The 144,179-nt window shown below is 39.2% G+C and overlaps 1 protein-coding gene across 3 annotated transcripts; it reads left to right on the forward strand.

Annotated features, from left to right (window-relative positions):
• The first annotated feature begins 3,406 nt into the window (after positions 1-3,406).
• SYT10 (synaptotagmin 10) lies at positions 3,407-50,746 on the forward strand. Of its 3 annotated transcripts, XM_030041147.1 has the most exons (7): positions 3,407-3,666; positions 17,129-17,486; positions 23,454-24,018; positions 36,139-36,259; positions 36,621-36,792; positions 38,275-38,404; positions 39,514-39,720. In XM_030041147.1, exons 1-7 carry the CDS (start codon positions 3,516-3,518, stop codon positions 39,583-39,585), a joined length of 1,569 nt encoding a protein of 522 aa, XP_029897007.1. In that variant the 5' UTR covers positions 3,407-3,515; the 3' UTR covers positions 39,586-39,720. The 3 variants fall into 3 exon arrangements, with proteins under 3 accessions (XP_029897007.1, XP_029897008.1, XP_029897006.1); XM_030041148.1 differs by lacking the exons at positions 38,275-38,404; positions 39,514-39,720 and adding an exon at positions 49,278-50,746; XM_030041146.1 differs by lacking the exon at positions 38,275-38,404 and having other exon boundaries at positions 39,514-41,439.
• The last annotated feature ends 93,433 nt before the right edge of the window (positions 50,747-144,179 follow it).

The raw sequence follows: 144,179 nt of genomic DNA on the forward strand, positions 1-144,179 counted from the left end.
AAAACCAAGCAGTGGGAGCTGAAGCTAGCAAACAAGCTTTTATATCCTTTCATATGCAGAAAAGGTAGTTTTCCACTGAAAGAACACATTGGCGAAAAATGCCATGAATCCTAATCTGAATTCACATTGTGGACTAAAATCCTCAATACAAAAATGAAGAACTTCTGTCATCAGTAACTTGACCCCAACAACAAAAGATGTCTGGATCTGGTTTAGGACAAGATTATCAGCATATCTCACCAGCAGAATCATCCACCTACTAGTGAAACTAGTTTATGTTCATGTTACTTACTGAAGAAGTGGATTTAGATGGTGATGCTTTTGATAAAGATACAGTGATACTACTTACTGTGGCTGGTATTTTCTGTATACCTAAAAGCATTTTTTTAAAGTACTTAGGACAGCTAAGAGAGATGTCTCTAGACATCTACCTGAAAATCTCAGTCCTTAGATGTTTTTCTGAAACTACTAATGTAGAATATACCCGTTTGTGCTTTTCTGTATCTATGTACTTATGAATACTATCAACAGTAATAGTAATAAGGCAGTATGATGTTCACTGAAATGGAGTTCTTGTGTGCAAAGGCGAACAATATAAGAATGTACCAAAGTCTCACTACACAAGTGTCGAGGTTTAACCCCACCAGCAACTAAGCACCATGCAGCCACTTGCTCACCCCCCAACACCCAGTGGGAGGGGGGAGACAATCGTGAAAAAAAAAAAAAGTAAAACTCATGGGTTGAGATAAAGACAGTTTAATAGGACACAAAGGAAGAAAATAATAATGATAATAATAACAATAATAAAATTACAATAGTAATAATAAAAGGATTGGAATATACAAAAAAAGTGATGCACGATGCCATAGCTCACCACTCACCGACCAATGCCCAGTTAGCTCCCAAGCAGCGATCCACCCCTGTGGCCAATTGCCCCCAGTTTGTATACTGGGCCTGATGTCACATGGTATGGAATAGCCTGTTGGCTAGTCTGGGTCAGCTGTCCTGGCTGTGTCCCCTCCCAACTTCTTATGCCCCTCCAGCCTTCTTGCTGGCAGGGCATGAGAAGCTCAAAAATCCTTGATTTAGTCTAAACACTACTTAGCAACAACTGAAAACATCAGTGTGTTATCAACATTCTTCTCATACTAAATCCAAAACATAACACTATACCAGCTACTAGAAAGAAAATTAACTCTATCCCAGCTGAAACCAGGACAATAAGTAAACAAGCAGGGTGGCAAACTGATCTATGTGTGAAAGTTTGACTCTATTATAATCAATGGCAAAACTGCCAGTAACTTCAGAGACAAAAAATTTCACTCATGGACTGTGTGATACATCCATGGGCACAACGACAGTCTGTAGAAAGGTTCAGAAATAGAAGAGCTTAGGTTTCAGCCTTTAAATGCAGTCCTTTGCCTCATTAAAACCAACTTCTGCTTAAGACTCTTCCTTCACCAGTCTGTATATGTATCTCCTGTTAGCTTCTGCTAGAGTTCTGAATGTCTCAAAGATAAACAGACTGCTTAATTATTAGTTGGTGGTGCATGACGGAATTTTGGGAACAGGACTGTAAATGTCACATGAACAGTAAATACGTTCATAATTTGAAGTCTGGAAGTAGGCATCAGTTGCCTTCACTGTAATGAAAATATGTACATACCTTTTCATTGCTAGCAGGCCTATTTTCATGAGATAATTATACAGATTTAGGTCCCTATGAGGGTTAAATGAGTCTTCAAATAGTACTACACAGTTCTGTGCCCTGACTAGTTACAGTCTAAACATTCTAGGATTTGTCAGAACACTTTGCAGAAATAACACAGAGTTTTGACAATGCTAATCTCAGGAAACCCACTGAATGGGGAATGATTTCTTTAGTAGCAGCCGGTATTTCTGAAATACCTGCTATATCTGTGAAAAAGCATTATGGATCAGAATTTCTCTTGATGTTACAGTTTGTATACAACAGAGGCTATTACTTCCCTATGATTTTGAAAAATACATGTGTATGAATTCATATGCATAAATGCATGAACCTTCAAAATGCCAAGTGGCTGATTTTTAGAAGTATCATCTTGTGTTTTTTACAAGTATCCATACTATGTAAAGTACAGGATTTCAGAATTAAAACTGGAATACACATTTCTGTAATATTTCATAATTTACAGTTATTGATTGGTGGTTATAAAGTTTTCCAATGTTAAACTTTGCATTTTGCTAGAGAGAGTTATTAATTTTCAGGTACAGATAAAACAATTGAAACCTGGAGGAAAAAAAGCACAGCAGCATACAAGTTAGCTCCTCATGCTTATGAAACAGAGACACCCTAGCAGCAGACTACAGGCAGTGTTGTTAAGCAAACTGCTAGCAGACTTCCTTTCAGCTGTGCCTAAGCAGAATTAGGTATTGAAAGACATACATATGCCATCGAAGAAGAAGCATTTTTCTTCACAAATATAAAAATGTATCAGAATTGCAGTAAGTATATTAACAAATTAACAGCTTAAGTCTTGTCCGGCTATGCAGCCACTAACTGAAATAACCACCAGCAGTATAAGCTGTACCGATTTTTAGAAGTATGTTCAAGCACATGCAGTACCTGGAACTTTGTTACCTATAAAAAAACCCAACTTTACAGAACTTGTTGAGGAAACAGAGCGGACAATCGTAAGGTTACTCTAACTCCTTTACAAGTTAAACAAATAGCCGAAGTCAACTATTCTGTAACTCTGCCGCTGAAAAGTGTAGTGGAGATGGTGACTCGGTTAATGAAGTTATCTGACGTTGCTCGGTAGACCGTACTGAACATGACACTGACCCGGTCACCTAAGAAATAGCGTTCCGCGGAAAACGACCGGAGCGGCGGGGAACAAACTCCGCTTCGTCCTTCCGGCGCGATGAGCGACCGAGGAGCTCCGCACGAAGCGCACCGCTGCCGGCGCGGCTCCGCGGGGCTCGGGGCTCCTGCCCTGGGGAGAGGGGCAGGACTCCGCCCGCCGGCACCGCCGCAACCCCCGCACCGCTCCGCTCCGCTCCTCGGCCCCGCGCAGCCCCGGACCGAGGCCGCCGCCCGCCGCGCCGCGCCGCGCTCCCACCGGGGCCGTCACCCCGGGAGTCGTCCCGGGCGCCGCCGCCCCTCTCCCGGCCGTGGGGCGGGGGGAGCAAAAGTTTCCCCGGGGGACGCGAGCAGCCCCCCCGCCACCTGCGCCCCCCCGCGCTGGGCTGCCATTGGCCGAGCCGCCTACCGAAGCCCGCTAGGCACAAAAGGCGTTGCTAAGTGGATGCTTATTTCCCCCCCCCTTTTTTATTTTTTTCCCCCCCCCCCCCTTTTTTTTTGTCTCTCCCTCTCCCCCCCCCCCCCCCTTCACTACTTCTTCGGTTCACTCGCGCCGCGCCCGCCGCTCCGCTCCCGCCGCCGCCGCCGCTCCGCTCCCCGCGGGAGGCTGCGCGGGTCGGGCGCGGAGCCGTCCCGCGCCGGCCATGGCCTAGCGGGCGGCCGGGGGCAGAAGATGAGTTTCCCCGCGGAGGACGGCGTGGGCAGCCTCTGCCACAAGGCGCTGCAGATCATCTCGGAGCTCTGCCTGGGCGGGCAGGTGGAGAGGGAGAAGTGCGCCGGCATCTTCCCCCTGGAGACCGCCCGCCAGGGCATCGGCGGCACAGGTACCGATACCGGCCCCGCCGCCCCCCGGCCGCGGCCGCCGTCCCGCCGGGCCCGTCCTGCCGCCGCCGCCGCCGCGGGGCGGGCAGCGCCGGCGTGGGCGGCCGGAGAGCGCAACTTTTTCCTTTGGCTTCCCTGCGTGCGGAGGGGGCGGGGGGGGGGGGGGCAGCCACACAGCCCGCTTTAAAATCGTCTCCCTCTCGCAGCCCGCGGAGTGCTCCCGGGGAAGCAGCGAGGCAAGCGCCGGGACCGCCGAGCCGCCGCCTGGGGTGGGGGCCAGCGCGACGGGGGAAGCCTGGGGCAGCGGGCGGGGATGCAGGCGCGGGGACGGGGAAGCACCGAAAGGCGCCGAAGGGAGACAAATCGCCGCCGACGTGCGAGCCCCGCCGCGTCGGATGTCCTTGTCACGGGTGGGCAGCATTCCCCCGCGACGGGCCGGCCAGGCGCGGTTTGCGCCCGCCCGCCCTCTCTCCTCTCCCCAGCCGTCCTGCCGTCTCTGGCGCCGAGCAGACGGCTGGCGGCGGCAACAGGTTGCGCGGAGGTGCGGCGGAGGGGGGGGGCGAGCCGGCCGGGCGGCTCCGCGGGGGGCGGCGGGGCCGGCGGAGGGGAGGGCGGGCAGCCGCCCCGGCTCCGGGCGCAAGCCGGGCTGGGGGCACAGCCCGGGCTGGGGACAGAGCTCAGAGCCAAGGCGCCGCTCGGAGTAAACCTGCGGTGAAATTTGACAGAGCGCCCGGCGCTTTCTGAGCGGGGTTTGAGGTGTTTTACATCCCCGCCGTTAATCGCTGGGGGCGGCAGGAGAGCTTTCTGACGGCCGGTGCGAACCTGTAGAGTCAGGGCAGCCCTCCGGTCCGGTCCGGGACCCGTGCAGGAAAATTAGGGCGGGGGGGCGGGGGGAATTCGGATTAATTCAGATATTCCGAAACCAGAAAAATTGTCGGGGTCGAAACCAAGATTTTGACTCCTAACGGTGGTATCTTTAGTAACTGATTTCTGGATTGTCAGGATCTTTCGGAACCGGCTCTGCACTTCTGCGTTATTCTGTACAGTACCCTCCGGACCCCTTGCTTTCCATGATACTTGTTTTTAGGACGGGGCTTGAAAATTAGTCCAAGTTCCGTGCTTCATTTCTGCCAGAAGGGATTGATAACCTATTCTGTCTGTCCATAAATGCAAATGGACAGCTTGCATTATGGCCAACAAATACCAAGCGTACAGTGCAAATTAAATAAATTAACACCAAGTCATGAAAAGCAGCAGGTCCTCAGCATGTGCCCCAGCTGCGCTGGTGCCACCGCCGCAGCTGTTACTTTTTTTTTTTTTCTTTTCTTCTAATGCCCACAGATTTTACTGCGAATTCCGGGTTATTTGTAGCATCTCAGAACAAAAGACTGTTGTCTGAAAGAGGAGCGGTTCTTCTTTCAGACCGCGGTAACCTGCACGGTTCTCTCAGGGCTTTGCGAGTTTCCAGCCGGTGAAAGCGGGCGGGGGGGGCCACCCGACCCGGCCCGGCCGGTGGGGCAGCAGGGCGTGGGGGGCGCGGGGCTTGTAACGTGCTTCCACCGGCACGGATCGTGGGATTGTTGTGCTTTGTAAATGCCAGCTACCGAGCATGTTTGGATCGCACACAGTGTTAATTGTCGTGGTCCAAATGGTAGAAGGTTGCATGAAAATAAAATGACCCTAAGGAGCCTGGAAAATTGGGCTCTGAAAAGCTTAGTTTCTCTATATGATTTTCAGAAAGTACTGCAAGGGGAGTCAGTATGAGGTGTCATATAAAAACAAAGTTGAGGTATAAACAGGTGAGATGGGAAGGAAACAAAAATGTCCCGCAAGGCTGTTTAGAAAATGTGCATCTTCAACACTGCCTTGATACTGCATTGTGTACAGTAACAGAAGCTTCGTTTTAGGCACTTCTTCAAAGTCAACGATCTTCTTGGTTTTTCATTTGTAAACCCTAACTACCTTGCAATTGTTGGATTAGAAAAAAACTGACAACAGACCAGGGGCTTGAACCACTGGGTCCCACATCTCAGCTGAGTTCCTAAATCTCACTTTTTCCTCCTTAAAAGGAAACCATTATTAGATGATGGGTGCCAACTTTATTGGCACACACATTTTATTAAACATTGTCTCATTAATAACACTGCTAAAGAGCATATACTAATACTTTCTGTCTCCAGTGGAGAAACAGACAGACACACAGTCGTTGTTGATAATTGACAATATTTTAATATGTAAACACTTGGATAGACAAGATAAATATCACTCACATCAATTTTATGAACTGAAAGTCTGTAAATACAGTTTAGGCTGAGGGAGATGCAGTCGTTGAAAGGTGAACCATGCCATATCTCTTCTGCTCTTCAAATGCACATAGAGTTCCTTATCTCTATGGATAAAGTTAATGTTGTCCACAGTGTTGAACATCCATAGTTCCCGTTCATTAAAGGTAGAAACGATAAGTGTTCTCCATCATCACTCTGAGAAAGAAGCCATAAATGTTTGTGTTTTCCTGAAATATCTGTGTCTCATACATAGGGTGGTAGCCTTTGGTGTGAATCCATATCATGTAGCCATATCCTTCTGTGGCTGAGTAAGTTCTGCCCAGTTCTGGTGTCATGCAGCTGCCGCTGTATGGTAGAGAGGAGGAATGGCTATTTAGCCCTATCAGTTTTGCTGTATGTCCCGACTGATGATGCTGGAAGCACTTTCCCAGCGTATGCCCACGCTGGGTGACATGCATCATGGAACCAGTTCAGTTATGTGCTCCCTGGGGCTCCAGCTGTAGCAGTGTGTTGGGAATTAGCTCCTGCAACAAGCACTAAAGTGTGTGGAGTAGAAACTACTGTAGTAAGAGTAAGAAGATACTTGGGGTGTGAGGAGGAGTTCTGGAAGATGTGGAGAAGATAAAAGACTGTGAGAGGGTTATTACAGAATAATGGTTTATTATTGTATGTTGTTACGTTACAGAAACACAGCTAAACTTTCAATCAAAACCCAAATAGCAAATAGTCCAGGAGATGGTATAAAGAGGAGAGAAAAGAAAAAATAATAATAGCTGGCTATACAGGGATAGTATAGTTGCTCTTTAAATGGTGGGTTCATTCAGTTTTCCTCATCTCAAAAAGAAGATACCTAAAAGTGTCACAAAGGTAGCATAGGCAATAATCACTAATGAGATTTCATTTGAGGAAATAAGTCTAAAAAGATGAGGAGACCCATGTTTGGAAAGGAAAGAATAGGGCAAGAAACATTTCAGAAAGTAAAACAGTAGATGGTAAAAAGGAAAGCAGAGCATTTCTGTTTAATACAAGAATAAAAATATGCTCTAGAAGTCAAAAACATTAAAAAAGGCAACTAGAACTGCTGTGATATGATTATGTTGGTGGGTGTGATGATTGCATTCTGTTCAGCTAGACCATGAAAAGCAGCCAAGCTTCTCGGAGCAATCAGCTAGTTAAGACAAAAGGTGCACCACCCAATCACAGGCTCAAAGCAAAATATGAGACAATATTGACCTCATGACCCAAGAAGTTTCACTGACAACCAGAAAGGCTGGGTACTGATTTTTTTGTTAGTGTAAGTGTCTAGGTATGAGAAAGAAGCATAACAAGGATAACAGAATCAAACACAAAGAAGAGGGAGCCAGAGACACAGGCAGAACAAAAAATGGAGAGTATGGCTTTGGGAAGGCAGAGTACAACAAGCAGAAAGGAGAGCTATTCAGGTTTGCTGCTAACCGAAAAATCAACCTCCATGTGTTTGATTCTTCTTATTCTCAGAGAAATAAGAGTTTGGACATTCTTTGTGGACAAACAGGATTATATCAAAGAAGTGACTGATTATTCAATAGTTTTTTCCTCTCAGCAATACCATCTCAGTGACACCATCACCTTAGGACCCTCAATTACTGCTCACTGCTTGGGTCAAGAAGGGGTAATCATATTTAGTGTAATGGATAATTAATCTATGGAACTCACAGCAGAGAATCGTAGTGAGATAAATAATTCTGTAAATTTCTAAGAGCTTTAGACAATTAGTGAAGATAGACATCTGCTGTTACATTTTCTGCCCTGGTAATTACAAGGACTATTAATTCTCTCATCTCGGGGGAATGTTCAAGTGAAAAGATTAGGAAGCTGTTTATATTTATGGTACCTTTATATAGTTATATGACTATGTGAGCTTTCTTCTGAAGGGTATAACATTTTTGGCAAAATGCTGAATTAGTTGTGCAACTGTTTTCTTTTTATTTTACACCTCCTTTATTTCCAGTAGATTTAGGCAAGATGATTAAGATGTTTGTAAACTAATAGGAAGAGTTCAGGTGGAAAATAAATGGGAGCTGGAGGTGCAGGATTGCACCTAACAAAATTTATCTCTAATCCAAGTACGTTATTTTCTAAAGTGTCCAAAATTCATATATGCAGCTTGGTTATACCTGTATTTTGACTCAGGTTATCTGATTAATAAAGGACTCTAATTCATTTTTACCAGTTAAGCATCCCTCCTCATTTTCAAAGGAACCAAGCACATCAAAGTCCCAGTTGGGAGCATTTCTGAAGGTTAAGCCAATTGCATAGAGTGTAATGAGAGGAGCTTTGGCATCCTGCTCTAGGGACACATGTTTAAAATTCATTGCATGTCTTCTGCAAATGGTGGGCACTTTCTGCTGTCTTTGCCTTTTTTTAGGCCTGCTGGTCCTGCAGAACTTCACTATCTTATTATCAGTTCTCATGGGGAATTGATGTTTATAGCAGAGCTGGGAACCCAGTTGCTTCCCTGCCAGGAGGGCGTATTTTAGCCATCTAGAGTGGGTAAAGAGTTCTAGAGAGCCATGTTCGCTCTTGCTCTTTTGCTTGTCCGACAATGAATTTATGTTGACCATGCAAAGAGCATCAGCTTCTACAGGATCATCTGTTATTCATCTAAATATTCTACTCACAAGTATTTTATTAACATAAAAGTTTAACCTACCAAGTTTCTAACCCTACCCCTGATTGACAGTTTACTGTAGAAGTATAGAGGGAGGAAGAAAACACTGGAGCATCCTGCGCATAGCCATTCTGTAATACAGCCTCGCTCTTCCCTGAAGACTAATGTCTTGGGTCCTCCTGCTGTACCTGGCACGAGTCTCCCGTTGGCTGTCAGCTGCTTCCCTGACAGCTCTCAACCTGCTGATGGCAGCTGATGGTTTACATTTAGTCCTGGTTCCTTTAAACATGCATGTGTGCATGAACCATTGCGCACACACACGGAGTATAAGCTGTAGGTATACTTACACTGCCTGGATACATTTAGGGGGTAGAAAGAACAGATTTATCCAATAGCGTCCTTGCAAGCTCTTCTCAAGTCTGCCAAAGCGAGCATGAAGGGAACCAGACATGGCTTGAATGAATGTGAAGACTACTGTGATCAGTGTAGGACTGTCATACAAGAAAGGAACATTTTTCTTCATGAGAAAGTAACTGTTGTGTGAAACAATTGAGCATTCTGTTACAGAGAAATGTGATAAAATTAAATAATAAACATTTGGACAGTTAACAGGCCAATCGAATTATTTACGATACAGCTCATCACCTGGGCAGAACAAAGTTATTACCAGAGAGAAATATGGTTTGGGGGGAAAAAAGTGCAGGTTTACTGAAAAATATGCTTAACAAAATCAGTGTTAACAAGCTGTGAAAACCAGAAATGCATCTCATTCAGCAGCGTAAAGGCAGAACAGAGGGGTAAACATACCACAGAGACCAGATTTATTTACAGGAAATGTGAAGGCAGTCACAACAATGCAGAAGTGCTCAACATGCAGACAGCAGCGATACACAGTAAAAACAAGAGTTTTATGAAAGAATCCTCCTCCATACGCATTTTGCAAAGAAATACAGATGAGAAGTACGGAAACATTTCGAACAGCTGAGGACAAATCTGTAATGATGAAGATAAAGAGACACAGTGTTTTGCTGGGTCTCGTCATATGTGTGAGATGTTCATTATGTAATGCTGGGTAAGAATAAACATAACCATGACAATTCAAAAATGACACTTGAGCTGCATGAACCTTGTTACAGCTATGGTATGCTTATGATTAATGGCAGTCTAGTGGGCTTATGATGTGTTTTCATTTCATTTTCTTGTCTGAAAGAGGATAATGAGAGTTTCTTGCAGATGCTCACAGAGACATCCTCACAAGTGTGAGAGCAGCATGGGACCAAGCCCAAAGCTGGCTTTTTGTTTAATGGAAGGCAAGCGGGCAGACATGGGTTGAGCAGAGATGGGAATTACTTCCTATTGAGATTAAGTGAGAGTTAGCAAGTAGAAAAGTATATAGGCCAGAAAAAGCCTTGGAAGTGGGGACGAATAATTTGCATTTGGTGTGTTACAGAGGAGAGGCCAATGTTCAGTGCAACATCTTTTGCTTCCTACACTGCAGGCAAAACACGATGACCTAGTCAGGCAGAAGTGAAAGCCATCTTCTCTAGTTACATACAGCACACAAATCATGTACTGAGGCTCATGAATATACAGCTGTTATGGCAAATTCCTTCTGATTTTTGGAAAACAGAAGGTAATGTGGTCAAGAAGGCTAATGAGCTTTTGGGAAATACCTTGTATCTGCTGTATGTCACATAATCTGAAGTCCTGTACATGGAGTTTGAAATGGCAAAAGAGGGTATTCCATTTGTGGTTGGACAGATATAGATTATCAGACGCATTAATATATAACTTAGATAAAATGATTTTGACAAGACATTAATAATTTTATGTGCTGTAATCATGTAGTAAATCACAGTGATACCTGACTTCATTGGATTCCCTCACTGTCAAGAAATATGCTACCACAGAGCCCAGTTAGCATTAAGAAGTGATACACCAGCCAGTAGATGGTGATGGCTGTTTTGAACAAATTCAGACATCAGACTGAATTAACAGCCTAGGAGGGAACACATTCACAATAGAGCTAGACTCAAAAGATTTGAGGAAGACCTTCAAAGTATGTTTCTCCATGAGAACAGGAGAGGAGATCATATTAAGTGATACACATACTTTAAGTGAAAGGCTATTTTTGCTGTTTGAAATGTAAGTAAGTTGGGTGTTCTGACAGGTTCAGGTTATGAGAGAAAATACAAGACTCTACATCTGCCACTTTCTGAGGCACGCTAAAGCATTATATCCCCATCTGCAGGGATTTGGATGAAACAGAGGTAATTGTGGAAGATCTGCTCATGCCAAGTGAAAATGAACACGAGCAACTTCTTATGTTCTTCAAATTTCCCCAGAGAAAACTGAACAGCAGAAATGATGGGATGGACCAACTGGTTCATATACATGGAGATAAGGGAGATTTATTGGACCCAGACCTTTTATAATTGCTTATTATAAAAAAAGCCATTATAAAAGCTATTAGGCTGCTTCCTTCCAAATCCTAGAAAATCAGAGACAATAATTTATCTGATTGAGCTGACTCCTGATTTTCCAGACACAAGAGTTCCCCTTAGAGTGGTCACTATGGAAAGGGTGAAGTTCCTTACAGTTGATGAACAAGAGAACAAATTAAAAGTTAAGGAAAAATATGTTTGAAAAAAGTTACAGAAACATTGTACTTTAAATATTTAAGAGAACCAAGAGATAGACCAAGAGGTGGGTTAAAAGAGAATATAACCCCCTTTTTTCCCAGGTGTTCCTTTCCCCCTATTCCTTTGCTGGCAAGAATACGTTCTCTTTAGTATGGTTCACATCAGACACGTGCCTGCTCCTTATAAACATGGGCAGCTATGTCACAGCATTATCTGGTCTCTCTCTCCATTCAAGATCATGGGTTTGTGGAGTATGTTTTTCCAAAGTCAAGCATCAAGGGGCACATACTGTCAGGGCACTAGCTAAAATGTAAATGAACTTAATTTGGTTTGGGAATGGAAATCTGCCAATGTGCATGCTTGCAAACGGATTCATGGGCAGAACTTTTCTGAGGTAAGTTTCAAACAACAAATTGTTGAAAGCCATAGTACAGAAACTACTGCTCAAAACATTCCCTAGCATCCAGAAAAAAAGATGGGAATGTTTCTGAAGTACTTGCCTAATATGAAAGACTGGCTATCAAGGAACCTCTTATGCTGGAAATGTTTCTGAGGATATTTATAAAAAATGTAGAGAGATTTTGAGGTAAATAGAATTCACGCACTTCCCAAACAGACATGCCTATCTCAAATGAGAAATATAAAATTGTCCAAAATTCCATATCTTGAAAGAGTAGTTTTAAATAGAAAGCCATCAGGAAACACGATACTTTCTTTCAGTTATGAAATTCTATCAAGACTATGAAGATGGCATTAAGGACAGAGGTCAGTAAAGGAAGATCACCATGAGTGAAATGGTAACTCCATTGAAGTCGCTGGAAGATTTCCCACTAATCAGAAGGGAGTGTGTGAGAAAGAGGTTCTTCTTCATATTGCTGATTTTACCCAGCATGAGAACAGAAATGGCAAAAACATAATGCTACATGTCCAGATTAATATTTGGAAAGACGTCCAGTTCTGTGCAAATGTGTAGCATTGAAGACAAGCTGCAATTACCATTTCAGAAAAAGAGTAGTCAAACAACTGCTTGTAGTTCAAGATGGTTTTTCTCTTCCTTCATGCCAGAGACTAGTGAGAACGTTTACAGTGTTGGCAATTAATGTTGTCCCAGCAGAGTGAGTATATCTCCTTCTGCCTCTAAAAACTGAGGCAGTCTTTGAATTTGTCACCAGTTCTACGTCTTTAAATAATACTTATATATGTGAAGTGCAACCCTGGTCTGATGACACATCCATCCTTCAGAACCCATTTTCCTTCCCAACCAGGTTTCTTTGGCAGGGATGTGAAGAAACTCCTAGTCTGCAGAACTGCCTCTTAATGTTTTGTATTCTTAAACCAAACTTCCTATGAAAAGGTAATATAAGAGACATATCCATTCTAACAGGCAAAGGGTCTGAGAAGCTCCCGTTGACTGCTTTTCTACAGATGATTTCAGTCTTCACGTAACAGCACATCTCTCGTAATTGCTCAACTGAGTGACTGTCAGAAGTGAGGAAATGAAGCAATATGCTTTTTATGTCAATTTATATGGCATACGGATTGCTTTTTAGCAATTATGGCAGTAAATGTAATTAAATACTTTTCTTTGTAATGAACTATTTTTTGGTCAAATTCCTGGCAATTAAAATATTTCATGTTTCTGTTTAAGTATTCGTTCTATTATGAAGTACAATATATGAGGTTGTTTATTAGTAAAATAGCAAAAATGGAGACTATAATTTGTACAACTGTTTGTAGAATTAGCTCTTTTTCTCCATTCTTGAGACTTCAGATGTTCCATGTGATTATTTTAGAGCTATAAAACATACACTTTCTGTAAAGATTTTAGGAGTGACTTAGAATTTGAAATAGTTTAATGGAACAGAAAAAAGCTTAGAGAAAGTTGAAGTACAGGAGTAGGTGTTGAAAGGAGAAACCAAGTTATCTGAAGGCTTGAAAAATGTCTTGCAGTGAAAAACTTAAAACAGAATTGGCTAGAAATGCTTTGATGGAATGTTTTTCAACTGGTAGTATCTATTTATCAAATTGAAACTCTGCTGGAAGGAATCAATTTTCATATTTCTGGTTTTGAAATGTTTCCAGCGGTTTCAAAGTTGTTAAAACATCCTGTTTCAAGTTTTTTAAATGAAAAAAAAAAAAAAACCAAACCAAAACAATCTTCAGTTCTAAAAGCCTTCCTCTCAAAATGTAACTTAATTATGCCAGCCATCTCTAAAGTGAGCTGGAAATATTGCAAATGACCCAAAATTGAATTGCTTTTTGTTTTCTTTTTTTTTTTATTTCTGATAGATCGTCAACATTTTCAAGAGTTCTACTTTTTGTCAGGCTTCGATAATGGAAAAATATTTTGTCCATCTTGATTAAAATTCAGCTGGTTCAATTTATCATAAAAGTTCCTTCAGTGGGGCATACTTCTGTATTAATATATTAAATTCAGTTATGACTATGTATTGGGTTTGCATGGCAAGGTTTTGGTAGCGGGGCTCTACAGGGGTGGCTTCTGTATGAAGCTGCTGGAAGCTTCCCCCGTGTGTGACAGAGCCAGTGCCAGCCGGCTCTATGACGGACCCGCTGCTGGCCAAGGCTGAGCCCATCAGCGAAAGTGGTAGCACCTCTGGGATAACAGATTTAAGAAAGAGGGGAAAAAAAACTATGCAACTGCAGCTGAAGAGATGAGTGAGAACATGTAAGAGAGACAACCCTGCAGACCCCAGGTCAGTGCAGAAGGAGGGGGAGGAGATGCTCCAGGCGCCGGAGCAGAGATTCCCCTGCAGCCCGTGGGGAAGACCACGGTGAGGCAGGCTGTCCCCCTGCAGCCCAGGGAGGTCCACGGTGGAGCAGATCTCCACCTGCAGCCCGGGGAGGACCCCACGCCGGAGCAGGTGGGTGCCCGAAGGAGGCTGTGACCCTGTGGGAAGCCCACACTGGAGCAGGCTCCTGGCAGGACCCACAGAGAGAGGAGCCCATGCTGGAGCAGGTTTTCTGGCAGGACTTGTGACCCCGTGGGGGACCCACGCTGGAGCTCATGAAGAGCTGTAGCCCTGGGGAAGGACTCACATCGAAGAAGTTCATGGAGGACTGTCTCCTGTGTGGGAGGGACCCCACGCTGGAGCAGGGGAAGAGTGTGAGGAGTCCTGCCCCTGAAGAGGATGAAGCGGCAGAGACAACGTGTGATGAACTGACTGTAAACCCCATTCCGTCCCCGTGCACCACTGGCGGGGAGGAGGTAGACAAAATCGGGAGTAAAGCCCAGGAAGAAGGGAGGGGTGGGGGGAAGGTGTTTTAAGATTTGGGTTTTATTTCTCATTATCCTACTCTGATTTGATTGGTAATAAATTAAATTATTTTTTTCCCCACGTCAAGTCTGTTTTGCCTGTGTCAGTAATTGCTGAGTGATCTTTCCCTGTCCGTATCTTGACCCATGAGCCTTTTGTTATATTTTCTCTCCCCCTGTCCAGCTCAGGAGGGGGAGTGATAGAGCAGCTTTGGTGGCTCCTGGTGTCCAGCCAGGGTCAACCCACCACAGCCCATTCTCTGTTACTGAGGCCAACTTGCATGTAAGAGCCTCTTTCCATGCTATTCAACTGTGTCATGTGCTGAAACAGAAGGACCACATCCAAACCACCTATTACGAGTGATCATTCGCCTACTCTAATTCCTTTTCCATGCCCAGGAATTGGCTGGGAGGGCATGAACTGGCCCAGTTTAAAACCATTCCAGGGACTGGTATAGGCAATTGAGTTTCAAGTCCTGTGTTTGTTTCCTGGCACGGTTTATTTTATTTGTATTTTGTATAGGCATGTCTTATGAAGCATATCATATCTTTTAATCTTTCATACAAAGACATGAAAGAAGCAATGACTGTAAATTAGAACTACAAAAGTACAAATCAGAAATACAAATTTGCAACAAAGTGATTAACCATTGAAACAAGCTGTAAACTCAGCATCTCTTGATGTCTTCTCTTGTTGTCAAGATAGGACAGTCTGCTGCAGAACGTGCACAAGCCGAATAAAAATTACTGGGCTCCGGAAGGATATCAGGGTAAACAGTAGATTAAAACAAATAGCCTAATAATCCCTACTGGGAATAAATTATCTAGAAAGATCGTATGCAAAAGTATCATTTGCATCTTGTGTTACATTATTATTAGATAGAATTATGCATCCATTCGTTTTATGGAAGCATCTTAAGTCAGAATTTGCCATATTAATTTCTCATTAAGCTGACATGCATATTCCAAAGGCTACATTTTGACATTTAACTACAGGCAGAAAAGGAGGATGCCTTTCTCAGGACTGGCAGGAAATGGTCAAGGAGGCACACTTCTGTTCAAGGCAGGGCAGCCGCTTGTGCCAAACTCTTTAAATCAAGGAACACATCCTCTGCCAATTCCCCCATGACACTGGCCAGGACGTATATGAAGTAAGGTTGAGCAGAACTGTATCTTTCAAACCTCCAGACTACAAACATTTTCCATTTCCTTTTGCTATTCTCACGCATTTGCATGCTGAATGGGCCTTAAGTTCAGTGTTTGTTACTGGAAAATGTATCTGGATATTATATATTATTAAAGAAAACATTCCCAAGTTTTCTGCTGGAATCTTCATCTCTCAAAGGGACCTGTGAGGTACATACTGTTCCATGGAGCTAATACATACCTAGAGGACTATTTTTCTTCCTGTGATCCTGTAGAAAAAATATGCTCAAACTCTCATTGCACTTTTCCACTGATTCAGTTTAGTAGCCTATAGCTTGGAGCTATGGATACAAAATATTAGCTATTAAACTGTCAAAACTTATTGTAACAAGCAGCAGCAGCTATTACTTGAGGGACATTTAAGTAGGGTTCATTGAATACTTTTAAAGCATACAAAAGGCTCTTTTCAAAAGGAAAGGGATTTTTTTTAGTTGTATTTTATAATATTACATGATACTGGAAAAATCAAACTGAAACATGTCACACAGAATAAAACTCCTAATTAGGGCTCAACTGGCATTTCTGGTGATCCACCATCTCCTAAAATATAAGTCTGTTCACAGAATTTCATTGGTATGAAATCTGTTCTCCTATCTTTGGCCGTGCTATTGGATATGCTAACTAATTGTGGCAGAAAAAGTCAAATATGGGGCAGCAGGGGTAGCTAAGTGTACAGTATGGTCTCTGTATAACTCAGGGTGCTGTACGGTGTATTCTGAAGCCAGCTGCATTTTCAGAGCAGAATTTCAGATACAGATGTATATGTGCTGTCTCGGTCTAACACAGCCTTGGTCCAGAGCTTAAGATTTAACCTTGGAAGTTTCTTATTTATGACAGGTTATATCCTGTCTCTATGCCACTTATACGTTAGGTTTTAACATGTTTCTGAAGCGGTTAGCACACAGAGTCAAAAGTTGGGCAAGCCTTGAAGAAATTTGTGTATCAGCCTGGTGGTTTAGAACTGGTCCATCTCCATGTGCACTTACAGAAAATGTTGACTGTGGTTTAACTTTTTCAGCAAGATGTGTTCCTGAGCAGACACCTTTTGAAAGCAACAGCGATGAGTATTTGGGACCATTTGGGTAGTCCCTTACTTCCTGAGAAGTCTGACTGAGTGCGTGGCTAGTGGTACAGATACTGGCCCCTGGCCTGAACAACAATTAATGGAGTATTTGTGAAATAGATATCAGAGAATGATAGCATTTTAAAGGTACAGGCTTAGGTATAAAAAAAAACCAAAAACCAAAAAAAAAAACAAACCCAAACCCCAAACCATTAAATAGAACTTTAAAGCTCTACACAAGATAATGATCAAAATGTTTCTATCTCCTTACCTGTGCCATTTTTAATTTGTTTTTCTCTCAATGTTTGTCTGTCATGGTGATCTTTGTTTCTAATTCCTTGCAGACATCTCAGTCAGTCTGTTAGCAGTAGTCGTCAGCTTCTGCGGGCTCGCCTTGCTGGTAGTCTCACTTTTTGTCTTTTGGAAGTTGTGTTGGCCCTGCTGGAGAAGCAAACCTCTCACTTCCAATGCCAGTAATGTCCCTCAGAGCAACTCCAGTGCTCCTACGGAGGTATTTGAGACCAGTGAGAAAAAGGAAGTTAAAGAAAATGGGAAACCTACAACAAAGGTACTTGAAGCTGCATTGAAAATTAGCCACACTTCACCTGATATACCAGCAGAGGTCCAGAACGCACTGAAAGAACATCTGATCAGACATGCACGCATGCAGAGGCAGATCACCGAGCCCACATCGTCATCAAGGTAAGTCAGGGGCACTCGCGTTCGTGGCACATTTTCTGGAAACAGGTAGAGCCAGAACCCTCTGCTGAAAATTTCCATGATCCTGGATTATTCACTGGCTTCTTAGCAGTTATGGGTGAAACAGCAGTCACGGGAAGGCAAAGCCTCAGTGTCCTTTGAACAGAATACTCTGAAACATACGGTGTACCTTCAGTTACATCATTATTTTAACATATGAAGATCAAATCAACATCTTCTACTACTTTGTAAATACATACATTGGTACTTTAAGCATTTTCATTTTAGGTTTTGTGGATAGGAAAATCTATTTCAGTACTGCAAGTCTAGCTTTTCGCAGAGATATGTTTTATAGATACAGCAGTTGCTTTTGCAGATGAAAGTTTCCCTTTCCACTAAATAAATGACAGGTTCGTTGTTGATAGCACATTTCTTTAAGACTTGGTTTGCCACTTATAAAGGAATTAAAATCCCAGTCTAAGAATGTAGATTCTTACGGACTGATCTTAAAGCAGTACAGATTCTATAGATCTTTAGTATAGAGTAGTAAAAATATCTAAATTATAGATCTTTAACTAAATAACAAGCATGTAGTGTTCCTGAAGTGATTTCTTTTGTATTAAAATGCACGACACAAACTTTTCTTTTGTCTTATGTACTGCTTTATATTGAAAATTAGTGAAGACGTGTGCGGTGACCTATACTTTCAAACAGGATTTTCTTCAAATACTGTCAGCAAATTTAATACGTGGAAAACAAACAGTGAACTGCAAAGATCACTTTCTACATAAAGAAAAGGGAATGTTTTATAAACAACGAATGGGAAAATGAAGGCTAAAGATGGCACCTGAAGTATTGCATAATGCCATAAGTTAGAATGCAAAAACTGTATAGGAAGTAGCTTTCCCTCAATAAACCATTTGCTAAATGAACACATGCTACCAAAGGAAAAAAAAAAAAAAAAAAAAGGCTCACATTCACAATAATCATTGGAGGCACAAGATTGGAGAAGACACGCACTTTACATTTAGTGCGCACATACTTTGCTGGCCTTCTGTGAGTCCCTAAGACGGCATTTTGCCAGCTCAGTGCGCTCATTGCGGTGGCGAGTGCTGAAGTGCTTTTTTCCCAGCTATCCCAACAGCATGGAAGAGCCAGCAGGCAACCACAGGAGGCTCCCAAAAATGAGAGCACTCCAGCCAGGGAAGGTCTAACTGACTTTAGCAGCTGAACCATCTCCTGAATTATGAGACTGTACAGCTGGCTTTAAGCCACATTGCCCTGGCCATGCCTGGCTCTAGCTATTGTATCCATCTGCTAAGAGAGCGAGCACAGTATCCAAGCCACTCTGAGGAATGTTTCCAAATTACTGGGATGACTACTTTAAAATTGTAACTGTTATACTAAATACAGAGAGACCAAAATTGATACAGCTTAGCATGACAATGATATTACACAATTGCTATTACCTAATAGGATATTAATTGGAAGAGTTTTATCCATCGTGTACCAAGAGGTACATCTGTAGGCAATCAGACTGTCTGACTTCCTAACAGACAAGAAATAGCTGGCTGGCAAATGGACTTGAGTAGTCCCTGTGGTATTGTAGGGGAAGAAAGAAGTTCCAGGGACATGATCCAGAGCTACTTCAGGCTGTGAAAATATTCCCACAGACCTCTAGAGTGATTTGGACTGGGATCTAAATGCATATAAAATATCTGTGAAGCCAAGGACAGATTTACAAAATTAAAACCTGCCATCAATCCTACTCTTTCTGCATATGTTGGTAACTTTGTAAGGGAGCTTTTTCTTTTTATCGTCTCTAGATTATCAGGGTTAAATCTTTCCTAAGAGGGACAGTTCCTTTGCTTTGAGTAACCCTGATTGTCCCACCATAGCCAATTAATAGCAGGGTGTTTGGAGATATCACCTTCCTTTACAGTTGGCTGAAAAACTCTGCACCCTTGCTACAAAGTTACCCGGAAATAGTCCTTTCTGTGTTTGTAAATGCATTTTTTTCTGTACCTCTGCCTGCCTTAAGGGAGTCTTAACCTTCTGACAGCACATATTAATTATTGCTGCCAAGAATATCATGTATGAGATGAAGGCTGGACATTTAAACCAGCTTTCCAGGTTACTCCTCCATTGTGTTGCAGAATGCTGGATCACAAAACGACTAAAACCTGACTCTGGTGTCCTTCATTGGGGACCTCTAAATAAAGGGGAGCCATTAGCAGACACAGAGGTAGCATAACTTTCTCTTGCACCATCTTCGGCACACCACTGCTTCGTTGTACTCAGGAGTCCTGAGTGATCCAAATGCACCATCTCCTAAATGTATTCTACTGACAAAGGATCTAAGAGAAATGTTTGCTGTCTGGATTGTCTCCTCTACACTGATCTCACCTGAGCTGGGGCTAATAAAAGGGTTGTAACCAGTTCTGTGATAGGTTCGTGCAGCCATCAGCTCTTAGTAAAAGAAATGGAATCATATTAAGTCATTGTAATTGAAGCATAAGGGTTTTAAGAAGCTATTCAGAGCAATAATAACATGTGCCTGATCACTTTTTATAAACCGTACATTTAACACGGAGACATGTTAGTGTAGGGAAATGATGCATTTCTGCTTAATTGGAACTATATCATTTTCATAGTTCCTGATACTATGAAAAGACCTGCTTGTTAAAAGAAAAGAAAAATCTCTTTAGTCCTTGATCCCAATTAACCAGTAAACTATGATAGAAGTCCTGCATCAGTGGTGTTCATTTACAAACATTTTTGTTCTGTGTTATGAGAAGCACTCTTCCCAGTACTTTGTGAAAGTATTCTGTAATATGGTTTATTGCTTCTAGAATATTCCTTTCTTCAAATGTTCACCTCTATTTTCAAAGGACATGCTTTTTGCTCTTTAGCATTAGGTGGGAGAGGAGCTTGTCATTCAGCTCTGCAAAGAGTAAGTCGGTTCCCAGAAGCTACAAACGCGAAAGTGAGGTGCTTGGGAATGTTAAGGTTAAAGAAAAACAGGCAGCTCTGTTGACTTCAGTGACTGCAAGGAGGAGACAGCAGCCCCTGTTCTGTCTAAATACCACAAGTGCTGGTGTCCTTTCCTGGATTTGGTCCAAAAGATTAGTCTAATGTCATCTGGGAAAGCTAGACCAGAGCCACCCGTTATACATCTCTAGTCATATAAATCAGCATCCTATCCTTCTCTTTTGTCATACCTATGGCAGTCTTACTGAGTTAGAAATCAGCTTCATGCTATCATTATTCCTATGCCAGCACAATTTTATATTAGAGATTTACATACAGATTTGCTGTCACTCAAAATTTATTTGTTCTAAATTATGGAAGGCATGTCTATTATAGCAGTGCTATGTGTAAGAGCCAGTAGAGGTCCAAATACCTGGATTTGCACATGTTAGTAGCTTCACCGCATTTTCACAACCTGGTTGCCTGACATCCTTGTACTTCGTTATCACAGTCATTAATCCCTTTGTTATTGCAGAACAAAGGAAGATAAATATGTTGCCATGACAACAACGAAGCATCTTAATAATTAACAGACCAATTAGCTATCTTGGTGAAATGCTGTGACTCAGAACAGATACTAGGCGCTATGTAATTAGGACTTCGCTTACTAGAGCAAAAGCGCTGCTGGTTCCCACAGGGAACAGTCATACAGCTGCACTGCTTTACTTAGTGACATCTCGCAACAATGGTTTCACTAGAGGATCTTACATGCATAAAGCTTGAAAATTTGAAAGAAAGTTGGTACCTTAGAAATAATAGATTTTTTTTATATGTCACTTTTACAAGTATTAATCCAGAGCTTCATAAATGCAAGAGCAGTGGAGGAAAAGAGAATTTGTCCTGTATCCATTTTCACTCAAACTGGAAATGCCATAGTCAGCGTCACTGTTTCCCCTGCATAGGCAGTTATCTCCACTGCTTGCCTATGGCAGGGTTCGAACATGATTGTCTGGGCATCTCAGTGCTACAGCTGCAGGTGTGAGGAGCACTCAGGAAGGCCTACCTGCACAGGTTTCATTAGCACAGATAGAAGTAGCAGGAACACAGGTCTTCCCGGACTTATCATTATGAGACAAAAATCCTAGAGAGCTAGTGCCTGAACTGCTGCATGCCCAAGCATTTGTTGCCACTACATTTCGGGTGGAGTTCAGTTCCTTCCCTGTGTTTAGCACACCTACGAGGCTGGACTTCTCAGAGGACAAAGGCACAAGGACAGCCCTGAAACTCCCTGAGAACAATATTGTACTTCTCTGACTCGTTAGGGCCTTTCCACTCCTCACTCCATTCCAATGTGGACATTGTATACTATGAATTCAGGGAGTTTTAACATTGAAGAGAAAAGAAAATCTTGCAGCTTGTCTGTAAAAAAAAGAAAGGGTAGAACGTGTTACAAGAGGGTGTATTATTCATCTAAATTTGAGATCAAAACACCTGGATTTTTTGGAGCTACTTCAAATGTAGACTATGAAGTTCTCCCCCACCTATTCCTGTGTTACGCTGGGGCTGCTCCCTGCACCTAGCAGTACTGAAACAGTCTAAAGGGGAAACGTTCTTGTCTATTATTTAATGGCTGCAGATTACCCTCTTGTATCTCTGCTCAGCTGAACTGCGGTAGTTTTGTGCTTCATGCCTTCTGCAACCACTTCACTTACAGCAAAAATACAAATATCTATGAAATGAGTCCTGGTTGCTTTCAAATGGACAATTTGCATTTCTGATTTAAAGAAAGAAACACACAGCTGTGACACCTCTTGTTTTCAGAACACAACACCACAGGGAAACCAAGCAATAAGGCAAGGCTGCAGTTGGCATTAATAAGCAATTGATTGCAAAAAGCAGAGGAAATTCTGACAATTAAATTGTTTTTTAATGGCAACTAAGTATGCTCACAGGAGGAGGTAGTGAGCTTTTCCAGTACAGATTGTTGGGGTAGTGAAGTACCAGGGAAATGTGAAAATGTCCAAAAATTAAACTGGACGGGGTGGTCATAAAGGCATCTGCTGATGATTAATTCTATGAAGCTTTTTGACCAGTGTTTTTATACTACTGTAAGGCTGTATGGCATGCCAGGGCTTTGATTTCACTCTTAGTAGGAAAGGCACAAATTTCCATTGATGTCCATGAGTCAAGATAAGCCCATAAATACATAGGCTTATGCAACAGTGTATTCAGAATTACAAGGATTTAAACGTACTGTTTCTTGCTAGGAGTACAGGAATCAGCTTTCTAATACACTCCACAGCAGAGTGTGAGAACAGAAGGAAAAAAACCTATCACAGAAAAATGTTGACCAAAACTTTGAAATGTATTGCAGCCAGAACAAAATGTTCCCAGTATGATTGGAGGAGGCAGCCTGTACCTCAGTGTTGCAAATACCGAGCAGTTGTATATAAAATGTTGTAGGATGGCAAAGCACTATGCTGAAAACCTCCAGACATAGGTCTGCACGGCCTTTTCAGGCACCTTTCACAGTGATCGTTGTGAAGCTTGGTAAATATTTAATTGGAAAAACCACCAAGGAATGCCTCCAAAACCCAGGAAGTACCGATGACAATTCTGCAAGTTATTTTTTTTCAGCCTGACTATACTGTACTCAGGCCCTAGCACAGTGGGATCAAGCAATGTTGGAACTGTCATCTTGTTCTGTGAAAGAACCTGAATTCAGTTTCAGGTCCATAGCCTGAAAACAAAGTTATAAATATATGTATTGCCAGGACACTGGGTGTCCCTCAGGCCAAGAAGTTCATTCTGAATGATCGTTTCCTCTCAAGGATGTTTTAACACTTGCAAAACATTTGTGGGGGCTTATTTTAAAATTATTTTAAAGAGAGGAACCCTTACTAATTTGGTCTTGTATTTTCTACTTAGTAATAGCCAGGTCTTTTCCCGGAGATAACCATGGCTCGTTTTGTGTGTGTGTGTGTGTGTGTATGTGTGCAGGCACAATTCTTTCAGGAGGCACTTGCCAAGGCAGATGCAGGTGTCCAGTGTTGATTTTAACATGGGAACAGATCCGATTTTGCAAAGGGGAGAGACAACAACCAGCATTGGGAGAATAAAACCGGAACTCTACAAACAGAAGTCTGTGGATTCTGATGGGCAACAAGAAGATGTGAAAACATGTGGAAAACTTAACTTCACTCTCCGGTATGATTATGAGAATGAACTTCTGGCTGTCACAATTGTCAAAGCCTTAGATCTGCCTGCTAAAGACTTCACAGGAACATCCGACCCCTACGTTAAGATTTATCTGCTTCCAGACAGGAAAAAGAAGTTTCAGACACGAGTTCACAGAAAGACATTAAATCCTGTCTTTGATGAAACCTTTCAGTTTCCTGTAGCCTATGATCAACTCAGCAACAGGAAATTGCATTTCAGTGTTTATGATTTTGACAGATTTTCTAGACATGACATGATTGGGGAAGTTATTCTTGATAACCTTTTTGAAGTCTCAGATCTCTCCAGGGAAGCCAATGTATGGAAAGACATCCACTGTGCCACCACAGTAAGTAATGTGTTCCAAAACCATTAACATGATATTTTCGTTTCTCTTTTGTAGTTCGTGGCAGAGCATCCTGTTTATCAGCAGAGTCTGGAAGAAAAAAAAAGAAAAAGTTGACAATATTTTCCTTTGAGCATAGAGAATAAGATGCTTAGGAAGTTATAAAATTTAATTACTAAAAAATCTTTTTGGAACATACCGTCACCCTTATGGCTCACTGTGCAAAAGTAAATTAGGTTTATTAATTAAATAGTACATCACAAAAGTCACTGCTTAACAAGAACAATTAACATTTTCCTGTAAGCAAAATACCCTGTCCTTCAAAATGACTATCTATTGAGGAACAGGGCCCATCCTCCTCTTGTTAGCAGATTTTCATAAGTTGGGAATCTTGTGAAGGAAGAGAGAGAGGCTAAAAATGCTTGAAGTCTGAAATGTTCATTGCTGGCTGCCCTGTGCTTAGGGTCCCCAGTAGATGTATCTGTGTTGCTGCTGGTTACTAGCAAAATTCAAGAGGCACAAGCAAGTACAGTTGGGAAATAGAAATTACTTGTTTATTGTTACAAGCAAGAAAAGGAGGCCTGTGCATGGATGACAGGATGGATGACAGGCTACCAGTGGGAAAACCACAAGTCTCCAAACATTGTCTTTATTAACCTTGAAATCCAAACTCATCTTCCCTGGCTGGAATTTGGAGGCGGGGGGGAATATGAAATGTTTTGGTCTGGGGTTTTGGTTTTGGTGGTTTTTTAACTATTATGCTATTTATATAGAAGTTTTTCCGTCTCTTGTTCTGTGGAGATATCCAAAACAGTCTGAGTCATCCCTGGGTTTGAGTATGGTCTGGTCTTCCACATCAGGGATGAGCAGAGGACAGAGCAGCAGTAGACTTCAGTGACAGAAGCTTCATACCATCCCTTCAGTAGAGCCAGAGACTTCCCATGCCTCTTTTCCCAAATGTTTTCATGCTGTTCATACCTGCTAGATAAGGAAGTCTAGGACTGCATGACTAGGAGGACAAAGGACTGGTATTTCCTCATCAGTTTGAGCATAAGCAATGTGTTTCCTAAGGAAGGAGAAATATTAGGGAGCAGAGCATAGTGGAGACAGTTTTCAAATTTGAATTCACAAAAACAGCTATTTGTTTTGACTGCTGGGTCTACCAAACTAGTCTGAACAGCCTCTGGCACACCTCCAGAAAACCGCATCTGTGTACGCTTAGTGTGATCAAGCTCAGATTTCAGGTAAATTTAAGAATTGTGTTCTCAAGCTTAAAATTAGATCTGTGTTTAAGGTGTTGGAATAATAGCCCAGTAACAATTTTTTTTTAATTTATTCTAGCTTTGATATTATCTGTAATACTTCAGTAATGATTTAAATGCTCACTGGTCCTTTGCAACAGGTATGTGTGTGAGATTTTTAGCTGATAACTAGAATGGTTTCAGCAAATTAGAATCCCTGGACTGTTCATCACTGTTCTTGAGCAGATTGAAATGCCATACTAAATTATGCAGTTGGGAGAGATACTGATATACATCTGGATGAAAATGGTTGCTAATCTTGGCGCTGAATTCTAATACAAGTCTCTTCCTCATGAGGGTTAGTACATGCAGTTATAGTGCTTAATTCACTCTGCTGGTGTTTCACTATGTATGAAGTTTAAGAGAAAGCATGAAGGTTTTGGATTTCAGCCTTTCAGCCAGTATAGTTTACAGTATTCTGTGTGTGTGAATAAGTTGTCTTCACTTTAACCATTAACAATAAACACATAAAATTGAGGTATCTTCTAGTATTGGGTGGCCGCATCAGCTTTCACAAGCCTTACACTATTCTCAGAAAATTGTGTAAGAAACTGATAGAATAGATTTTTTCCTGGCAAAATGAAACCCTCCTATACGATGTCCTGTTAGTATATGTGCAGTGTGCTGCCTTGTGTTTTACTTCAGCTGTTTCATGTAGATTAAAATTGGTTAGTAATAAAGGTTTCTAGTTCTGCCATTTCAGAAACTGTAAGATGAGGGAGACAATCCTGCACAGGAATAAACAGTGCATAAGATGTTAATCTATGGGGAATCATAGTCTTAAGCACCAGTTCTAAAGTTTACCAAAGTCACTAACTAGCAATTAAATAACTAACTAATGCTTGCCAGAGTCAACTGGACTTGGATTAAGCGTTGAAAATAAAGATCCAGCTGGTTCTACAGTTAGTGAAAAGTAACTGTACTCCAGGCAAGCATGCTCTGGTGTTCATAAAGAATCTTTAAAAAACAAACTGGCTGTCTCAGTGGAAAGGTCCTTACACAGTAGAGCATAGGAACCAAGATGCCATTCTGCAAATATATTTCTCTCATGCTTTTTCCTTCTTCACCTCTGCTCTGTTTTGTTGCATGTTCTGTGAAGTTTTTCAGTCTTTTGTTCAGACATGCTTCCTACACCCAGTGATTTGCTCACGGTGTTGCTAAATGATAGATGGTAGAAAATGGTAGAAGTGATAGATCAAAGGATTGGTCCAAAACTTAAAAAACACAGCAGAAGTAGCCTCTCTTCAGCTTTGAGTCGTTTACATCTCTTCCATAGTCAAAAATTTTCTATTCAGAAGGTAGAGTGAGGCTAAAAATCATTCCTATTACTTGCTTGGAAAGAATCTATTTTTATGACACAAGGCTCTGCAGTCTCAGAGTTGAACACCTACCAGACAGATTTACCAAAGAAATGCGCTGCAACATTTTACCAGTGAAGGAAGTTACCACAGGACATCAGGAAATTCTCTGCTATGCAAAGACTCTGTCAGTAGTTAACATCATTTTTAAAAAGATTTGCTGGCACATCCATAAATAGTTTTTATTTGGTACAGGAAATACAGTCTGGGGAAAAGCAGACTGGATGGTTGCACTGAGTCCTTTTGGCCGTAAAACCAATGACTCTGTGGGAATTTACAGTTTAAATACTTTTTTTTGCTCATAATAGTAATTTGAAACTATTTTATAGAAGTGTGGGATTGGCACACACACACGCTCATTTTTATTCTTACAGTTTTCAACCGTTGATATTTATTATCTTTTGTAGTTTGTATTTTGTTTCTTTAATTTTTCATTCATATCATTGTTTCTCTATTATATGTTGTGTTGAAAACCTACAGCTATCATGTAATATGTAGCATGTACCTGTTGTAAGTGCTAAAGCATTTTCATTTCTTAATGTTAAATTATCATGGTAAATTTGTTGTAAAATCGGTTGTGGAAAAAAAGTATCCTCGATATCTGATAGTATTAATGTCCCTAAATTTTGCTTATACATGGGTGATTGAATTTTCAATAAATAATCCATCCTTCTGTTCGGTTGATTAATTAAAAAAAAGAAAAACTCAAGAGGCAGCTTTGGACCACCTGTGAAGGTTGTTCAGTATATTGGAATACTGTAATTCTTAATACACTTCAGGAAATTAATTCATAACATAAGAGGAACAAGTAATATCAAATGGATTGTTTAGTCAACATATCTAGCTTCTGGTTTTGTGAAGTGCTTGTGAGTTTTGCATACATTTCTGAGGTTTTGTTGCTATCAAAATATACTGCATACTTTAAAAAAAGGAAACTCATTTATTGGAAATGCTAACAAGCACTTGAGTGCAAATATTCAGTGTTGTAAAATTGATTTGGCAAAAAGACCACCTCTTGTGATCTAACACTTTCTGGATGTAAAAGTTTAGTAACTTCCTATTACACTTTTTAAATTGATTGATTGCTTTGGAAATCTCCATAGTTTGCTGTTTCATAAGTGCATAAAAACTGGCACACTAGACCTTACTCTGAGTAAGGCAACAGTAGTGTAGAGCTGACAAAGATAAGTCTTAATGATAGTCAAACTTTGAGGCCACATTATAAGGATTGTCCTATTTTCTAGTGTTCAAAGAGCAGCACTATCAGGAAATGTTTTATCACCAGCAATGTAGTGGACTATGCCCTACAGTTAGCCATCCTCATCAGAATGGACTTAGACTGTTAGTGTTTCTGGAAGTGTACATAAAAGCTTTAACACAATGTTAAATAGGTGTGAAAGAGTAAAGGCTTGTCAGTATAGAAACATTTATCATCTCTATAATGGGAACAGCCCCTTTAAAGCCAAGAATAGCTGGCACTTGTCATTTCTACTCAGGGCCAGTGATGTAAAGGATTCATGTGAACACCTGCTTCTGAGTAGATGAGAGAATACTCTGTGTCAGTCTTTACAGGAAACATGTTGAGGTTTTTCATTTAGGTTTGGGACTGCTGTAGGTCTGGGTGATAACTAGAAAAGATGATGAACAAAGGGTGGGTTTCTGTCCAGTTACTGAAAGTGAGGAAGGTTTCTATTATTACTGAATATTTCTTTTTGTTTGAAATGAAAAATTATTGAAATATTCTGCTTTGCTAGAGGCAAACTACTACTTTCAGTACACCTTAAAAGTAAGAAATATTACATGAACAAAGAATATGGTTTCCTCAAGGGAAGTTAATATCTCTGTGTCCAGGTGGTACCCTGGTAGCTACGCGAAGGTGCACAGCTTGACTGACCTGCTGTGCCCTAAGTGCCCTCTGAGTTTCTCACTGCAAATAGTCTCTTTGCAGTCAAGGCATTGCTGCTTTGGAAGAGCATCTTTATACGGGAAGCCCCATACATTTTGGTTCGTTCACGTGACGGTAGATGCCACGGTTAGTTCACAGAAGTACCTCTGTTCTCAGCTGTTCTGAAGCAGCAGTGGGCTTCCTCGCTGCCTGGCAAGATGAAACTACCCCCCTGGTGCACAAGACAGATGGTTATGTACAGAGGGAGTGACAAAAGAAGCACCCAGGAGGCTTCCCGGGGTGCTATTGAGAGCATTCAACCTGCTGGACCCAGCGTGCTATCTCAGGGAGTCCTCTCTATGCAATCAGGGCTGCAATCAGCAGCTGCGCTTACCCAGAGCAATCAGGATGCCGGGTGAAAACAAGTATGAGGCCTCCACAAGCGAAAGACACAGGCATTACAAAGCACCAGGCCCCACGGCTTCCATACTGTCTTCCACAGAGGCAAGAACAAACACAAACCCCATTGATTCATTTCCCAGGACAACAGCTCGATCAATAAGTGGTGCTGGGAGGAAGAAAAAGAGCTGGATTTGACATGCAAAGAATGACAGGAGAGGAAAATAAATATTAGCTGTGGGGACAAGGTTTGCAAAGGAAAATCCCCTTGAGAGCTGGTAGAATTAGCTCTCCAGTTTGAGCTTCATGTAGCTTTTGACAATTTCTGTGATAGCATAAATATCATCAAATTCTAAATGCATAGATGAGAAAACAGACAGACTAGTAGATTTCTGCACTGCTCTCTCCTATCATTCTTTTAACTCTTGATCTATACTTCAAAAACAGAAATATCTTAATACAGTCTTAGCTAACTGTCTGAGGGGACAGGTTTCCCTCTTCTTTTCTTTCCATCCAACTCCCAACATTTATCATTATGTTTCATTTTATCCCTGATTCTTGAACCTTGAGGTCAATAGTTTTTATTGGAAAGCAGGAATACACATAATGTGCTTCTAAACAGAACAAGAAAAAGAGAGAGAGAGAAATCTGCCCTTTGGGGGAATTACCTTCCTGCAGTATTCAAGTAATCCGAAGGTCAGCCAATGCATTTTTCTTTAAACTTGCATACTATACAGAAAAGCAATTTTCAGGGTGACTAAAGGAAACAGCTAAAAGTCTAGGAATGTAAATGCCTGAATAAATTCTTTGATATCTAGGAAATTATTATTAGTTGATACAGATGCTTACTCAAAATACAGCAGGCAAATGAAGAGAAAAAAATTTGCAAATGTCTTGTTTAGGAAACAAGTACAAAATAAATATCTGCCAACCTTAGTATTTTTGCTATGCTAATCTCACATGTAATCTTTAAAACATCATTTAAATTACAATTAATAGGAAAGTAGTTCTGGATATTAAAATTGATATTAAGAATAAAAATTATTACTTACTGTGGATTATGATAATCTGAATGATAATGAAAGTAACAACAAGGAAGTTTTGAGGGGATTTCATTTCTAATGCAGTATTAATTATGCAAATACTTGCATTTTTAACCATGAAAATTAATGACACACTAGTAACAATAAAAGCGTATAAAGTTTTTAGTTCCAGTAACATTTATGTAGCTCATTGTAAGAATCCATAGCGAGTTGCTCTTTTAAGACTTTGTTTGAATTGCAAAACTTGAAAAACAAGTGGAAAAGAAGAAGAAGAAACAAGCATCAGTAAAAAAATGGCCTAGAGTTCATTTGTGATCAAAAAAAGATGCAAAGATGATACTTTATTTCATATATCAGCTCCCTATAAGCTTTTCACTCCGGCTGGCATAGGAAACCAGTTAAGATCTTGGATTATAGGAGGGAAACTATGGAAGTTCTTACGCTGTCAGTATAGTGAGTAAATAATTTCTCCTATTCATTTCAGGATTAGGGGTGGTAATATGTGAGAAGAAACTACCCTGAACATGGAAGGTTCTCTAACTTCCTCACTGAATTTGTGGAGGTTCTTAGCTAAAAGTTGTCTCTTCTATTGAATTTAATGGAAACAACTGGGAAAATTAATTGGAGTAAGGGACAGCAAAGCTTTCTCCAGCAACAACAGTTCTAAAACCTCAATCAGGGTAATTGATGCTCCCCTGCAAGGGCTTCAGACTTCTCCTCACATCCCTCCCCTGTTTATCCATATTGTGAGTAGGGAGCACAGCCTCTGTAGAATGCTGCTACTTCTACTGCCCCTTCTTCTAGAGGGGAAGGCGACTCTCCTCCTCTGCTCCCCTCTGGTGAGACCCCACCTGCAGTACTGCGTCCAGCTCTGGGGCCCCCAACATAAGAAGGACATGGAGCTGTTGGAGCGAGTCCAGAGGAGGGCCACCGAGATGATCAGAGGGCTGGAGCACCTCTCCTATGAGGAAAGGCTGAGAGAGTTGGGGTTGTTCAGCCCGGAGAAGAGAAGGCTCCGGGGACACCTTAGAGCAGCCTTCCAGCACCTAAAGGGGACCTACAAGGAAGACGGAGAGGGACTTTTTACAAGGGCATGTAGTGACAGGACAAGGGGTAATGGCTTTAATCAAAAGAGGGTAGATTTAGATTAGGTGTAAGGAAGAAGTTCTTCACTGTGAGGGTGGTGAGGCAGTGGATCAGGTTGCCCAGAGAAATTGTGGATGCCCCATCCCTGGAAGTGTTCCAGGTCAGGTTGGATGGGACCTTGAGCAACCTGGTCTAGTGGAAGGTGTCCCTGCCCATGGCAGAGGGGGTTGGAACTAGGTGATCTTTAAAGGCCCTTCCAACCCAAACCATTCCATGATTCTATGGATTTCTATGATTCTACAGAATCTAGAATTCTATGATTCTACAGGCATAAGTGTGAAAATGAGAGCACTGGTGTCCATTGGGTCTGATAACAAAAAAAAAATAGAATACGGACCTTTTTTCATCTGACTTTGCCAACTCCTGGACTGATTTCCGAAGAGCCCATAAAGCAGGGAATGTGGACAGATCCTTGGTAACCTAATGGAAAAAATTACTAGCACATCCACTCAGGTGTGGCAGCTTGTGTGGGGTGAGAATTTCGCTATTAGAAGAATCTGTATTCTGTAGCTAAAAAAAATCCATGTTCATCTGAATAGCTGACATATGCATTTGAGATTGGTGTTTTCTTTGTTCTATTTTGTTCTAGCATTGCCGTATCAGCAAATGGATTGGATAGTGAGGTAAACTGGAAGCCATAAAAATAACTGAAGCTGGTATAGCACTTACCACTAGTCCAGATCCTTCATTCTGTATGATGGCTTGTGTACGCAAAAGAGAAATAAATGAAGAAGAGATGTTCAGTACCAACAAGTTCTTCCTTTTGCATTAGTGCAGCTGTGCTTGATGGTTTTTTTTCTGTATCCGTTATTGGTAGTCAGTGGGGGGGAATCATTATGAGCAACTGTAAAGCTAGCTGTTAATTGAAATCTAAGTTTAATTTAAGAAGAAAAAAAAAACCCTCAAAATAGGCATAGGAAAGAGATAAAATTTCATGGGAGTTACTTAATATGATACATGTAAGAGAATCTGAAGCATAGTTAAAAATATGCATGAATGGCAACCACTAAGTCCAGGCTTGTGTCTGCTGAGCTGTGTTTTTTTGAGGTGGACTGTACTGCAGACGTGATTGTTGAGGGCAGTCTGTGCCTTGGCTTCCTCAGATTTGCTTGTACTGAAGGGTTCCTGTCAGATGACTTGTATGAACTTAATTATCTAGTGTATTATAAAGTGGGAAAAATACAAATTTTCTAGAGCACTGGGATCCTGAAGTAATTTCAATCCTCTTTTTAAATCTCAATTAAAATCAATAATAATTAGGATCCAGGGCATTTTAAAATGTCACTCGTGATAATCAATGTGGTAGACAAAGACTGCCATGAGAAGTTTAAAAGCTAAGCCTTACTTTGTTCATTATCTAGGTCTGAACCGGTGTTTTCAGCTCCAAATTCATGAACCTCTGGTGCTCAAGCTAACAAAAAAAACGGGGGGGGGGGGGGGGGGGGGGGGAAATGGTGATATCCCAATACCCAGTCTCTGATACTATCATATATATATATATATATGCATAAGTTTAATCTTAATCTTTCAAAAGAACATTTAGAAGTTAGTTAGTCTTGGACTTCACCCTGTGTGATTGATTTCCAAAGAATATTTATTTTAGTGATGCATTTTAATATCTTAATCCCCAGTTGCCCTATGACTTGTAGAGGTCCTAACAAAATATAGTTCAGTCAAATATGAAGACCACCAATATCTTGGCAGATACTCAGAGTAGAAACTGATTAAAAGTACTGGGACTTCCTATTCCTTACTAACCAAGAAGACACTGTCTACAAAACTGTCAACAAACATCAGATGCCACAAGTAGTACCAAATTAAATTAAAAAGATAAAATCATCAGAGTTGTTTAAAGGATTCTGAAAGAACTTGTGCTTTAACTCAACCTGAGGACCATGGGAACTCCTAGTCTTTGGTGGCACTCTGTGACAGTCAGTTCTCTCCACCAGGAAGAGAGTTAAATGGTGTCTATGGACTAGTGCAGGGTAACTACTAATTTTATTTCTAGCCCTTTGATCTTACAATGAGTGACTCATAAATGTCTTTGATATAGACAAGAGTGTTTATTTGAAATAATACCTATTCTAGTCTACTGTAAAATTTATCTATTGAAATAGTGCACAGAGCAACATGAGTATTGTTCAACAATAAGAAAATCAGACATTTCAGGGCAGCAGAAGCCACATTTTTTCCAGGTATAGGTCACAGGTGTCAGAAAATGCCTGCATAAACAGTGGAGTGGTAGAAAGCCTTTTCCCAATCCTAAAACTATCCCTTACCACTTCAAACTGAGTAGTCAGTACACAGGTTACAGCACTCCAGTAACTTCAATACATCTGCCCTTTGGACAGTCTGCTGTGCAGAGTGTAAAGATTCCCTTTAGTTGTTGTCCAAGTATTTATTTTTGCATTAAGGCATCTTGCTTATTCATTGCATGGTCAAAAACACTGGGTTTGATTGCAGGGGATTTTCCAAGCTCTTTTTCAGTATAACTTCAGTACGCGGTGTTCAGAAAGGAAAGAAAAAGGACTGAGCATAAGCCTCAAATGGTTGCCATTTTGTTAAACACTGATGCTTTTCTCTGCTCTTCAAAAAAGTGCAGTAGAGTAACCACCATATGGAGTTTTGCAAGTATTTTGAGCAACACTTCTTTTAAAGTATTTAAGTCATGGTAAATAGTCCTGTCTGTATTCTTGTTTATCATTTGAGCTCAACCAAACCTTTGAGTGTCTATCCAATTTCTCTTCAAAAAGAAATAGAATATTCAAGTTCATATTCCATCTTGCCAAAATTATTTTTTCCCTATTCACCTACACAAGTCCTCTCTCTGAAGAAGGAAGAATTAGTCCTTTTGATGAGCTGCCCACTGTGTTTTATGATCAAACCCATCTTCAACACCTCTATCAACATAGGCCTTAAACTTCGAAGCACTGGATGTGGGGGAACTATACTTCCTTTTCAAACAAAAGAGTGAGATCTCTTTGACATATGGATATGAGGAACAACAATCAGACTCCGAATTCAGAAAGTAATGCTAGTAACAGAAGCTGTGCTTAGACCGGATTTCAGATATGACAAAAAATGTAAAATATAGAGAGCACTTGCCACTTTAACAAATGAGTGAAAGAATTACACTTCATTTGTTCAAGTTTTATTTATATTTTCTGAAACAGAAAAGTGAGTTTGTTAATGTACTCTGTGGCCCAAAATTCTGCGCTCTGTGTGGCAAAGTAAGGGGTTGGGCTAAGGAGATGTCAAATAGCTGTATTTATCCTGTGGACTGAATGAGCTAAATCATTTTGAAATCCTGAGAAATCTGAAATCCTGACAAGCATGAAATTTACCCACAGTGTATGTTCAAGTGTATGCTTATCAATCTATTAATTCTCAGAACAGAATCCCAGCAAAATGACTGAACATGTGAATTGATCAACGTACGGAAAAATCAATATTTTATTAACAGTGCAAGAGAGAATTCAAAGCTATTTTAAAACTGCATTCTTCAATATAAATTCTGAAATGCAGGGAAAAAAAAAAACCAACAAAAACCTTGAAGCATGTGATTAAGTCCATCTTTACTCAAGAAAGATCTGAAGTACTTATTTCAATTTAGACAGAGTATTAACCCAAAGGAAGTCAATAAAACTGTTCATATACACAGCTGAAAAATGTGAACAAGAAGCCCCAGTCTGTCTCATAACTATAAGTAATGTATTTGTCATCTACACAGCAATCATTATTTTAGTATGTATCATTTAAAAATACATCATGCTTGCCTTCTGATGCTAGAACAGCTGTACCATAAATCCAGCAGTTCTCAAACAAATTTTGTACTCTCAGGGTAGCTGTAGGTTTGACAGATAAAATATTAAAGCTGAGATATTAAAAATAAGCTTTTTAGTAGTAGTCAAAAAAAGTCCTTTGAGTTCACATGAGCATGCTTGAGAGTGGCTGCCTTACAGAAGTGACTTCCTTACATGCTCCTTACAAGCTCATATTTAAAAGTCCTGAGTTGTTCTTAATATGCAATTTTCTTTGGGCTTTTTGGGGGGGTCTATTTAAAATCTTAGAAAAACAGGAACAATTTAGAACATAACTAACATCTCAACAACTAAACTTTTGTGATATTTGGATAATTATATAATTGTGAGAAAAGAAAAAAATAAGAACTGAAGGAACCTCTCTTCCTTAGATTACATTTCTCAAATGTTGTACCACCTGAACTGTATAGCAACATCATATTGCATGAATTCACAGCCCATTGTCTCAACATAGAAACCATCTCTTTATGAGGATTATTAAGGTTCATATGGACCTTATCCATCTTTCTGAGTATATTATCCTCCAAAAAGCTGCTGTTAAGCCAGGGAAGTTGTAGGTGCTACTCCTTTACTTTGCTTTTCTTCTAGAACAGAACTACCCCTCAAAGCACAGTAAGAGCAATAAAGCTAGCAACTTTTACAAGTGCATTCATCTTTTCAAAGCACTTAGATAGGATAAACCTTTCGTATGCATACCTTTGTGCAGAAATAAATCTCCTACATGAATTCCAGTGGCTAATAGGCGTGTAAATGTGTGTGATCTAAATATCCTACCAGATTTCTTTCTGTTGGGGATGAGGGAGTCTGAGTTTTTTCAAGAGCAGAACTTGACATTCTACATTCAGCAGACTGGGTGAATTCATTTGTGTGGATTCAACACAAGCATATCAGGAATCCAGAAAGTTTTGGCTCTGCTTTTGTTTTAATTTCTCAGTTTAGTAATTCTAGATCCTGTCACTAAAATATTATCCTGTTGTTATTCTTTCCATATTTTATAGAAATAAGAAATATAGAAATAATTTCCAAAAATTGTTTGTGACCTCTTCAAAAGCATCTGAGGCTGCAAAAGAAGTCTCTCCATGTTAAAAAAAGGAATTCTAAATTTTGCATGATCTGAACGGAACTGTTTGCAGGATGGTCAGATTTCTAATCATTGCTTTTCTTTTTCAGGAAAGCATAGATTTGGGTGAGATCATGTTTTCCCTTTGTTATTTGCCTACTGCTGGGAGAATGACATTAACAGTCATCAAATGTAGGAATCTCAAAGCAATGGATATAACTGGCGCATCAGGTGAATCTACCTCTCTTTTAAAATAACAAGGCAGAGTCTATTCACGAAGGGGACAAATAAGAACTCCTTGGGTTTTGTGTGTTTAACATGGTTGTGAAATGGAAGTAGCAGGAGAATGGGTACAGGCCCTGCTCAGATCTACTGGCTCTCTTTGGTCTGGCAGTCAGCATGTCTGCTCAGAATGCCTACACCTTTCCTTTGCATTGACAGCGCATTGAAAGCAGTGTTTGCCAGGGTCTTGAAAATCTTTCTAATTTTTTGTCTTCTCAATATGACATTCCTACAAGAAAATATTGCTTTTATGCTACACATTTGAATGACTTTGAGTCCAAATGCACACAACTGATTATCTGTTACTCAGATCCATATGTCAAAGTGTCACTGATGTGTGAGGGTCGAAGACTGAAAAAGCGGAAAACGACCACGAAGAAGAACACGCTCAATCCCGTTTATAACGAGGCCATCATCTTTGATATCCCTCCAGAGAATGTGGACCAGGTCAGCCTCTCCATTGCAGTGATGGATTACGATCGGTAAGCACAGTTTGCTTTCTGACCATTAATCTTCAGCGAGAAGTTACCCGATCATTGCAAACGACTGCTTTCCGCCTCCTTGAACTTTCAAGCAGGTTCAGTGTCACAAAAGATAAAGCCTTTGGGTCTTTTCCTGAAGAGGTTTAAAGGTTCCACACCTTTTAGAGCTCAGGCCATTTTGTCTGTGTTATCAATAACTGTGATGAGGAAGAAACACGGCTCAATCTTCTTATGGGCCACTAGCCTTGGCATACATTTCTGTCCCCATCTGGTGGCTGGACTATGTAAAAGCTTTATAAATCAGGTATGTCTCCCAGTTTAAAAAAGACCCTCACACCTCTAATTTCTATTTAAATGGCAGGTATTTGAAATCAAAGGAAATTTGGATGATTAAAAAAGAATTAGATAATTACCTCATTGAATTAAGTCATAATTAATTCTTAGGTTGACTCAATAAGGAAGCTTTGTAACCTTTGGGTTTAGCCCTCACTGATAACATATCTGAGCCTCAATTATCTGTGTCCTCACCTAGAATTGACAGAAAGAGAATTCTGCTGAGTGGCACAAGGAGTGCAGGATAAACTAGACACTGACTGACAGAAACATGCCCGAGCCAAGTCTGCTTCATTCAAGTGCTATTAGTAATGAGCTCCTGAGATTGCAGGGCAAATAAACAGTGAAAGTCCAATTTAGTAAAACGAATCTTCAAATTGTTTTTCCTTGCCATCAGATTTCTGATCATCCTCCAACTTCTGTCAGGAAGACTTTCTCAGTCAGATGTGAAAGGGGCACTGTGATGCCATTAGGGGCAGAAGAGCACAGCAACTTGCATACTTCCAGTCCTCTTTAGCTGCTCCTTTCAAAGCATTTGCTAAGAGGAAGTTAGGAAACATTATTCTAAGGTACATACAGGCAACATAGAGAAAATTACTTTCTGGAGTCCCTCAGCAAGTCTATGGCACTTCCAGGAGTATGAAGTATTAAGGTATAGCCTATTACAGCTATGCCTCTTGCCTTTCAAATTTTTGACTGAAATTCCAATGACCACAGCAGTTAGAGCTGGGAAATATAGTGTGAAATGATGTCTGAAGGATTTGCAGCAGGAAATGTATTCCCTACCATTTTCCTTCACCTTCCTCTCCCACAAAATTTAAGCATGCTTTTCTTCTAGATCATTTGATGCATTATGGTCCTTTTCTGTCCTTATGTCTTTCGAGTTGTAATGTTTTAATGGCAAGGGTTAAGTTTTCATTGCTATTTTATAACTACTAGAAGCACTCTGATAGTGGCTGGAGGTTTTTGATGCTACCATTACAGAACTTAATATTACTATACTACCACTAAAACTAATATCTGTAATAAATAATGTGAAAACTTTGGGCATGTATTCTGTGCTGCATTAAACCAGTAAACAGAATTATACATCAGATGTTATTAAAACTATTTTTATTAAAAAAAATTCTGCCTCTCTGCAATTCTCAGAGTAGGGCACAATGAGGTCATTGGGGTATGTCGGACAGGAATTGATGCTGAAGGGCTTGGAAGAGATCATTGGAATGAAATGTTGGCTTACCCACGTAAACCAATAACTCACTGGCATCCACTAGTAGAGGTAAGAAGTAGCGACATTTTCTCCTTCTCAGTATATTGAATTTTTTTGTCTCTCTCACACTTAGGTGCTTCTGAGAATCATGAAAATCAGTGCAGCATCTATGGAGCAGCTATAAGATCCTTAACACAACCTAAATCTAGTTGCATGGATTTATTGATTACTTAAATGTGCCATTTCAAAAGTTTCCATGATGTGCTGACAGCATTGTAAGATTAAATTAAGACATTTAAAATTTCCAGAGGTTATGATAAGGAGCTTACATCCACTTAGAAGAGACCATTTGCAAGTATTTCTAAAGCAATCATTTCCTATTCAAAAACCCTTAACATGAACGGTTATGTTGCAAAAAGCATTAATCTGAAACTGGCCTGCTAATTAGGCTAAATTGAGGCAACATACCAGCAGGTACCTTCAGAGTAACTCAAACAGACACTTTTTGGAAGTTTATTCAAATGCATGGGGGATTATACGTACAAGTGCCTGGGCTTGGTCTCTCTTCAACCCGCTGTGGCCACATCTTACCGGTTTTCTGCGTGCAAAATGCTCACAGCTTTGGATTCAGAAAGATGCATATCGAAGCTTCAAGAAGCAGCAGGCCCTGTTCTGGGACACAGAGGACACACTGTTTAGCCCTTCCCAAAAGCAATCTCTGTAGAAAAATGAGTTGCGGTCTGAGGTATCACGGTCCATTAGGTTTCCCCATGGTGTAGCACATGGCTGCACAGCATGTCCAGAGACAGGTAGAAAAAGCCCAAGAGCAAGGCTTCAGTAAAACACCTACAGAAGAGTGTGAGGGCACGGAAACTGAGTCAATGCAGCAGAGAAGCCTCTTTTTAGAGGTTCATGTCTCTCTCTGAATCATGTAAGTTTGGAGACAGAGGTACCATCCCTGATTGGTGAAATAAACCCACTCCTGTGAAATGAGTCAGAAGCATTTTTAGGAGGTCATTTTAGGAACTGTCTTTCCATTATTAGTTCTGCCAGAGACTTTGATCCAGAAAGGGTCTAGATGTGATTTGTGTTCTTTGAGGGAGTCTTTCATCCTCTGAAATGAGTGTGATGCACAGCCAGATATGATGACATTTGTAAAACTAACACTTTTCTTGCAGTTACCTGGCCGAGCAACCAGTTTTGATAGCCAGGGATCTTGTTCATCACCAAAACCACCGCTTACGCCCTAGGGAACAAGAGTGGATTCATCGTGTTCAGTGTCCAAAGCTCCCTTGTAGCTCACATCAACATAAACAGAAGGTTTGGCTTCCGCAGATGAACTGTATCCATATTTTTTTATTAAAATACATTTTTCCTATTCTAAGTCTTATATTACAGTTTATAATAATTTCTTAATGTATGAATGAAGTTGACTTGAGCCAAATATAACCCTTCCTCATACGAATTCATTCACCTGTTTTCTCGCTGGCCTATGTCCAGTGTCATATCCAAGCAGTGTTTTGATATGACCTATATCTTTGCATAGACAAAGAAATCAGAAAAAAAATCCCTTAAGCAATTCAAAACCACTGCAGCTTGTAACACCTAATTCTTTTGAGGGAGAACAATTAGTCATATATAGCTCATGTAGTAAATTTCTTCTAAATTGCACTAAATCCTGTATGACTTCTCAAGGTAACACTTCAAACTGAATGTTGCATGAAAAAACAACTGTTGTCATGTTTCGAGTGTTTGGAAAATCAGTTCATTCCTTGGGCAGGGAGGAAGGGCTGATCAAAAGCCCACCGAAGCCGATGAGAAAGACCCTACCGGCTTCACTGGGTTTTAGTTCAGCCTTTATGGAACAGGTCTTACAACTGGATCTATGCAGTTATAATCTTCCAGCAATCAAGATGCCTGCTGCCCCTGCAAGAACTCGTTAGCCTGTCCAGCAAAACAACCAGGCAGTGCGCCCGGGCAGGTGGCTGTACTCAGCGGCCGTTTTGCTTCAGCTGCCCACCGGCTGATGAAGAGCTAGCTCGGATGTCTCTGCGTGGCACTGACCAGCGCACGTACGGGTATCGTTGTGGGAAGCTAATGTGTCTGCAATGAGTTGTGTGGAAGTTGATGCAGCTCCACAGAGATGTAGGTGTCTCCTGATGAGGTGCATCCAGCCTCTTTGGAGCAGCCCATTTGCTGCTGGCATCATGCAGTCCTTACTTGGTCTTTACGCAGGTCAAACTGTAGATAAGAGAATGCTCTGAAGTAAAGGGATTGATTTAACGCATTTTAGCTCTTCAAAAAATTGGCCAAAACTGCAGCTACACACCACATTTTTCTGATTCTTGATTTAATGTGACGGTATTAGATTTCTCTGAAGTTATTTTGAGTAAGTGCATAGCTCAAGTGGAATAGTTTCTGGTCCCTGGCTGGATGTCTCTAGAATTATATGCTAAATATGAATTTGAGACATGTTTTGTGTCAATATATGGAGAGAGAAATTGAAATGTAGCAATTTTATAAACTCATTTATCAGAATACACAGTGACAGCAAATGCAAAAAGTATTGGCTGAAGTGAGCTGCTTTAAAAACTGGAAGAGACCTACATATTATTTTGTGGATTTAGCTCTTTTTAACGCTGCAGTTTACCTCAATCAGATAGTTAGTTTCGTCTTTTCTTTTTTCGTGGTTTTTTTTTTTTCTTTCTGCAAAGACCATGGCAAAGACTGCATGATTGGGACTGAGATTTTGAAAGCTGAACTGCAACTAGAAAAAAGTTGAGGTGATGGCTCTGTTTGTATCTTTGTCATGTATAAAGAAAACTGAGAAGATAGTATTTTCCAAAACAGAAGAAAAGTGTCATACACGAGAAAAATGTCAGTGGAAGATTGGTTTACGATAAGGGAAGAATTTGTGAGAATTAATCAGTTATGAAGGGAAAAGGCAGGTTAGACAGCCTTCTGAAGAACCATTTTAGCTTGGTTAGTTTGGGCTGGTGACACAGAATACATTTATGAAGATCCAGTCCCTCCATTCCACGAACTAATCTCTGAGACAGTGAAATATGCCTTGAAGTGTCTTAACTGCTCCAGGAAAGTTAGGAATGCTGGGCTTAACGTTGCGGGTGTTTCTAAGGCAAAAAAAGAGGCAGGTTTTATGCCTTGCCTTCTGTGCCTACAAACATAGCAAGCAAGCAAACAAATAAATAAATCTTTCAGAGATTCTTTACAAATTTAAAAAAAAAAAAAAAAGGCTCCAGCCCAAGTTTTCGAATGTCTGTTCCAGATTGCTATTCATGGCATCTAGACAGACATAGTTTTTCCCAGAGAGGGTTGGTAATGCTGTACACTGATCCTCCCTGCTCAAGATTGTATTTTCATCACCATAAATACAGAGCAGCCTTGCAGAATTTCATTCCTCTGTTTGCTCTGGGTGAGTAATTTTTTAAACAGGAGAACAATCTCTCCTCTGTGGTTTTTTTTTCCTCCCATCATTGTTCTCACCACGAGATTCTGTGGCCTAGATCATTTTCATCATGATTTTGCAAGGTTGATGTAGAAACAGAGATAGATATATGTATGTGGAGATTGAAAAACTATTTTGTGTATACATTTATCTTAATATAAATTATATTAGCGGTGGCCTTTGTGGCCTAGAAAATACTTTTTGTAATGTGGTACTGTAACAGTTAACTAAATATTCTTTGCACTTTTTTGCACCTAATATCCAAAAAGCTAACAATTTCACAATCAAATGTAGCATAAGTGTTCAGCAATGAGCGACATCTTTTTAAATATTTCATTGTTCTCTATGAGTATCCTGTATGTTTCATCATAAGTAGTAAGGTATTTCAAGATTCATTTTCTCAGATTTAAATTGTTGTCAAACACCAAAGGAATAATAGCTCAGTTTGTGCCCTCTTGTTGTGTTATTTTTGTTATTGTTAATAACATAGTGAATGACTTCTGTGTCTAAACTTGATTTATGGGTGCTCTGCATCTAGGAGAAATCAGTCTGCAAAATTATTAGGACATCTAACTTCGAAAATGATCCCCTAATTAATTATTTTTAGTCCCTTGTCAGTAATTAATAGAATTTATGCAAAAGATTATATTTTTTAGGTTTTTTCTACTGCTTTCTTAGCTCTCTCACAAGACTGGGTATTTATTTAGTATAACCAACCCATTGGCTTTAGAGCCTGGTTCACAAGTTACTCTCTCAGCATACTCACAGAAGCACCGAGTAAAAGCTTAGCACAGTTTTATGCAATGAATATGTTGCTTTAGATATCTCTTTATTAAGAAATTTAAAATATTTTAATTTGGAGAAGTTACAAACTCCATGCTCCCATCCTGAATATTGTTTTGTTGTTTATCCATATTTCTGCCATATCGCAAACATTAGCCTAATTTGAGCAAAATCGAATCTGGCAAATGGTTGGTATAAAATATATTGTAGTAATTTTACAACAGTTTGAAAAACTCACATTCCTAAAAGCCTGAGTTATTTTTATTGAAATGATTTACTGGGAGCAGTAACAGTACTTAATAAGAATCATATTTTGCACTGCAGAGCTTTTTTATACATTCACAAGAGTAAACCACAGAACTGTACAGAAAAAGTACATGATGGATTAAGTGGTTCCAGGGGAGCTGTTAAATTTTTGTATTTATTTTCAATAATGCACTGTAAAGTGAAAAAGCCCACATACAAATGTATCTAATGAGCCATTCCAGTCTTTTGGGTAAATATTGTTTTCAAGCAATTGTTTCCCTTCCCCACATTAAATAAGTTTTCAGGGACCATTAGATTTGCTCTAAGCAACCATAAAATTGTTATTAGGTCTATGCAAAATGTTAAGTAGGACCCTGAACCACAGGTAGGTTTAGGATTCTAGTGGCACTGCAGACAGTAGCATAGGTGAGCATATGCTCAATAAGATCTAAGGCACGTATTGTACTCCACGATCTCAATGTCAGATCACTGTATTGTATAATTTTGCTGATAGCACCCTTCCCCTCGCTCTCCCAGCAAGTAACCGTCTCTTTCCCCAGCACCTTTGTCTGGATTAGGCTTCGGTTCAAGCAGTAGAGACCTGACCCTTACTCTTGTCTGCAGTGCTGAAAGCTGACTCCTGGCCTTATGAAAGTAGTAATATGAAACCTGTGGGGTCTTGACCAAAAGGTGTAGCATAGCTACATCGCTCATTTTCATTCTACAAAGAGCTGTCAGAGAAGTAACTTCCCTTCTCCACAGTCCCTTATGATCATCAGACATTTAGAAATCAGTAATCCTGTTGGGTCTTTTGCTTCTAGCAAGCACTAAAAGAGCAATATACATATCTCAGGGATATGTATATTGGTCAGGGACAGAGAAAGTGGCCAGAACCAGTAAGATAAAACAAAACTTAGTTTATCAGGACAAAAGCTCCCCTGCAGAATTTCTTCTTCAATATACGGAATTGTTTTGACTTCTTATGTTTAAGTAATGAAACTATACATATTTCTTAAAGAATCACAACCCCATTCAATATTCTTGAAGAAAATTTTGAGCAAACATGAAATGTTTTCACTGGGTTGTTTTTTTCCAAGGGAAAAAGCAATTACTTTCCAATCTCTTTCTATGGATGCATTTTTTGAGCAATATTAAGAAAACTTTAAGTTTCCAAAAAAGACTTATTTGATCCATCCATTTCTCCTATTTCTCAGTTTTTTAATTGGCTTCCGTGTAATCCTTTTGAAAGTTTTTAACATGATGATGCACAACAAATACATGGTAGTGTAGTTCCAAGATTATTTTGCTATATCTTTTTAATCAATTAACTGCTTGTATCTTATAAACTTTTATATGTACTAACTTTTTATTACACTCCATTAATTTAACAAGCTTTATACATCTGAAATAATTTGACTGTATTTTTAAAGTGTGTAAACATTTAAAAGAAGGGTGAATAACTATTTTAGAACTCAGTAAGAGAGTTCTTCTCCTGCTGAAAATGCCAACTTTTTCAGAGATCCATAAATGTGCCTGTAAAATTTGAAAACCAACTTATTAGAGCATGCAAAAACCTAGATTTGCACATACTAGTATTTGCACTTGCAAAATGTATAATCATTATTATTTAGCACTTCTATTACAACAGAACATCCGCACCTAATCAGAAATATGTTTCAGTTTGTGATAAATACTGGACAAATCTGTACTGACTGACAGTTCCTTGACCTGAAAAGTTCATATGACTTTATTTCTACAAATGAACATGCTTGAAAATTCTGTAGGTGTTAAAATATGACTTATATGTTAATTAGACAGTGAGGTGACTTCTGGACAAAGCTCGTATAATATGTTAGACCATCCAAAATACAGATAAAATATAGTAGATATGACAGGAATATTAATGCATGTTTTGATGGAAAGTTTCCTCTCTCATTCACACCACAGCTGAGACTCAGTTTAACCCTTTGCTCAAGATTCACTTTCACTTAGCCTCTGGGGCTTGCCAGTCTAAACTGAGCTCTCTGGTGTCAGAAAATAGCTAAATCACAGCACAGAGCAGACTACAGAGCTAAGAAAGACAAAGGAAAATGTGGCAGTAGATGCCCAGCTATTCAGTGCAACTGCAAACACTCTGAAATGAAAAGCCTCCTTTCAAAACTGATAATCATTACAATATTCATATCACTTGTCCTTTCTTTCTGTACTGTAAAGCAGGAAGAAAACGGGGTGTTCCTGAAGAAGAGTCAGCATTAGGCATAGGAGTTAATTGAGGTGCTGATCACAGCCATTTGCCATTTCCAAGGCAAATAATACCTTAACTTCAAAAAGTGTCTTTTGTGTACTCGTCCAAATGAATAAATATCTCCTGCCCAATTCCCCTTTTCCTCAGCCCCAGCTGGAAACTGGCAGGTTTTTAACAGCATGCAGGAAACCAAGAGCTGGAACTCTAAGAGAAGGTGAAGCTGCAGGTGGGATTTAAATATCACGGAGGAATCTGGCCAGGAAAATGGAACTAACACCTTCAATCTTGTGCTCAGTGCTAGGGGATGCTTGATGATAGCAAGTGCTCAGGGCTGTGATTTTATGTTTTATCTGATAGTACCTCTACAATGTTGCTGTTGCTGGGAAACCTCTTCTTTACTGGCTCAGAAAGGAGAATGCCTCTGGAAGGGCACAAAGCGTGTTAAATTTGCAGAACAGGAAAAATCAATTAAAGCTTTGCACTGTACTGTCATGAGGACTATTCACTTTGTTGATACGAAGGACAAGCACTGGTGCCTTACTGATCCAAGGGAGGGACATTTTGTACAGTACTCTGTATTGCTAAGCCCGTGTTGGTGAACTGTGTTAGCACTAGTGGAGACATTGTCAAAATATAACTAATAAATATAAATACAGGTTTTACAGGTTTATCAGAGTACCAAAGCTTTCTCCAGTGGGAAAGACACACTGACTCCCTGACACATAAGTCAAGACTGTGCTCTGGAAGTTAGATCTGCAGGAAGTCACATAGCTGCAGTGATGAAAGTGAAGCTGCTCTGTAATAATTTATGAATACAATATGTTGACTTGGTTATTGGTCTTGAATTAGGTGAGTTCAATAAGTAGGCTGTAGGGAAAAAAGGAACAGGCAGAAAACATTTGATAAGGGAGTGCCTCTTAGAAGAAAGTGAGATTTACAAAACGTTAATGTCCATCCTGGTGGCCTGGGAGATTCTACCGACGCTACAACCAATCTGAAAAATGCATCTCATCTAAAATGGTGAAAACCCAAGCAGGCATAGGAAAAAAAGCATAGGAAAGATCAAGAGTTCTGTTTCAGAACAGACAAGAGTTATGTCTGAGCAGGCTGGGATGCAAGGTGTTGCTACAGTTTACAGAGAAATTAGGCTGGGTTACTCTCCCATTAATGGATGGGAAAGCTTAAGGCAGGCTAGATATGCATATAGACTGTTATTTTCAAATCCATTTATCTGAAATATTTAAGTTTACATATTTAAGATTAAGTATTTAAATAACATTCTGTTTTTAATGAAGTGGAGTATTCACAGACTACCTGAAAGAAAAGCAAATCCATTCAGACTGGGTTACCACAATTACTACAGACAGACACAGACAGTATGCCAGAGCATAATTACGGGAGAATTGTGAAATCCTGCCTCTCCCCTGGACAGGTGAAGTCAGGAAGCCTGACATGAAAAGAGAACTGAAGACAGACCAAGGCAAGGATGAGGCTACAGCTATTTCATGACAACTTCAGAGATCCCGATCCCAGAGGATTCTCAGTGCAAAGAGCACTGGTAGTTGCTCATGGCACATCCTCCCCCTCCAGTGTTTCTCCTGCAGCACAACTGAGGCAAAAAAGGCATATTGCCAGCATGTGCTCAGACGCATTCCTCTCTAGATGCTGTAATAGCCTCCCATTTATTCGCACCTGGCATAAGTTTGAAAATCTCCAATAGGTGAAAAATAATTTTTATATAATGTCACCTCTTCACATTTTTAAAGCTTCTGACAATCAGTACTTGAATTACCAGGAGGAAACACCTCTGAAAATGCTGCTGTGATACACAAGGTACTGGTTTTGTTTTCAAGTCAAGCCTAAAGTAATGTCACACAACGGTGGACGAGTCATTGTGCTGTTGCAGGTGCTAATTCTCGAATGACTCACAAAACTGAAGTCATAATTATGGTGTATTTCTCACTTAATATCCCACAGGTCTTTGTGTGTGAACACGGTCCTGGAACTGATGTTTCAGACAAATCCCATCCCCTCCTGTTCTTCCCATTCATGGAGGTTCAGCTGAATAATGAATTCTTATTCCTTTGTCCAAAATTGTCGCATAGTACTGGGTGTACTGTGATTGTTTCACCCTGGGAGTGGCTGCCTCTTACTGAAAATCAGAGTGATCAATAGAGGACCATTACTTCCCTCACCACGGTTTTCTGAGGCTTAATTGCATAATAATAGTTATGAGGGAAATGACTGCATAGTTGAACAAGGCATAGAATTGCCAGCTGTAATTATTTTTGGCAAATGGGTATGTGTGGATGGGTGTGTCTTTCTTCTTTAGGTAAATGGAGATTTGGCTACCACAGAAAATGAAAAAGGAGATTACGTAGACTCTCCAAAGAGCACTTTACACGCTTATATTTATTTCTTTCAAGCTTTATGTAGTATAAGTGTTTAATGATCTTAATTATCCTTATAGCAAAAGAACTTGATTCATTTATTTAAAGCTACAACCTTTTCAGTTCTTAGTCCACCAAGGTAACTTTGGGCCAGAGAATCAAAATCACTAATGAAAAAGTATAGCTTTATCTTAGCCAGCAGCTGAATCTGCACAGCTAGACCTTTTCTGTATTACTCTGAAGGGAAGCCTGGCACTATTGCACTTTAGCTACTTGCCAGTAGCAGACAGACAATTGTAGGTCGTAGCCAGGTTTCAGAGAAGCTCTGCGGATTAACCTCTAAAATCTTGGGTCTGATTCTGCATGCCCTCCAGAAACAGGACAGCCTGTGAAGTCAGAGAGCAGTCCTACCTAAAGAGGGCTTGATAATAAGAAATCTGTTCTGGGAAAAGAGATTTCAAATTATTCCAAGGCATCTTTTAGAGATTTTTGCCTTGTTTTCTGTACTGTTGTTAAAAAATTGAATTTTTCTTAAGACAAAACTTTATAATTTAATCTCTAGCAGGGCAAAAAGTGGTACTAAAGTACCAATCTACTCATGCACTGAAAATAATATTAATGCAAAAAAAAAATTTTAAAAAGTCTTTTAGCAAAAATATCTGTGGCAGCAAAATATAAAGATGCTGACGAAAAGACATTTTTCTTTTTCTGTGATTTTTTTTTCTTTTTTTAAATAGAATTAGAATACTTCACCTCCCTTTTTTGGGCTATCTCAAGAAAAACACAAAATGGTAAATGTATCTAATGTAGCTTTGATATTTATTGAAATAATATAGCACAAAAAAGTGATTCATTTCAGCCTTTTAAGGTGTAGTTTTAACAATACACATTTATATATTTTGCATTACTACAAAAGCTTACCAAAATCTATTCACTACCTTATTTCCAATATACAAGATTTATAACACGCTTTCAAAAGGATCTTTCTTTTAGGTCTCTCACTTGCTACTTTATATGGCAATTGTTCTTGTGTTAATTAAAATGAAAATATTTTTTTTAATATCATGGCAATAGACCATTAAATATATCCAGCAGAATTACTCTGTAGGCCTTTTTAATATGTCATTTCATTTCAAAGCACAGCATTACGTACTTGACCAGCCCACCACTGAAATCGAGCAGGAGCACTGCTGTGGATTTCAGTTGGCTTTGCACCAGGTTGCATGTGATGATGTATCGTAGCATCTTATGAAATGAGCCCAGTAAGGAGTCCCAAGGCAAGCAGAATGAATTCTCTTATGTACATCATGGATGTTTGTGGCTTGCTGACAATTCGGACTATATTAAAAGTCTTCAGTGTATCTCTAGGGTATGACCTATTATTGCAAATGCTGATTTTACTAATATCAGTAAGAAATATGAGCCTCAGCTGCCTGATTTGGTAAATAAAAATGTCTGGTCTCTGTAGTCAGGCACAGAAGTCAGAGATATTTTTACTGAATTTTTCCTTTTTAATAGTGGCCTACAGTTTTCCACATGATTCCATCCTGCTATTGAAGCTCAGAGGGTGTGTGTATAGAGTAAACCTTTAATATGTAACATTTAGATAGTCCTGTTGCACATAAGATGTAAAGCACTTCTTTTCACTCTATATTTCTATGGAAAAATATTGAACAAAATTTACTTTTGTTAAATAAATACAAAACTATTTCTCAAGAAAAGGAAAAAACTATAGATTTATATTTCATATTGTTTCTTGTTTCTTTTTCTTCCAAGTGTGAGTCTAAATTCTTTCTATTCTTCTCTGTTTAGGTGAGTAGTCTCAGTAGGATACATTGGACTTAAATGCACATGTCTAAGGATGGGATATAGCTAGTTCTCTACCCTACAAGTAGGCACTCTTGGTGTCCTGATTTGGAGACGCACTTCTGACTTGTGCTTTCTCCCCTTTCTGGTGGAGATCATGAGGGCCTTTGTTCAGCAAACCATGCGAAATTTTTTTAAAATGTGACCTGCTAATCGGGTCCCTGTGAAGCCACGATGGCTTGGGCACACACCCTGAGCAGAGCAGCCGCTCAGGTGCTTTGCTGGCTAGGAATGATGTGGGGAGTCTCACAGCTGGTCTATGCTAAAAGCACATCTCAGCACCCTCCACGCTAGCCCGGATGAGAGCGGGCAAAGCCAAATTGCATTTCTTCATTGTCCTGCTCTTGCCCAGTCCTCACCACCTTAGGCAGCAGGACAGCAGCGCTGGCTCCTCTGCGTGCCAGCCAGACGCTCCTCTAGCCACTGCAAAACTTCTCCTTTCTTCTCATGAGCTTGTAGTCCGCACTGTGTTCAAGCCGACTGGCTTCAGTGCGCTCCTCATGAGAACTGAAGCGGGGGGAGTAGAAGATAGAAATTAGCCACATCTTTTCTTTAGCACGGAACATTATGTTTTTCTAGTATATGCTTGTTTGTGGGGAAGGCATTCTCCAGAGTGTATGCTTCAAAAGGTAGGAAGTTATATTGGAGTTCCTGGCCACAGGAAACATTGACAGCTGAAAAAAAAAAAAAAACAAACAATCAAAACCACTCAATATTTAATCACTTACTATTTTGAAATATTAAAAGAAAGCACCCAATACAATGCCTGTCAGAATAAGCATCTTTGCTGGTACAATGTGGGGTTCTGGATTAGGCCCTAACTGGCCCAAACTCTAACAGAACTCCCTACCTTTAAAATAATCTTTATGATTAGATCAGAAATGTTGCCAAGTCTATGTAGCTTACAAAGAACTGCAGAGTTCTTCTAAGATTTTGTCTCTTCTTGCTATGTGGTGTTGGCTGACCAAGATCTAATATTAAATACCTGACTGTTTTAGTACCCTTTATTCAGTGTTCATGATGTGACTTTTTAAATGAAGTCTGTGATTTGATACCTAGCCATTGTTCAAGTCAATATCCTTGGCTTCTGCGTTATAGAGACAAGAAAACAAAACTTTTTGAACTTGTGTTACTGGCTTTTTGTATGCGCTAAATGGCCATTTGTGAAACTTGACAGCATAAAATTGTACTACTGATAGTAAATGGGGTTTTTTTGCACTAGCCTTTGAGAGCTGTAACACATTTCAGTATTTTTACAATGTATTCTCTAGAAAGTGTGAATCTATTTGTCAGTTCTGAAAAAAATATGTAACAATGAAACCTCAAAAGATGTTATGAAGTGTACAGTTTGTGATAATTTTATATTAAAAAAGACAAGAAAAAGAACTCATTTGAAATAATTTTATTCTAATTGTTTCATATGTATTTTGAACAAGAAATAAAGTGATTAAAATTATTCATTTTTTTGTCTTTCTTACAAAAGCAAACCGTTCAAAAGTAAATAGAGATCAGTGGGTTATAATTGCAGAAATCATCTTTTCCTATTTATGCTCTCCCTTTTCCATGCCCACATTCCTTGTGCACCTACAGTGTATTCCCATTGACTTGATGCCTTAAGATCAAGTCGAAAACAGAAAAATCAGTTCATTTGCATTTCCATGGGTGGAAAGAGCAGCCTTCTGAACCTTTTGGCCCCAGGTTGAGCACCCCTGCCTATATCCAAGTATCATTACAAAATGTTTTCTTCTCATGAATCTGTCGTTTTAAAATTCTACACCATGAAGAGGTGTAGGACATTTTTGCCACTAGCTTTGTGGGGTTGAAGAAAGAATGTCTTTGAATGAAAACAATTAAATCAAGCACCTCCATTATTAACTAGTACTTTGTGTAATGCTTTTCACATTATCTTCCATTTCCTGCTATTTTTTCTGATATTGTTTACTGTAATCTTCAAAATCATTAGACCATATTTTAAATAATGGGTTAATTATTCAATTTCAGATTATTAAAGTATTTAAGATTATTGAAGTATTTCACTTCAGAGACATATGCCTACTTTCCAACTTTCTTGCTCCTAGTTGCCTAATCATTTAGGTCAAACAGATAAGAACTTTACCACCATGAAAAGGAAAAAAAGCCAGATTTGGATAGGGCTTAATTTATGTTTAAATTGAATTGGTGCTAATGACAACAGCTTATGAAGCAATGATGATCCAGTGTACACAGGGTCAAGCATGTCAAATACTTTGTTGGCACTTAGCAGGACAGTACTGTTTAAAGAGGAAACCTAAGGTGCAAGTGTTCTGTTTCAGCTGGATGTGATCTTTTTTCATTCTACCAGCTGCTTAATTCCATCTGATAAAAAATTTGAAAAAACACCACTGTAGTATATCTGCAGCACTGGAGAATATTGTCTGGAGAAAAATAGTATCCAAGTTCAACATATATGCAATTGCCCCTTGGCAGGCTTTTGTAATTCTCCTGAAGTGAAATTAGATATATAGTATTGAGGTTCCAATCCTGTTTCTGATCTCTGCTGGCTGAACATTAATCTATCCAAAGTCAAATTTCTGCTAAGATATTAAAGGCAATTCTGTTCTTCGCTTCAATTCGGGACTTGGTTTACATCTGTGATTGAAAGATTCAGTTTTCTTTGACAAACTGCTTGTCTTTATCTAGCAAGGGTAATGTCATTCCAGTTTGCCTTTGCTTTTAATCCTCATATTTCCTCTTTAATATATAAAATACTCATTTTCATTAGAGGGATGGGTTCTGATGATTATGAGTAGTATAGTTTATTTTGGAAAATTAGCTGTAATTCACATAGAAGCAATGCCAACTTCTCTAAGATTTCATTGCGGTCTGTGCAATATAATTTCCTCTTAAAGTCCTAATCCTTCCACTTCAATCATTCCTGAATGTTTCTGCATTCCTTACAGTAATCGAATTTACTAGCCCACAGAGGAGCTGGAGAACATGCAACTTAAAATGGTGCAGAAGCCAGGAGGCAAACCAGGAGCAATTTGTCAGGAAAAGAGAAGAAAGGAGGGCAAGCAAAGCTCTGAGAGATTTAGCCTTTCTCTTAGTTCTGCTCCACTCAAGAAGCAAGCAGTGGCCGTTCTCCAGGGCAGTGTGGTAGCTTCTTCTCAGCTCCCCAGTGCAGGCTGCGTGGGGAGGGGGGTCAGACTGGTGGTACAGGTGTCTCCCCTTCTGCAGCGCCACGTGCCCAGCCTGGCCCCAGCGTGGGGCTCGGGCTGTGCTGCACAGTGGGACGCTTTGCCCCTACCCCTCTCCTGCAAGTGAAAGGGCTCATGATGCACCATGATACGACTTTTCCAGACTTCCGTGTGTTTTCAGACAACCTTGTGGTTTGGGGGAGACTTTTGGTGGCTGTCGCCTCCCTTTCCAGCTTGCCTCAGAAATACACTGCAACAGTTACATCCTATTGACTTCAGGAGAGGAGAATGGCTCCTGTAAAAAGTCACACTCTTCTACCCTTTAGCCCAGTGAAAAATAAACATGATATAATTTCACAGATTATTAAATATTCTTACATGCAGAGAAGAGCACTCTGTCTCAGCCAATGCACACTACTACCACAACATTAAAAGTGATGCAGAGAAAATCTGGGATTAGAACTGAATTCACATCTCCTATCTTCTAGGCCACAAAACTACCATTTCTTTAGATGAACGTGAACTTTGCATGGAATATATGAGAGTCTCCCAAAGGAAAAGCTGTTATGCATATAGAGGCAGAAAACGAATTTAAAAAAAAAAAATATATATATGTATAGTGCCCTCTTATCCTGCTAAGACACATTGGTTCAGATAAGGAAACAGAAATATTATTTTCTCATAATATTGCCTACTATGTCATTCTGAAAGTTGAATAAAAGCCCTCCTGCTGCTACTGTTGTAGATAACAGAATCTGTTGTTTAACTCAAATGACAGACGCATGTATTTTTAGAACAAAAGGTTCTGCATTAACTCCATTCTCTGCGCTGCTTGTATGCAGCTCAGTTGATCACAATGGTGGTTACAGTCATACAAAACAGATTATTTTAAAAGCTTTAAGTCTATGGCAGTGTAAAGACAGAAATCTTTACCACTTGTCATGTTCTGAAGGTGGTATTTTAGGAGCAGTGCAAGTGCTCTGATTTGCACATGCACCGATTTTGCTTAATGTGCCCACCATGCTTAACTTGCTCAATTACTCTCCCCTTCAGAATTTTAACATGCAGCAATCACAGCTTAAGCTCTTCTGCTGAAGTGGTGAGCATACTCTCTGCTGCTCAGGTGCTTTTTTGCCTTCTCCAGCATATATTTTTTATGTCCTTAGGCTTCACACTACACCTTTTCAAAAAACAGCAGTTCTTTTTGTGTCAGTGTCATACATCCCATGGAGTAGTGCATTTCCAGTTAAGATGACCAGCCACAGTTTCCCATTTCAATTTCTGTCAGTTTTCAAAATAAATTCTCTTTGCTCTAATGCTGCTTCTCAAGGAAAATGGTGAAGAAAATTGCTTTGCTCCAAAGAGTAAGTGAGATTGACAAGAGTTTCTTGCCTGTCCCAACTGTAACAGAATTTCAAACAGAGCCTTTGAGGATCAAAATTTTCTTTGGAGTGACTGAAGAAGACTTTGTGTAAGGTTGGCTCTTACGAAGCACTCACTGCGAGTCAAGAATCAAGTCACGATCTGAGATTTTACATGTTAAATACCATATGTGATGTTATATAAAACCAAATTATTTGTAAAGTCTTTGCAATAGTGGGATTGGGTAGACATGTTTTATGCAAAGCTGATTGTGTTTCACTCATTGAATATTAATTTTGTCAATAGTACAAAAAAATCCTAAAGATACTGAAATATGATAATGGTTTTGTACTTAAATATAGATGAAACTAACAGAAGTATGGCTCATTTAGATTTTATTTAACTTAGAATTTACATTTGGGAATTCTTGACATTTGAGCTCTTCATCTCTGAGATGAACTGTTGATCAGTTCTTTATTCCTAAAACCTGATAAAATCAATCCACTAAGGTTAAAGGTTGAAAATTGAACCCGGCACACAAGCATACAACAGTGGCAAGCATCAGAAAAAATATTCCCTCCTCTTCTTCCCAAGCTCCATGAAATCAGTTATGTATTCAAAATGACCACCCACTGCAATAACATGGGGTTCGTTCTCATTGTCTCACAAACATTTTCACTGGCAGCAGAAACTGGTTCACATGCTTTAGCTGTGGCACAACTGCTCCTTAATGAGATCAGCATAACCATAAATTCAACCACCATTCAGGATGTTTCAGAGAAGCAGCCTTTGGGGTGAGACAGAAGAAAGAATTCCAAGATAGATAAGAAGAAGAAAACAAAATGTATTGTCAAACTACACAATATTTGGTTGCTCTCAGCGGACTCCCATTAGTTCCCTTGGCCTGATTTTAAAGTGACTTCACATAAATATTTCTAGCAGAAAAACAAATGTCAGGCAGGCAGATAGAACCATTTATCTGAGTAGCAGTAGAGCCTGGTTTCTAATTCTTTCAAATGAGAGAAGGAAAGCTGTCTGACGCTACCCATCCATAGTGCCACATGGGGTCTTAGCTAGCTGATTGTGATAACCTGCCTACAGTGTGGTAATACAAGCTAATTTTGGTATCCATTTTATTGCATAAAGAACTCACAAGCTCATATAAACTCTGATTGTCTTCCAAGTGCAGTGAATTACGTGTAATTTTGACTGACACTGTTGTCTGGTAATATTTATCTGAGTGCTTGCCTGCTAGTAATAATTGCATTTAAATATTTACATTGAGTTCTAATTGAATTTGGATATTTAAGTTATATTATGCAGACAAATACAGCCTGCATACTCAAGTAAAATGATATCAAGCATAGCTTTCAGAAATCTAATTGAAAATCTGTAAGTAATGTTTTAAAAGTGCATGCTGCATGAATGACTGTGTAAGCATATTATGAAATTAAATTCTTTTAAAGTGTTTATTTTTTTCTCCTGCCTCAGGAATAGTACATGTGGCTAGGAAGCTTACATCTAGATTCTTTCCTGTTTACCAATGAATATGAATTTCTTTGTTGTTTCAGCTAGAGACCCTACTACAGCAAGCTGTGGGATTGTACTGGAAGGAACTATGGTATTGTTCCCTTTCAGGCACGTCACCCAAAAGCCTTCTGCATTCAATCAGGTCCTTTCCTTCACCCATCATGGTTGATATTTAGGTGACTGGACGGAGGCTCACTTCTCTCCCCAGGGGCAGAACTTACAAAATCCAGGATCAGCCTGGGGAAGTAAGTGTAATCTGTGACATTTCACTGTCTTCATGGCTTCTCTTTTTGCTTCACGAAGGAAAGCACATGTGGCACTCTCCTCAATCCAGGTCATTTCCATTTGAAATGATACTTCAAAAAAGGCAAAGCTTAGCCCTTTTCCTGTCTTCTCTACCTCCCTACCTGCATGAGCAGGAAGAACATGACATGAAACCCCCACTTTCCCCCGAATGACTGCAGCCCTGACATACAGCACTTGTAGAAGGTAGTGTGGGATGCTGGTCTATCTTCCTCTACTGTGTAAGCAAGACCATGTCCTTTCCTCAAAGCAACTGGCTACACCCAACTCCTCTATTCCACGCAAAAGCAGAGTCCCACCAGCACATCCCAGAAGCACGTTGTCTCCCACCAACATAATTTTCAGTTGCAAGGGTGACTATCTGCCTTGCCCATCAGTATCTGCTCTTGTTAAACGACACTTCCAACCTAACAAGAATGACAAGGAGTCAGCAAAAAAGGGGAAGGGGAAGGGAAAGGGAAGGAAATGGAACACACTAAATTCTAGTGAAAGTCATGCAGCTTTGATTCTGTAAGTGTACCACAGCTGGTGTTGCTTGTTTTTTTTCATTACAACTTCGTGTGCTCAACACTGCAGACTGGCAGATTTCTAAATAATTGTTTTGTCCAAAGAAGTTGAATTAAAAAATGGAGCTATCTTTAAAACTGATTGTGCAAGGTGAGACGCTGAAGAGTAAGAATATATTGTTTCATATCTTCAAAAGCTTTCAGAGTTACAGCTGATTGTCTGGTGAGTGATGACTCTTGCCAAGTGCTGGCTTCAGTCCTAGGCTCAGGAGAAATCCACTAAAAATATTTTTCTATGCTGAATACAGGCTGCCTGCTGCTGTCAGTATTGGATTAGTCACCAGAATATGTTATTCTTCTTTTGGTCCACTGGCACAAGGCTTGATGATGTCAATATTAATCAAAATGCCCTGGGGCTAGAATAGAGGAACACAGACACATTTCCTTCAGCTGTTTACCTAGGAAACAGAAAAACTCAATGAGTTTTATCATCCATCTTGTCATGGTTTAACCCCAGCTGGCAACTAAGCACCACACAGCTGCTCGCTCACTCACTTATATAGTCGGCATGATGTCATATGGTATGGAATACCCCTTTGGTTCATTTGGGTCAGCTGTCCTTGCTGTGTCCCTTCCCAGGTTCTTGTGCACTCCCAGCGTCCGCTGGCAAGGCAGTATGAAAAGCTGAAGAGTCCTTTACTTAGTATAAACGCTGCTTAGCAACAACTAAAACATCAGTGGGTTACCAACATTATTCTCATCCTAAATCCAAAACACAGCACTATACCAGCTACTAGGAAGAAAATTAACTTTATTCCAGCTGAAACCAGGACACATATTCAGTAGCAGTGCCTGGTGACAGCAGTCAGACAAATTACTTCGAGAGTTTAGTGTCACTTTGTATTATTTAGATTTAATAAACCAATGAAACTTCTTATTTTGGACCATACGTTCAAATTGCAAGCATTTTGATTCTAATATAGCTATGCCTTCCAGAGAAACAAATGAGCTATACAAAAAGATATAACATCTCTCCATGGTGATGAAAAAGGGTGTATTTTCCCCTGGTAGAGGAGTGCTCTTGTTCTCTGCATCCAAAGGAGAGTTTCTGAATATGCAGGTGGATTCATTACAGTTCGCAGTCCTGACTGGTTCCAAAACAATCCCGTTGCGCTCTGTGATGAGCAAGGCCAAGCCAACATTGTTCAGTCCTTGTTTCTGAGGAGCACTGGTGCACTGACACAGAGCACTGGCTGTTGTATACAATCTGTAAAGGATTTTCAAACTGATAGATTTAATTATTGTCTATCAAGATTACCATAGCCTTTCTTTTAACCTTGGTATAGGGCTTTTGTCTGTACAAGGTACAAATTTTTCCTTTTCCCTTTGCTCCATCTTCCCTTGTATCCAAACCTCAGAACACTACCAGGACAAGGCTGGCTGTCCTGTACATTTCTTCATTGCCTACAGTTGTCCTAATAGGCACATGTAGATGAAGGTAACTTGTGTCACGCTGTAATTAGGATGAAGAAATCATTCCTTCATTTTCTGAGAATATATGTGTAAAATCAAACCATCACCATAACTAGCGACTGGGTTTTCCTCTACTTGTCCTCACACTCTGATAGCGTTGAGCAGTGCATGTTGATTTCTAAATGTGTGATACTTATATCCCATGTTCTTTGTGACCTCTTGCTGTTTAAAGAATCGTTTACTTTGTCGAAACTGAACAAATGCCACAGCCGAACAAACTCTTTCAAACTCCTTTTTTCCGTCTCGTTTAACATAATGACAAACTGCTTGTTACTAACAAATAACCATGTTTTCTTCATTTCACACATACATGCTTAGAACAATCTGTTTGTTTCCATTAAAATGATTCTGAAGCTTCCTATACAGTAAATCTCAGAAGATTGGACATGAAAATTGTAGACCTGACTATTACAGACATGGCCTTTCTTCTGCCTTTCTACTAGTCTCTTCCCCAGTGACTCCAGGCAGCAAGCGTTACAGGATGGCATAGGGAATACTTCATTCTTAGTTGACTCATTCTTACACTTGGACCCCACAAATGGCTGCTACCACCAATGATGCTCATGATCTGCTTGTCTCAAAGGGTCTTGACACCTTTGCAGCATTCACAGTGAATAACAGATTGTTTATGCTTAAGTTACTCCTCTCTCTTATGACTAAGCTACTCCCTGATTCTAAGGGGCTAACTAAACCTTGTCTACTTATGCTGACACTGTTGTCAAATAGGCTTAACTTATGCTAACTCCTATATTCACGTGTGTACTTCAGTCATTGAAGACATTTTGAATACATTTTGTTATTGCTTTTCTTCTTACACTTTTTTACTTTTCACTAATTTTTTCACTGTAAAAGAATCCTGCAAAAAGATTGAATTTAAGTTTAGCTTAAAAATAAGCTCCTGGGCACAGCACATAGTATGGAACTAGTTCCCAGCTAGCATACCTGGTGGTGCCCCCACCAACTCAAACAGCAGTGACCAATTTCACCTGCTAAGTTGCACCAAAGCAACTATATGTGGAAGCAGTGTAGATTACAAATTACAAGATGATCATTTTAGGCAGCTCAACCAGAAAAAAAACCACAACCGCAAAAATACCCCACAACAAACCCAAAAACCTTAAACCAGCAGAATTTAATACTAGCCATGGGTAACATATGATTTGGTAATGTGGCATCATAACAGCAAATAATTATTTGAGATTTACCCATGTATTACTTGAAAAAGTTCAAAAGTCATTCTATAGGCTCACAAAAAATAGAGCAAGCAAAAAAACTCCTTCAGCCTCCCTCTCTCTTGTGTTACAGTTTGTACAGACATTTATATATGTACAAAATGCCCATTTACCTCTGACTACAGTAGAAAGGATTTTGTGTCATCCCAGAGAGGATGTCCCAGAGAGGGCCTGGGACAAAGCAGTGGGACAATCATCTTGAATATGAACAGACCCCAGTGACAGCACCCAAATCAATTATTTCAGGAGAGCACCCACATCTTTCAGTCATGCCACGCTCTTCCAGGAGAGACCCCAGACACAAGGACTATGTATATTTGAACATGTCCTAATATTCAGAGCAAGTCATAATACTTTTGTACACGTCATTAGTGAAAAGCTGAATAGTTCAGTCCACAGTGGCTACCTGGGCTAGGAATAGGAGTATCACTGTTTTCCAGATGTAGGATTAATTCTTGAATGAACAATGAGAACATTTGCAGTAGTGAGAATTTGGAAGCATGCAGTATTCCCACTGCCAATTTATAAAGCATAAACTGTAGCAGAGAGCCAAAAAAGAATCAAAATAAAAACAGCAGGAGGAGAGAAGTTCTTGAGAAATAAAAAAGAATGCAATCCTTTCTGAAGAGAATTTTTCCCCTGAAGAGGATTAAATTTCCCCTGTGGTTCCTCCTTACATATAAACTGTAATTCCACCTGAAAGTCTTCAGTTCTATGTCTGTGTTTCTCCACAAAAAATACTACCATTTGTGCCAACAGCTACTAGTTAACGATACAGATAGATTCCCAATAGATGACTAGTCCAAGAACACTGTATCTAAGACTACCGATGTTCAATTTGATCTAGTCTGATTTGGTCAATAATAGGAAAACGAGTGCTCTGACAAAGAGCTAAACTGATTTGATGCCTTTTGAGAGACTTAGGAAAAGTAAACATATCCCCCTTGGATGCCTTCTTCAGACCCCCATATATACCCAGAGTTTCTTCACATAATCAATAACAGATGTAGTTAATATGCTGCTTTAGCCATTTCCTACAATTAGCCTTTGGATACTTGCCTACAGTAGTAATCTTGATAATCACAGTTGACATTTCACTGTGTGCCTAAAATCAGATGGGGGTTTTTTTTGTAGCTGAAAAAAAAGTCTCTGCATTCCTGGATATAGAAGTGTTTGATAGGTCCTTTCTACCACTTAGTCTGTGGCGAGTTTTATCCAAGATTAGCATCTTGTAAAAGGTGATATGCACATTTTACAGCCTTGAGCCAACATCAAGGCCTCTATATCAACAGTGCTATTTTAGCAATGAGCTTTTGTTAGTATCTGCAATGCACAAAGGACTGCTATCCAGTTGTGACCTTACTTTTACAGAGACCCATCTAGTGAGTGCTGATGGATAATTTAATTCTGAACTTGCTGCCACACCTGAGCTGACACCTACTTAGTGCTAGGTATCAGATCTGCCATTGATATTGTGTTAGCTGAGCGTGTGCTATCCTTGAGTACACAGGCACACACAGAGTTTTTGAAGACTCAAATAATTACCCTCAGTGGAAAATTTATGGAGGGCAATACTTGGAAAGAAGACAGGACCCCAGGCAAGAATTTCCTTTCGACAGTTTGACTTCTGTTGTGTTTTGGTTTGTTCCTACCAGACAAAAATAATGTGGTTGTCCTTGATCTCAGGCTGTCCAGTGTGAGTACAGAGGCTGACTTGCCTCCTGGCTGGCACTAAGACTTGGGACCTGAGCGTAGTTCCTTGCAACAATTTCCTTACCTTGACATTACTCCACACTGGATCTTGTATTACACCTGTATTTTCATGGTTAACTGATTCAGATGAATTGTTTCTTATCTAAGGAACATGGGGTCCTACACAAACAAAATGATATTTTGGATAGACTGGATTTGTCTATATCATCACTGCAAAGCATGGACTCAGATACAGTAATCCCCATCTCTGCTGCTCCTAGAGAGGATGGGCTAATGCACAGGCTAGGAGATCTGTGACTACCCACTGTCCTCAGCCCATTTTTTCTAAAAAAATAAACAAGGCAATGTGAGGCAAGCATGTAAAAATTGTTTCAATAAATTTAATCCTGTTTTCAAAAGGAAGGGAGAAATGTAATTTTGCATTCTAATTTATTTAGATGCATTTATATGTTCTTTCTCCTCAGATAAATGGTGTCAAACAACCATCCATGTAATGTACTTTAGTCCCCTACTGCAGCTATTTGCAGTGACTAATATCTTGTTGCCCATCACCTAAGCTATTACAATGCCAGATATGCTAATTACTTCCTTGAATGTGCAGTACAAAATGTGCTTGGCTTGAAACCATTCTTTAGACAACTAAAGCATGTATTTTTTTTCCTGGCAGTTTAATTGCACGACTGTCAGCTGGATCACAGCAAACATCTTTTCCTTCCTCATCTTTCATGCCTTAGTCTGTCTTCTTGCAGTGTGCTTGCAATTGCTAAGTAAGGAAAAAAAAAAGTAAAGAAGAGAAGAAAGAACATTTACAGCTTACAAAGCTACATATGTGGTCTTCTAAATATGTGTATAAATATAGGTGAGTAACATAGTCTTCAGGAAAAGGAAAGAAATTAGAAGCCATTGAAAATAAGCTCAACTTCCATGAGCATTGTTGGTATGTCCATCCTATGGAGTTGTACAAAGGCCACTGACATAAAAGGGAATATTTACACTGACAGAGGTAGTGTTTGATCTGCCCACCTGAAGACGAGATACCTCCCATCCCCCTGTGTGAAGGCCTTCCACAGTCTTTAAGAACTACTTTGCAAGTGGGGAGGGATGGAAGTCAACTGAATGGCTGGCTGTTCAAGTGCCATCAAGAAACACAACAGACACTAGACCAGGAAGGTGGATCGTGGAAGGGCAAGGGCAAATGTAAAATAGTAGTAGGGTGGAGTCATCAAAAAAATTCCTATTTATAAATATTTATAAAAATTTATAAATATAGACTCATTAGTTAGAAAGATCTAGCTTTTGTAATTTTAGATGCTCAGCATAACAGTTTTAACTCCAAACAATGCACTTCTGCTATTTTAAAATTAGTTTTGCTTTAAAAGAAATCCTACTTTACCTTTGAAAAAGAGCCTTTCCTCTCTTCCCTAGCTCCCTTACTCCTCCAGATAAAAATAGGAAGTTCAACCTCAGCTTAAAGTAAGAATCATTGCCTACTTCTATATCTCTATGTTAGAAAACTACCAGGATCAAGGCCAAGTTCCTCATCCACTTTATCTACCCTCCAGAAGCACCCTTGGTCCCCATGAAAACCCTATTTATGTGCAAAATACCCAAACTGGTTTTTGCTCTTTGTCTGGCCCAACAGCCTCCATCTAAACTCTCTGTGTGCTGCTGCCCTGTAACCAGCTCCAGGAGGACAAGGCAGTCTGGCATGCCTTCCTGCTAGAAAAGACCAATGATGAGGACTGAAAAGATAGCTGGGATCCGTAATGTTCCAAAATTCAAACTGAGCATCAGTTGCCCATAAGGTCAATATGGACATGAGATGCCAGCTATCCAGAATATGCTACATGTTCAAATTGCTTTGGAGGCCAGCTATCTCAGATGTAATGTGAACATAGAATTGACACCTTCTCTGTCTAGTTCAAGCATACAGAGGCCAAGAAAGCCCTTAATATTTATCCATAAGAAAAGTATTATTTTAAGTTACATCATTTTCTTCATTTCACTCTGTTTCTATGTTGAGATAGGAAGGATCTTCGGACCTTGTTTCTTAAGAGCATTAGCATCTCTGCAGCCAGACTGAATCCTCTCAGTTGTTGCTCATACCCTCTCTAACGCACAATGTGGTCTTGTGTGGAATTTAAATATTCAATGTAAAACTCAAAGTAAGCTTTGACTGAATCATAGAATTGTAGAATAGCCTGGGTTGGAAGGGACCTTGAAAGATCATCTGGTCTAGCGTTGCATGGGAAAGGGAGCCTAGATGAGATTTTCTAGCACACTGTCCAATTGCATCTTGAAAACCTCCGGCAATGGGGACTCTACCACATCCCTGGGGAGGTTGTTGCAGTAACTGATTGTTCTTGCTGCAAAAAAATTTTTCTTACGTTGAGATGAAACCTCTCCCAGTGCAACTTGTACCCATTGCCCCTTGTCTTCTCCTTGTAGCTCCTCGTGAAGAGAGAGCCTCTGTCCTCTTTATAGCCACCCTTTAAATATTGGAATACTGTGATCAGTGTTTAGTTGTTATTAACACTGTTCTTTTTGAGAATTTGTTATATGTACCATATCTTTATGACATTTGAAAAGTATCAGGCTTCCAATTTCACCGAAGATTTCCTGAGCATCCAGATAAAATTTAAGAAAGATTACAAAATAGTTTATTACAACTCAATAGCAAAGCAAAAATCACTTGAACCTTGAAACTGTGTATTGTGAGGAGTGTTACTGTTTTGTGTGCATGGAAAATTTAAAAAACATTGTGTTGCTGTAATGCTTCACCCACTGGTACAACTGACACCTGCAATTTCTTAAACTTTCTTCTCAAAACAGATCAAGATCATTCTGTAGCTTTTATTTAGTCATGTTGCTATAATGTTAAAATTCTAGTCTGCTCATAATACTGAAATAGAGACCTCAGCCTTGGTTATTTAACATGGAAAAACACAGACTGCAGTTAGACCCCTGGTCTTAAATGTAAGTAAATGAAAGGTCTTGGGAAAAGATTATAAAAATCATATATCATTACAGACACGGCCCCTTCATGCTTGCAAAAGCATCTTGGAATAACAGTGTTGTAAAAAAAAAAACAACAAGAAATGGAGAGGAGAGAAGACTGTGACTTGCCACTGAGCCTGTATACCCATCAGTTGGCAGACATAACGATAAGGAATGTATGGAGTTGTATTCCAGCTGACTACAGATGAGCAGCACTGTAATTATTCTACAATAACCTCTGAAAAACAATCCTTTCCCTTCAGTCAGACCCACCATAACCAAACAGCCTATTTAAAAGTTGTGACAGCACCTTAAATATCCTGTTGTTTTTTAAAAGAGATGGAGGGATATAGAAAAGATAATACATTTTATTAGGCCAACACATGTACATGAGGTTGTTGTCATCTGTGTTTGTGTCTTTTTTATTTGTCTATGATTTTGAGCCTTCAAGGCTCATATTCTATATTTTTTTCTGCATTCAGAAACGTTTGGGGTTTTTTAATGATACAGGGATTCTTATGTATTTTTCTTATGTATTTTACAGAAAATTAGAATACACTATCCTTCATGTAGTTCACTGAAAGAGAAAATAGCAAGACAATTAGCATGGCTGAAAGCACACGCAAAATGGAAACCCCAGTGTTTCCTATTAAAAATACATCTGTACCTGTAAAATGGTGTGCAGTGTGCAAGGACTGAGACAGACCTTTCACAGCAATCTGAAATAAAATACCGCAGTCTGAAGGTTTCTATGTTTTTTATGTCATTCCAATGGTATTCTACAGTTCAAGGGTTACTTTTCAGTGCACCTTTTTATGTATGGTGTCTAACGTTCATTACACTGAAATACAAAAGCAGTGGTTTTGAATCCAAGATTTTTCATCTGAGGTCTACCTTGACAGTCCAAGGATCTCTATATCCTTTGCTTATCTGTACGAAAAGGACAAAGTGACTGCAGCCTTGCTGTACAAATGCCTGCCCTTCCCCAGCTCATGCGCCATCCCCACCACATACACACACACACGCACACACACAAAGTCATCACTGTCTGACAGAGCCTGTACTCTGGATCATTGTAAATTCCATCTATAATTTTACTGAAGTGCCCGTAGATATCTTCTAAAGTGTTTCTTTTTTGAAGTCTGTGTGTCTTTCTCATACGCTGCACGCTGACAGATTGATAGTGCACATCTTGCCTCAGGCACTATTTGCGTTGCCTTCAGCTAGCCAACAGCTTAACTGTACGCTAGCAGACAAAATCCACAAAAGCAAAGGAACTACATAATGCTATGTAGCAGGCAGGTGAGAGGAAGCACAGTGGGAAATAGCTCTTGTCACCACTTACCTTTCAGTAGCCATCCCCCGCAAGCCACATGAGCAGCGGCCAGTGAGGCTGGCACATTCACGTTGTTCAAAACAGCTATGGCCATACAGCTGCACAGCAAAGGTAAACAGATGAAGCCTGCACCCCCCAGAAGTCTCACATTTTAAACACTTTCAATTTCACCCAGAATCTTTCTTTTAATGCAAAATGGCAAAAGATCTAAAAAAAAAAAATAAATTAAAAAAAAAGCTTCAAAAAAGAGGTTATAAGATGTGTTTCTTATTCACTTGTAATCAATTAGACCGGATTTCTGTTGAGTGTCTCTTGTGCTCCTGAATCCCAAAGATAAAATGCTGGGTTAATATGGGCAAAAAAAATGCCAAAGGCTAAAATCAAGGAAGAGAGAAAAGTTATTGCAGTGTGATTGCCCTGATGCATTTTGTGTTGTAAATTAACACATGTCAATCTGAATAAAAGATGGTTACTTCTGCTTCTGACATTGTTAAGTTGTGCTAAGAAAACGCAAAGCATGAGCCCCATGCCTTCAACATTGGAGGTGTGACTCATTAGAGGAACTTCACATTTGGCACTTTTGTTTGTTCCAGTGTCATCCTGGGAAGTTTCCTATTGTGTACTTTCAAAAAGATGATTGCCAGATGTAGAAGAACGAAGAATAAGCTTCAGCTAATGACTGTTCACACAGCCAAACAGTAGGCTTGACTATAATCCAAGGGAAGAGGTAAGAAGATATGAGCTTGCATTAATATAATTTCTTTTAAGGTTCTGCAGAAGGCTGATCTATGTAGAATTGAAGTTTTCTGTTTACATGAAGGCCCATGTCTCAGAAAAAGCCAGGCACTGCATCAGTGAGTCAGTGGTCAACTAAGCCAACACTGTGTGAGTTTTGAAGGACTGGTTGCCAGATGTGTCAAAGAAAATCCTTCATTGTATCCAAGTGCTGCTCAAGTGTAAAATTCTGGGAGTCAACTCTCTTAATTTTTGTTTGCTCCACAGTGGTGTTAAAGCAGCCAAAAGCATGGGAACAGATGAGCCATGATTTTCTTGCAACCTTTGGCCACTTCTTGAGCACCTTCCTCCGTGAAAAGTGTTCCATGTGGAAGATGGGGAGTGACTGGCAAGCACCTAAAATGTCATATCTAAGATAAGCTCCTCTCTTATTAATGCAGTTGTCTGCTAAGCTAAGATGGGCATTTTGCTATATCTGAATGGTACAAAGGGCATATGTTAGTAATGAGATCCTGACTATCTTCCCCATCTCCACTGTAAGCAATTATCTTAGCATGAAGAAACTGTGCTAGATGTTGCCTGATCCTTCTCCAAGTGGAAGAAGTGTTTGATTTTTGCCTAGGTTTGTTTCTGTTCTTATAAATAAAAAGCCTACCTATACCTGAATGTCTTTTGTGTACCATGAAAACACGGTATAACCTTGACTGAATGAGCGGAACAATTACAATAATAAACGAGGAATGAAGAGATCAAGAAAACAGCAAGGAAAAATTATATGAATCAACACTAGGAGCAGGCAGAAAATAAAGAGCCTAGAAGAATGGATAGGCAAAATGCAATTACATTGTATAGGAAGGCTTTCACCACGTGAAAGAAGTGCTTGAATCCGATTAACCTAATTCTCTCATCAAAAGAAGTCCTTTGTACCTCTCCTCAGCAGCTGTGTCCCTGCAGGACCTCAGGGAGCCCTGACACAGGAGAGTCCTCTCCACTCACAGGACTCTACAACACAGGCCAAAGTTCACCAGTAATCTGAGTGGTTTAAAAAAGAAAATGGATAACTTTCCAAAACAAATTGTTAACAGCAATGAGGAGAGGGGCTTATGAGCAACACAGGCTTATCATTGACAACAGATCACCTTCAGGATGACCCTTCCTAAAATTATGATTTGATGTCAGTGTTGTTCTACATGTAGCATGTCTAAGTTACTTCTGTTTCTCCTCTTCTCTAGGGAAAAATTCCAGCAATAAATTTTTCAGTAAAATTTTGAGTTGTAACAGTTTCAGTCCAGTCTTGCCCCTCTGGCAGATTGATGAGGAACATTTTAACATCCTTCCCTGCTGGTTTGCTGTAGATTCATTTTGTGGTGTTTATTACCATTTTGCTTTAAAATCAAATGGTAATGGTAATGCAAAAATAAAAACTCAGCACCAGTTTTATGATGTCAGTTTCTACTGGTTTCTGTGTTGTCAGTTTTACGCTTTGTTTGTTGTGAGCCTAAAAATAATCCTAGGTCTGGGGCTTGAGCTTTTCACTTTCATTTTCTTTTATAAATAGTATCATAAAAACAAGCTCTATTCCATAGCCCACTCAAATCTACTGACAAGAGTGAGCAGTTGGCCACAAGTCACAGCAGAATTTAACCCACAAAGATGAAGACCACATGCTATGTATCTTAGCTAAAACGTTTTTATTTGACAGCTCCTGCAGAAACTTTCTTGCTAGAGGTCAAACAATACAGTTAGTAAACAACTGATCTGAAAATTAACTGCATAATTCGCAGTTAGAGTGCATTATAAATAAAGGTTAATTTCCAACAAAACATAGCTTTAATTGATGTCAATTTCCATAATCCTCTGTAAGAAAACACAGAACTGACAGGACTAGAAACTGACGAGTGACTGAGAAGGATGGGCAGAAAAGACTAAGGAAAAGGTACTTACCTATCCACAGCTTGGGAGTGCTAATCATTCGCACAATCACACAAACAGTCACTACCAGACATGGACTTCATTAACTTTTTTCCTTTTTAGAGTTAGTCACTTCTAACTAAATGTCCTCTCAGTTACTAGTTCCAGGATGCAGAAACTAAAAGGTTTCCATTGGAGATGCACGTCTCTGCACAGAAAGTTTAAGCAAGCAGGCTTGCCTTTCTTACCTCCTTTTTACATTCCAGCTGCCCTTGAGAATCACCTGCCTTAGTAACTTAAAACTACAGCTCTAACTATACTGGGGAATTCCAGAATAATTAGTCCAGAAGGAAATCCTAGAGGTCTTCTGGTCCAAAACCCCTCACACAGGAGGGCCAACTTTGAAGTCAGATCCAGCTTTGAAGTTAGATCCTGGTGCTCAGGTTCATATCCAGCTTGACATCCATCTCCCTGTTGACTTAGGGATGTGAGGATGAGATTTAGGTTGGGTCAGCTCAAGAAAGTGGCTGCTCAAGGCAAAGTCACAGCCTTTCTTCTGCAGACCATCAGAAACACTGTGTTTTGCATTGCTGTAGCAAGTCAGGTCCAGCAGAAATGCATAAAACAGAATACTCCAGCTCCAGTGTGCAACTTTCCGTGCATTTGAAATTCAAAGAAATTACAGTCATTATAATTACAGGGAAAAAAAAGATTGGAAGGGACCTTTGGATGTGACTTAGGCCAACCCTTGCCTCAAGGCATGATTTGACCATGCCTGTGGTAGATGGCTTCAGCTCTCTCAGTACCTAGGACAAGGGGAAGAGAAATGGGGCAGAGCTCAGGCATCACACACTCTTTCCCTCCTGGGCACTTTGCTCCCTTATTTATGTCTTTAAAGTCAATTTCTGGACTCATTTAAGTGTAGAAAATAAAAATTTATCCAGTCTTTGTGTGAAGACAAACGAAGGCCCCAGCTTCATCCCAGAACGCCTGCTGCTTTCTCTGCAAAGCTTAAGGAGAATCTGAACCTTAAAGGAATACATGTAAAAATCATAGTTCTGTGATGTTTTAAAGTATTTTACTAGGATGTCAATCACTAAACAAAAAAGCTTGCCTAGAGACTAGACACTGAAAAAACATAGTGACATACCATACACTGGAGTTTACCCCAAGACAACCCGAAGTTGCAACCTTCAAAACATGAATACAGGGGTGGTGAAATTTAAATTGCCAGATATGAACTTTCTTCCACTGCTTTGGTTTCAGTTCTACTTTGTTTTCAAATTCTTATTGCAACGTGGCAGAAATTTCATTTTAAAAACCCTTTTTCTTAAAATATTGGATATAGTTTATAACAAATACATCCTGAGTTGCTCTGGTACTTTTCTAGCGTTAGGGATAGAAATTTTGAAAAACAGTGACCTTAACACCAAAGTCCAAAGTTCATTCGACAGTGATTTTTGACCTGGATTGTTGTTTTAGCTCTAATGCAATTGTGGATTCTAATATCACTTTCTTGGCCCAACATTTGGGAACTATTTGACCAGATTCCCTGGCAGAACAAATAGGCAAACCTACCTGAAGTCAGTGATACTATGCAGGGTGACACCAACAAAAAGTTGCTGGCAGCAGTGAAACTGTTCTTGATTGCTTATGTTTTCCAAAGAACTGAAAATCAAGGGAAAGTGGATATCTGATGTCACAAGGCATCTATATTTTCCCTTGGACAAATCAGCAGCTTTTTAAAGACAGAAGCAAAACATGATGAAATATAAGAATGAAATCACACAAGCAAACAAAATTAAAAGCAAAAAATCTATCTGTGCAGGTGTTTAGAGGTTTACAAAGTATTTCCTTAAAAATAATATATGTAAAAATACATATTTTTTTTTTATACATTTGCTTGTTTGTTTATTTATTATATATGGGGTTTTGGTGTTCATAGCAGATTCATCAGTACTGTTTTCTGTTGTTTTCCATTTAAAGTTGCAGACTTTCCCCAAGAGATCTGTAACTTTTTTTTTTTTTTAAGTCAGACAGCAATATTACAGTAGGTTTCTTGGTTATTTGTATAATAAATTAAATAAATATTATATACATCTTATATAAAAGAAAATAAACCTTTAAAACAGAAGACCCAGAGGTATAACATACTAGCAAGTCAGCTTTTAAAACAAAGAACTCTCTCCTCAAGTCAACCACTTTCAAGTACAGTGGTTTAATTTACAGACAGAAGGACCCTTTAGGGAAGAAAAATGTTGTAGAAGCTGACTGCATAGATACTTTCTTCTTTCTCTTTTACTTCCCTGTGGAATTAGAGATTTATTTTCTGCAGAGTGAATAGACTTTTATGAAGTTTTCTTCTGTTAAATTGATTTCTTTAGTACTAATCAGCAGTTTTTAAAGAACAGACTTTGAAATATAACTTTCCTCCTCTCAGCAGGACATTTTATATTCATGTGCCCTGAAAAAAACCTGTTGGTAAGGATTGATTCTTCACCTCAGTAAGCCAGGTAAAAGAAGTCCCAAGTCTATAAAGGTGGTCTGTAACATGCAGTTAATGAGAAATAGCATGAAAGTCCCACCCAGGGGTATCCCTTGCCTTCGCACTGGAGGAAAATATATTTGCATTTATACGATAACCTACTCAGTGGGAACAAGGCAAGCTATGTGCCTCTGACACTGCATCTTGCGCTTTGGTGAGCTGGGCCCTGCATATGATGGATGAAACGTCTCAACAGCTACATGAATTATACGTATCAATAAGTATAGATCTGTACATATGTAAATAAATATGTATTTATATATACATATATACATATGCGCAGCTGAAAAGGTAGAGCATTTTGGGATGGTTATTGATTTATCATGCCAAGAGTCTCTCGATGATTGTCAGAAAGCTAATTAGTAGCAGACCAGAGCTCTGGCATAAGCATTTTTCTCCCACCTGCCTGGTCCTATCTCATAGCCCTACCTGCTCTTCTGAGACAATTGTGCTCCCATTTACCTGGAGATCAATGCTCTGTTATGAATTTAGCACCAGGTGTGACCTTCCCAAGACCACTGAAGTGATCAGTAGGAGCCTGGCGTGGGTGGCCCCGCGGAGATGGCAGCCATTCATTCTTTGTGCCATCGAGGAAGGTAGATGTTCACACGCGGAGGTGAGTGGTGCCAGGTAGCCCACCCAGTGCCCGGCAGACCGCACGGCCACGGCCAGTAGCCCCTCCACATGTGCACTCAAAGTTTCTGTTGCCCATTTGCTTACAGGATTCAGAGCTCTGAGGTGAGACATCACTGCCCAGTGCATCAGTGGTCTGCACTGGAACCTCAGGACAAGTTCCTGAGTAACGCGAAATATGTCGTTGCAAGTCACCTGCTGATATTACATGGGCAGAACTAGCATATGTCACTGCTTTATTCTAATACCTACTAAAAAAATGTTTTATTTCGCCTGCCTTCTTGCTTAACAATAAAAAATTTTAAAGGCTTTTCATCATCTTTGTCTTTGCAATCCATATATACATACAGATAAGTGATTTTACGGCAGACACTAACTTCCTATAATGTGGCTGCATATTCTTCCATTGTCTCTTGGTAAGTGCTAAAAATTTTAACAGTTTTAATATAACACTGTAATAGCTACAATTTCTAGAATATTTGTAATTTCCCTATGTTTCCTGAATGGCACATATTTTTTTGAGTTTATTATCCAATTATTTCTGGAATAAATATGTACCTTTTTTTTTTTTTTTTTTTTTTTTTTGCTTGATCTGCATGTGAGCACTTTCTTATGCATGTATGTTCAAGCAACTAAAACGTATGGTGTCTTCTCTAGTAGCCAGCACCCCAAAGTGCACTGAGATCTATAGGAAACCAGGGAAAACTGCTAATAAGAAAAGAATCACTGTAAAAAGAGGACAGCTGATCTGGTGCCTAATTTCTCTAGCCAAAGTGTTCTGTATTAATACTTACAGATCTTTTGAGATACAATTAAGATTATATATTTACTTGATATCAAAGGACCATTAGTGGAGCTACATCACAAAGCTCAAACTCTGACCCAGTAGCCACTAATCACAGTATCTAATTGCTAAACAAGCTCCTCCAGACATACCAGACTAATTTTCTGCTTGCTGTCCCTCATAATTTCCCTCTTGAGTGGTTCCATTGTTAGAAGCTGGGGGTCTTTGGTGCCATTCTTCTGTCCTCATGGTTTCTCAGTTTGGATATCCAAACTGCCAGTTACCATTGGGGAAAAAAAATGAAAAAAAAAGTCTACTTGGAAGTAATTGTGGTAATGAGTCTCAGCCACAGAAAGAGGAGAAACCTATCACTGCACAGACGGAACACAACCACTGAGTACAGTTCACAAGACACACACAGAGCAAATATAGTTACTGAAAACACAGTGTACAACTCTTCTGCTACCACGTTGTCTGCTCCTCTGATGACTGGCTCTCTGGGATATTTTCAAAGCTCCTCCAGACTGTTTTACTTTCCTCTAGTTCCTTTTTAGTTCTTGCTATATGCACACTGTGAGAAAAGTCCGCAATGTGTTAGTTCACTTTCTATCGCTGTGATCATCTTTGAGTGAACAGTATGTTCTTTAGTCTTTAGGTAAGCTAAAGCTGTGTGTGATGTCTTCTACACAGAATGGTATAATGGTCTGTAAGGACTGGAGACAATCTGACTTTGGCCATATTACCCTGCTTCTCCGAGCTATAAAATAAATAAGGAAGCAATAAATAATAGAATGTATAACATTAAAGACTAGATAGACTAAAGAATGAAAGAAGCAGATGATTAGGTATTTTATGATTTTATGATAAATGTTGTGCAATTGTATGTTAGATAGGATGGTTTGAATCACTGTGTAGTATGATAAGAAAAACAGATAAATCAGTTTTCATTATGTATAATTCATAGAATTATAGTAATTATTTTAAAAATATTTAATTTCAGGGGGAAAAAAGAAGAATGATTAGTCAGGCACATCGTCTGTTTCTGATTTAAAATTAGACAAGAAATTATTTTCTCCTGAAAAATAATTGGTGGAGTTCTGAAAATAGAAAACCATTTAAATTTAGTTTTTGTCATTCTGACATTATCACAATTAAACTTATTATTTCATTTTAAAACAAGCTGCTACAATGAACCAATGTTGTATTAAAAAAAAACAAAAAAACAAGAAAAATCATTGAACAGCTAAAATAAAGCAAAATATTCTGTTTCAGATTAAAGAAAAAAAGAAGTTATTCACATTCTTGCAAAACGAAATTTTAGGCAAGGTTTCATTCTGCGTAAAAAAGTCAGTATAGGTTCCCTCTGATTTTTGGTTGAGACACTGAGAGATCCATCATTTACTCAGTTCCAGTTACACATCATTTATGCCGTTATGCGTTCTGCCTCTGATCCATGGAAATTGCTTGTCCTTAGATGTTAATTTCAGGCTTTGTCTTCTTCTTAAGTTGCAAAAGTTCATGGGTTTAGCTGTGAAGATTCAGACCCCAGTCACAGCCAACATGGCAACAATTACAGGTAGTCATGAATAGCATGATGAAGCAACTGAGGTCATATAGTCAAGTAAATAATTTAGAGTGCTTAATTCATTCATAAATGCAGCCTCTTTTCCTGTTTCCACCACCTCCTACTTGGCATATCCCCTCCTTTATGCACTAGAGTAGTTCCTGCTGCTACAGGGGACTAGCAACACCATAAATAGATAAATACCCAGCAATGTTCGTGTAGACATTGTTTAAGAGTTATTAACTGCAGGTCTTGGATGCATAAAGTACAGTTATATAATAGGAAGGCATCAGAAAAATTAAAACTGTAAAGTCGAAATGTAGCATAATCTGGCAGATTGAACACACCAAAAACAAGCCCATGCTCTGCCCCTGCCATGTGTTCGTTTGGGTCGCCAGGCACTTTGCCTTTAGCTTCTCAGTTCCCCAGAATGCAATGTGGGCATTAATACTTGTACCTCTCCCTCTTCAGTCACTGCTTTTAGGACTCACCAGTTTCAGCAGGTCTTGAGCATTCACACGTATAAACTCTTACAGAATCAAAGAGCCCTTCTTGCTCTCATTAACAGGTAAGCCTCCTATTGACTTCACCATAAGAAAAGGCAGTTCCTAAAGAATTATCACATTAATGGCAACACTTTATCCATTCAATATCCATTTTCTAATTCTATATGACCTCAGAAATCTCACTGGGTACCAAGTTACTCAGTTATAAAAATGAAACCCTTCTGAACTTACGTCAGACAGGATGACAGCAACTTCAGAGGTTGCCTTGTCTATCACCTTTCCCCACAACATGACTAACTATACTGTCAGATATTTGTCTAACCTGTTTCAAAAGTCTCTGGGGTAGCATTTCATTACATCCTCAAGCAATTTTCTCCAAAGCTTCACTATTCTTATAAAGTCATTCTAATGTTTAACCTAAATCTCCGTTTCCGGAAAGTGGTACATTCTTTTTGTCTAATTCAAAATGGACACAGAGAAAACGTTATTCCACTCTTCTCAGCAGTCTCCTTTTCAGGTATTTAAGACTGCCATAATTTCCCTGTTTAGCTTTTCTTTGCTCTAGGCACAGCAACACATTTCTTTCAATCTTTCTTCACAGGTCATATTATATGCTGACCTTTCCCCACTATCACTGTCATCTCTGGACTGCCTCCAATTAGTTCAGTTTGTCAAGAAAGGAAGGTGGTGCCACAGCCAGTCTCCTCCACTGGAGCTCTTACCAGCCCTGCTGAGCAGACAGAGAACTTTTGGGTGCCCAGGGAGGGATCATAGTGTGATTACGGACTTCTGCAGAAGCAAGGTGGCAACAGAGCAAGAGTCCCCCAGTGGCCCACGTGTGTGTTAACAGCTAACATGGTGCAATAGGAGAGAGTCTGAAGCTGAGGACCCAGTGTCCACACTGCATGTTCTCAGGGGCATTACTTCAGATTAGCTCTCATCTGGTTCCAGGTGCTGAATGCCTGTCAATAATTGCAAAAAAATGCAATCTTGGAGCACATCTACTGGTTTAGTGTCATCCAAAAGTGATCCAGTTCTCCTGCTGTATAACTGCTCCATGATGCAATCAGAAGTATGGTAACTGGAGACATCTGGGGCATGTACTGTAAAACATCTGAACAAAAATGTAATGTTATATGCATCCAGTGATCTTTTTTGGATGTGTGTTAGGGTTCTCATAATAAGTGTGTACTGTGGATTTCGAAACCAAAATGGCTCATTCCAGACCTCAATGTATGGGCTAACCGTCCCCGCCTGAGAAGCCTGAAGCAGGTAAATCAAACCAGCCATGGAGCATACTCAGAGAGATACATGCAGAATGTTAGATTTCTACTTCTTTTCCTGAGTGTAGGGGAAGGGCTAGAAGGGGAAACTAGGCTTATTGGTAGCTTTGTTACACTTTATAGTGGTTTCTGTGTTTTTTTGCTAAATTTCTTTTAAGCATCAGAAGGCCAAAAGTTAACTGCAATCAAACTAAAATGTGTTCTAGATATTTTTCATAGTATTTGTTTTGATATTCTAGAGTAGCTTTAGAAGAAAGACTTTTCAGGCTCATAGTCTCATAGCTGTATAACACTCAATCTCTTGTGTTGGAGGTACAAAGCTAGTGATTTAATTTGAAGTGAGAATAAATCAACAAATTCTGGAAACATGAAGGAAGCCTTTCTTTGAGAGGAAAGATTTTATCCTTTGAGATACCACTTACAACTCCAAAAAGGAGCATAACACACATTTGATTTTATTGCTTGGCAGTGGGGAGTAATATTTTCTCAGCTTTCTCTTGAGATTCTTCTCCGTACTTTATTGTCTTAATTCCTAAAGAATAGCTCCCTTCCAAATCCAGGCTACTTCTCAGGCTGAATGTTAATTAGTCACCTAGGAAACAAATTCGGCATGCAACTAGTTTTCTGCTCTGATTCTCTGAAACCTTAGAGACAACTGAGTTTCAGAGGTAGTTGTTTAGTTTGTTTAAACAAAACCCAAACTGCCTTATTCTCCTGGCTTTCAGTTATGTTCTTCAAAATGTGACTGTCTTATAGCTGTAATTAGTAAATTTGGTTGCTGAGATTTCTATGAATTGGCTTTTATGGTAATGTCAGTTTCAAGGATTAAAAATGTTCTAAATGTTTTTCCTTAACTTACAGGAGAAGGTAAGTAGAATTAATGCCCTGCATGTGTCTCATCCCCCCAACCTCCCAGAGGTATAATCACCTAGAATAGAGGGTAGAAGATAAGACTTTAAAAAAAAAGTACTGGAGCCAAGACTATTTATCCTGATAGTCCAAATTAAGAGATTTGATAAAATATACCTTACAGTACTACAGAAGCTGTCTATTTCGTTCTTAGGGTTTATTAAGTAGATATGAAGTAGCATGAATTTGGTTGCAGAGGGAGAATGAACTTGGATTAAATCAGTGCAAAACCTGCAATTGTAATAGTAATAAATCTTAAGAAAAAGCAGAGGCAACAAATAAAATGCTTATTCCTTTCCCTCCCCCTTATTCCTGCTCTGTAGCTGCAATGTGTATATCCCACTCTTTATTTGTAGCTGTTACGTATCATACTGCAATGTGTTACACCTGTTTGTTTGCAGGTTTATTTTTTAAGTACATGGGAATTTGCCATCACAAAAGGAGTTGTGCCGAAATAGCCGTATGTCAGAAACCTGAGCTTGTGAATATTCAGGCTTTGAAAAAAATGTATCATTGTAGTTTTCAACACACTTCCTGCAGAAACTTTAATTTTCCAGACCCTGCTTAGTAACACTTTTGCTTCTTAAACCATCCAAGGGGAGGGGAGTCAAAGAAAAGGGAGGAAATGTCACTTTTTACACAATATTAGTAGAACAGTTTGGCATTTTGAAGACATATTAGATAGGTCTCTACCACAATGAGCCAATGCTCTGCATGACCATGCACAGACAGCAAAATAGGTTGCAAGATGTGCTACGGTAATTTTGGTTTTAATGGTTTCTTCTCAATCTGTTTTAATCTGTTAGGAGTGCTGACATTACCATGTTGCTGTTCACATTTTCCTTTCTCCATTCTTTCAGACATTCATCACCCAATACTTCTGCTTATCATCGAAAGGCTTGGTATGATACAGTTTATCCTATTTGTTGGGGTTTCCAGAACATAGTTTTAGATTTACATCTGCTTACATCTTGGATAAAGTTATCATGAAAGATCAGAACGAAATCTGAACTAAATACAGAATCACTTATGTGACAGAAGGGGCCAAGCTGAATCATAGCTGATGGATGAAAACTTAACGCTGCCAAAACCCCTTAGCATTACTAACTTTTAGTGGTATCACTCAATATCCATCTATACAGATGTAGTAACATTTGTCTGAAGTCAGACTTAACGGGGGATCTGAAACAGGTAAAAACGTGAATTCTCTACATTAATTATATTGTACAAGCATTTCTATTTTGCCAACTTGCTAACTTCATTAACCTTCTTAACCTTAACCTTCATTTTACTAAATTTGGATGGTAAACTTGTGCTTTCAGTTTAGCTAAATTGAGTGCAGTTTATGACAGTTTATAATACAAAATAAGTGAAGTTTCTATTCAAGCATATACAAAAATTGATACACTACCCAGAGTTATTTTCAGGGACCATTCACTGTGGTTCCTACCCAGTCAATAACAGAGAATATGAAGTTGCATTTATGAAATCAGCTGGCAGAAGTATTAACAGAACTTGTGGGTATTGGAAATGGATGCTTGCATTTCTCTTAATTTCTATTTTAAACATGGGTTTACATTGCACATGTCAGAGTCATCTGAAAAGTGGCACTTGGATGAATCCTACCTCTAATAACAAAAAGATGGAGCATATCTCAGAATCATAGTCATGTAGCTTGTAAGAGATCTCCAGAGGTCATTATCATCCAGACCTTCCTTGCCATATTTGGATAATTATTCCTTTAATAAGACAGGACTCATTTTGTGCACCACTGGAGTGCAGCAGCCCTTACAGAACAGTTATATTTCCAGGAATGACCTAAAGACTGTCAGGTATTTGATATCTTCCATACACAATAATCAATCACAGAAATAGTCTCTCTGGAAATGGTGTTTCTCAAAATGACATTAATACAAACCAGGAGATATGACAAGAAGCAGGACTGACTGAAAAAAAATGTGGTTTCTCATAGTGAAGTGCTCCCTAATTATTTAGCCAGTATCTTTTATCATTAGTTTCTGACCATGTATTGCTAATTTCAGGCAGTGAAAAAGCTATTTATTGAGCTAAACTGCCTTTGATTTGTGAGCCTTTAGGACATTTTTGCTTCACAGTTTTGAGCTTTACTCCACAAACATGATACCTAGAGACTTTCCACTGAAAATCAAGATTCCCACTCGTTCTCCTAATTTTAGAGGTTGATAAGATGTGACTTGCAAAACGGCTAGTCCACTCCAAGACTGAATTAAATCTAGTCTACTTCATGCCCAAGTGGCACCTTCTATTTTCTAATTGAACTCTAGTAATGAGAGATTTCTTAGCCTGACTTCCTCTACATTCAACTGTTACTCACTCAGAGCTGGCTTAGTAATAAAATTCCATGTATGTATATGCAAATCCTCTGAACTCACACTTGCTCCTCTTGCTCTGTGTTGGTCATGGGTCATTTTTCATTCTGGCTGTACATCTATTGCTGAAGCCTTTTGCCAGATTTCAGGTTTTGAGGTTTTAACTTGATTAAACTATGATCTTTAGAGCACACTAGTAAGAAGCATCCAACAGTGGGAGTTCACTGTGAATTTTTGAAGAAGGCTTGAAGACAGGCCTATCTGCAACACAGTTCTAGAGAAATACTCTTGTAGTGGCACATACTAGGGCCAAAAATGTTACAGAAGGGAACTAAATTATTTCTGCAATTAGCTGTCCCCCATTGACTCCAGTGTCAATACTGATTTTTAGATATTTTATGCTCCTAAAACCTCTCTGAGCTCATTTGGTCAGCATGGAGGAAGGGTAATACTAGCACTACCTGCTCCTGTTTCCTGGCTGAGGGACACCCTAGCCCTTTCTGCTCCTGGAGTTCAAGGCCATGTCTGTCTGGTATTTAGGCAGGAGTTGCAAGAGTGGAAGTTCGTGATTTCATTCCCTCCTTTCCCCTTCCTTAAATTGGAGGAGCAGGACATAGCTGGTACTCATCTCTTGCTGAACTTTTATGCAGGTGAGAAGTTGCTACCTCTAAGTTTAAGAGCTCCAAAATCATATAATAACTTGCAAATGTGAGCAGCACTGAGATGATTCTTTATTTATGAGATACATTTGGAACATTGTGTTTCATAGACACTGATGGAAGAGGTGAAAGCCTTTTGAAGAGCTCAGTACAAGTGTCAAAATAATATATCAGAATATGCAGGAGCTGTTAATGCATCAGTCTTGAAAATCCAAATTGCAAGTCAAATATTCATACTTGCATCCAAAATCTTCCTCAAATACTGACAGGTGTGTATTTCTCAAAGTTACTGTTCCATGACTCATTCTCCTTTATCTTCTTTCAGGAATGTTACTTCTAATGGAGAGCATCTAAAGTGAAGTGATCAGGTGATATTAAAGCTAACACATGTCAACTGCAAGATATTCCATACATAACAACAGACATATTCCTAGTGTGAATGCTTGCAACTAATATTTGACGATTATTATGAGAAAGGTTAGCATCATTGAGTTAACTGCCTAGTGACAACATATCCTTAGAATGAAGACCAATTTGTTACAATGGTGTTTCACTTCATTTGTCCATGAAAGCGTGTCCACATATATATGGATATAATGTATCCACACTTGAATGTGCAGCTGCATTGAACATCTTCCAAAGGCAGAGCAAAATCTTTGCCAGAATTCAAATCCTGGAGATTCAATTAATTCAAGAGAGAAGTCCCACCAGTTCTTAACCTACTGGAAATTCCAGATCTGCATTAGCTAGTGACCAGTACTTTGCTTCGGTCTTGATTCGGTGGCTGACACTGCTGCATAATATTTTGTAAAACAAGCTGAAATAAGTGATGTGAATTAACCATATGTTTGGGACTTCAGGAACATGCACAAATAGATTCATATCTTACTTGTGATCATTTGACACCTTTGTTTAATGAGGTAGTAAAAATGCAGTAACATAGAATCATGGAAAGGTTTGGGTTGGAAGGGACGTTGAAGATCACCTAGTTCCAAACCCCCTGCCATGGGCAGGGACACCTTCCACTAGACCAGGTTGCTCAAAGCCCCGTCCAACCTGGCCTTGAACACTGCCAGGGAGGGAGCATCCACAACTTCTGTTCCAGTGTCTCACCACCCTCACAGTGAAGAGCTTCTTCCTTACATCTAATCTAAATCTACCCTCTTTCAGTTTAAAGACATTACCCCTCATTCTATCACTACATGCCATTGTAAAAAGTCCCTCTCTGGCTTTCTGAGGCAAGAATTAATCTCATAATTTAAAACCAAAACAACTGTGTTCCTCCAACTAATAATTAGTCCAAACTATAGAAACCAATTCACAGAGAGCAGAAGTCTAGAATCAATGTGACAGTGGCATAAAGGAACTCATGCCAGAAATTTTAATATTTGCTTTTCCACTTAGACATGGAGTGTTGACAAGCTTTCTGTCTGAGTTTGTATGGAAAAATATGCCTTTGGGGATAAACACAAAACCAGTATGAAATATTATTAGAAGAACAGAAAGAAAAGCTGAAACACCACCCTGTTAGGTTTCAAACTGTTGGCTAGATCACATCACACTGTGCTGGACTTTCTGAAATGATCAAATCAGGCTAAGCATTTGGGACAGCCATTTTTTTTTTTCCTCTGACTGGAAAATTCCATTCCTGTTGAATAAATCTACAAGGCACCTAATGGCTTTTGTTATTTAAGACACTTTCCATTGTATTGTGGCCAGTGTGGCCGGCAGGAGCAGGGAGGTGGTTGTTCCCCTGTACTCGGCACTGGTGAGGCCGCACCTTGAGTACTGTGTTCAGTTTTGGGCCCCTCGCTACAGGAAAGACATTGAGGTGCTGGAGCGTGTCCAGAGAAGGGCAACGAAGCTGGTGAGGGGCCTGGAGCACAAGTCTTATGAGGAGCGGCTGAGGGAACTGGGGTTGTTTAGCCTGGAGAAAAGGAGGCTGAGGGGAGACCTTATCGCTCCCTGCAACTCCCTGAAAGGAGGTCGGAGCGAGGTGGGTGTCAGTTTCTTCTCCCAAATAACGAGCAATAGGACAAGACGAAACTGCCTCAAGTTGCACCAGGGGAGGTTTAGATTGGATATTAGGAAAAATTTCTTCACTGAAAGGGTTGTCGAGCACTGGAACAGGCTGCCCAGGGAAGTGGTTGAGTCACCATCCCTGGAGGTTTTTAGAAGACATGTAGACATGGTGCTTAGGGACATGATTTAGTGGTGGTCTTGGCAGTGTTAGGTTTACGGTTGGACTCGATGATCTTAAGGGTCTTTTCCAACCTAGATGATCCTATGATTCTATGACTGTGCTAAAGACCATGTCAAAAGCTGGTTCATCAGCTCAGATATGGTGCCAATCCTCTGTGCATGCAGATTCATTACAAACTTTCAGTCTCCCAAGAATGAGTCCCAGAAAGGTCCTTTTACACTTGGGAGAGGAGTTCTTCTGAACTGACTACAGCCATCTCAATCTCTCTCTTCGTGTTTGTTTTTCACATTACGAAATCAGTATCCTTTTAGTGTTATGATACACTCATGTCTTATGCCACCTTCTCCTTTCAGCAGACAAAAATTATACTCTGCAAATATCTACTTTCAGTACATCAGTTGATTCTCAGCCTTTTCAGCCTTTACATCCATCATCTCTGTTGAGAGAGAAATAGTTGCTCTCTTGAACTACACTGAAGGTCTTTTTTTTCCTTTTTTAATCAAGGTCTGTGGTGGCCTAGGACTTGGGAGTGGCAGCTAGCGCCATCTCCAATATTGGACTCAGAGAAGTAGAATTCATAACAAGTGTGTTTTCTGTAGCATTGTGTATGCTCCATCTCATTGGTGTCATGGCTACAAAGTGGGGCACCTTTGTTGTCTGAACCCTTCTTGAATTCACTGTATACATCCTGTATGCTTAGCCCTGATTTTTTTTTTTTTTTTTTTGCTATCTTCTCACAGAGATCTAGGTAATAATGTTGAGTGTATTAACTTTGACATTTGCTGCATTGTGCATTTGCCTCATCTGAACATGTCACTTGTCTTAGAAAAATAATTTGCTGCAGACTCCAGAGATAATATGTGCATTTTTCAAGCAAAGAATATAGTACATCTTCACCACAAACAAAACCACCTTTATCTTGTACATAGGCAGATAGTGAATTTGAGGATGTTCCATGCTACATCAAGGTTCAAGATAAGTCTGAAAGATAACACAAGCTTTCTGACATTTATAGTATATCAAAGACAGCTTTGTTGCCATCATTAGCTCATGAAAAAGAGTTTTGTTTGGCATGATGGAATTTCCTTAGTGAAAGCTTTATCTGATAGCACACAAGCATGTGGCATGGAGCCATGCAGTATGGAATTGCAACCATGAAGAACATCCGAACAATATCTTCTGTTGGGCCATGGACTCTAGGTGATGTCAGAGTCCAGATCAGACATATCTCTGTGAGACTTTCAGGAAGTGGCTGCCCTGAAATCAGGCACTGGCATTTCTCAGTTTTTAATGACTGTGGTGCTCCTCTGGGAATTTAGCAAGACTGCCTCAGATGTACTGTGTTGTGAAATATTACCTCCAGCCATTTAAAACTGAATGCTAGCAAGTATTTGATTCCAAAGCTACCCTATCTTATTTTCCTTATGCCAAAATATGCTTGCTTTCACTACTACTAAACTTATAGCTTAGGTACCATACATTTCAATAAAAAACACTTGGGTTTTGTTTGGTTGGGGTTGGGGCGGGGGGGGGGGGGGGGGGTTAAAGACTCCTCTGATTTTACCCTACTTTTGAAATATGTATTCTTGAATCAAATAAGTCATCATTTATCAACTGAGAGTATTGGAATTCTGGAATTTCTTTTACAAAAATCTTTGATCCTGATGTCAGGAGGAGATAGTGTCAGATTGTGGATGTGAGGAGATGATACCTTCCAATATTAACATCATTCAAACAGTGGAGAGATCCTTTCTTAGAAAACAGTGAAGCTGTTGTGTTGAGCAGGCATTACCCCTTCATATCAACACCAAGTTTTTCTACTTGGGAACAGGAGATCCTAAACAAATAATTTGTTTTAAAAGTTTTGGGTCATAATTAAAAATCCTAAAGCAAACAGTCACGTGTCAAAAATTTACAAAGAAATGACACCAGATTTATACACAGATAAGCTGTGTAGAATGCCTTAATAAGAGGTAATGCTGCTCATTTCAGTGTGAGTCAGTAAAGGACTCATAGAAAAGATGAGATCCTGTAGATACCTCTTAGTTTAGGAAATCATCCAAAACTACTTATTCTATATTTACTCCAAAAGACCTTTTAGGATTCTCTCATGGGATCAGCGGAAGAAAGAGAGGCAACAGAAGGCTGTTTAGAAATCAGCATTTTCAGCATTCTTGGTGATGTTCTGAATTTCCTTTAACAGGTGGCAGAGTGTTCTTGTAAATTGTTTAAAATGCAGTTTCTTATTCCCATTATCCAGGATTTGCTGTTGGTTTCAGGTGTTGTAGGTTTTATGTTTTACAGAATAAATTTTAAGCTTAACTACAGTGATTACACTTTCAATTATGATATAGATTTTGAGTACCCTTTAAATAATTGGCTCAAGGAGACTGTAGTATTTCATTTTGCTAGGTAAAATGTTCACCACAGCTTGGAAGATGAATGTTATTGTAAAACCTTTCCTTCAGCCATAATTTTTAGTGTTTCAAGTGTGCCAGCAATCTTGCTTTATATGCCAGCCCAGTTGACATTGTGGTTGATACAGCTTGAGAAGATATATATTGTTGTCCCATAAGGGAGCATCTTCCTATGCTGAGCACATTTAAGAAAGTTAGGTTTGGTAGCATAAAATTATGATAACTTATCTTTCTCGCTGTACAATTACATTATGTAATTTTCCTTTTTTCCCTAGGAGAATAATTGCCTTAAAATTGTGATGGTCTGACAGGTTTAGAGTTATACGTGTTCTCTATACTGCACTTTTCCTGATGAATTTATCAGAAAATTGCTTTGTTACTGCAGCAACTGTGCAGAGATGCTGAAGCAATGAAAGAAAAATAGTTTGGTCAAGATACAAGAGAGTAGGAATATTACTGTGATCAGTTAAATTCCTATTAGTGTTCAGTATTGTGTGTGTATATATATAAAAAGGGGATGCCCTCTGTTTTAATAAATATAAGAACAAGGCTATTAAATGGGATTTTAGAACACCATTTATCTTGGAATTAAGCTTTTCTTGGTTCCACAAAAATTACATATTTTTAGCACTGTAAAATTTAATTTCTCAAGAAATTCTAAATAATTTTTTAAATTGTTATTATTTACTTAAACTTAACCCCATCATTTAACATCTTCTTCTGCCTTTCTCCCTACATTTTATAGTTCTGCCTGGTAGTTGGAAACCGAGAGCACCTTTGGGGAAGGGTGATGTGTGCAGTCATGGTATGATGTCACAATTAGGCATGTACAGCTTTTAACAGGGGTAGGCTGCTGAAATAATCCTGTCTAATACAGCAGCTAGTAATAGAGACTAATCCTCCATCAGCAAATGTGACACAAGTCTGCTTCAATGAATAGTGAAGGATATTGAAAAAGGATCTCTTGTGCTAAGAAAGCTGGAATTTTTAGCAGAGAACTCAGCTAAATAGGCATGTACTATGATGTCAAATGAGGAAACTCATTCCTTGGCACATAGAAAATCCAGTTGACTTTTCTCCTCTAGACACTTTCAGACACGGCAAGCTCTGAATGGTTTTGGCATCCCTTGTATTCAGGGACAGTTGTCTCCAAAGATAGAGTTCAGAGAGTGCTGCCAGCCAAAGCGATGCTTTTCCTTGTCCTTGTGAGGGAAGGCAGTAGACCAGCAGTCACCCCTGCAAAGGTGACTTCCATTCACCAAACTTGACGGTAACTTCAGACCTGATGGATCTCCAAGATACACAAAACCAGGAAGGGGCAGGCAATCCAAAATCTTTGGCCTCTCCAAAAGTTTATTCTGTATCTAGATACCCTTCTGGGAAAAGCTGGTGTGTGATTCTGCAGATTTCCAAGCCTGAGCTGGGATGCTAAGTAGGACTTCCTTGAAAAATAAAATACCTAGTGCTGAGTACTTCCCCAGACTCCTTTCTGGGAGTCATTCTTGGGAGACTGAAAGTTTGTAATGAATCTGCATGCACAGAGGATTGGCACCATATCTGAGCTGATGAACCAGCTTTTGACATGGTCTTTAGCACAGTCATAGAATCATAGGATCATCTAAGTTGGAAAAGACCCTTAAGATCATCGAGTCCAACCGTAAACCTAACACTGCCAAGACCACCACTAAATCATGTCCCTAAGCACCATGTCTACATGTCTTCTAAAAACCTCCAGGGATGGTGACTCAACCACTTCCCTGGGCAGCCTGTTCCAGTGCTCGACAACCCTTTCAGTGAAGAAATTTTTCCTAATATCCAATCTAAACCTCCCCTGGTGCAACTTGAGGCAGTTTCGTCTTGTCCTATTGCTCGTTATTTGGGAGAAGAAACTGACACCCACCTCGCTCCGACCTCCTTTCAGGGAGTTGTAGGGAGCGATAAGGTCTCCCCTCAGCCTCCTTTTCTCCAGGCTAAACAACCCCAGTTCCCTCAGCCGCTCCTCATAAGACTTGTGCTCCAGGCCCCTCACCAGCTTCGTTGCCCTTCTCTGGACACGCTCCAGCACCTCAATGTCTTTCCTGTAGCGAGGGGCCCAAAACTGAACACAGTACTCAAGGTGCGGCCTCACCAGTGCTGAGTACGGGGGGACGATCACTGCCCTGCTCCTGCTGGCCACACTATTTCTGATACAGGCCAGGATGCCGTTGGCCGCCTTGGTCGCCTGATATTCATCCGGCTGTCGACCAACACCCCCAGGTCCTTTTCTGCTGGGCAGCTTTCCAGCCGCTCCTCCCCAAGCCCGTAGAGTTGCATGGGGTTGTTGTGACCCAAGTGCAGGACCTGGCACTGAGTCTTGTTGAACCTCATACAGTTGGCCTTAGCCCATCTATCATGTGATTTCCTGCTAAGAATCTGAAAACTTCTGGTCCCACAGAGTTAATTTTTACAGGGACCTCAACAGGGTAATTAATATATATATATTCTCTGTAGAAAAGAATATAGGCAAGGTTTAATTTTTAAAATATGCAAAATTTTTTTTCTCTTTAAAATATGACATCTCCTCAGCCTCTCCCTTTTGACTGTGAAAAGCAGGAAGCTGCTTAAGTTAATGTCTTTTTCTTTCCTGTCTGCAATTTAAAAAAAAAAAAAAAGAAAAAAGAAAAAAACAGAATGTCACTTCTCAGCAGTCGTTTTCTTCACTATGTCAGACATGCTTCCAAATATTGTTTATCTACCGTCCTCTGTCAGTATTGCATACAAATATTACAGATAAGATGTGCAGGGAAGACATGTTGGAATGAGGTGGTTGTTGTTTTGTTTTGCTTTTTATCAAGTGAAGCAAGTCATCCATTTAAATTGATATGGATCAGTTCAGATCAGAGGCTGTTAATGGCAGCACAGCCCAAGGAGTGATGCAAAGAGAGGAAATGAAGCTCAGAAAGAACTTTGTGGCAACTCATATTAAAGCTGAACACTTTCTGAGATCTCAGCATTAATGTTTCCTTCCTCCAAGTGAGACTTTCACATTTTCTTAACTTTGAAAAAGCTTTTTAAGCCAGTGGCATCTGTGACCACCGCAATTACATAGTCCTTCCTGTAAGGAATTTATATATTACAAGGTAAACTGTCAGACAATGTGGAGCAAATTCCACTGGCAAGGTAACTTGTCTGCTGACTCAGTAACTGGGTGCCCATTTCACCCCTGTTTTCCTGTTAGTCCGTGACACTGAATCTTGGAGATTTCTCAGCACCAGGTTTCTACTTTGTGAACAGGAGGCATCTTTTAATTTAATCTTTCTTCACACAGATCACTGAATTTCCAACAACAGTCTTAACATTTTCCAAGTGAGAAATGTTTTCACTCTCCTGACTATAATGACTATTTTAAGAGTAATCACCAAGAAGCCAAAAACCCATAGCATTTGCTTAGCTTCAACTTCTGCTCCTGTGTAAAAGAAAACAAACACAGGTCTCATTTATTCCTGCTCAGTATACCCAACTTATTAAACACTGCGCAACTGTCCTAACAAGAGGTCTGCCTATGTTAACATCAGGCCCAAGCATCATTTCAGTGAATACCCAGAGCCATCAATTCTGAATAACTATAAACTAAAACTGTAATTCAGATGACTTGTATTCTGGAATTTAGGAACTAGTTCCCAAACATTGCCAATGACTGAGGCTTCCAGCTCTCGTGACCTCATATCTAAATACCTTTTGGGCTTGTTGAGATTAGCTTAGTAAAGCAGAAAGGACATTTTCTACAACAAAAGCTGTGGATGAAATTTGAAACTGCCCCTGAGGTACAAGATATGCACAATTTTTATCATTCCTTCACACAGAAGTTTCAGAGCATTTCCTTGACTTAAACAAGATTTTTTTTCAATAAACTTTCATGCTGGACAATGTACATAGTCTGAATCCTAGACATATTAGAAACTAAGTATATGGCCCTGTAAGAAGGAGTCATGCCATTCAGCATGGTTTTTTATTCTGTGTTATCTTATTTGGAGAGCATTTCCCTGGCAATACATATATAATCCTTTTTTTCCACTGTATGTTTTGTAGCCTCTTCTGATTTAGCTTGTGCTGTTCCATACCAGGTGTTGCCTGAGTTTACTGTGATGGAAAGTGTTTCTTGAGCATCGAGGCACCCACTTCATCCTTTGGAAACCCTGGAATGAAAAGAATAAATAAACTAAATAATTTCACTTTGGACGTCATTAGTTTATACAAAATCAAAAAAATACGTAACTATGTAAGTTCAGGAGCACGAGCCACAGCTACCATAAAGGGTCACGCTATTATGTTCACAGAGCTCCACACTAGCAATAACTCTGAATGAAATGCAAGCAAAAGCAGGAGTGTTTGTTGTAGGGCCTGTAACTCTGACATGCTTGAAGAATGCTCAAATGTTAAACCAAGTGCTTTCGTTTGGTGTATGCACATTTCTTCTAGTAGAGGTGAAACAAAATTAATGTTGACATGGCCACAACACCTACTTGGCTCCACTTTGTTCACTTTATTATACACTTCATAAATAAAGGATCCTAATTTATGTAGCTACTTTTCCCAACACATAATTTATGTGGCCACCAGTGGCTGTGGCTTCCAGAAACTTGAAAAAAAGTGTGAATACAGTGTCCCTTTTACCCACACGCTAGAAAGCATCTGTACTGAAGGTAGGAGTGTATGAGGCATAGAAATGCCTTTTTTACAACCATGTAACATCACCAGTGTGGTGCCTTAGTTATAAACATTTTATGTTGCTCCCTTTTTAAAATGCAGTCACTGGAACCACTGCAGAAAAGAGCAGCAATAGGATTATAAAGCTATTTCTATGTTCCTCAAGAGCTAGTGAGGTACACATTTACTGTTCTAACAATTCTAAAGAAATACCTAAGATGTATTTCATCCTCCATCAGTGTAACAGTAAACTTAATTTGTCAGCTTATTTCCTTCTTTGCCTGATCAGTCTGGTTTGGTCTGGCAAAGCGCCACTAAGAACTTCTTGACAATTTCTCTTGTCAGGACTAGGTAATCTCACCAGACCATTTTTTTAGGCTGATTATTAGGGGGGGTCCCTATTTCTTCTCCTATCTGCTGCTCACAGAAAAGAGCAGCAGTCAATCCCTAAAGCAGATGATAACCCAGACAGGCCCCCAGATGAGGGTAGCTTGTTCAGGTGTCTCACTTTTCTCAAGCCTTCCTATATTGTTCCTTTTACATCTATACATACAAAATATGTATAGTCCAGATATCTGTAAATTAAAACTGACTACCTGAATCTGGGAACCTGGAAGCTATTGTGCTGTGAAAAAACCCCAAGTTATTTGTTCTGCATTGGTCAGACCCTACACAGGGTGGACTCTAGCTTCAGGGAACAGTCCTCAGTAGAGCCTCATCTGAAAAACACAAAGACCTTTCTGTGCCTTTGGAAAGGTGGAGTTATTCCACCATCTTGAGTACGGTTGGGACCCAAAACCTCAGGACAATACTATGGCCTAGGCAAGATAGTACCTTACAGTCTGTGGTAATTTGGGATGTGTTTAACATGCAGCTAACTTTAAAGTCATCTCTGATGTTACAGACGAGTGCAGGACAGCTCTAGGTTTAGGGAGTGAATGGCAGCTTGTCTTAGTACTGCAGGATGGAAAGGAAAATACAATTTGTTATCTTTATAGGTACTATATACATGGTGCTAACATGAAAACTGATGCCACACAAAAGAGATTTGGAAAAGTCAGCTACAGTTTATATTTCTTCTGGTAGCTTCATGCAAGTGCACATGTATGAACGTGAAACAGCTTCTAAATTTGCATGGAAAAAAGGATATTTTTCTGGGATAAATGAGAGGTTTTTCCATTATTTAACTAAGAAAATCATAACTTATGAAAGATCCATCCTCATATACTTGATTCATTTCACATTTTAAATTCACTGGAACAGCTGAGATGTCTTGGAAAACAGCCAAGGACAAGTGTACTTGCAAAATTTTCACTTCTTTCATTTAAAATACTGTACATGGCCTGCAACATTGAAATTCATACTCTTTCAATAAAAAGAGGATTGTTTCATTCTCTTTTTAAACCTGATCATTTGACCCTTTAATCTCTCTTGAGTTCCCTCTTCCCTTTGAAAGTACAGTAACCATTGCTGACAGTTCAGGCTCTGCAGTCATCGATGTAGGAGGTGGTGTTCTAGTTTCTGTTTTCTTTCTTCTATCCGTGTACCTTGGACTTGTCCAACTTTGTGGCAACAGAAGCTGACAGATGGCACTTGAATTCCTACAGAAGGGGGAGTATGGTCATACCAGATAAATGCCTTTTTACTGTTTGTTTCTTATATGGCCAATTTGAGACCACTTACAGGGAGTTTTAAGTGAGGTAGGATATTGCCCAAACAAGAAATAGAATAACATCATTCACCTGCACCTACCCTTTGCTCTGGATAAGATGGAAAGTATCTGCATGTCTTTTTGCCTCAAATTCACATGTATGTGCCAAGGCTACTAAATTATATTCCTTGCCCTACGTTCTGCTAAACTGAGTAGATGTGCTGCCTCAGCGGCAGCCACTTGGTCAAGTGGTCCTGCAGGATTCCCTGTGAGGACCTTCATGAGAAGAAGCAGCATCCTGGGTGAGGTTCCCAGTGATGGAGGAAACCCCTTTCATTCTCCTTATCACCACAGATAGCTGCTAGACCAGTCTGTCTGGGTTTTTTTTTTAATATTATTCTTTGACAGATATTAATTTTTCCCAGTGATTTTATACCATCATTCATTTTGGAGCTTTTTGCATGTAACACTTCACTCACTTTTGAAAGGAAGAGTACACACAGGGAGTGTTCTTAACCAGACCAGATCTTTGAAATTAAAGTTGAAGACAATATAACTTCTCTTATTTCATTTTTGACTAAGTGGCTGTAAATATTTATCAGCTTGAAATGGCTTTCACTGGCTCACTATAGATTTTATAGATTTAATATCAGCACCTGGTGCACCACACTGCTAAGATTCTGCTGAAACTATCATAGCACAAAATGAAATGAATCCCCCTGGTTTATGGTCTGAAACTAAAAATATTCTCTGTTGATACTGAAAGGCTTATAAAATCTGTCTTCTTTCCAAATCTCTCCTACAACCCAGAGCCAGGGTTTACCCCAGCCTACAAAAGGTTAATTCAGTGAATTCTTCCTCATCCAGGTATGCATGAGAGACAAAGAGGGAGGAGGAGTAGTGCAAACTAGAACACAAACACATTTAAAGTTGGACAGGATGTTCTGTTATTCTGAATGTTTGAAAACACAGCAGAAAAATATAGCTTATGCTTTTATTTGAGTGTGTTATGCAAAAGATTTTCCTGTTTTCAAAACTGTCAGGACAAAAGTAAATGGAAATCTTTGCAATTTGCTAACAAAGCTGCAGGAATATAATTAAACTCAACCCCTCTGTTTTTACGGTTATAACTTGGGGCAGGGTGAAAGGCAGGTTCTTGAAATTGCTAATCGATAGTAGAAGCTTTGGCATTGTGAGAAACCATTTGCCACTTGAGAACTGAGTTTCATCTAAGCCTTTCTTCAACCTGACCTCTGGGTGTTGTGCAAGCATGAGGTGTTGGGGGAAAGAGTAGATGTACCACAAAAGTTCCTGGGAGGAGAAAGATGACCGCTCTTTGCTGTGCTTCCTACAGCAGTATGCTCAAGTTCAAAGTAATTTCTAGTCACTCTTCAGGGGGGCAAAGAGGTGCCTAAAAGCTTTCATAATTGGTAAGTGTAAGTAGAAGGATGAGGTACTTCACAAGCAATTGGGAGCCAGAGTCAACAGGGAAGCTGCCTTTAGATCACAGGACCAAAAACTTCCTGATGGTGATTAAAGACAAAAGAAGCAGTTTAGTTTACTCTGTATTCATTAATCAAGACTGTGTTTGTTAAGGTTTAAGATTTCCTGTAACTGTTAGATCATATGTTTCAGCAAATGAGATTCAATTAACATGTAATGAGGCAAACCCTGCAACCCAGATACAAAGCTGTTCTAAGCTGATTGCATTAAAAGGTGTAACTCCAAATTGGGTGGCTGCTGGGTTGAACTAATGAGATCAGACAGGTGTAAGTTCCAGGCACTGTGGGTATCTGAGCAAGAACAATGCAAGTGACAGACAGGCAGTGCCGCCAAGCTCAGCTTTTCAAGGCTAATAGAAGTTCTCGTTAACACAATAGATAGCATTCCTAGCAATGATGCAGGTGAAACCCAGAGGGAATGAACCAAAAAGTAAAAAATTATTATTTTTTAAAATTCTTTTCTATTTGGACAACAAAAGTCTATATGAAAATCTCTGACTGCTTCAAGTATCTGTGGAAAAAATGTACTTTTTTATGCATGGACATAAACAGCAGATTGCTTTCTCCATTTGCATGGCTACTGCTCTGCATAGCTACCCTTGGGCCAAAGTAATCTATGCCCTTTCCTCTTTAACTTGTGGTCTATATTTACATCCTCTAACTGTGACTGGAGTGGCAGCAAGTGATTCAGTGTTGGGTAAGTGGCACTAATGCAAATTTGAAACAGGTGAGTGAATTAAAATCTGCTAGAATATTACTTGGGTAGACCAAACATCTGCTGGTAAATGCAGTAGCATCATTGACCACAGCAGGTAGGTTTTTTTTTAAAAAAAAAAAAAAAAACCTGCTATCTCTAGGCCACTGGAATAACAGTCTGTGCCTTCTTTTTAATGTAATTGTCTTGTTGCATGGAATCAACAGGACAGGTATTCATCCTTACTTTGCTGAGCTATATGCTGAGTCAGTCCATAAAAATTCAGAATTAATTGTTCCCACGAGCTTCAGAAGAAAAATATTCTGAGATTCAGTTGATCTGTGTTCAGGGCAATACATTGCAGGAATGGAAACAGGAATATGAGTGGAGGATGGTTATTTTACTAAACACAATAATCTAATTTTATGGTTCACTGGTCACCTTACCTACTTTTGCCAAGATTTCTCATACTCAGAACTAATATTTCCTTCCTTCCTAAACACAAGCAGGGGAAAAAAAGGTGGATAGGAAGGTAAGGATAGATCCGTACAAGACAGGAAAAAGTGGTGTATGACTGATGGGGAGGAGAGAAATATTTCAATGAACAGAATCAGAAGATATGGAAAACTGATAATTCACACAGCAAACAAAAAGATCTTGTAAATCTACTTCATTTTAGAAAAGCAATAAATGAAGTCAGGACTGGAATTTCAGCAAAATATTACATGAATACAACACAGCTTTTCAGCACAGCCTGGCTCTTGACTGTCTTCCTTCGGTTACTCAGTAGCATTCTTTTCCCTCTTGACATTTCTCTCTGAAGTAAAAAAAAAAAAAAAATATATTATTGAACACATCTTGATGCCTCGGTGTACTAATGTGTTTCAAAGTCAGAATTCCTAGGACTTGGTGGATCAGGGTTCAATGTAGGGGCAGGCCAGCAGGCCTATCTTTCCTGGGCCAGTGTAGCCATTACATACATACCATGTCACACGTTTGTGACTCATTTTTATGAGTCACATTTTTATTGTTTTTCTTATAACATTCAGCATGTAGAGGGAGAAAAATGCATGCAGAGTAGCAGCTGCTCATGACAGTGATGCCTGTTCCAGGGTTTCTTGCTTTTCCTTTTACAGTATGGTAGTTGAGGGTCTATAGCTGTGTCCAGTCAGCAAGCTGCAATAACCAGTAGCAAATGGAAATTTTTGACAAGCCTGTTTCCTGGAGAGGCTTGAGGGCACTAGCTGAAATACCTATTTTAAACATTAAGACAATTTATATTAAGTTCTCTCAAGATTCTGGAGTTTCGCCTGAGTGCCTTCCAGTTACTGCAGACTGCCCACCCTGGGCCCGTCTCCGGCTCTGACTTGGTGCCATACGTGACAATTATGGCACAAAACGTTTTGTAATAATAGTGGAAAATACCAAGATTAGTAGCTGCATCTAAGCATGCCGAGGGTATGCCTGGGCTGCAGTAGTTTTCAACCATGCATTGTTGCTGTGGTTTCATGGAGGAAGCTGTGCTTCCCTCAGGAAGCCCACAGAGGTTTCAGTGATCGGGGTCCATCCGTGCTGAGCCTTCAGTTCTTGTGGCTCATCATGAAAGACCTTAACTAATGGGTGCCTTCGCAGGCCAGGTTACCTGTGCCCTGTTGTGAGTGGGATCACTTGGCCAGGGAACTGCGCTCTGCAAGATATGAGATGTCTGCTTGTGATGCAGCCTGTGGACTCTTCAGCTTGTTGACTGTGTACCGGTAACTTTTATTCTTCCCATGTCCCCCAATATGTACAGCACACTTGAGATGGCAGCTTCTGAGAAGGTCATGAGTTGTGTTGGGAGAGATCTGGTGCTGAAATGGATCAATCAGATTCTGCCTGGCTGAGAATAATGCTTGAGTCATGATGCAAGATAACCCTTGAGTTAGGTGGTACCCTGAAGGTCACGGGGATTTATCCAAAGGATACAGTGAGGTTTTATGACCCAAAGAAGACTTTGCACACCAAAAGTTCAAAGAGAGGCTCGTTCCCTTTCACATTCTTAAATTATACTGGTGCCTGTTACCCCTCAGATGGCACTGGAATAATGTAGGTTAAGGCAAAAGTCCTCATCCAGTGGCTCAACTCAGTACAGTATGAGAGCAATTCTACTGTATAGTCATTTCTTTTTTCTTACTGTAGACTATTGCTTTCCAAACATTTGTATAAATTTAAATCAGTTCAGTTTATCAGCCAGATCCTTATTCAGACATTATTTGGTCATTTTATTTTGCAAGCTGTTCCAGCAGATTGAGTCATCATTCCAATATTATGTAATTATTTTATAAGCCAAGTTACATTACATGCAGTGTATTTCTTCTACAGCTCAAAGTTATTTATAGGGAAATCAATAAAACACTTCAAGCCAGCTGTCATTATGACAATTATGGAAAATACTAGCCTTCATTTGCTGGTGCAATATTTAAGTATTTCTCAAATGAATTATTCCTCTGAGGATCTAAATAATCCAACTTTAAATTAAACAACTGAAAGATTTGATTTTTTTTTTTATAATATATGTAAACTTTAGAAAAATCCGTGAGTATGTTTAAGCATCCATTTTTGTGCTGCATTGCCCAACATACATATCTGGTATAGACTTTGCACACTGACATAACAAATACCTCTGAAATTAGAAAATACATTCTGTTGCCCATTTCAATTTTCAAGACAGATTAACTGTATGCAGTATTTCCAGAAAAAGAAGGCTTTTTATTTTTAGCTTTCCAATACATTCCTTTGCCAAAGAGTCTCGTATCCACTTTGTAATGCATGGGGTAAGTAACGAAACTGAGATCCCGCCCTGCCTGAGCAAGGACCTGAACCCCACATTAGCAGTCTGGCTGTTTTCCAAGTGAATTATACCTGTCATGTTCCCAGAGCTGAGATTCTCTCAGCAGTTAATGAATTTTTCACAGCGTCCTGCCTGCAGACACGCTGTTGGTGGTGAAGGTCCATAGAATAAGCGGGGTCAGATCAGGTGGGCAGGCAGGAGCAGAGACCTCCTAGAAGACCCCTGAGCACTACGGGAACAGAGCCCTGCTCCAAGTTACTCCTAATACAGTGTCACAACAAGGTTTTGAATTACACCAAGTAAACAGGTTTTGCCTCTTTATTCAGTGTATATTTCAAATGTGGTTCATTCTTTGCCACCACAACCAATGTAAATTTAACTGACTGTCTCCCTGATTTCCCTTTCCTTTCTTACGGGTGCATTATTCCTATTTCTTATCTCTTGCATGCATTCAGTCTGCTTTGAGTGCTTCCAAAGAGGGAGAGAAGCACATGAAAATGTTGTGTGTTAGGAAAAAATCAGACACTTTATTGTGGCGGGTATTTTTTTTCAAATGTAGAGATTTCTTTGATCACAAGTGAGGGTGAAAGGAGTGAGGAACAAACAAAACTTGGAGGAATTTAGTGAAGGAGAACAAACATGAAGCACGACTCTCAGATGTACTAGAAGCAGTGAAAAAAATTCATTCAATATCTGTGGAAAAAAGTCAGATGAGAAATAGTTGAAATAGTTTCAGAAGAGGTAGAATTATGTTCTCAAGGAAACTATAAAAACCTCCCTGCTTATGTATTTTTAAACTAAATAGGAAAAAAAAATTAAAGAACATAAATTCTATAGAAAATGATCCTACAGTGCCAGGGAGCTGAAATAAATGAGACATCGGAAATCAACAATTTTTCCTGACATTTGTGACTCTAACTTTTGTAACGGCTGATAGGCTTTTATTTCCAAATTTTTGTTTTCTGTATGATGCTTCTACAGACTTAGTTCAATCTGCTTTTACAGTGTGCTTAATTTCCTCACCTCATACTGAATAATTTAAAGGGAAATGCATACTAAAACATTTGCCACAACTTCATCTCATTCTGCTGTAAAAACTAAAGAGAGAAATCCAGGAGAGAAGTACTGGAGTGACATCAAAGACCATGACTGACTTGACTTCTCAAAACTACTTCTCTGAAAATATGATAATGTATGACAGAGATTACTGTAAGTGCCTTATCTGTGCTTGAAGAAAAAGGTCAAAATAAACGTATTAAAAATTTAGACAAAACTATTTTCTTTGCCAGGCAAATTCATCACAACTCAAAGATAATGTCTGAAGATGGGCAAGGAATTGAAAAAAGTGAACGAAAAGCCTGCTGAGAGTTATAACTGTAAATAACAAGTAGGTTTATAAATAAGTTCTACTTCTTCACCGCAGTTTATCAGACTTCAAGGGTAAAGTGTGAAAACAGGGAGTATGACCTTCACAGAAAGCCAGATTGGGGATTATTCATATGATAAGAACTTCAGGATGTGATTAGTCAAACACCAAAAGAAACATATAGGTATGAAAAGTGCAGCCTGTTCCAGAGTGGCTTGGTAGTGATAAAGGAGGCTGCATTTTATTGGGCTCCTTTGGCCCGCTCCTTCATGACTCTGTCCCCTTTGTCTCACTTGACTGGCCCCCCGTGATGGTGATCCAGAGCCTGGCCTTTCTGGTGGTTTCGGCTCTTTTGCTTCGGTGCCCGTCGGTCAATCATCATGTAAACTGACTGATTTCATTCAACGTCTTCGGAGAAAAGTCATCATTGTGGTCCCAGGGCCATTTTTCCCATTCAGCACTGGCTGGATGCTCTCCTGCCCTGAGTCTGGTAATACTTTTTATTGAGCCATGCACAGGAGTGTGATGTTGCAGATCTATAATTTGGGACAAGAAGACTCTCTTGGTCCCCAGTCCTACAGACTTTCCTGCCCACTATCTGGGATGAGTAGCACTTGGCATGTCCCGTGGAGCTCCAGTATTGCCTTGCAGGGAACATGCCTTCCTCCACATCTCTGCCCTTCCCTCCTCCTCCTCTCTCCAGAAAATCTGTCGCCCATGCAATAAAAGCTGTTGTGGCCAAATGGCTTCTGAAAGTTTCTGCCTTGTGAAAACTTAGACTGGTCTGGGTTTACGACACAAGAAATGTTTATTTCATTGATCCTGTATAGTCTAGGGAGTTTTCAAGCATGCTGGATTTCAGACAGTGGTGCTGTGGATCTCCTTGTCAGATCAGACCAAAGCCACGGTCTGTGGACGTAATCTTCACCTGCAAGTGCAGTAAGTTGTCAAGATGCACAAGCCATTGCCATAAACATCCTGGGTTAAAGATCTGGGGTTTAACTACAGGTTGTTAAGCTGCTGGTTGTTTCTTTATTATTGTTAATGTAAAAAATATCCAAATAGTATCTGTTGATTTTTCTTTTTTTCTAAAAATATACCTCTGAAATTCCTCAAAAACAGTGAAATAAATGTGTGCAACAGCCCTCCCCCCCCAAAAAAAAATTCAGAAAATATTACTGTGAAAATAAGTTGAATCGTTTTGGAGAATTGAGAGCTTGGGGCGAAAAATGTCACTATTAAAAGCAACAAGAGAAGCCACCATCACTCACTGATTCCCAGTGCCCCAGTCAAGCCTCCTGATTTTATCTACTTTCTGCATTACTCCTGCTTAAATGCTTAAATCTTTGTATCTGAGAACAGAAAGATAATCTGCATGATGTCGCTGTAGCTAAGGCCTGTCTCTTGGGGATCTCACTGGGTCAGTGTCCTGAAGGAGGGTTCACATGAACTTTGTGAAGAGAGAGATCAATTTTCAGCTGAAGCACAGGAGGCAAATACAGATTTATCTTCCACAGTAAAGAAAAAAATCTCCCCTTTTCATAGCTAGAAGACTTGACTATAAATCAACTACATAAATCACTAGTTTTAAATCTCAGTTATACTCTAAATCAAAGGAATACTTGACATGTTTATTTCCTTAATAGATACTGAGAGCATCTAGTTTTAAAATGGCTATTTTCATTTTTTTCAGACTACATCTAGAGTGGCAAATCCACTGAAAACCAAGTTTCTGTTCTGTTCAAAGTGTAAGGGGAAACTTCTCTATCCATGCCCAAAATACTTTCAGTTAATATATTGGGTTTGCACTTTTCTTTGGCAGCTGCCATAGAATAGTTATTACATTTTGATCTCTGAGGAGCTTTCACTACCTGGAAATTTTCAAACATAGAAAGGGGATAAAAAAGACTTCATAAAACTGATTATATACTGGCTTAGCTTTACTGTTCGTATTTTATTACCAAAGCCTTGAAGAGCGGACTCTCCTATAGAATAGGTTACAGTCCTCTGGATATATGAATTTAAAAAGTCTGTTGTATTTTGGGGATTGTTTGCTGGTTTTAGAGGTTAATAATCTTATTGATCTCCCCTAGTGCATGTTTTTATTACAAAAATAATGATTTAACTGCATATTAAACCTACATACTTATTTGTACTTTTTCCAAGAAGACTCCTTATTGTTTTGGCATTTTCCATTTGTTTTGCTAAGAAATACCAGAGCTTGTAGGTTGCTTGCAGCTTAGATGTCATGTACCCTGGTGCACTGAGGCAAAAATTGCTGCAGTGTTTTGTTTTCTTCTAATGTAAATGGAAAGGAGGAAAGCTTGGAAACCAATGCTGTGCTCAGGATGGGTCAGTTCAGCTTGGCAGGACCAGCTTCCAAAGTAACAACCAACTACTCTTGAACTGTTTCTTTTTAAAAAAAATCTGCTCTTCCTCAGAGCTCTTGTTAGGGACCGCATTAGCTATGCTTATTGCAGTGCATGGGTCTTCCTCCTCTTTCTTGCCAACTCAGGCTGTTATGCAGAAATATCTGCCTTTCCTGAGCGATAGGAATGGACCAGTCCTGCCGTTCCCTGCCAGCCCAAACCTTCTTTGGTCACTGGCCCTGGGAGCAGACAGGGGCTACTTTGGCATCACACTCCTGGTTATTAGAAAGGCCACACAAATATTTGGCTGTTGGGTGGATATAGAGCTACATGGAGTCTGGGGAGAGGAAGAGGAGGAGGAAGAAAAACAGTCCCCTGAAGCACAACACCTGTGGGAGAGTGAAGAGAGGGGAGCAGCCCCGGAGCAGAGCACAGCGTAGCATGAAAGTGCAGCTACAGGAGAGCTGCGTACAACAATGAATAATCAGTCACGCACATCAAGCAATGGTGCTCCTGGCTGGGCTTTTCGAAAGGTCCTCAGTGATTTAAGAGCACAACTGCCATTGACTTCCAGTGGGGCTTAAGCGCTTTCCAAAATTTACCTCTTAACACATCAAGCTGTTAGTTGATGTTCTTTGTACTTCGCTCTTTTTTAGCCTTGTTCTTTTTTTGATTTGGCTGCCTTGGAAACCTACTGTCAGTTTCCATGGAGCAGTGCACTACAGTGTACATATATTATTATGGCTTTACCTTTATATTCACTGCTCCTAAGGCATGGCAATGGTCATTCTCAAATCTCTGAGCACCTGAAAGACAGCCCTATCCTGGGAAAGGGGTGTGAACCATGGAAATGTGTGCATGTCAATGAAAGCACTCTCCTCTCACTATTGTCTTGTGTCATCCAGCTCCACATCAATGTCATATTTGAGCCCATGAGTTTCTGAGCATTGCTAGGAACCACACTGACACCAGCAGATGACTGTGGTTCATGCCAGTAATGGCACTTGCACAAATACAGTGTCAGGACCCAGACTCAGTGCTAGGCTCAGAGACATCAGCAGTCACAAAGCTGAGCATTGTGTGCACCTAATTAGGAGCTGAAAGTGGGCATGTGGTGCTAAAAAGCCAGTCCCAGCTCAGCGTAGATCACACCTGCTAATTGTACAAGCTCTCAAACTGACTCCTTTAAACTAATCACAGAAATAAAATGGGAAATTTTGCATAGGTTGGCATCAGTATTACTGACAAAATTACAGGACCTCAGCTCTGCTCAGTGGTCCAAAACAAAAGTTGTTCCCATTTTAAGTAATATCAAGGAACTGGATTTGGTCTGGGTGGACACAGAGATAAAGGCAGCTGCAGGGCCGAAGCATATTGAATGATAGTGGGAAGAGAGTGCCACTGGTGCTTGGTGGAAGTAGGGCCAGGCTTAGCTTTTTCTAGCACATAAAGGCATAAAATGTTACTCAAATCCCTTCTGTTTGCAGGCTGAATATTACCAGGCTGCTTTTAGTGGATGAATTCAACTATTAGTTCTCTCCAGAACTATCACCACCATTCAGAAGTAACCACCATGAACCATGAAAGGAAGAAGATGATTCAGTATTTTAATCTGGTTAGTACAGCAGTGTTGTAGTACTCGAGACAAGAGCACCCCTTAAACACCTGCGATTACAGCGCTTTGGAGGCAACTAGTTGCATTCAACACTCTCCTGACATGACGAGACATATGACCATGGTGGACCATAGCATGATAGGATTTCATTTGCACACTGGTGACTTTGGGTATGGCAGGGAAGCTTGAGAGCAGCCTCTGAGTGGTAGAGTGGAGAGCTCTTTATAGCTGTAAAAACAAACTGCTGAGAGAAATGCTTCCAGGAAATATTAGCAAGCTTTAGCAACTGAGGGTTATATTCAGCACTACCACACTAGTGCACAGTAAATTTGTGTCAAACCAGCTGGAGTAAGCACGTCCCTGGGCAGCACATCACTTTCTATTTCCCCTTGAGGAGGTGAAGGCAATAATCTTAGTTTCAAAAGTATTCTTTGTCACATCTAGGAGTTTCACAAATAAAAGGAAAATTCAATTGAAACACTCCCTTCTGTGGGGCAGGGGAACACTTCCGGAGTAATTTCAGAATTTTCAGTGTCCTGGGTTTTGTTTGGGGGTTGGGGATTTTTTTTACAACTTTCTGTTCTCACCTCCTCCCTTCTCACTGTGATTCACAGAAATTTCACTATTATTTAAACAAACAAAAAATCCTGGAATCTGTGGTCTGAGATAAATGCGTTTATTTGTATTTAATTCCCTTTTGGAATTCTCTGTTAGTAATGGGTTCTATATGCATCTAGTCCCTGTTTATACAGGGAGAAAACGTAGCCTGTCCAGTAACCTGTACAACTGTAATTCAGAATCTGAATATCTTCTGATCTACAGTTTTGATGGGTAGTGCAGTTCCCACCCCCATCGATATCTTGTTAATTTTCCTGAATTCAACATAACAGTGAATGCTTACCCTTTGAAAGGGTGATATCCTACTTTTAGTGAACTGAGGTTCAAGTCATGTCTGAGTCGCTTGTATTGCTGCAGAATTGGTGGGGTTGCCAGGGATCTCTGGAGATCCTCTAGTCCAACCCCCCTGCTCAAAGCAAGGTCAGCTAGACCACATTGTTCAAGGCCATGTGCAGTCAGGTTTTGAATACCTCCAAGGATGGAGAGTCCACAATCTCGTTGGAAAACCTGCTCCAGTGTTTGGCCAACCTCATAGTCAAAACATTTTTTCTTATGTTTAAATGGAATTTTCTGTATTTCAGACTTTGCCCATTTCCTTGGGCACCACTGAGAAGTGTCTGTCTCTGTCTTCTTTACTCTCCCCGATCAGGTATTTACACACATGGGTAAGATCCCCCCTGAGCCTTCTCCAGGTTACACGGTCCCAGCTTTCTCAGCCTCTCCTTGTATGAGAGATGCTCCAATCCCTAAATCACCTCCATGGCCCTTGGTAAGCCTTGCTCCATTATGCCCACAACCCTCTTGAGGACCCCAGCGCTGGACCCAGCTCTCCAGATGTGGTCACACCAGCAGAGGGGAAGGATCACCTCCCTTGGTCTGCTGACAATGTTCTTGCTATTGCTATCACTCATCAGAAGCCTGTGTGAGGAGAATGAGGTTTTTTTTTCCCTATCAAATTATTTTATGGCCCTTGAGCAGTTATTGTAATCAGATAAAATAGGGCTGTGAACGCCAATACAAAATTGGCTTCAGTGAGTTTCCATCTTGCCTGACAGCAAGAGAAAAATACATATACAATATTCATGGTTCATTTGAAGTAGTTAAACACTATTGCTTCTATCTAGTATTCTTAAATTATCATTTATTCCCATGTAAATTTGACAGTGTATTTAGCATCAGGTCCATAAAGAAGTTTACATATGCATTTAAAGAGCTCTTGAAGTGCTTTTTATTTAGACTATAAAGTTCTTGTGTTATTTCTTTGAGAAACTGGAAAGTGTTTTTGCACAAAAAAAAATCCACAAGGTGATAATTTTTAAGCACTGAAAATGCAAAATTATACAATTTAAACTGAGTAGTGACTTTAAATGTTCTAATGACATTGATTAAAAGGAAATGGTTGGGTTTTTTCTTTAAAATAAATGGCTACAGTTTGGAGAACTCTAGTAACTGAAAGATTTGTACACTGAAAGTCATAAGATCAAAAGCTTATGATGCTGTGAATTATCTTAATTTTTCAATATAATGTTTTTTTTAAATGTGAGAGAGGTGGGTTTAGGTATTGTAGATGGGTATTGCAGAGAAGGAACACAAAGTCACTATTAGTGTTCAGTAAGGAATAATCATGTTGGAAAGAGGTATAACACTTTAAAGCCATATTCTATCACATTTTTCAGTATGTTCCCATCCTGATGAATTTCTTGCAGGGAGAGGTGTAGCGTCCAATAGGGCTTGCACGGTTTCTGTATTTGTTAGCTCTGATGAGCAACTCATAGTGGTGGTGGTGATGTCTGATATGCCAGAACCAATTCATGGGAAGCAGTCTAGGGTAGAAGGCAAACTCTAATGAGAATTTGCTGAAAGGCTAGGTACTGAATAGAGTCAATGTCTCTCCCAATAGGCATGCTTTATTTTCACAGGAAAAGTTTTCTTTGGAAAATTTTGATCACACAATGATTTGCTAGCAACAAAAGCTTGGGCCTCCTGGAGCAAAGCAGCACTTAAGGACAGAGAGGTGAGGACTGGGTTCAAATATGTCACAAAAGTATTATAGCTTTATTATTAAAAATGCTTGGAAAATATATTGCACATAAACTTACAAGACCCAGCTGACATCTGAGAGCTATCTTTGCCCAAAAATGAAGAACAGAACTTGAAAAGCTTGCTATTTTACTACCATCTGCTGGATCTCCCCCAAAACCACACATCTCTTTCCCTTTCTTCAAGGGAATGTTTTAGAATCATACACTCATAGACAGAATCATAGAATGATTTGGGTGGGAAGGAACCTTTAAAGATCATCTAGTCCAACCCGCCAGCCATTGGCAGGAACATCTGTCACTAGATCAGGTTACTTAAAGCCCTGTCCAACCTGACTTTGAAGACTTCTGAGGATGGGCCATCCACAACTTCTTTGGGCAACCTGTTCCTGTGCCTCACCACCCTCATAGTAAAAAATTTCTTCCTTATATCCAATCTAAATCTACCCTTTTTCAGTTTAAAACTGTTACCCCTTGTCCTATCTCTACAGGCCCTGGTAAAAAGCCTCTCTCCACCTTTCTTATAAGCCCCCTTTAAGTATTGAAGGGCCACAATAAGTTCTCCCCAAAACCTTTTCCAGTCTAAACGACCCCAACTCTCTCAGCCTTTCTTCACAGGACAGGCGTTCCATCCCTCTGATCATTTTCATGACCCCCCTCTGGACCAGCTATAAAAGGTCCATGTCTTTCTTCTGCTGGAGGCCCCAGAGCTGGATGGATTCGCCATAATTCATAACATTTGCAGACTATGTTATTCAAATAGTGGTTTCCAAATACCTGCAATTTAAACAACAAAATGGGTATTACTAAAAATACAATTCTGTCTCTTCTGGTTCCTCTGCAAATTCTGACAATAAAATTTAAAGAGTGGCAAAAACTATTATAAAATACTGCTGTTAGGATGCAAAAGTTATAACCTGACAATAAAACTTTGTGATGCACAATCAGAAGAAACCTTTGGCATGTAATGGCCCGTGGTTTGAACACATGTTTCAATACACCTAAATGCTCTGACTGCAGTACAATTGCTGCATGTGTTGCTTGGCTTTGATAGGGTCAGGCTGTCACGGGCTATCAAGAGTTTGTATGTATGCTTTCTCTTCTGCCTGAAGGTAAAGGCAAGACATAACATTTCTATTAATATTTGGGGTTGATAGCCTGGTTTAGCCTCTAGCTTATTCTGAGTGGTATTTGGACTGATGCTTTTTGGCTTGCCTGCTGACTGCTGATTTATGGTAAGCAAAACTTAATAAATGATGATTCATTTAATAATGTAGGTACCTATCTGTGCCTGTAGCTACTTATGCCTATAAGTGCTTGAGCCCAACATTCAGCTGCCTCTGCCTTTTTCAGAAATATTGGTCAACTCCAGCAAAAGCCAGTTTTTCAACATTCCTTAATCTCCCTCAACTCTGATAGCATCCCCATCCTCCCCACTTGCCCATCTAGCTAACGGGCAGCTTCAAGACCTGGTTCGGGTGAAGGCTGCAACATAGGATCCACCTGGTGGAGGCAAGGGAAGCAGGCAGCAAGGCAGTGCTGTCCATGGGGTTTTGTGGCTAGTTACAAGGAAGGCAATGGACACAATGCACAGAAAGCTCACTTGCTGCATTAATGGATCCTACTGGGATGTTATTTTGGTGTCTATCTCCAGACGATTCCCTGACTGCTGACCATAGCTCAGTATCTCCCCGAAAAATGTTGTAGAGGAGTACCTGCTTCTTTTTTCACTGCTGCAGACTCCTTTGCCAAAATGATACCCGTGCTAGAATGTAACTAAGCTGTCAGGTCAGCCTCTGACCCATCGTCATACAAACTGACCTTACTGGGTCTACATGCAGCTGTGCCCCCAGCAAAGCAAGGGTATGTACTGCCTGTTACCGAGAGCTCACCAGTCTGGTGGCCAGATACGCTAGGAGTCTTGGGAATATGGAGGTGGCAGTTGCCATCTCCAGCTCTTTCAATTCAAAGTTTTTACAGATTAACTGGCTCTTTGTTCTGACCACATTTCATAGTTTGAGGCTGGTACTACTCAACTTATTTCAGCTTTTCCTCCTTTTACTCTTACCTTCCTCGCTGCATCTTTGCGAAGACATATTCTTAAGCTTCTCCTAACTACTTCAGTTTTCCTTAAAGTCTTAAATCACAAACATCTAATTTTCTTTTTTGGAGGAGGAAAAATGTTCCAGTTAGGTTACTTATTGCTCACTTATTTGTGACAACTGCATGTTGCCTGCAGTCTCAGGTGAACTGGAGTAACTCCTATGTTGCCCAATCAACAGCCCACTTTCAAGTGGCACATGACAACCAGAAAGCCCCGGATTTACCCTCAGACTGTTTTGCTCAGTCAGGGAGACAGCAGGTGTGCTAGTAGGAAACTAAGAATATTGCTTTGATATTCTTGATTCAACCACAGTTAAGCATACAGTCTTAGAAATGTGGCCAGACACCCAGAGAATTGCCCAACCACTATTATACCCTTACACTTGACGTCCAGGTCACACTGTGTATGTAACTCCTTGGGCTTCCTCCAGCTCCCTCCCCACTCTGCCTGAGCATCCTGTGAACACGGTTTGCTCAGTTCTTCTACTGGAGTGAAAGTTCCCATGATGCTGCTGCTAGTCCACATCTCTACATTTACCCAATACTACAGCTGGGTTCGTGTTCAACAGTCTTTCTCAGCCATAATAGCAATAATACCTACGTCGCCTACATTGTGTAAAACAAATCACATTGAGTCCTATCAGATATCTCCAAGAAGGCATCAACACCAAACTCTGTCTGCCCAGCAAGTGGCTCGCAATGAGAAATTACATACTCCATAGTTTGATAGTCCTAAGAGAGCCAAATACAGAAGAGCCCTGTATTGGTACTTCTCCGTTCTTCTGCATCCTGAATGATTTTTTTCAAATGCAGTGCTGCCTAGGACAACATAAATTCTGTCCTACCTTCCCAACAAGCACATCTTCTCAAAATCAGACTGTACTTATTTTTTCCACGTAATGCCCAGCATATCCACTTGTGACTGGGATCCATATTTCTCCTTAGCTAAAAGAAATGCATCTGGGATCACTCCTCAGATGAAGTCCTTAGCTGTGTTAGCCAAAGTTGTGCATGCACTTGGCACAAGATGTGACTGAATAGGTTTATGCTGAAATGACTACTCTTCCACGGTACCCTGTTGTACCATGAAGATCAGATTTTGAGATCAGTTCCAACTATCTGTTTTGCTAGTTTCTTTTTAGCCAAAATGACATTTGTATGAATGCAAAAACATTCAACTCTGGTAGCCTTTGGTAGTGTCAAAATCTACAGGGTTTTTTGTGGAGTCATTTCTTTTTATTATTTTTAGCTTTATATGCAAAACCTTGTGCTTACTGGACAGAATGTGCTCTCTAGTTCTTCCTGTCATCTCAGCCCCTCTACTGCAACTTCTTCTCCAAGGAAACCTGCTATATGGAGATAGCATATAGAGACTTCTGTGGAGCCACGGATTGGCACAGAGTGCCACAGAGTTCTCTCAGACAAAAACTGTGTACATTTGTTTCCTCTTCTGCAATGTTTTAGTATAGGATGATAGAAAAGCCTATGCAACCCTTCTGCATAATAATTTCTCTCAATATAAAACATATATGGATGCAACATTGTATTATCAACTGTCTGTGGCCTTTCTTTAAAGAACTGTTCATTTTGCATTATGCAACATCAAGGCTTGCATCATTATTTTCTTTTTATTCTGTTTTATTCTTACAGTTGTGTCTAGTTTTAGAGTGCTCTTATTTGTTTACATTTTGGCTATATTATCTTTTTCAAAAGAGACAGAGACAAAGTTTTAATTCTGAAAAAAAGTTGAACGTCCTGTGTCAGAATGTAATTTAAAAGCAAGCTAAAATCACTTTTGGGTTTAAGAAAAGCTGTTTAAAAGAACAGAGTAGTATTTAAATTATATAGATAATGAGTCTTTATTGCTATTATAATTTAACTCCTAGGTCCTAGCCTGAATGCAAACAATTCATTGGACAGGAAGAAGTAGGTGAAACAGTTCTACAAATGAGAGCTGAGATTCAAGAAGTCTCAGTATCATCTTGCTATTTATTTCAGTTTACTTAAAGAATAATGCAGGCAGTATACCAGTCACTCCAACCTTCTGCTCAGTGTTTGGGGGAAAGCAAGGGTAAAGCATGTGCACAGGAATACCCCTACACTGAATCTAGCATGTGGGAGAAGGGGTCACTGCAGTAAAGCAACCAAAACACAAGCAGTTGTGTGTGTTGTGCTTGTAACATAGGGGGAGCACAAACCTCTGAAGGGGAGGCCTGGTGAAAAAACAGCCCTCCTTTTTCTAAAGTGAATTATTAATGGCCATATATTTAGATTCGTGCTCCTCTGGGTGACAGAATTGATAGGACAGACTTTAAGATGCATCCTTGGCTGACATCCCTTGTCAGAGGCACAGACTCGAATAAGCTTCCATCAGTTTTTGCCCTACTATATGTCCCAGCATGGAGCTCTCTCAAATCCTACTGGGTTTTTGGAACCAAAGCTCCTCAGGGTTTACATTGGTTCACCTCATCAGGCTAGACCGAAATAAAATTTTTTCTTGATACTTATCCTGAATTTCCCAAGCAGCACAGACCAGAATTTAAACTACTTAAGCATTTACCCAGAACATGAACATTCCAGATGATTCTTTACTAAGGTTAGCATCAATTAAAGTGAATGTACAAGTGGATTTTGTAACTCCTGGTTAGCACAGACTGTTAGCAGGTGCATTTCTTAATTCTTGAAGCATGGGCCTTGACCCTAACATCCAGCAGAAGGGCTCTACTAGTTTTTCTGTATCTGTTTACTCTGTTTTCAGAGAATTATCTACAGTGACTCCTAACTAGCAATATCTCATTTCAAGCTTATCATCATCTGTTTGTGTATAAAGTTAGGACTGTGTTTTCCCCATGTGCATGACTTCGCATTTATTGAATTGAAATTTCATCAGCTGCTTTATGTCCCAATCACTCAATATCACAAGAGCCTTCTGCATCTCTTTGCAGTCAATTTAATTTTGACAAGTTTGAATAATTTTATATCATTAGCAAACCTTGTTATCTTATGCATCTCCCCTCTTTCCAGATTTTTCATGAGGATGCTGAAAAACAGCAGTATAAGAGCAATTGTCCCTATGGTAATTCCTCTCTATTGTGAGAACAGAACACTTATTTCTAGCTTTTGCTTCCTACCTTTAACTGTTGATAATTCATACTGTCTATGAGAAAAAGCTCCCTCGTATGTCTCTATAGTTTAGGTTGTTTAAAATACTTTCTTGGATGTCCTCCAAACTGTTTCAGAGTTTTGACTACCTTCTTTCCCCTGGACCACTTTTATACCCTGTGCTTTCGGACCTCTTCAAAGAACTCTAACAGACTTATGAGACACAACTTTCCTCCACAACTCTCCTACTAACGCATGATCAACACATCGCATTTATTTTTATGTTTACTACTGTGTCAACTACTATGTTTACCTTACTTTTATTTTTGTAACACGACTCATTTTTTGGTCGCGGGCACCACACTTGTGATGGTACAAACAATAAAGGGCAGTAAGGTCTATAGTCATTTGCAGCTTTCTAAGCATAAAGGAGGCAGCGGTGCACCTATAGCAGCAGACAGGTATAGTCTGCTATGGTAACTGTAGCTGAGCATTGGCCTGAAACAATTTTACCTTCGTTTGTCATATCTATAAATAGAAAGCAGGATTAATTTGGACTTACATTTTACCTAGTTTGAAACAACGTTTCTGATGTACTTTTAATTAATGCTGTCCTACAAGCTTGTGCTCACGCAGCTGATAAGAAGTAACACATGTCTAGAGCAAGATTTGAGGGGGTCATAGGAGCTCTTGGGGCTTTTAAAACCTTATGTGTGTGCCAGGTGCCAGCTAAAAGACTTTGTGGCATGGGTCACAAGCAGGGTATGCATCAAGCCATGCAGTGCTGAGCTATAACGCTGGTGTAACCATGAAGTATCTGTCCCAATTCAGAGCTGCTGATGAACAGACAGGGAGATGAGCATGAGCTGAAACAGCTACATTTGACATAACAGAAATAAGAATAGAAGATCCCATTTTAAAGCTTGTGACAATGTTAGTGGTACTAATTTTAGTAAGCTCAATTATTTGTGTTTGATTTTACTTCTTTTCATGGCTATATTTTCACAACCTTCTCTGTGAGATCTGTGAAGATCCCTTTTAATACTTTCACTAGTTTTAAGTCTTTTACTCGTTTTAGGGTATCTTCTCTGAAGTTTCATTTTGCTTCCAAATTTTACCTACCACGATTTCACTAAGAAAACATAAATTGTTTTTGAAAAGGATCTCCATCTGTGTCCTAGCCTGAGAACCTGCTCTTGGGCTTAGATTCACTGACCAATGCATTATTCACCTCTCCTTGAAATAGCTTATAAATCAGCCTGCCATATGGATCACATACAATCAAAGTAAGTGGTGTAATGAGATTATCCATAGTCTTAAAAACTAAAGGAGAACAATTCAAAGAATAAAGTTTCCAGATCTGATCCAGCATTTGACAGATCTGACTCAGTGCTGAATAACTGTGGTTGGCAGATACGTTTTCTGCTAATGCTTTTCTTCTTTAACTGGATGATTGCAGAAGCATTTTTCATCTGGATAGCCAAACAGATGTAAATCCAGTGCCTGTTATTGCTTCACCTGTTCTGCTTCAAAATCAGGAGTCTTCAAATATTTGCTGTAGTGGAATTCAGCCTCTCAAATGCCCACAAAATAAAATGAATCTGGCCAAGGTGTGTGGGGAGTATGAAGAAAAGAGTCCTACAAATCTAAGCATTGCCTTTATTTTTGAAGTGTTGCGTGAATTAAAATGCAGAAAATCGTCCACCTCCAAGCTGCTGTTTTCAGGGTTAGACTTCCCAAACTGCAAAAGGACTCAATATATTGGATTTGTCCACATGAGAAGACATTTTTTCAGTCATCTGTATAACCAAGGTTTCCATCTGTTCCTACTGTAATATAAATGTGTCTGTCATACATCGGTCATATGCATTGATTGTGTATGTACTCCAAAAAGCCCAAGGATAAACTTACCAACAGAGCCAGGGTAGCTCCCAGTTATACCATGGTCTCCCAGTTACACAATAGGGAATCAGTTATGCTCCTTTTCACCACCACCCCTTGAACCAGCCTACATAGTATGTTTGTGTAATGTTCTAAAAACTGCTAGACTGGTAGAAAAACCTGTGGTTACCCTCCCAGATGTGACCTTATATCCCTACCCATCCCAAGGCCAAGGATTTCTCACCTACAGGCATAGGCACACTGGTTCAAACCAAGGAGCCACTGAGCCCAGTAACCTGCCTCTAATAAAGGCACACACAGGGCAGTGGCACGTGTATTTGCACAGCGTGCTTCACCAGGCTTGTGAGGTTTTTTGTGGTGAGAAGGAGAATTTTGCATGCTCAGGCACTGAGGGTACCAGGCTGCTTCTCCTTTAGCCCCTCCAGACCCTCTTCCTGAGGTTCTGCCTGCACTCTTCTTATCTTTTCATTTTCGCTTACACCATTCCCATCCAAGGTCTCACTGGGTCATGGTACCTCTTTTGTCAAACTCCACTTTGCCTGCCCAAGGTAAGCCTTTAATACCACTAGTAGGAGGAAGCTTGGCTGGTGAATACTGGGGAAAGTCCTGGCAGCCGTGGGTCATATTTCTGTTCCTTCGCCTATCAAGTTACCAAGCAGGGCACAGCGGGCAAAATCCGCAGGCTGCTTGGATGCCTTCAGGGAGCAGTGGGTACTGTCAGGAGGGCTATTCTCACTGTCCCCCTCCATTTCTCAGTCCATACTTTATTGTTGTTGTTGTTGTTGTTGTTAGTATTCATTAGCCTCTTACACTTCTCCCTTTTTTCATCAGTTATCTCTTAACTGACTTGTTTTTTCTTTGTCCCTTTTCTTTTCTTTTTGAAGAAGAAAGTGAGGCAGAATGAGAGTACTTTTTTTTGTTAGTAACAGACAGCAGGGACAGAACCAGTGGGAAGAGCCCCCAGTAGCCAATACCTGGAGAGCAGTGCAAGCATATTTGATACTGGCCCGAATACTCTCCCAGCTGCTAAGTAACAGCTGCAGGGACTTCTTGACCCTAATGCAGTTTATCTATTTATTCTACCCTGCAATGGATCTTCCAAGTGTTTATCCAGTCTCTCCTTTAATGTATCTCCACTTGTAATGTTCTTCATAAAACATAAATCCTTTTAAAATAGTTTATGTTGTAATGTATAACGACCTTAAATTGCTTAAAAATGGAGGGATGTCTTTCAATTCACAGAATTGAAGGGGACCCAGTTATATTAGTCAGGAAAAAAAGACTACAAATATGCAATTTGAGTTCATGGCAAATGTAAGTAATTGTAAAGGATATGCACAGTTAGTTTTTCTTTAGTTTTTAGCAGAGAAATGACATAATGTGTGTCTGCTTATGAATATGTATCAACCATAATACAAGCTCTTCTGCATAGGAAATTTGACTTAATTCTGTGTTAGGAGACAGCTTGCATCTGTAATTATATTACCATTTACTATTGTGTAAAACTCCACTCCATACTAATTACACTTAAGAAACAGTGCGCTTAACATTAATTATCCTGGCAGATCCACAAAGCAAAACCCTTTTTTCTACTTGCTTGATAGACTGTATTCTAACAGTAGTGAAAAATCATTTAGTCTCTGAATCATACTGTAAATCAAATTGTTTAATGTGGATTAGATGCCACATGTACATCTTTTAGTTTTCAGATTCAGTCAAACATAAAGTGTATTTCCTGACACTTGTTTTCAGCCCTGTTTTTATGGTGATGTTTTCCTTGTCATTTTAGTTCTGTTTTACGAAAGTACATTATGACCTAAGTACTGCAAAAGAGCATTATGGTTAGTTTTTCTTTATGACATGTATAATTCAAGTTATGAACGAGCATCTTATTTTTCTCTGATCTTGTTCATGATAATATTGATAGAATCAAGTACTCAAGGAAAACATTATGTAGTTTATTGAGCAGTTTATTCAGAAGTATGTTGCTGCACCTTTCACTTCATAGGATAACTATCTGAATTTATTAAGAATAATGCATATAAATTTTCTCAGTGTGTCAACAAGTCCAGATTTTTGAGAGGTCAAATATCAGCCATTACATGCATAATCTGAGGACATTGAGTATTTTTATAAAACTGCAGTATTTATGTTTCTCTCCTATTTCACAAATTATTTCACTGTAAAAGCAGTACCTGAAATAATTTCTTCTCGCGGCACATGGTCTTAACTCTTCAAAGCCTGTCATTTTTTGCAAATGATGAAGTCATGAGGGTAATTCTCATTTTGACTTCTGCTACACGTTTTCCACCTGTTCTGGTGGTTACTGTGAGATATCTGAATGAGATCACTCATTCAACTGTGGCTGATTATGTACAATATCATTATCTTTCTTTTTCCCGCACTGCCCTCCATTCTATAGATACAGCACTGCCCATTCTTGTTGCTGGATCCTTGTTTGAGCATGAGACCATATTTTTTCTGTTATCACCTCAGAAGTTGTTACCTTGGCAACATCAAGATCAATCCAAGACCATCTCTGAGACAAGCATTTTGCCTAGGGTAAGGCCAGATGCTCCAATAAATTACTGCCTCCTCTCTCATTCCTTCCTCCACCCCACTTCATTCTTCTTCCTGCATAACTGATTATTCAAGGCCATGTAGTTACCATGAGTCCAACAAGAAGTCCTGCCCCTGGATTGTGACTGGTTGTGATTAAGTTCCACTGACTCTCTTTTGGCAGAATCTGATGCAGCTACTACAAGTTTGTATACTGATTAGCTTGGTCTTCTGCTCTGGTACAGAGAAAGGCTGAGTAATTTTGGAAAAATTAGAATAAAAAGTTTGATTGAAACATTTTAATCTCCATTTCACTAGCAGGTGCAGAGGAAGTGAATTTCTTCAAAATTCATTCCCATACTTAAGGGGAGCTCAATATTTTTAGTCTTATCACAGGGCTTTAAACTTGCTTCACTATGTGAGGACTTCATCTTTTCAATGTTTCATTGTGTTCTTCTTCATCTCAGGACAATTCAGGGTCTCTTCTGCTTAGCAGAAACCATTAAGCTCAGGGTAAGTGGGAATGAGAAGTGTGCTAAGAAGGATGGAAGTCTTGTGGAGCTGAATGACAATAAGTTATAGAATTTATTCTAATTCTTCAGGGCCGTAAGAATGTCAGAAAGTATTTGTGAATTTGTTTCCCTTTGTTATTTTATATTTAGGGAAACTATCCCTTCTCTGATGAGACAGTCTCATGATCCTTCTCCATGAAGGTTTTTTTGTACTTGCCATTATTGTATTTCTTAATGATGGCTTTTTCAAATTTTGAGTTTTCTTTTCTTACTTGTCTCTTCCTAGTCTCCTCTAACTGCAGAGGACAGCCCAAGTTTTATTATTATTCTTTTAATGACAGTTTTCTGCTATGCACAATGGTTAGTCATGTTTAAAATACCATGTTCGGTGCTTAGGCAGTATGAATACTGTCTTGTTTCTTAATCCTTGCAATAGTCCAGCTAATAGCATTTATTTTAAAAAGCACATGGTCATGGCTAACTCCAGACAAAGTTAATTGAAAATATTCCCACAGTCACACTTCATGCGGGCTGCATGAGGTCTTTCCTTCTCACTTTAAGCTTTAGCTTAAACTTGTTAACTTATGTTTTTTCTTCTCCAGTTAGGGTTTTGGCTAAACACAGTCCTGCTTAGGATTTCAAGACAGACTGAAGTTCAGACAACCCACTGGCTCCAGCAAGCAACACTTTGTGGTCCAGCAGTTTACAAGGACTTTTCCCTGACTATTGAATAAGCTCTGTCTTAAAGGAGGACAAAGGATTGAACAGTTGCTCACCTTTGTTTATGAAGTCATTTATAATCTTCTCCAGGGGCCATGTGCCATTGCCTCCTCTTGGCTATGTCTGTCACAGGATTTTTGTGGGCATGTTACTGTACCTACTGGAGGTGGCAGGAGGGACACAAGCATTTCCCATTGTTGGATCTAGGTGGAGAATGTCATCTTCAGACCAGTGCTGTAGGGGATAAAAGTGTCTCTCAACTTTGCCATAACACTCCTCAGGAGATGACGCTGATGAGTAAAGTAGCTCTTCTGTTTTGTACGGTGAAATGTGATGAACACGTCCTCCGCACTCACCTTACTACAGAATATAATGTCTTTGCACTTGCACTAACCTCAGAGATATTTGATTTTAAAGTATAAACGGTATTTAAGCTGAGCATCTGAGGGTATCTGAGAACCTGGTACTTCTGTTAACATCTTTGCTTTTTTGCTTTCTGACATTTGTCAGATTCTAAGCAGGCAGCACCCTTAAACGAGTGTTCAGGTAGCTCTTCCTTTGGAAAATTTATTACCTCTCAAAGAGAAAACCCATAAAATCTTACAAATAAAGAGCTCAAAATGGAGCCATATTGCCATTTCTGTTGCCTGGTTCAAAGCTTTTGTACACAGATCTGAACATGCTGTAGTGCACAAGGTGTAGGTGGGTGACTCTGTCCCCAGCATGTTCCTCTTAGTTCTTCTCTCCTTTTCCATGAAACTGGGTATCTTCTTCAGAAAGCTGCTATCTGGAGCAGAGTCTGGTAGATAGACTTTCTGACCTTTGCATGCATACTACCTCCTACTGTCATCTCACAGGGGACTTGCAAAAGTTTGACATCTCCCAGTATCTCACACTAGTGTAATAGACATTAACCTTCCCCCTAAATATGAATTCAAGAGTCAGCACTCATCCTGACATTTTAGAGTAGATTGCAAGGTGGTTTCCACAGAGTCCTCATGGCCTTCATATGTTCCTGTTATCAAGAAATATTTATTGGGACCTATAAACATTGTCTTATACCTGTTCCTTAACAGAAAATGCATCATGCAATACAAAAAAAGTTTGCCAATTCAGTGCCACTTAATGTGCACAAGTGTTTGTTACTAATGCAGTAGTCATCTCTGGCAAGTCCCCAAACCATAACCCTTCTGCGACATAGCTGCAACAAAGTCTGGATATCCAAGCTGGCTGGTTCACATCTTCAGTATAACCTTGTTCATGTTTGGGATCATCAAGTCTCAGTATCACCTGAACTGCTCGTTATCAATACACATCCCACATTGCCCTGTCTCAGCTGGCTCCTCTTCACTCCAATAGCTGCTCTACCAAACCCCTTTCAGCATTGCTGTTCCTGTTATTTCAGTTCCCTTGTAAGAAACTCAGAGTAAGAAAAATGAAATGGGGCATCCGGAAGGGGGTTGGGGATTTTCACTAGGAATCTCTGATATTGGCTGATGCTGAGGGATTGGCCAGGCAAGAACGAGAGGGAGAGTGGAGCCCCAAGCAGTGCAGGCTAGCACAGGAGCAATGGTGAGGCCACTTTTCTATGAAGGAGAGAAAAGGTTCTTCACAAGCTGATTTTCTAGAAAAAGGACCAAACTGATGAATAAGGTGCCATTATCCTTCCCACTGTCATTGCTATATGAGATAGCATCTTTCTGTCTTGGATGTGCAGTCTTAAGAAAGCACACAGGAGTTAAAGCCTGTTTTTTGCAAAGCTGTGCAGGAGGGTCTCAGCATAGCTCCTCATTTAAAGTCATGGCTGGTAAGGTCGCTGACTGAGTGGCTGGGAAGCCTGTAGAGAGGATTGCCTGGAGACATTCTCTGGAAAGATGTGACTGCAATCACTGGGAAGAGAGCAAGAGGCAAACTGCAAACAGTGCCAGCTCCTGCTGGAAAAGAAACTAAAGGAGATGAAAACCTAGCCAGGTCCTGTTTTGTTTAGAACAAAACATGTCCAGACTCCTAAAGAGACATATTCTGTCTATGGGACAACTTGTCCATAAGGCTTCAGTTCAATTTCAGCTAGGCAAGACAATGCCTTGGCCATGTACATTAGTCACTGTGTAAACCCAAAGTCTTTATAGACTGTTTCCTGCTTTATATGCTTTTCACTTACTGCTTCAGTTTTCAGCTCTGTCACTTGTGCTTCATCTAATCCTGAAACTTGTTTGCTCTTCTGCAAGTAATGATTCTGAGACTTCAGCTCATTTAGCAGTGTGTGATTAATTAGGTTATTAATTAGTTTGATGGTGTGATAGCTTTTGCAATACAAAACATGGTTTTTTTAGGCATTGGGATTTCTATAAGATTGAGCACAAAGACTTGGTGACCTTCCCAGTTGCTGGTGGACACTTTTAGAAAAGCCTGGAAAGTGTTTTTTTATGAAGTGCTTTTATGAAATATGTAGACAGCTACATTTTCTTTTTTTTTTTTGCCATCTTCGAGTATGTTGTTTCCTATTGCCCCTTTTACCAATTTCGGGTTTTTTTAGTAAGTTTTCAACTGCTTCTTAGCATGAGCTAATTTTCCTCTGTTTTTCACTCGCTGTTCTGCTGATGTTTTTGAGGACCAGCATACAGACAGTGATTGTATAAATCCTTACAGTAAACCCATCAGTTGGCTGCAAATGTTTGACCTCAGGCAGAAATTATTTCTTTGTCTTGGTTTTGGGTTTCTCCATTTCTTTAACGAGGAGTTTGTCTAGTGACGAGCACAAGTTTCCTAATTCGCTGCTTCTCTCTCTCTGCTGTGACATATAGACTATTATTTTCTTTTCTGGTTAATTAAAACAAAGCTGTCTTTGTTTTCCCAGTACTTGGGAACAACTTTTGTTCAGATGTGGCATGAAACATCCTCCATCATCAAGAGTTTGTCAAATCTTCCCTGTAGTTTTCATTTGGCATCACTTGTTTCCCAGACATTTCTGGATGTAGGTTTCTGTTTAATGTTGGTTTGATTACACTCATGAATAATCCTAGGGCTGCATTCAGTTGCTTAAACATAGTGCCACCGGAATCATCCTTGAGCATCCGAGTTAGGTGCACACAGCTGGCAAACCTGGCAGATATGACATCCCAGATAGAATAATACTATAGCTGTAAAGAAAGTAGCATATTTTATATTCCTTTTATAAGAGATGGAAAGGTTCAAGGAAAAGGAGATAAAACATGGAATTCTTACAATATTTAAAACTTTACCTAACCTTCCTCTATGAAAACCACATAAATAATAACACAAAAAAGCAGACAAAAGTGAATCAGAGCTGGAAAAGTAATTCTAATTACAACATGGAAACTTTGATCTCTTTGTAAGTTTGACTTTCATCAATTATGTCATCACTGATAGGAACAAACAATCTTAAACCAAAAAAGTCTTTTTCAAAGAAGTTATTACTTCACCTGATAGCCATTTTTTTTAATAGCTATATGTATATCCTAGGAAATTAAGACCTGTTCCACGCTAATACTTATTAATGTCTAGCAAAACGTCTGCTGTTGCCCATCTTAATAGCTTCATTCTACAGAAGCCAACTCATTGAAAAAGGAATTTGGATTGGGCCAGACCTGGAATAACAATATTACATACAATTGATAAAAGGTTAATTTTTTGTCCAACATGTCCTGCTTTGAAAAGGACTATCAGTGCTTTTCATTTTTAGGATCTGTCTAGGTGCTCATTAGAGACAATACTCTTTTGATCGGCAGCTTTGTGCCATACTAGGAGACGGCAGCCCAAACTATGCAGCTGAAGGGGGAAAGACCCTACTTTATGCAAAATTGCTGTTCTGACTCCAGTGGAGCTTATCCTCTCCTGATAGCAGTGGAAATGTTGAAGTCTGCATGACGAACAAGACAAGCCTGCAGAATTCTTACGAACCCAAAATGGCACACAGGATCCTATGAAGGCAGGTGAACATTCAGTGGTGTTTGCTTGCAGATCAAAGCTCCCCCGCTGCAGACAGCAAGGACGTTGATGTGTCTTGCAGCTATTTTTACTGCTCATCGTGCCCGTTCTTCCCCCTCATTCAGCCACGTGCTTTGGCCTCAGTCTGGCCAAACACAGAACTAGAGCTATGCAGGGGATGCTTTATTATGACAAGATGCACAACTTCACACCATGTTTTGCTTTGACAGTATTTATGTGCCAGCAATTTTGCTACAGAGAAAATGAACATTTTTAGCTTTTCTTTCTTCCAAAGGGACTGAAGAAGCTGTTACCAACAGCTGTTACCATTTTAAATAATCATATTATTTGGAAAGAGAATATTTTATAATCAAATTCTGCTCTGACATAGAAGACTCTGGGCAGCAGACACCCTAGATGTTTGCTAAGTGCATAACAGGACTTTACGCTCAGATTCTGTTCTTGTACATGGGGTTATGTCTTGCAGATGGAGCCCTCCATCTGGATCCACAAAAGTCCATGCTTCCTGCAGTCCCTAACAAAATGAAGCAGAAGTCAGCACAAACTCAAACTAAAACTCTCTTCCGTAGGCGGGTCTTGCAGACAAGTCAGAGGGTAAGGTTATTCCTAGACACAAAATACTATGCAAAAATCAGAGTAGTTCCATGAGGTGGTCTGAGAGATTCCTGTCTTCTGTGGAGACTGAGCATTGGAACATGGTCTGCCACCAACTAGTCTTTGCTTTTCCCTTTTAAGGACCCACACTATAAGTCTAAGCACTATATGCAGGAGAAAGATTTGAGCCACAACAGCTTAATAACTCTGCATCAGCCAGCATGGGTTTGACAAAGTCCACCACCCTAGCTAGGGATGGAGCTAATCGGTATTTCATTTGGACTTCCAGAACTAAAATGTTAAATTCTGGAGACTGAAAATCAGACATCACATCTAATATTCTTACTGAAACAAATGGAGAAAAGTACTCTCTATTAGGGGGAAGGTTTTGTAGCAGGTGTTTTTGCAAGCAGAAAAGTTAGCTGTTTTCACAACAAAACAACTAGATCTTCATGGTGATATTGGTTTACTCACGTTTTATAAGGTACAAAATTATCTTATTGAAGAGGACTTCTATCAAATGCACTCTTTCTTTTAAATTAGATTTTGGAAAAACATGTTTCTGTAAAGGCTTGCGCTAAAAATATTACACACCCATCTTTAAATCTCTTTTTTTCCTCCTTCTTGGCTTTAACTTTCAGTCAATTAGGGAGAACAATAGCACCTTATTGCTGTAGGACATTTGTTCTTCAGAAATAGTAAATAATGGTAAAAGTTATATAAGGCTGACAGATATCATCTCCTAAATCTTACTTGGGCAATTTAAGATGTCACACCCTCCAGTTATGTCTCCTGCCCTTTGCTAGAAGTTAATAATCTGGTATCAATTGTGACAAAAGGAGTTGTCCGTGACTGTGTCTGTATTAGTGCACCAGGCTGTGAACCAACGTACCTGAGGAACAGACACATATTTCTTTGCCAAAATGCAAGCTGTTGGACAATCTGATAGCAATTTTAATCCATTAAGAAATAGAGTAAAATTAGGAAAAATGCCTTGAGTTCTAAGGTATGTCATTGTTGCTAATGTTTCACTTGAATCTACTCAAATCATTGTAATCCCTGTATCACTGTCCGCCACTGCTTTTGAAGTGTTAGCAGTCTTTTCAACAGAAACAAGTGAATGGACAAAACCTCATGAATATATGCATTCCCCATCATTACACAGTAAAACAAAGATTTGGATTAGATTGCTTGGTAAATGTATCATATCAAAATGTGATTAAGGTGACCAGATCATGAATACAAGACCCTTAAGTGGATTATATTGAGCATTATGTTTTACCATCTGATAGGCCAGCTGGTACCGATTAAACTCATGTTACTGTTTGTAAATATTATATTACCATTTGTAAATATATGCATATATTTGTATTTCTATAATTTGATTGTAGCATATTATATAAATATAGGGTTTAATAGAAATATATTTATATATTTATATAAATTATACACACTTCTATAAATTTATATACATTATATATTTCTGTAAGTATGTTCATATATTTACAATAACAAATACACATTATCAAAAGAAGACCCTCCATATGGAAATAAATGGAGGACAACTGGAGTTGATCAAGTTAACTTTCAACCAGCTTCTGGGGAGTCTCAGCATTATTTCTTATGTCCTGAATATTATTTTTCAACTTTATTTTACCCTTAAGTGTTTGATTGCCTGGATATCCTATGGAGGCAGCACTTTGAAAATGTAATTTCTTGTTTCCGTACTTGGAGAATCATCCACAGAGTTCAGCTATGCTCCATGCAGCAGAGAAAAAAAAAAAATTCAAATAAGTGTGCTGAACATGCCAGCTCATTACACAGTTCTGACAGGTGGCAGGTTTTTTTGAGGTAAACTTGAAAAGATGTACTCTATTTTGGGAAACCTCCAGGAACTAACTTTCTCTCACTCCTCCTTCTCCCTAAGCCTATTGCTTTTTCTGCTTCTTCTGTGTGTTTTCTGTCCTGTGTCCATTTGCTTGAATGCCTCCAATAATTGCACAAACAATGCCATGGTTTTGTAAATAGGTTATAAACCTAACGAGAATCTCACTTCAAGAGGCCATGGTTAATGCAAAAGACATCTCTGTGTGCACAGTATACACACAGTGCACTGGCATCGTCAACGGTTAGCAGATCATTTCTTCTGTCCATCTGTGAGTTCATATAATTTGGTAATAGACCTAGTTTCTAGAAACTTTAACCCCTTTGTGGCAGATTGCCACCTTTCCTAGGCAGACTAATGCTGTCATTCATGTGCATGGGTTGTCTTCCTACAATATACGTATGCACACGCATACAGGTTATTAGTGTTGAAGGCTGCACAGGAACATAGTGCGAATTACCTGTGATCAACCAGTATTCTCAATTGTTACGTTCACCTACAAACATACATAACAAAATCACATATGTGAAGCCCCATTCTCCACTCTAGACATGTTTGTTGTTAGTGAGCCTTTTACCATACAACAAAATAAACCTCTTCTCATTGTAAGCTTGCAGTCTACACTTTGCTAAGGCAAATTGTTCAGCTGTCTAGGAAAAGTTCAACAGAAACACAAGAACTGGCCAGACTGGATTTATACAGATAAATAGAGATGACTCTTATCCCCCAATATGTTATCACATTGCTTCAGTATTTAAATCCTTGCTTTGAACAGCATTGCATTGCAAGTTTAAAAAGGTTACTGCATTTTCAGTTGCATAGACTACTTAGCATTCATCTCTCATTTCATATGAATTCTGAACTATTTAGAAAGAAAGAAAGGAGGAAGGAAGGAAGGAAAGGAGGGAAAGAAAGAGAGAAAGAAAGGAAGAGAGAAAGAAAGGAAGGAAGAGAGAAAGGAGGGAAGGAAGGAAGAAAGAAAGAAAGAAAGGAAGAAGGGAAAGAAAGAGAGGGAAAGAAAGGAAGAGAGAAAGAAAGGAAGGAAGAAAGGAAGAAAGGAAGAGAGAAAAGAGGGAAGGAAGAAAGAAAGGAAGGAAGGAAGGAAAGGAAGAAAGGAAGAAAGAAAGGAAGAAAGAAAAAAAGGAAGAAAGAAAGAAAAAGGAAGGAAAGAAGGAAGAAAAAAGAAAGAAAAAGAGGAAGGGAGGAAGGAAGGGAGGAAGATCTTTGTACTTTCTTTCGTTGCATCAAATGATTTCTTTTTAGAGGTTGTCTTTACTGATAGAAATTACCTGATTCCCCTTCCATTTTAAAATTTAATCATGCTGGTATTTTGGTGGCAAAAATATAAATGAAGCTTCATTACAACCAAGTGCATGCAGGGTCAGTAAATTCTTTCTGTTGGAAAACTAGTGAAACAAAAATGAGACTGTTAATAGAATATCCATCACATTGATGAAACTGTTGATTGAAATTCACCCTCACACATAACCTATTTGTAATTTCTCTGTAACAATGTATATTAACAGCGTCTTGCTACTTCCTTATTAGTGTTAAAATGATAGCAGGAAATGTTTCCAATACAAAACCTTTTTGCTACTGGGTTTCACAAGAGCAAACCTTAGTTCCTCTATAAAAGTCAATTATTTATATGGTCTGAATACAACTCCGAATATATGATTAGCAAAAAAAGGAGGCTTATTTACATTGCTCCATGTTATGCTTAATATAGTATGCAGATTTTTCCAGACCTAACCAAGTCTGAATTAAATTTTTGTTACCAAGCAGGAATTTACAGTACTTAAAGGTAGGTCTGAGGAGCAATTTCAATAAGCTAAGACTGAATTCAGTATGATTTTCCACTTTGTTCCACTTTCTGGATGACAACTGTATACCTCATTTCATAATATCCATTTTACAAAGACCATGTCTAGAAAGAATTAATCTACGCTGCAGTCCTCCTTCAAAAATCTGTCCAAAATGAATTATATTGGTCTTTTCCTCTAACTAAAAAGGAAAAAAATTAAACATGGAAAATCTAAATTGTCCAAGGACACAGAATATATATGTGGCAGTCATGATGCTTGATTGAGCAAAAATTACAATCAGATGGCTTTTGACTTAGGCTATGTAGCCTCTCATTAGTTAGGTCTTATTTTTGCAAAATCATAAACTTGTGCAAGTTTTAATCCAAATCTCATTTTTCTCCCATACTGTACCTCAAGAGTCTGAATTTATGATGCTCATTTTTGCCATCTCAAAACCCAGCTCTTCATTTTAATTTGCTTCAGCATGAAGAAATACCCCCAGTTATTTGAAGTGAAAGTGAAGTTCTTCCAAAAAGTCTTCTTTATTCATTATCTACTCCCATTTTGATATGGCTTTCAGTATTTTCTTCTTTCAGCAGTTTCAGAAAGTAAACAGTGGAGAGAGTATCTATCTTGATAGATGACAGTAACCAAATGAATAAGGAATCTATATTAGTTCCTAAGGCAGCATCACTGAACCTCATGCTGAGTTGTCACCAACAAGAAAATTAATATGGATGTTTTTTCCCCAAGTCTCACCAGGAGGACTAAGTCAAGTGTTCTTTGTTATCTAGATCCAGATGTTTCCTCTGTGGAATTCACACGCTTATAGTCACTGCAGCATTGCATTCCTTGTCTTTGGGAAGGCAGGAATTCACTCTAGAAATCTTACACCCTGGTCCATAAGATTCCATTAATGTAGTCAGAGATAATCTTTATAGTCAACAGATATGCTACATGAGAGAACTGCAGTGTAGACTCTATGGTTGATGCCTCCCTGTTACATGGAGCATATTCTTATATATGAGCAAGTTAGACTACTTTTTGGACCTTTTGTCCAGTGCAGAGCCCAAACTCTCTCCCTTCAGTGCTCTGGACAACAGAAACATGGGGATGAAGATAACAGCTTCTTGCTTTCTCCTTTTCTTGCCCTGCCAATCAGTCCTGTGGCCAACTGGCCCAGAACAGCTGTTTATTGTAGAGCAGGCATCCAAACCTTCCCTGTGAGTCCTGTTTTTTTCACTCCACAGGTAACAACAGGAAAGAAATATCTTAGCTGGCATTGAATTTCTCAGTGTAGCACAGCAGGCTACACATAAGGTTAAAACAAGGGCAGACAACGAATATTCTGAAAGATCAATGTTCATATCTCTAGCCCAAACTCTGTTACAGCTGTGTCTGGCATTACAAGCAGCATTGGATTTTTCTAACAATAGTTTATTCTAAGGAATTAAATCTGGCTTTCTGTATTGCCATAGTAGGGCAGTTAGGGAGTGATCTTCTATTGACTTCTCCTTCAAAGGAGCTGTATTTGTTTATAAATCACCAGTATCTTGGCATGCAGAGCATGCAAAAGGAAGATAAGATCTGAGATTCAAAGCATTAGAGAAATGCTATGAAGATTGATTGGAAGCAATGATTAACTACTTAGCGCATCACAAGGCAGTGTTTTCTCATTCTACAAAAGGGCAATATATGGTTATAGCTTACAAAGCAAAATTGTTCCTTCATTTGTAAAATTTCACAATTCACAATCTCAATCATTTGAAATATGCTACTTTGTACACTTATGGTAAGATCAACTGCATGTACTTTCCATATCCTGAACAAGCAATAGCTTAATTTTATCTGTTGGCAGATTCTGTTATGGTAGATGTTTAGCAGGGTGTACAGACTCTAACAAGAACTATTGCATAAACATGTCTGCTATGATTCTCAGTTTGTAGATCTGTCAGCAGCCCATGACATCTTGAACTACTACGGGCTCCTTGCCAAAACTGTACTGTATAATAAAATATCAAAAAATGGTGGGGCTGACAAAATATCTGTCATAAATCTGAGCATTTTGCACCTGGCTATGGAACAATCTGCAGTAATGGCAAAGCCAACAAAATGGCTTACTGAACTTGCACCCATGCTGCTAACGACCTAAATGAATAACAGGCCAATCTACCTGGCATGAGGAGCTTATCTGAGTGGAGGGCTTGTGTTTCAATTTTTGAGTTGAAAATAAACTTATTGTATCAAAAATAATTAATTTGATAAAAAGATAGAGAGTTTCTTTCATCTCCGGAATCAGTCCTATAGGAGAGTTAATCTATTCCAGCACTAGAGAGTATTCAGACACTCTCAGAATCCAGCTAATGAAGCAGAAACAGGACCAGTGTGGAGAGAATAAAGTGTAGATCTAGTGTATGGAGTAATACACTGCAGGAGCTCATGAATTCTAGAAGTAGGGTTGACATGAAAAGGTTGCAATCAAACATATTTGCATTTAATTACCAACTTCTGTTTGAGAAGAGTAAATCTACAGAAGATTTAAGCTTTTCTTGAGCGAAGGCTAACTGTGCATCACCAGATGCCTTAGATAACTGGAGAGAGTTTGTTAGGATTGCACAATCAGGGATGGGAAAAGTAATCATAAATACAACAGAAAACTGATCACCGACTGAAGATGTACAAAATCACAGTACAACTGGCCGAGTGAAATTGCAGAAAGCTTTCTTGCCACAAAAGAGCTGTTGCCAAACATCTACTTGTAGATGCAGGAGTGTGTTGAACAAACTGGAAACACTTGAATTGGTTTTGAAGATGTGACAGGACAAGAGATAATATGCAGAAGCACGATGTTATGCATGAAGTACAGATGTATGCTAACGTATGCAAAAAACAGATCATGAAACATTAGCTGATGTGTGCATTCTTGGGAAAGCTTTAAAATACTGAGAGTCTGGCTGGAAATACAGATCAGTCTGTAGCTTGTGTGAAGGAAAGAAAGTGTATATATTAAGATATAATGTAGGATGGTATTTATTAGGATTTACCTTTCCTGAAACTTTGCACATAATTAAAATGAAGCCAGAGGAGAAATAAAAATTGAATACCCCCCTGTAAAACCAGAATCTGTTCCATTAAGTCTATTTGCAATTTTTTTTTTACTTCCTCTGCCCTGAGAATCCATTGCTTGGCCTAATATCTTCCAGTTGGAAACTCAGTCTAAACACGCCCTATAATTTTCCCATTATTTTCTTTTACATCACTGGTTCCATCCTCCGCAATTCCTCCTGTTTTTCTAGGGTTTCAGCCTTCACAATATCTTTGAACAATTATAACATTATAGGCGTCATTTGTCACTTAGCCAAACAAGGTTGCAGTTACTTGGTTATCCATCCTGCCATCATGTTAATAGCTTTTGTTCTTTTCCTCAGACTTCATATAACTTTGTTATTTCAAGTACTAAGAATAATACTATTCCAGCTTGAATTCTCAAGAAACCTGCAAAGACAGGCAATATGTTTTCTTCTGCATGATGTGCTCCTGCATAAACAGACCTTACCTTGTCATAGTACATTTATAAAAAGTCTCAGAGTGACCACCACAATAACCTTCATGATCTTCTTCTGCAGACCAGTTTTCTATATTTCTTCCTTTTGTTCTCTCACTTACTGTTCCCATGCCATATCACTTAGGATTGTTCTTCCAAGATTTTGTTTCCTTATATTTTAAAATCCAAGTCTCTTTCATGTTGTTCTATCTTCCCTTTTGAGCACAGTTCATAAAAAGCTGTTATCTGTTCCATATTTCATTCTTTTTTCTTTCTTTTTTCCTGTTGTCACTGGAAGGTCAAAACCCACTGCATTTAGGACCTCTGCATTTAGGTCCTTTCATCCCAATAAATATGTTTGCCTTTATCATTACTTTTGCACTTTTCTGCACTCAAAAGCACATGTATTCAATATTTCTTCCCAGGTAGACTGTCTGGGAACATGCTGCACCAGCTCTGAACATTTCTCTATGAATATACACTGTGGTTAATCACTACATTTGATCAAGGGCTGATGTTGGGGTCGGTCTAAAAAGAAAATGTAAATTTATTTTCTATCCAATGCTTTATTAGGCCTATGAATTTTCTTTTTCCACACCAAGATGTTCTCCCACACAAAGCAGCCGCGTTTGCCTGAAGTTTCTTTACAGACTCACTTTCCTGATACTCAGAGAAGAAAAACAATCTGTGGTAAAGCTCTACCACAGACTGTCTATTAATTGTAAACTAGCCAGTTGATCAGTTTGTCTTATCTGCTAAAGAAGGATAATAGTCTTGTCATTGTCTCATCCACACATCTATTTAGATTATAAACTCAATAAACGGGACTTTCTCTTACCATCTTGTTCTCAATGTTTAGCAAAAAGAAGCCATCCAGACCTACTGCAAAACCAAAATACACTGCTGGCTTAATCCCCACAGACAAAATGTCCTTTGTTTTTAAACAGAACGCTGTTGCTATAACATATTAACGCAAGTATAATTATAAGAATTCTCTAATTCCTAATCTACCTCTTTAGAAAGGGTGCAGACTCTTTGCAATTAACCTCTGAATTTAGGATTGCCTCCTTTCCTCTTGTTCTGATGTATGGCAGCTGATAACTGAGATCACAACACTAGCATTCTGCATTTGAGTCCAGAGTGTCCAAAAGAATTTTCAACACTGTTTCTGAAGACATGCTTTAATTCTTGATTACACTGGCTCCTGCACACCTTTAATTTCTGTGATCAAAGATGCAACACCCCATCTGCCAACATGATGCCCCTATTCATCTAGCAATCTTCAACCCTTACTGGTTGTGTTGATTATCCACTGTACCTTTTCCATAGTATCTAATTTCTGCTTTTTAGTAGACACTCCTTTTTACTCTGTTAAAATAAAGGATGGACTCCTTTTCTTTGGTATTGCTTCCACATCTTATCCCCAGCTCCTTGAACTATTCCAAATAAACATCTGGGCAAACTAACAAAAACTGTGATCTTGCCTTTGCTCCATGACTCAATTTTGCTACAGTAAATTTCCTTTAGACTACTGCCTTCCTCTCTGGTAGTTACAACCAAATTCTGGTCCAGCTACTAGATGCCAGCCTTGCTGCATCCTTCCAGCACTACCTACCACTTACTAGGCAGTGAGATAACAGGATCTGTTATTTCCTTTGGCAGTCCAAGTTAGAGGCGATTTCAGCATTATTTTCTAATCTCAAGTCTTAGTGTTTCCAAGTCTCTCTTGTGACTTGTCCCTGCAGTTGGTAAAGCAAAAATAGAGTTTTCAAGAGATGTTCTAACAGTGGAATCATGCCTTCCTTCCTATGGCAATGTTTGAAACAATGGCCTTAGACCCAAAGGAAAGTCACTTTAATAAGCCTATAATTATGACATGCCCTTAGAATTGACTTTGCTATGCTATTTGTACCTTCCCAATATGCAACTTTTTATATATGTTATATACCACTCTTTTCCACCATTTCTTCCAACTTCAGTTCTCCAAAAGCACAAAGTTAGTGCGTGGAACTATTGTCCTGTCACTCCTTCATTAATGTTATTTTACTTTGTCTAGAAAAATTATCTTTATATACGGAAATGAAGCAGAGGAAGGGAATCACTGGAGGAGAAAGGTAGAAGTAATCCAATAAATAAGAGAAAGAAAATTCAGTTAAATCAAATGAAAGAATTATAAAGGATTAGAGAGAATTGAAAAGTATATGTTGATTTTAGAAAGATGAGGGAAGGGCAGAAGAAGAAAAGAAAACAAGAATTTAGTGTATAGGTAAGCAAAGAAAGTATGTACATAGAAAAAATGTTGTTAAATGTTAGGTGGAGGGTTACACTTGCTATAAAATCTAATGGATGCATCATTAGCTGTTTCTAGGAGAAAGGATTTTTAAATCACATCTGTGCTCTTCTCCTTCAGCTTCAAACTGAGCTTAAAGTATGTGTATGGTTTTTAAAATCCCATTTCTTTAGAAAAAAGGGAAGGGGGGAAACTGTGCCAGATATAAACAGCTTCAACTATAACAGGAATTAAAATGAAGCTTTAAAAAATTGTAGTTTAGATACATTATAGTTATTTAACTCATACCACCTTCTTTTATGTTTTCATACTCTAACTTAATGCAAGCTTTTTTGTCAGGGTTGTTTTTGTGTAGTTGCACTGAAGGAAAGCTGAACCTCTTCTGCTTTTTGCTGTAATAACAATGTCAAAAGTGAGAAAATTATTCTTTCTTACTGTTTTCTTCCTATAGGCCATAACACATTAAAAAACCTGAAAGCATAAACTTTTGGAAAATAAGGCATTCTCTGTTAAGATATCTAAAATTTCCTTACAAAGATTTTTTCTTTGCATTTGTTGAAGAGGGAGGTGTTTCCACATAAATTTCAGTTTTTCTGCTTTTTAACTTGCACTAATCATATTCTAATTTCCCTTTCAGCATTAGCATCTGTTATATGACATTTAATTTTGCATCCCAGAAGCATCCACCATACCAAATTCCCTATAAGAAATATTCCAATATCGTTGTCTCGGTGCTCATTGACAGTCAATCTGAAAATAGGCTTTCAAGTCTTTATTATAGTCTTGAGTTTTTGTGTCTCTTTAAAATAGGAAGGTAAGCAGATCTGGACAGGAGTTACACATGGCAAAGATGTCTGAACTCATCAACTTGCAGTTTCTGACAGGAAGAGGTAGACTACCACCAATATGAGACTAATATAAGACTAAAATACTCCTCTAAATGGCCTTGGAGATGTTGTGGTGCTTGTAACTAATCCAATACAAATTATTTTAGGGAGAAGAAATGCCTTGTATATAACAAAATGCTTCCCCCTGATAACATTGCTTTGTCTCACTCCAAAAGCCTTGTGAGAAAGGAGCTCATTTATCCTTCGGAATCCTGTCCTTCCTGGAGAAGTTGGATACACCTCCAGGGCAGGATTTGGTCCATTTTGGAGGATTTAGGGTTACAGAGACAATAGCACATCTGCTCTCCTTTCAGCCTCACTCACTATACCACAGCGAGACGCTTTCTTTTCTACAAGATATCAAGCTAAGATAGTCTCTGAACAGTGTTTTAAAAAGCAAATGGAGAAAAAGGAGGAACCCCAAAACATAGTTTCTGGGTTTATTCTTAGAACAGACAAGCTACTTGCTGCTCCCTGTTCACAGCTTGAAAAAAATACACAATTTAGTCCTTAATGCATAATGAGGAAACTGCAGTTTCTACTAGGAATCTAAGGACTGCACACTGACCATGTTTTCTCCTTATAAATAACAGATCACGGACTAGAAATACCATCTCTCCCAGATTATATCGTTATCTTGTTTGTGAATTCTTGATCAAATTTCTCTTCCTCTGAGTGACTTTTATATTAGCTTACAATACATTACCATTAAAATTTAATGCTTGCTTCCAAGTTGTTATTTTCCCCTCCAGCTTCCCAGTGTAACCTCTGATAATCCTTCTGAAATTCCAGAAACTCAGTTTCTGTTTAACTAAGCAAAGTAGAAGCTCTCCAAACTGAGTATTTTTATCATAGAATCATAGAATGGTTTGGGTGGGAAGTGAACTTTAAAGACCATCTAGTTCCAACCCCCCTGCCATGGGCAGGGACATCTGTCACTAGCTCAGGTTGCTCAAAGCCCCATCCAGCCTGGCCTTGAACACTGCCAGGGATGGGGCATCCACAACTTCTCTGATCAACCATGCTCATTGTAAAAAATATCCTCCTTATATCCAATCTAAATCTACCTTCTTTCAGTTTAAAACCATTGTCCCTTGTCTGATCACTACAGACCTTGACAAAAAGTCTCTCTCCATCTTTCTTATAAGCCCCCTTTATAGATTGAAAGGCCGCAATAAGTTCTCCCCAGAGCCTTTTTTTTTATACATATATAATTGAAACCATGTTTATAAACAATCTCCAAGATTCACAGCAACTACCTTTTCATAAGAAAATTTGCTAAGCGTAAGCAAGTAGATTGAAATAGTGTTCTGTTGCAAAACAGAATCCTCTGTTTCAAAATCTTTTCTTAGCATAAAAAGACTGGGACACATAAAATGGGTCTTAAATTATCAATGGCAAAGATACATAAACAACCAAATTAAGAAACTGGGATGAATAAAAACAGTACTAGAAAACTAACTGAGTTATTTTTGTTCTGTCCTTTTCCAAGTAGTAGTATAAACACCCATCAACTGGGGGAAGAAATGTAGCATTTTGCTGTGCCACTGGATCAGCCTGAGTGATGAATAAAACCAAATAAATGGGCTCCAAAATCCAATTGACAATGGACTCTCCACTAGTACATATTCTGGAAGGGGGGCTTTGTAATTATTTGACAGCCCTTAGCAAAAGGAATTAAAATTTGTAACTTCTCCCTAGAACTTGCCTTCTACATAGCCAGAAGAGATTCTTGGTAGAAATAGCTCCTTATATAATGCTTAGTTCTTCAAAATACTGAGACACAGGCTATATTTTAATGGCTAGCAAGAAATGCACTAGAATCATAGCAGCTAAATAATTACTCTCACCCCTTGGTACTGTCAGTCCGATCTTCTGAAATGAGGAAAAGCAATAGAAAGGCTTTGCATCTTGCTAGGTACTTCCAAACTGCGACGGACATATAATAAGGCAGCATGCCAACAGATGTTCAGCTGTTAGAAAGATACTTACTTTGACATTAAACAAATCAAATACACGGATGATATTATCTGGATGTAGTGCTGTATTGATTCAAGTGAGATTTTGCTGTTGCTTTAGTAGATGAGGTTATAAAATTACTGGAGGAAAATCTTACGCATCAGACAGGTTTCAAATACTGGATGATACTCAGCTGCCTCGGGTAACTATTCACTTCTAACAGACTGTGCCTCAAAGCAACCTCAGTGCAGCCGCACAGCCCACCTGAAGCCTATCTTGTGTATCCCACACAACAAATTTAGAAAAAAATTGATACTACATCAGTTTCTGGTACCTAAAGATGATGTTACGGAGTTCTTGCTCTCAACAGGTCACCTAGAAGTAATCCCACTGATGCCATTGAAAAAGTAACCAACTAACTGTGTGTGTTGTCAGTATATTAAGTTCTGCCTAAAATAGAGTACTGAGATATTACTTTTTGGAAACAGATGGAAATGAGATCACTGCCATTCCAGCTTTCTTTTTGCTGTTACATAACTTCCCAAGAATCATTTGCTAGGTTGGTGTGGCTCAGCTGAATATTTGCTAAGAATTTTTATTAAAAGTGTTTTGTAAAACTTCTTGGGAAAGTCTAGAAGAATGCAAATACTGAAGAGCACATCTTCCACGTTAGGAAGCATCCTGCTCCAACATAATTCCAGTAAGTAAATAAAAGTGTTTGGGTTATTAAAAGTAGCTTAAATACAACAGATATTGTCTAACATTGAACAGAGATTGCTAGAAAGGGTTAATCATGACAAAGTTACTTGATATTAACAAAACCACAAGAATTTCTCTTTGTTTTTTTTTTTTTTTCCAAAAGAAATGGTAAATTTGGGAAACACTCTGATAAAGACTAAAAATTCTATTACGAAGCAAATATTTTAGCCAAACATATTATATAAAATTAATATAACCCTATGCAGACTATTAATATAATGTTAACAACACTTTACTTCTTAGTATTGTCCAGCAGTTGGTACTCCTAAATTTTTCTTTACTAAATGTTTAATAAAGTATGACAAATTTAGCCAAGTTGTGGAAAACCTGAATAAAGTTAAAAATCTATTGACAGAAGTGTGATCGGAAAGTGGATGTTATAGTCCCAGAAAAAGTCTATACAGGAATTGTTTCTACTACATGTTTTTATTATGGAAGAACTAAGCGAAGTTGAGAAAAAATGCACAAAACTAAAAGGCCTATATTCAAGACAAAAATGCAAAAGTGAAAAATATGTTGAACCAGTAATCTTTAATAGTTCAGCTAACCTGGTACATGGCTTGCTGTTCTTTGAGATATGAAGACAATTTTTCAACTGTTGCAAACAAAATCATAGAATCGTAGAATCATTTAGGTTGGAAAAGACCTTCAAGATCATCGAGTCCAACCATCAACCATGCCCTCTAAACCGTGTTCTGAAGTGTCTTGTCTACACTCTTTTTGAATACCCCCAGGGATGGTCACTCCACCACTTCCCTGGGCAGCCTGTTCCAGTGCTTGATAATCCTTTTGGTGAAGAAATTTTTCCTAATATCCCATCTAAACCTCCCCTGCTGCAACTTGAGGCCATTTCCTCTCGTCCTATCTCCAGCCACCTGACAGAAGAGACCAGCACCCACCTCGCTACAACCTCCTTTCAGGTAGTTGTAGGGAGCGATAAGGTCTCCCCTCAGTCTCCTTTTCCCCAGGCTAAACAGCCCCAGCTCCCTCAGCTGCTGCTCATAAGACTTGTGCTCCAGACCCCTCACCAACTTGGTTTCCCTACTCTGGACATGATCCAGCACCTCAATGTCTTTCCTGCAGTGAGGGGCAAATCTACCATTTGCTTTAGCAAATGGAGTTGCTTTCAGCTCATTAATACCGCATTTAGTTTTCACAGCTATTGCAATGAAATTACTTATTCTAACATCCCTTGACCACATTTTTTATGATCAGTAACATATCATTAACAGAGAAACAGAAAAAAAATTTGATACTCAAAGAGTTATATTAAATGGTTGTGTTACAACTATTCAAGGAAATAGCAAGTTTGAACATTTTTTATGTTTCTTCTTGCAATTTGTAGATTTCCCAACCAAAAAGGTCTTTATGTATACAGTACACATTCGAAGCTAACTGTAAAGGAGTCATTTGTGACAGGTATTTAATTAAATAAGTAGATGTCATTTTAGTAACCTACAGAAACTCCTTTAGCTAAGATTTAGAATCAATAAATCCATTAAATCTTTAAGTCTCATTTACCTTGCACTCATCATTTATCCTCTAATTTTTTAAAAAAATAGACAAAGCAAATTTGGAATGTTCATTTGAATTACAGATTTAGCAAACATAGGTCAAACTGGGTGTGACTTTTATCAACACATGACTTGCAGTTTGTTATCATTAATCATTTCTCTTGAAATTAACTTACATTCATTTAGCAGAACTATAAATGTTATGGGGAAGGTGACTCTAGATTTTTCACAAATATATATGTCATGTACATACAGAACAATCAGTCTTTGCAGATGTGAAGTGTGTTTTTAATATTCCCCTAGAGTAAGGCTAGCCAAAGACAAATTACCTTAATGGAAGACTTTCAGAGGACAAAGCAACGTCCATCCTTTTGGCTGACTGGGGTAATGTTTCACATTCAACTGTCTGGCATTTCTTTGTACCATGATAAATGCTGAGTGCTGCAGCTGACCCATTCTGAAATTTCATAGTGTTTTCATAGCATCACCAAGTAGAACTCTGTGATTTTTTTTGTGACACTTGCAAACATTAAAGAGAGAAATAGGGCAAGCAAAGCAATGAAAAAGCAGCTAGTTTCACCTTCCTCTCTAATTTCTGACCAAAGAAGTAGTGGAGTGCAGTTCATGAACTTCTAGGGTAAAACAAAACTCCTGTGCCTGCTCAGTCCATCTTCACTTCCTATTAAAATTTAAAACTACAGACATCCCAAATAACTTCAATTAACTACAGAGAATGGAAAAGGAATATTTTATTATAGGATTGGGAAAATGAAGACACACGGGCAGATCTGGACACAGAGAGTGAGGGCATTGCACAGGAGAAAACCTGCATGAACCTCTCTTCTCAGAGTTATATTGAATTTAGAGGCCAGTCTGCCATGGGGAAAATGAATATCCCAAAAGGGAATGGGAGGAACAGCTCAATGAGAGGGGAAGAACATTAAACACACAAAACTTCTGCCATTGGAGGAGGAGATGAAGGCAATTAGAGGGAGACTGATGTGTAGAAGACCAGGAGTTTATGGCGTGATGTAGAGGAATGTAGTCCAAGAGTATGCAACAATTCAGTTACTCATCACATTCAAAATGGACAAGAATGATAAGGAGGAAGAAGGAGATGGTAGGATTAGTAGAGAAGTTAGATTTCCATATTCCCTGACAGTGGTCTCTTCTGTAATGAACTGCTGTATTTTCAAGGCATGATAATATTACAAGCCAATCTCGTTTTCAGAGTTTGAGTGTGTCTGATTAAACAACAAATAAATGAAGATTCGAGGCTTCAAGAAATGCAAGTGCTTCTGTGTTCAGTCCAGTGTTTTACATGATCATGTATTGTAAGTCCAGTCTCAATAATCAGTAGTATGACAAAAAGAAATTACAAATAGTTCTACAATTCTGTGTTAACGGTAGTACCAACAAAACTGCAGAATATAGTTTCGACATCTGATAATGTCAAGCTATACACTTAAGTGCATTATTATTTTAAAGTGTGTCTCATCACAGCTTGTTTTATCACTGTCAGAAAGAATGCATCTGTAAAATTAACATTTGGGCATGCAAATGTTTAGTTTGCATTCTAAAGTGAGGGCAGTCTGCACCTGAAAAATCGTAGCACCGCCCTCCTTCAAGCTTGGCTTGAGTTCTAAGTCTTGGTATCATCTTCAAAATTACCAGAGGCTCACATTCTTAGGGTCTGCCATTTTTTAACGAGCAGAAATCTTTTTAAGGCAAAGTTGTTACATTTTTTCTCTATATTCAAACAACTATGCTCATTAAAGTGTTCTTGCTTAAATTGTCTGCCACTGGGAAATGTCTCAGAAGAAGCTCAAGAAACGATGGAGGGACCTTCTCACAATTCTAAGAAAATGGGAAAATGATAAAGATTAGCCCTGGAGAACTGCAGCTCCAAAGAAGCCAAACCAAGTGGTTCATGGTAATTCATGGAGTTTTACCTGGCCTGTGATCTGACAGTGCTGTGGCACACTGGATGGCTTGCCATCTTGTTGATGGACATCTCATATTACTGTGCTGATAATGCAACAGACAACATGAAGGTTAATCTACCAGTGGAACAGCTATTTTGACTGCATGGGGCTTCTCAGGCTTATTTAGTAATTCTGGAAAAGATCCAAGCCTGGAGGGACGGAGATGATCATTGGAGTCTAGTTTGCACCAATATGGTAGATCAAGATAATTTACAAAACATCTAAATATTTTTAATAAAAAGGTTCACAAATGTGATAGTGCTCTTGATATTCCAAGACACTCAATATCACAACTCAGCTAAACAGCTCACAAATGGGGTATAAACTAAGAAATATTATAGAACCTTTCTAAAGGGAGATTAGGGTTTTAAAAATTGTCAAGGAAGTTCCATATAATTAACAAAACATAAACATTTCTGGCTCTCTGCTTGGTAATAAGAGCATATTATCCTACTTAAATGTCAACAGCTACTTTTTGTATCATTAACTCACACAACAGCCAGATGCTAAATATCCATTCCAGTAGCATAAATGAATAAGTAAACTTTTGAGAACCAAATAAAAGTTTTAATACACAAGCAGAATTTTACATCCCTGCTAGCAAGCAGCCTTTTGGAGTTGAGATCAGCTGTGTGCTTTGAAATTGTTGTGACAGCACAACTTACAAAACAAAATGCACAGATAAAACTCATCACACAACGTGTCACATACTGAGAGTTTTCCAGATGTTTGCTAGCAGATAGATTATTCCAGTAAATTCCAAAAGACCTTCAACATACTCAATTTTTATTTTGTCTGCTAGGAAAATAGAGGTTGATGGGTCTTGCTTACAAAGGAGATTCACTTTTCACTGTGTTTGGATGAACGAATCATTACAGATTTAACAATTCTTGATTGCATTGTCTTTATAGACTGGCTGTATCCTACTGCAATCCAATTTATTATTTTAACACAGTGGTATCTTTCTCCCCACATTAAGCATTTGGCATTTTGGAAGGTTTTAACACTCAGCTTGATACTCCAATGGAGCCTGCTGGACTGCGTACTTTCCTGTGGTGCATGATGGGATGGGCATTATCAGTCCATCAGGCACACATCAGATTCTGGGAAACAAGCTGAATTCACAAATTCCCTTTGCTTGCCTCTTCCCACCCTATGATTCTTTTCCTTTTGACATGTACATATCACTCCCAGCCAGCACACGTGGGAAGACTAACTACAGCAATACAAGTTTTGAATACAAAAAAATACTCTGTATGGACACTTGCACAGAGCTCATCTGAGCTGTAGTGACAGTTTGCTATCTGTAGGCTATTTTAATGAATAATTTATTTAATTTAATTTAAAGTCCATTTTCATCAATCAAAAGAAGATTACAACCAAGACTTTATCACATACAGTTGCTATTGGTAAATAGCTAACCAACTGTGATGTGAGCAATCTGGGGATGCTGTAAAGGCTAACTAGTAAGTTATTGTTGGTGTGGAGTACAAGGCTTGCTGATATGGCTTTGAACCCATCACTATTCCAGTGTTACCAAGGGAAAATGTGGATTGTACAGCCTCATTCATTGCTGCTTCTGTCAAGGCTCTTGAGTTCTTAAGTAAAAGTTAGTTTGTAGTCCAAGATGGGGCTGCTTATTGTGGAAAGTTCTCATGGAGCAGATCTGGTGAGTTTCACAGCTCTCTGATTTAATAGGAAAAGATAGCTTGCTTCCACAGCCATTACTGCAGACTTTAGAGATGCTTTGTATTTCCTGTGAGTCTGCAATTCTAGATTTATCTTCTATTTCCTTTGCTAATTAAGTCTTCTAGTGGGCATCTGCAAGTTCATGCTGCACAATATTATGTCCAAAAAAAGTGTATTTTTCAGTGAAATGCTGAACTTTTTATCAGGTAGAGATGCTTCAGCAAAATTTTTTCAAATGTATTTCACATAATGCTATGATTAAATGCTGCAGAAAATACTTTAAAATGTCATGAAATTTACAATTGCAAATTACATGGCATTGATCGAATGGTGAAGCACACTAATTTCAACTCAGCTGATTTCTCTCGTTACTCAAAGAACACAGCTACATGAGAATTGCCCATGCTGAAGTACAATGGGAAGAGCAGCAAGAGAACTGAGATCCTAAGAACATGTCTGGGAAAAAGAAGGGTATTGTAGGAACTTGCCAAGAAAGATTTTTATCAAGAATATCTTTCTTTTTTCCCCGTATCACAGAAGGAAAAGCCAATATTTCCAAGAAGCCCTTTAGCTGACCTGGCTAAATCACCCAGGCAGTTTGGTCTAATCCAACTACAGTTCATACGTTTCATTTCTAAATTGTACCTGTGTTCTTGTTATCCATTTGTTTTTATAAGAGCAATTAATTAACTGGCAAACCTGGTCAGTTATGTATTTGTAGCCCTTGCTCTGTGTAATGACTCTACTCTTTCTATTGTCTCCACATTTTCCTGTACAGCTGGGATTCTCTCAGTTATTTTCTTGTTCTGCTTGCACTGTGGTTAGAAAGCGGACACTTGTGTTTACAAACAGCAACCGTCCACAACATTATATTCAACCTTGAAAGTATTTTTGTATTTTAGTGCGCAAGTTTCACTGTATCAGTTTACTTTTGCTGAGAATCTGACCCACTACCTTCTTTAATAACTGACTTAATGTTGCTTGCTGCCAAATCTGCCACCTCAAGCCACATTCATATGCTAAATGACCTCATAATGCAGAGGGTTAATTGTTCAAGTTCACTTAAAAAAATTTCTCTAATCCACTTAAATAAGATTAATATCTAAATCTGTTTGGTAAAAACAAGATTTCCCATTCTAATATGAGTTTGGATTGTTTGCAGCTGGGTCTTCAGAGATAAATATTTTCATTAGTCAAGACAGAATAACACTGGAAGAAGATTGTGAGTAAATTAATCAGTTTAATGGAGAAAAAATCCTTTTTTTAATCAAGGCTATATAATATTAATTTCACAAATTTATTTGTACAACCTGTCCAATATTTTTAGAATATATAATGACTTTCCCGTTCTGTACTATTGCTGTTAAAATGCAGTTACAAGTTCAGTAGTGTATGTTGACAAATTCAGACCATTTGAGTAAACTTTTTAATTTCAGAATTGTTGGCCTACATAATGTCACATAAATGCTGTACAACAAATGCTACTAGTTTACCTAACTCTCTTTGTTTGACTAGACTGCTCACCAACCAAAAAGAAATCAGATCAGTTTAGAGAGAATCATTCTTTTTACTGATTTCATTCTGTTTATTAGGGAAAAAAACCCCAAACATTCCTGGATAAAAAGCAGAAGATTTTTATATAAATTCTTCAACATTAGAAACTGGTTCTTTACAGGAGGCTGTAAAAAAAAAAAAACACCACCAATTGGTTATTAACTAGAAATTGTTAAAAAAGTCTCTTTAAAAACTTTTCGTAACAGAATTCTGACACAATGTAGAAGGCTTGATCTTGTGGAACTAAACTGACAGAATAAAAGAAATACACTTTGCCTTTACAATCGATTTTTTTTATTTTCTGGGTTTTCATTAGAATGTTTTTTGGTTTTTTTTTAAGTCTTAAACTGAAACATTAAATGACAGAAAGACCTTTTCAATGAAATTGTGTCTAACCTATGTAAAGGGAAAAAGGGATATGAACATTTATGTAGCTATCTGAAGATAAATATGCATGTTTAGACATATTCTCTTTTTTCCTGTTGAAAGAAAATTGAGCAAACTAGCTTTTAAGATTGTCTTTAGGAAGCAACATTTGATTCTCAGTTTGGAGCTGGCAGTTGCAAAAAAAAAAAAAAAAGATCTGTTCCTTAAACTTTGTGTCTATTTATTTCAATACAGTGTAGTTGAAGTTCGCACTTCTTTACTGGAAGAAAACAGATCCATTCTGAAATCGTTGAAGTTAATATGGTAAATTAATTTTTAAATCAGAAAAAGTAAGAAAGACTTAAATAAAATCAATTATATCCTCATAACAGTTATTAGCAAAAAATCTGAGCATATTTGCTGTGACACTTATCTGTGGTTAATCCAGTATGGGTGAGTCCTAGATTGTGATCTAGACTGTAATTTACATTAACAGATCCAAAGAAATGAGAGGAAGAGCTGTTTAACTACCAATTGTTATTCCAACCTTGTTCTTTTCTGCTTATACAAAGGCTAGAGCTAGGGATTTCCAGAAAAAAACATGCTTTATAATGGATCAGAGTTCTTACCACACCATGTCCAGCAGGATAAAACTATTCATGAAATGTATGAACAAGGTCTATGTCAAGACAAAATGCCTGCCATCTAACCCAAGAGAGACCAATTCCTCATTCAAAAAAACAAACAAACAAACAAACAAAAGAGTTATATAATTAGCTTTATTTCAGAATATCTTTGGTTCCCAAGTTTTCCCAAGCTTCAGCTGTATACAGCAACAAACCTTCTGTGTGATTCTGAACAAGACTTGAAATTGGTTTGGGAGAGAGGGGGGCTCAATTAAAAGCAAAATGTCTTATCTGCTCCATCATTATGTCTCATGAATACTCAAAAGAAATACACAGAAGTTATCACTTTTTACTAGCAGACTTACAGTAGTACCCTTATAACCTGGTTATATATACCTTTTGCTTGCCTAGGTACAGCTTGATTAGGAAAAAACACATTGTTATTTGCTTCATTAATAAACACATCCTATTTAACATCTTCATTAGTGATCTGGATGGTGGCGCAGAGTGTACCCTCAGCAAGTTTGCTCAGGATACAAAACTGAGAGGCGTGGCTGATACATCAGAGGGTCGTGCTGCCATCCAGAAGGACCTTGACAGGACAGCAGAAACAGGCTGACAGGAACCTCATGAAGTTCAGCAATGGGAGTGCAAAGTCCTGCACCTGGGGAGGAACAACCCCATGCACCAATATATGCTGGGGGCTGACCAGCTGAAAAGCGGCTCTGTAGGAAAGGACCTGCAGGTCCTGGTGGACACCAACTTGACCATGAGCCAGCAATGTGCCCGTGTGGCAAAGGCAGCTAGCAGTATCCTGAGCTGCATTAAGAGGAGTGTTGCCAGCAGGTCAAGGGAGGTGATCCTTCCCCTCTACTCAGCACTGGTGAGGCTGAGTACTGTGTCCGGTCCTGGGCTCCCCAGTACAAGAGAGACATGGACATATTGAAGAGAGTCCAGTGAAGGGCCACAAAGACAATTAGGGCACTGAGCTCTCAGACATTAGTTCAAACCTTGACATCTACCCAGTGACTTCATCCAGTATTTTCTGGAATCTGGACTTTCACTCCCTATATCAGGACGCAGCCAAAGCACGTATGTGCAGTCAAGGGTAATGTTAGAGTCTTCAGGAACAATGTTCATGTAAATACTTGATGTTCTTGCTTAAATTGGGCAGGATGAAAAGTAAACCCGTTGTTTATAAAGTAACACAAGTATCAAATGGAGGTTGGATATATTTTCAGGTACTGCACATAGCCCCTATTTGGACAATGATTGCTTTTGGTGCTGCTTCTACTGCACAGGCTCCATTCCACAGACTGTCCTTTGGTACTAACACCTCCTCAATCCAAGGGTGAGTCTGATGTCCAGTTATCAACTATTCCCTCTCCCCAGTGGTAATGGAGGAGTGTGCTGTGAGGCCTCTGCTATCTGAGACATTCCCTTTTTCAGTGGGCTGATGTTGCAGAGGTCTCTTTTATCACCAGTAGCAAGGTAGGCAAGAAGTATAGTGGATAACGAGCTCCTAACTTAACTCTTCCCCCTTAGGAACCCATAGCCTAATTGCAGAGAAATATCCGTACCACCTTTTCACTTTTAAGTCTGCCTTCACTCTGTTCATTAATACATGACTACCCTAAAGGAAGCAACACTTCAGTTGCTCTCAGAAATTCTTCTAAATTGAGCTTCTTTGTGCACAGATCTCTTCAATACCTGAAATACTATTTAAAATATGGATATATTTTCCCAAGGCTTTCGCAGTAATTACTGCTGACCATCTCTGTAACCTTTCCAATGGCATTGGTAGTCCCTTCAAAAACAGTGATTTCACATAGTTGCAAGTCCCTTCCATTCAGCTGGCAAAAATTTCTTTCCTATGTACGTGGTACACTCTTCTTCAGGCTGTAACTAATAATAAGGCCTGAGGCATTAAAATACTCAAGACTTTTCATCTTCAAAAAGTACTATATGTTCAAAGGAAAGAGCTAGGCAGATGTGCCGACTCACTAAAACCAACTCTGAAATGTGGAATTTTGATTTAGTTTTCAAGTGAGATTTCCTCATATCAGCTTCTTGGAACAAATCATAAGGAAAAAAATTATATAAATAACTTTCAGAAGTTCTATGAAGAAAATTCCTCCTTCTGTATCTAAAGGAAGTATGCAACTTTTTTCTAATGTTAATAATATCTACAATATGGGTAGAGGCAGTAAGAAGAATATGATGACAGAGGCAACACAAATGTTAATCTGATACATCTCATGAAGAAACCCAAAGAGAATAGGCAGCATGGAATCCTCTGATGGCATTCTCTAGAAAATTTGACTTTTCAGTCAGTGCTACATATCTTCTTGATGGTTATTTTATTTGAAGAAGCAGTCTAATTAAAAAGTTTAAACAAAGATCCTGGCTTTTCAGATCACACAGTAGCACTGGGCACTTTTTTAATTTTTATTATGCACGTTAGCCAAACTGTTTTAAAGAAGGTTTTCATCTTTTGACAACACATTAGGATGCTTGAACCCAATCTGAAGTTCTATGCCAAAACCACAAATCTCAAGCAAAGGAATACAGTGTAGAACTGATCCTTCTTCCTGATGTTCCCAGCATCTTTCTCAGCTGTACCACAGGTGCTACTAGACATTCTCTACAGCTTGTGCTGTCGATTCCCAGACACAGCTAGCCAGACTATGAGAGTGCCATCTGGAAATTATCAGTGCTAACAAGACATGTGGAGACGTACCTGGTTTTAACAGAAAGGGATTTCAGTCTCTGCGTTGTCCTTTATGACCAAAAAACATTGTGTTTTGGAGAAAGGTTTAATGTTAAGTGTGTTTCTACGTTCCTTGTCCAAACTGTAAAACAAAGAGCTTCATACAAAAAGCTGTGTGTACATTTTAAAGGCAATGGAATGTGTTTGTGTCTAAGGATTTTTGAGTTAAACGTTTGATTTGAAACATTTTCAGCTCCTTGCTCTTTGTGAAGAAGGAACAAAACACTAAAAGGAAAACTAACAACAGCTTAGCAAGTTTTTCCTCTGTAGGTCAGTAGTTTAAATCCAGTTCAAGTTAGTGTAAAGCAGAATTTCACGTCTGATAATTGTTTAGCAACTATCATGAACTGAGTTGAGCTGAGCTTAGAGCCACAGAGGATGTGATATTCCCTATTGAAAAAAAACTTCCATTACAATCGCCACTTCACAAGTCTCATCAGTGAAGCAAAAAACAAGGGCAGCTTTGAAGTGATTAATCTGATGAATAATTTTCCAGTTATTTTCGCTTTTCAGAAGAAACTTCCTGGTCCTTGTTCTAAGGACTGCTGACATACTAACTGTGTAAAACAGACACATCTTACTCTGGTTTTGGTTTGGGCACAACTTAGCTAGCAAGTGCATGCTGAGCATTCTTCCTGGCTCAAGCACCTTGGGACAGGGAGAGGAACAACTCTGTTGTATGCCGGGGCGGCACAGCCATGAGCTCTAGGCAATGAGCTGCTGAGGTACCCAGGTATTTTAGGGAATAAGCAGAAGTTGACCTTTACGTTCATGGGGAATTTTGGCATGGACAGTCACATCCAAGTTACAACTCAGATTCCAGTTTTGAAATGCACTTCACAAAGCAGTTAGCTGGTATCCCAAATAGGGATGTCTTTATGAACTGGAGATGGTGTAAGGACATTACTGTTTGCCTTGGGCCAGTCGAGAAAATACCTGAATGGTTTGAAAATGAGAAGGCTGATCCTGGAAGTGAGAAGAGCTGGGGAAGCAGCTATCAACAAGTATTTTCTCTGTGACTGGCAAATATACCAGGTGGCTTTACTCAGAAGCAAAATGAATTTGCCTCACCACCTCCTTTTTCTTTTCCTCAGATGCCTTTGTATTCAGAAAGAAAACTCCATATATTTTAGTAGCATTTATTCAATTTGTGATTCATAATCATATTAGGAGAGAAGAGATGATTTATTTCCATTCTCTGAGAGAAATACTGATAACAATTTTAAATGGCCTATTTAAAGCGATTTACTCCTTTTCCCCAGGCCATATTATCATTGTTCCACATTCTCTTGGGACTCAGGATGAAGGTTTTCTTTCCTCTATGCTACTGTTTAAGGCCTAGCTTACCTAGTCAATGCTGATCACCACAATTCGTCCTTACCTCTCGTGTTATCATCTCCTGAGCTATCCTGAGGATCAGTGGAAGATGCTTCTTACTCTTCAGATGCCCTAGAGAAATATGCAAGGTTCCAGCCACTGGAAGTCTGGTCCAGGACCCTAGTTTAAAAATGAGATGCCATACGGATGAAATGGTGGGATGTTAACCAACTAACTTAAAATTAACATAGCCAGAGCAGAAAAAAAGGTTAAAGCAAATAAAAGCCATTGGTTTTTAAAAAGAATCAAAATGGACAACATAGGCCCAAAGGTTTATAGAGTCAAGTGACAGGTATAGAAGCTCTATTCAATTTAGTTTAAGACCAAATTTTAACAGTGTCTCCCTCTCTGTATCCATCCAACAAGCTATTTAGAACGTGAAGTGAGGCACCTGATCTGTGTGCACATACTGTGTTCTCAGATTTAATTCAAAGCAGTAAACTTCAGTATGGAGAAGCAGACTTGCTTCTGTACCCCATTTCCTCTTCAGAACTTCCCTGCTGTGTAATTAAATTGTCAACTGATCATTAGCCCATTGTATGTAAAAGGCTCTTTTCTTCCTGGCTGGACAATTTGACAATCCACATTCAGACTTCCACAAAGCATATACTTGACAGCCAAAGATTATTCAATCATATAAATTGAATTAATACATTCAGCTCATTACTGCTTTTTGTTTGTGACCTGACAAAACAGTAGCTTATGATTTGGGGTTCTAATATAGGATAAATTGTCTTCCCCCTTCTTCTCCTTCACCCAGTCCCTCTGAACCTGAATTCTCACTCCTAGAAATTAATATAGTTATTCCAACTTCCAGAAAAA

The sequence above is a fragment of the Aquila chrysaetos genome, chromosome 17 (assembly GCF_900496995.4).
Source record: "Aquila chrysaetos chrysaetos chromosome 17, bAquChr1.4, whole genome shotgun sequence".
Classification (NCBI taxonomy): domain Eukaryota; kingdom Metazoa; phylum Chordata; class Aves; order Accipitriformes; family Accipitridae; genus Aquila; species Aquila chrysaetos.

What these genes read in the sequence shown, in the direction of transcription:
- SYT10 (XM_030041146.1), top strand. Translation starts at nt 3,516, where the DNA reads ATGAGTTTCCCCGCGGAGGACGGCGTGGGCAGCCTCTGCCACAAGGCG. An exon ending in CCAGGGCATCGGCGGCACAG is followed by an intron (nt 3,667 to 17,128) that starts GTACCGATACCG and finishes AATTCCTTGCAG; the next exon opens with ACATCTCAGTCAGTCTGTTA. An exon ending in GGATATAACTGGCGCATCAG is followed by an intron (nt 36,260 to 36,620) that starts GTGAATCTACCT and finishes TCTGTTACTCAG; the next exon opens with ATCCATATGTCAAAGTGTCA.